Source organism: Brienomyrus brachyistius, chromosome 24 (genome assembly GCF_023856365.1).
Source record: "Brienomyrus brachyistius isolate T26 chromosome 24, BBRACH_0.4, whole genome shotgun sequence".
NCBI classification, from domain to species: Eukaryota; Metazoa; Chordata; class Actinopteri; order Osteoglossiformes; family Mormyridae; genus Brienomyrus; species Brienomyrus brachyistius.
Window position 1 is genome coordinate 4,606,875 of NC_064556.1, and position 127,884 is coordinate 4,734,758.

Consider the following 127,884-nt stretch of genomic DNA (forward strand, 5'->3'; position numbering starts at 1 on the left):
ATGTGAAGCAATAAAAAGATACGTCTAATTTTTTCAAGGGGAATTTCTGGATGGTGTGGGTGTGTCTTATGTGGGAGGTAGCAGAAAGTCACCTTTTTGCTTCCTCAAATACTTGATTACTTGGCAAAAAGCTAAGCTGAGCGCAGTCCGACCGTTAGACCAGTGTTTCTCAGTCCACTCCTCAGGGACCCTTAGACGGTCCACATATTTGTTCCCTCCCAGCCAATCAAGGAGACCGAATACCTGGTATGAGTGTGCTGGGATTTGAGAGGGAGCAAAAACATGGACTGCCTGGGGGTGTGCAAGAACTGGACTGTGAAATGATGCTTTAGATTAATCGTGTTGCCTCTCTTTGGTATTGAAACCAAAGGAAAATCGGGGGACTTGAGTCCACTTGGGGCGATGCAATGTGAATTAAAAGACTTGCTGTGCTTTAAACAATTTCCTCTCAAGAGGCGTAACATATTAACTCTACGGCAGTGATTTGCAACCCATGGGCCGTGACCCAAGTTTGGGTCGCAGCAAATTCTGAAAGGGTCGCAAGGCAGAGTTGTAAATGTAAGCATTTTAAAACCAGCAAACTCCTCCGCTGATCCACGATCAGATTTTCCAGCCCCAATCCTAGAATAAACCTATATAAACAGGTCTTGGGTCTGCAAATGTTTAACGCAAAGCTAATGAACACTCAACCAATCCAAGAAGCCAAACCACAGACGCTTAATTTACAATTCACTGTCGCATCCAATCAGATGTATGCGATAGGCATTGATTGGTGAAAATTGCAGAGTTGATCCTAGTGTTAATGTAAACCTGTGCTTGATATGGGGGTCATGACTGAACTGGCATGGCAAAAATCGGATTGCAGTGCGAAAAAGGTTGGGAACCACTGGTCCACAGTGTACGCTATCGCTGGTGGAAGGTTACTTGGTGGGCTATATTGGAGGTGGGGGGTGTATTTCAAAGGATGTTCGATTATGGGGGGGGAGAGATGATTATTACCGCCTAACATATTACCTGCTGCGTTTGATGAGAAGTCGCTGCCTGTGTTTAACGTGATGCCCAGTATGCATGTTTTGTAGTGGTCGCAGGGCCTTAAACCTGATGTTTGCTGACTCGACTTCCAGGTGCGAGCTTACTGTACCCTTGAATGAGGTCTTGAGCTCTGTTGCAGTAGAACATGCTGTTCTCTAAATGGGTTGAAAGTTCCCTCAGATAAATACCCTGGCTAAGCAATTTACATTGGAGAGTGACCTCTTGCTTACTGCTCTTAGTAATGCACTCCAGTTAAATAGCATATCTACTGCCACCTAGCTGACCTGTAGTACTGCATTAGAAAGCAGACTTACCAGAGTAAACACTTGGTTATCTCCTTTAGAACCAAATGAAGTTTCTCATGTGTGTATTTTGAAATTGCCTGCGATTATCAAATCAACAACACGTATTCTTGAGGTTCTGGTTTCGTATAACGTGCCTAATGAATATTAATGATGTCAGGGCTTTGCCCCTGAATTCGATTGGACGCCCACATGCATGATTTAAATATTTTTGCTCCTATGAGACCATTCAGTTAGTCTCTCATTCTTTTACTTAAATCCTCAAAATGTCTCACACTTGTACCTGTCTGCCTGTCACCACATTTCTCTTATGCTCTTTATCTTGAAATTGCCCTCATATCCTCAAAGCTGCCACAGATCACACTTCCTTTTTTTGAGCGTTTAAAAAGCTTTGTCCCAGGTGAGCTTGGTGATTTTATTTATTTATTATTATTATTTTTTTGCTTCTTTCAATATGTTTCGCTTTCTCGTGCTTGTTTTTGAACGTTCAGTACAGCGCTGCGCGCTTCAACACAGCGTTTCCCAACCAGGTCCTCTGGGACCTCCAGACGGTCCAATATGTTTGCTCTCCCTCAGCTCCCAATCTGGCAGTCACCAAGGACTGGGTTGGGAAACACTACTCCAACATATTAAGCGATAAATGGGAACTGTCACCTAATATTTCTCATTATATTCATTAACAATAGATCAGAAGTGGAGGTTTGAGGTCCAGAAGGATTTTGTTTCAAACAACCAGTTGAGTATTCTGTGACTGTGTCTCTATACTCAACTTTATACTTAAATCTCCACTCTGCAATAGGTCCGTACATTTATCAGCACATACCTTATTCTATCCTTTCAATGTCCCTCTGACTTTCTCCAGGAAAAGTAGATAGGTGGATGGATGCATGTATGTATGTATGTATGTTATTGTTAGTAAATGAATACTAATACTCAAACTATTTATACTCAGAATTTGCTATGAAAATGCAGCTTCTCAGGAGCAATTCTAAGATTTTTTTTTATTTTTAAGGTGGAGGACATAAGAGGTCCATAATTCATATGGGGGGGCATCCTTATTAGCCAATGATATGTTTTGAATCACTGAGTTATGTGGGAGGGGACTCTCCAGGGACCAATCAGCTCTCAGCTGTGGTCTGTGCCTCCCGCCCCCCTTTCGAATTTACATTTCACTCATTTATCTGACGCTTTTATCCAAAGCGACTTGCACTGCTCAGTGGGATTTGAACCCCTTTGCGTCGCTAGCACACTGCTCAGTGGGATTTGAACCCCTTCGCGTCGCTAGTACACTGCTCCACTTGTTGCAGCTACAGAAGCAGCCTTATACAGTCCCCCAACTTGTTCTTGTTAATAGCTCTTGTTGCAGTTGGCTTGTACAAATTCCTGGGCGCCCCCCCAGGTGTTTATATTCTGGCTGCAGCTGGCATAGCGATGCATTCAGACCCGTCCTCGTCACACATGAAGGGAGGCCCGCCTCGCGTTTCCACGCCTGCCATGCGGGCCTCCGAGCGAGACCTTTCCGGCTGGGTGGTCAGGCAGGCTGGGCCCTCGGGTGTCTGCTTTCCTTTTGCCTGGAAAACTCGCCCCCCTTAACACATTCAGGGAGCCGCAGTCCTCTGCTGGTTCTGGTCCTTGACTCCCGACTCTCTTAGGTACCATCTACAAGTGACAGAGTGACAACGCCGCCCAGTAGCTCACCGGAAAGGCTGGACAGCTTCTCCCTTTGTCCTTTGACTTTTGGGGGGGGGGGACAATTGCCCCATTCACTATTTTCCCATCCCTGCCGGAAAGATGTCTGCCTCTTGGCTCGCTGATGATAATTCCCATTCCTCCGTCCTCGGCTCTCCACTCCACCCCCAGCTGTGATCACCTGCCAGGACCCTGTAAACTTAAACACGTGACGACAAGCAAGTGAGCATCCCCCCCCCCTTCCTATCTCCTCTAATAGTGACGTGTTGGGGGGGGGGGGGAGGGGGCGGAGCCTCACACCTCACACCTCCTCATTAGCCAGCGGTGAATAAACTTTAATTAAAAGCCACACTCACACCTGGCTTCCAGGCTCACCTTGCGCCTACGCCTGTCAGGCCAGCGGCAGATAAATCAGAGGAGATCGGCTGGGTTCCTGCAGGAACTGTCACCAAAAAGAAGCCGTTAATTGCAAAATCATACACTGTCACGAATTACCCTCAGCCTCTGACATTATGTACAGTATATGGATTGAGCAAAATGTATTAAAAAAAACTAAAAACGCAATCTGTTTTGTTCTTAATACCCCTGGAGTTATTATTCATAGCGCCATTCTGCAAATTCTATTTCCTGTGGCAACAGGATATTATGCTGTTCTTTGTACATTCTTTGGTTTCCATGGCAATTTGTATATTAAACTTGTGACATTTTCCAGTCGTGTGCCGCTTCAGGGCCAGTTGTTTTACGTAGCTGAAATCGTGTGAAACTTCTAGCGAGGTTTTCTTGTTTTGTTTTGTTCCGTTTTTTTTTTCTTCACCAAAACCTTCTAGTTTCTAGAAAGCTTTTGCTCTGGGATTCTGAGGGATTTAGGCTTGACACCACATCTCTGAGGATTTGGCACTGCACTGCATCCACTTTTAAAAATAAACGTGAGGTCTTTCAGAGCCAGCCCCGTCTGTGTGCACCGCGCGGCGCATCAGAGCTCATCTGCATTCTGATCCGGAAGTGCTGACGCAGTTCTCGTTCTGATTCGATGGAAAACAAGTAATTATAGGTCACGGATGCATACTAGCTCATGTCGTTTTATTATTGGAGGGCAAGTTTTTCTCGTGGCTGGCTTTGCAATCCGGGTGGAATCGTGTGTCTTGAAAGTAAGGGACGAGAACGCGAGACCTGACAGCCCGCCTCTTCTGATGGACGGCTGCGGATGAGTGGATCTATCTGGCACGTTCTGTCCATCTTCAGGCAAGGTTTGGAAGCAACAGCAGCAGAGCCAAATCCGCAGAGACGGAGCTCACAATGGCTCTTCCAGCTTTCCAACAGTGTGACCAGAACATTCTGTTCAGTCTGCAGTCTCTCATACTGGAGTTTCTGTCAAGCAACAGTTCTATATTTCTCATGTTTTAAAATTAAACTGTCTTATCCTGGCCTGTTCCACAACCGTCGATAGAATATGGCCCTAAAGTGAGTAACGGCCTTTTTTATCTACACAGAAGTCAGACACACTTGCGGAAAAGGGATTTTCAAGGCTTAGAAACCTCCAAAATACAGAATGTCACCGAAGTGTCGGTTAGGGAAATGGAGCGACACTGATAGGTTGTTGGTTCTCGTCCCTGGTGGGGCTTTGTGACAATACCTTTAGGCAAGTCAGTTAAACAGTGAGAATATTCAGCTGCATAATGAGATGGAACATAATATAGTCATGCGTCGCTTAACGAAGGAGATACCTTCTCAGTTAAACATCAAGCAATTTTCGTTCTTGTGCATGGAGTCTTCTTACACAAACATAGATGTTATAGCCTATACTACAGGCTGCAGTAAACTTTGTATATATAAGTAGAAAACACACTAAAATAACAGTAAAAAGTACAGTATAGTAAATACATGAACCACTAGCATAGTTACCTTTATCTAGTATTATGTGCTGTACATAATTGTGTGTGCTATGCTATTCTTACGACTGATAGTGCAGTTAATTTGTTCACATCAGCACAAACATGAGTAATGCATTACACTCCAATGTTACAATGGCTATGACATCACTAGGCGTTAGGAATTTTTCAATAATCTTACGGGACTACCGTTGAATATGCTGGTCTGTTAACTGAAACTTCATCAAGCAGCACATGACCATATTACATGCAGTAAATGGGCAAAAATATATATTTTACCACAAAAGATACAGTAATTTTTTAGTCATGGATTATTGCTTCCAGACAATTACATGGTATTAAAAAGAACGGTATGGTAAAGTCCTACTGATTAAGTACTACAACACAAGTACTTAGACACCGGGTGGGTGAATGGGTGCAATTCGGGGGGGAGGGGCTCGTGTGTCGTCAGTGCTGGTTGGTTTAATTTTATTGGTTCATGTCGGGGTGAACTAGGCCCTGATTGACAGCACGCCATCATCCCAGGCGCTATGGAGTCAGAAGTCTCCTGTTACCAAGAACCTTTTTGTAACAGGAAACGGGAACTAAGCTAAAATCAAGCAAACTATCCATCTGACAGAAGATCTTTCACACTGTCCTTCTGTAGAAGGAAATGATGTTTCATATTCTTCCAGTTTACGCACTTTCCAGTTTACGCACTTTCCAGTTTACGCACTAGCGAGACACGTCAGCACTACTACAAAGGATAAGGCTCCTGAATGCTCGTTCTTCACTCCGCCTTTGCAAGAATATGTTATGCTGCTTACAGTTCTGGAGATGTCTAGGAAATTCTTTTTTTTTTCTGGGAGGAAATGAATCTGTGGATTATTCTGTTTGATTTTGTAGCGGCCTGCCTTATGCGTAAGCTGGCTAGCTGGACCAGCAGGCGCATTCCGCAGGATTGCTGCTCGCGTTCAAAGCTCTGAATGCGAAATCCGTCACGTAAATTAGTCACTTTCTCAAGTTTGTCAGTTCGCTTTTATTTGAAGTGCATTTCTTACATTGTTGGTAGATTTCTAATGTTTGAGAGGAAAAGAATTATCGAGGCTTAATGGACATGTTTCTTTTAAAAACACTGGATTTGAGTTGACAGGTAAATGCTACGGTATATATCACTTTGGGGACGTGCTGTCTGTCATCCGCTTCTCCAGCACTCCATCATTTTTCTCCCTAATGGGCACTAGATCATTTTTTTTTTGGCAAAGAAGACAATTCCTGCAGTTTCTTCTGCCCGACGGCAGCATTGTAAGTCATATCCTGTCCCGCCACTTAACGTAACTAGGATGACCTCAGGATGGCCTGACAACCAGGCACATTCAAGACTTTACAGTAAAGCGTGTCGCATCTTCTGGGGTTTGTTTGCACCAGTAAGAAAGCCGAGCCCCTATAATGCCTGTTCTCTTTGAAGCTGAAGTTTTTGCTCCGCTGTTTAACAAATAGCATATTCATCATTCCTCCATTCATCTTCTATACCGCATGTCTGATACAGGATTGCAGGGGTTCAGAACCCACCCTGCAAACTGCGGGCGCGAGGCAGGGAATAACCCAGGAGGGGATGCAAACCCATCACAGATTATTATTATTATTGTTATTACTTTTTTTTCTGCCAAAGTTGACATTAAGACAGATTGTATCTCTCTTTACTTTTGATGTGAGTTTAAAAAAAAGCAAAGAGTCATTTTGGAGTCGTTTAAGAGCTCTCGGCAGGCCGCTGACTCATTTGTCATTTCACAGGCCTGCTTCAAGGTCAGGCAAGGTTATCTCCTGACGACCAGGATGCTTTGTGTAATCTCCTCCAGTAACAAACTCGCTGTGTTCCCCCATCTCCCACAATCACATTAGACTAATTTGTCATCTTTTTTTTTTTTTTAGGAGAATTAATTATCCCAACGCGACAAATTATGCCACTCAAGCAATACTGAGCGTTCGTTCGAGCTCCTCGGCTCGATTCCCTAACCGTGATGGATCAGGCGGAGCTCGAGCTGGACACCATCGTTATGCTAAACACATTTATTGCACTTTTTCATTATACAACCATTCGATCACCCTGACGCGAGATTAATCGCATGGTGTCACACGGCAGGTCGGTGGACACCCGTGGCTGTGTGCCTTGCTGTCTATCCGCAGCAGAGGGGTCCTCGGAAAGGGCCGTCCCTCGGAGAGCCAATCATTTCACCTCAACGCGATCAATAATCATTTCCTCCCGTGCATTCCCTTTTCCAATCATCCAAATATGCCTGGCTAACGATTTCACGCTCCCGATTCTCAGGCAGAAGAAAGGGCTGGGGGAGGACTTTGCGCAGGCTGCTCCATTCGGCGCCCCGATGACCCGGTGTAGATTAAGTACCCAACAAGTGAGTAATTCACTCAAGGTGCCCTTCAAAGGCTACAGTGGAGGTAGAGTGAATTTCCACGTGGCACATCGCCCTGAGACAAAATTATCCAAAAGGAAAAACAACAGGATCAGACTGGACTTCTGCAAAATCTCGCCGCAATCAAGTGAGCTCCATATTCCTCGTGATGATAGGCGGAAGCTGTAACTTTTCTCAGACGTGGCGGGACTTTGCGAAAAGGCGGAACCCCATGGGATCATTGTGTTTCCCAGTGGTGCACCGTTTCAGGCTGTCGCTGCATCACAAAGAAGAGAATTATTATAGTATAATGCATCCCCCGGGGACCCCAGCGTCTCCCTAGAAAATGCTACCCCTGTTCCAAGAGAACGAATTTTGGGGGAAGAGAACTTAGTACCGCCCCCCTCCCCCCCCCCCCAGCTCCCAAAAGAGTTGGCTGCATTAATTCTCTTTGCAAACTCGAGCAGAAACGAAATGAGGAGGGAGCGAACAAAGGATGAAGGAAATGCTTACAAAGTCGAAAGCGAGGCAGCGGTCTGTCCGTCCGGGGAGTCGTCATTAGCTGTCTGATCAAAGCAGAGAGATAATGGGCGCTTCTGAAACTGCACACGCGGCAAAACGGGCTTTCCTCCTCTTTATACAGTAATTATTTTGGACCAGTCGGACACCAGAAGACAATCAGAAATAAAAATCATTAAAAATCTCCTGCGTTGCCCAGGGAATGTTTTTTTTGTGTTTTTGTTTTTCGTTATAAATCTGCATTTTTGTGTTTGTTTAAGGGGTTAAAGCAACGATTGGTGATTTTTATCAGTATTATTAAATCACTGTAAGTAGTAGTGGGTCCAGCCGTAACATGTATAAGCACTGGTTTTATAGAATCCACATTCCAACCAGATTCAAGAATAGCTTGCATTTAAAGCCAGTCACATCCATGGCTCCCGTGTTTAACAACGCAGTCACTGTGCTTTATCAGTGCCTTTATCAGCATATTGTCTAGTTTAGTACTGACTTGGGACTCTTTCTGCTGTTTTGCACTGTCCGCATTATTTTACACTACCTGCATGGTTTATCAGTGTCCACCTTGTCTTACATGCGTGTTTTACATTATCTGCACTGCTGTGCACTGGTGTCTTTCACTGTGCGCATTATTTTACACTACCTGCGTTGTTTTATATTCTCTGCACCATTCTGCACTGTCTTGAGACTTTCATGTCGGGGTTGGCTGAATGACTAAGCATTCCAGTGCACCTGCTGCATACAGTCACAAAAGATCCTGAATCGTCCAGTGGCTGCATGGCTACTTATGCCTGTGATGGATGCTGCCAGGAGGTATCCCACTGTACCCCCTGTACCCCCGCCTTGTATCTTATAGCGCATGGGATAGACTTCAGCCCCCCGCCCCCCGCCATCCTGATCAGGATAAACTGGTAGAAGGTGGATGGATGGATGGAATGTGTCTTTAAAAAAAATAAATATTTTGGAAATGTGACTCTTTCACGTAAATCACCAAACTGTGGGGTATAATTGTAATTAAGCAGTAACTGCCTCTTCTGCTTAGATGCATTAAGCTCTGCACACTTCCCTCATCCCCCCCCACGAGCTTGTGTAAGGCGAGAAGAGAATCCTAAAGAGTCTCATTAGTTATTTCCAGTGTGCTGCCTCTTAATGTATATTGCGGGATGCTCTGATTAGTCTGAGAGCCTTTGTGAAATATCCAATGCAGAAAACAGAAAGACCGTCATAAAACTTTCAGTGTAATATATAAAATAATAATAATAATAATAATAATAATAATAATAATAATAATAAAGAATGCAGTAATTGCTTGCACAATGGGATCTTCATTAGGCTGCTGAGATGGGATTATGTGTAAATTTAGCAGCATGCATAAATATCAGTCTGGGCTATACATCCTGTAGTAAGAATGTGTGTGCCCCCCCCCCCCCACGCTACAGTAAAATGGACATCAAGGCTGTAGGAGATCTCAGCTGGAGTAGAGGGTTCGCATGCGTGCAGGCCGGCCTAATTCGGAGGCCTGTTCCGTCCACGCGTACATCCACTGGCAGCCCACTGGTGACCTGTCACACTGCATGCTGCCCCCCCATCTCGCCAACACCCAGCTGCGTCGCTGTCAGCTCTGATTCGAACCAGAGGGCCGCAGAAATGTTTGTGTTACTGTTTTTCTGGTTAGTAACACACCCACCCGGTGTCTTCCTGGCTTGTGGGAGTTTTACTTTTACAAAAATGTCCTGAGGGCAGATTGTTCCTCCTGCCCTCAGAACATTTGTGTGTAAGTAAAACTCCCAAAAGCATTTTCCTCCTGCTTGTCAGCTGATGCTACTAGAATAATATTCTGATATTTTAATATTTACATTTTAAAAAACAGTCACCCCCCCCCCCCCCCTCCCCGCTTATACTCTTTTCCCAGGTTTCGGTCTGATACCCATTAATTCTTCATCTTATTAGAAGTTAAACTCCATTAAAGTGAAATTCTCATCGACAATTATATGAAATTGCCAATTACGGTTCCCATCCACACCAAATGAACCAAGAAAATTAATTTAAAAAAAAAAAAAAAAAACAAACTTATAAAAACTCAAGAAACATAAACAAGAAGTCATGAATAGTGGTTAATCTGAGCTACTCGGAGAAAAAGAAGTGCTTGCTTATACAAGAGCTACAATATGATACAAACACCAAGGTAACTAACATGATTAATGTTCCTATGCATCCACGCAGTACTGACAGAAGCATCACGGCTGGCGCCCCCTGTTGGAGACAAAGTGAAATTACCTTGCCAAGTCCTAGGTGGCCGCCTATGTCTCCCTATGTCACGATGAGCTCAGAGCCAGTCACCGGGGGAGGGGGGTGCGCTGGATGGTATGCCAGTCCATAGCAGGGCACATGCTCACTCGCCCGATCACATGTCACGTTTGGTGACTGACTGTCAAGGCACATTTGCCATGGACCTCACTCTGGCTGCTATCTAGTCATCGTGGTCGTGTACAGCCCCCCCCCCCCCCCCCCCCCAAAAGGCTGAGTGTTACATATGCATGCTTAGCTGTTGGAATGTAACACAGCATTCCGTCGTGTGTTCTTACCAGAATGGCCGACAGGAAGGATCTAATGGTAGCGCTGGTCTTAAAGCAGTCATCTAAATGTTTTATATTGTTTTTCAAATTATAGATGCCTTCATAATGCATTGTAATGCACTCCTTAATTGTTATGAACATGGCTATATCTGTGTGTGTGTGTGTGTGTATGTATGTGTGTATATATATTATGAGTGTATTATAATGCATTATAAAGGTATCCATACACTATATATACGCCTATCCATATAATTCTTATACCATCCATTATAATGTATAGTGAATTATAGATGAGAGATTCATAGAACATTCAGAACACAAAATTGACAATGCTATAATGTACTATGACTTTTTAGAACTGTATAGCCGTGTTTATGATACTTCACGAATGCATTATGATGTATAATGTGTTTTGATGACTGCATTAAGTAAAGTGATACGACTCTGATCATTTCTGCAGGCCACACAGGAGATTCCTCTGGCCTGCTTTGTTGGACTCGGACAGCAAACGGTTAAGCGCTGGCGAGGGAAACCTGCAGAGAGCGTGGGGTGACATTAACAGGTGTCTTCAGCTCTTTTCCCACTCGCTGTCTTCCAAAGAGACACGCTCCTTTTCTCCGCCTTGCTCTCTCTCTCTCTCTCTCTCTTTCCCACCGAGAAATTTAGCCTCTCCTGGATAAATCCCGGAGCAGATGGCACTTCCGGCTTACGGGCTCCACCTGGCGCCTCTTCTGACGGCCTGTCGCGCCGCGACTCACCCGCCGACGTTCCGGAAGACGCGGGGACGGCGGTTCATGACAGTTTGTGCGGAGAAGCAGACCCTGGGGAAGCCGGATTCCAGCCCTGTGCGCCGGATCAGACCTTTGCGGCATTGCCGACGCATGCCATCTCCAGAATCCACCAGCAAGGACGATTGCCAAAATGGCCCATTTAATACCTTCTATAGTTCTGTACACACCACTGTTTACGTATCCTATTGGTCTAGCCATCCACTAAGGGACGGTTATTTATAATAATATAAATATCTGTCCATATATCCCAGAAGCAGATTACCTATAGCTACAATGTGCCATTAGCATTTTCAGTCCACCGTATTCATTTTAAAGCTAACAGCTACAGCGCCCTGTAGCCTTGGTACTAGACGTTCTGCTCATCCAAATCGATTGCTCAATTATTATTTTTTTTGAGGGGGGGGATCTGGTAATCCTTCGAATGTTCCCCATTGCTAGGTTAGGCCGCTTGCGGGGGGTGGGTCGCCTTCGATTTGCCCACCTGTGAATGTCACCAACTACCACTTGATGTGGCTCCATGCCTGATCAGTACAAATTTTGGGGGGGGGGGGGTGTTCAAACTGGAGACAACTGATACCACCATCACAACCCTCCTGGATTGACAGCTGTCCACAAGGACACCCCCACTGGACAACTGATGCATTATGAATGGTTACCCAACACACCCAAATGCCACATGAAACCACACTGAGGGAGTCTGGCTTACAGGTTTGTGTTTCTCCTACCCAGCGCAGGCCCCGGTGAGGCCTGATGTTTTTCTGTCACGCACTGATTTAGCTCCCCCTCCCCGTGCCCCCCTTCCTCTGGAAAAAAAAAAGACGGACGCGAGCAGCCTAGAGGGTATAGCAGCCAGCAGATCTGATGACAACCACAAAACTTGCTGCGACATTTCACCTGTTTTTGACCCCGCAAATGTTTCATGCTGGTGTCCTACCCCTCCTGTATCGCCACCCCCCCCCCCCACAGCTTCCATGTCTCTTATAGCCAATGAGTCAGACTTCCACACTTGCTTTAAAAATAGAAACTGGCTACAAAATAGCTGCGAGGAACACAGATAGAAAATTTATTTCATTCTAATGATATGATTATTTACATATTGCTGGGCAGGCAGATGCTTTGTTACTAGATATTACATCATCCAGTGTAAATAAAATACATATAACTCTCACTCTGTTTGGAAAGGCAAAGGGAGACACGTGACCCTGAAGTGGGAGGGAGGAATAGGGGCTTTTTGAAGATGGGGGGGGGGGGGTACGGAAGGGCTTAGCAGAATGGTGGGGCAGTGAAATCAAAAGGGATGATGGTCACTGACATCAGCACAAGGACACCAGAGGAAACTAAGGGGAAGGGGCTTTGTCGGGGTGGGGGGCTCAGGAATCCGAGTCTGTGCGTGTTTTCCTGGTGGACGGGCAATGCAACGACCAAGAATAAGGAGATCGAATGGATAAATGTGACCATCACCTGATATTTTTTCCCATCCCAGCTCATCCACCCCCACGACGTCCTACCGAATTGTTTACTCTTTATACTGAAGCGTGAATTAACAATGAGAACATTCAGGTAGTACTGTACTATGCCAGCAGTTTGGGGAATGACTTAAAAACACCTGATATAAATAGATCTTCAACAGCTGTGATCCGATCACATTGTTTGTATGTAGATGCTTATTATATGTATATATAGTGTTCTCCTCCTCAGGTTCTACCTCCGCTTGTCCTAGTTTGGTATCTCTGTCTACCGGCACCCAGCGGAGGACTCTCTGCCCATTCATATGAAATTCTCTGCATCTGCTCGTCTGTGGGTTTTGCATAACAAGCAGGAGAAGCAGATGAAAATCACATTTTCTTTCAGATCGGTGTGAGGCTTGCCAGACAGCGCCCGCAGGCTAGTGCTGGTGCCTGCTAACCGCTAGCCAAGGAAAACTAACCCTAAAAATACTTTTTAATACCCTTCTCACATTTGGCTAAGAAGCAGATGTAATGTCCCTTAGATAATGATTATGCACTATGTTCCATTGAGTATTTGTAATGCTTAATGTATGACCTAGATTAGCTTTTTTTTTTACATCAGTTGTTAATTAAATATTCAAAACAGGTTAACACCTTGAACTGATATTGCAATGATGTGCAACAGGAACGTACTTGTGAGGGCTGCCCTGACTAAGAGTAAAATCCATTCTGACAGTCTGTTTTAGCGCCTGAAGCCAAACCTAATTGACTGAACCCCATGGTACATTCGGAATAACGATTGTCACAACCCTAAAGGTGCCTGCAGAAAAGCTCCTTATAGACCAGTAGGTGACACTGTCCCCTATGGACAGCAGGAATCCGTTTCACATGAACAGGAATCCGTGAGATGGATTTCTGGGAGCCAAACAGGAATAACCACAAACGGTATTCTTACAGCCTTCTTGTCGACTCAACTGTCAATTTTATAGCGATGGCCTTCGTGGTCAACCATAACGATGAAATGTCCTAATTGTGCTACATGCACTTCTTGTGGTCTTGACTTGGGATGCACATGTGCGGTCCTTGGAGATTGTGTTGTGGACTGGTTTTTAAATTTTTTTGGCTGAGGAAAGTATTTTAACTCGCCTGACATTTCAGCCCACACCCGTAACGTTAAATATAACGTAATCTTTAAAATAGCATGACTGCCGCGGTGTTTCTGGTCGGAAATATCTCCAGGGCACAGTGTACCCAAAAGGATTTGCCAGCATTCATACAATATGATTGGATGTTCACAAGGTTAGCGATTTAGGGATCGTCTCTGAATGACACTAGGAGTAGTGAAAGGGTGAAATCAGAGAGGAACTCCGGGAGCACGACACCTGCCCTGTTACTGACGGACAACGTTCCAACCTACGGAATGAAGCCCTAATGCAAAGTGATTTATCTCCCACAAGGAAGACGACACTACATCCTAAGTTGGGTTTTTACTCTTTTCAAGCAAATTCTCCCTTAGCTTTGAGAAAAATGCCTGAGACTGTCTCGGTGTGTGTGGCCATATCTAACTGCCCCTTGTCTTGCACTGTGGATGTGAGTTTGAAGCCCAAGCTATGCTTGTGTGACAGTTTTACTTACACAAAAATATTCTGAGGGCAGAATGAAAAACAATTGGTTCAGAGAGATAACCAATCAGATTGTAGAGGAGGTGGGTCCAAGAGGCTAGAAGAGGCAGGAACAAGATATCTGATTGGTTGGTTCCACCTACTCTAGGATCTGATTGGTTCAGCAATAATCAATCATCTTTCATTTTGCCCTCAGAAGATTTTTTTTTCCAAAGTAAAGCTCCCAAAAGCCCAAGCTTTGTGGCTTTTGCATATTCCCAAAATGGCAGGATGTATTTTGCGGATTCACAAGTTCAGGTCAGCAGCTGCTTGAATTGCTCTTCACGCCTTACAAGTATGGAATTATAGGCTCAAATTAAATGAAACCAGAGGTGTTTGTTTTAAATCGGGAGAAATCCTAGTTGTCTTTCTGTTTATGAGAATTTAGGAAGCCATTCATTATAACAAAAGCCTGAAGTTTTTCGTTGATCGGAATTGAGCGAAACCCTGTTCTTCATAACGATTATGCCCTTTGGGTAACACTAAACATTTCAGGGATTATTTGGAAGAGTAGTGACTGGGTATCTAAGGCGCCACACTGCATTTGATGTGGGTATTATGAGTGTGGGAGTTTATATGGAATGTATGCATCTGTTTTGATGCTTTAATACTGGGTGGGCGGTTAGGAATGTAGGAACCGAAGGCTTCCATGGTTTTGACGAGCGTCCATGTTTGTAGAGGCTGCAGGATCCAGTTTACTGGCACTTCAACATGCAGAACATGCAGAAGGGCCATTGAAACCTGGGGGGGGGGGGGGGTTGGGGGGGGATGGTGAGTGTCAACGTTGCGTCAACACTGGTATTTTACACTGGCACACTGGCTGGGAGTTTCAGTTGAATACAGTGGAAGTTGTGATGTTTGATGGGAGAATTTTTTTTTTTGGCGGGGGGGGATGCTCAAGTGAGGTAGTGAAGAGGAAAAGAAAATAACGCAAAATGCAGATTTATGCAGAATACATTTGAGGCCCTAAGTTTGATTTGCCACGTCTGAAGGTGATAGGCATTAAGTAGCGTGGTATTAAAAATACATAATTCTGCATTTGAATAAGTGTTTATTTACAAAGCAAGCACACCAGAATACGAGCAGTAAATAAATAGGTCTCCTTGTAGATCTGATTTAGTAATCACGTGGCGATATAGGGCCACAATATTTCGGTTTGGTGTTTATTCATTGATAACATAAATATAAATTGTATTATTTCATTTCATATTATGTGGCCGCTCTGATAAAATGGATTAGTGAAATTGCAATTCAGTTCGTGGCCTATGTCTTTAATGCAGCCTGCTTATCAATGAATAACATGCCCCCGCTTCGCTTGAGACCAAATGGCAAACCAAGCGATTGCTGGACACACAGGGTTCCTGCTGCGTCTCTGCGCACCATCATTCCCAGCCAAATAAGGAACATTAGTGTCCACTGGCGTCCGAAGTCAAAATGCACAGCGGCTGTTTCCTTCAGGAAATAACCTTAGAAAATGGAGAACTTTCATGGTTTTACTTATTTTTTCTTATTTGTGACGTGACGCAGTAGCGCGATTCGCCTTTTCTTTCAAATGCCTTTGATCAAGCTTTCTTGTAAGGTATGTGAATTATTGACACGGGTTTAAAACACAGAGGGGGGACTATCGGAATGACAGTAATGGCCCCGCCCAGCTCCGTCACCTGCTCCGCCCGTCCAATCCGTACTCATCCTACACTCGCCAACCCGTACAATTGGACGGATCACCTGGAAATGTGAAAGGTAATAAATGCGTTTTTACCCAGATGCTTGTAGTCCCAACTATGACATGTAGCTCTGAACCTACATTTCAGGAATTCAGTGTACGTTCTACTTAAAGGGCCAGTGCAGAATTTTTCGCTACCAATTAAATGGTTACCTTGTCATGTCATAAAATATGATTTATATTAATCAAATTTACCTTGGCATCATGACCAACGTTTGCCTTGACATAAGATCTGTAAGACATACGCCAATGATATAGATCAGGCGTAGGGAACCTGATCCATGGAGGGCCGGTGTGGGTTTTTGGGATAGCCTCTCGATCAGCCAATAACAGTGGGTCCCTGGGATTGGAGTTGAGATCCACTGCTTTATTATTGGCTGATTGAGAAGTCGTCCCAAAAACCCGCACCGGCTCTCCGTGGATCAGGTTCCCCACCCCCAGTATTGGTGGAGTCCTGGACATGCCGCAGACAGTATTTATTTTTTTTATTAATTTTGTGGGTACAATGTATTAAATTCTAATAAATTCATTAATACTAAATACGTTTGGGAGAATACAATTACATTATACAATTTACAGACTAATTCTGTCTTTCATAAAATGCTTTCAAACCATTGTACGTAGTCACAGAGCTTCTAAAATGACAAATATGTAGAATGCATATCATTCACTGTAGCTAACTTGGGACGATCTGATGGAACAATGGATAAATAAACGGTAATGCAAGCTGAACATGTTAGCTGGGAGCAAAATGAATCTGACATTCTGGTTAAGATTGAACACTGATATCTATTGAACTGACATCCATCGACTATATTGAAATTGACCACTGGATAAATGGTCCTGCTTCAAAGGCTTTATAGTCTCTGGGACCTTCAGCTCCACAAAAGAAAAGACTGAAAGAGAGATTCACGATTTACAGTTGTTCTCATTTACAAGCTAATGCCTACTCCTCCTTCATTCAGAGCCATGCCGTGAATATCAGTGGTCTCAGTGCTTTCCGTTCGGATACAGGCCTGACTACCCAGAAGCCTCTGCCACGGAAGAACATGAGCGCTTAAGGAACAAGCTGAGAAATCATTTGGAAGACTTTCGCAGAGTTGCCGACTTTGGTCAGCTGGCTGGTGGGAGATCTTCGAGACAAGTCTGCACGCGTGCATGCTTTTCCATGCATGTAAGAGTTTTATTACCTTGTGAATAGTCCACAGGGTTTGCAAACTATCCCTATGCTTTTGACGTAGCACGTTTTAGGTTTATAATGGAACAATATAGATCAATAATATAGATTTGCCGTAAAATTTCTCGTGTGAGAGTCTGAAAGCGTGTCACGCCGGATGCATGAGAGTGGCCAATCCTGCTTTCAGGTTTTGGCAGGTAGCTGGTAGCTAGTTAATTTAACCTCATTAAGCTGATTGTAATGCGTTAGGGGCTTTGTGGGTGTATAGAAAGAAATGAAGACAAGCTGAGTCTTCATAGACTGAATAGTGGCACAATGGAGAACAATTAGAAAACAAAGTAGGGTTAGTGGAAGTGCCACTTGAGTGAGCTTTGTTCCTGGTCGATAGCTGTGGTGCATTTTATTTTTCGCTCAAAATCATAAATGCACCTTTTACTGCTTTAAGGTTGATACTTCACTTGAAAGACTAGTGTTAGTATTATTCAGTTCTTTTGTGTTCAGATCTTGTTAGCTATTTTAAAGTGTGTGTTGAAACGTCAGAATAACTCTCTTTTTACTCCCTTTTGTTTTCGTTTTCCGTCACCCCCCCCCCCCACTCATTGAGCCCCCACATAATAATGAAAGCCAAGTGACGAGGTGGGTGATTAGTGGTGAGGCTGTGTGCTTCAGCCCGTGGAGGAGTCAGGTATTTAACGTAGATTGGTTCGGCGTCCATCATCCGAGACCCCAGCTAGCCTGAAATACCGCAAGGTGCTTTTAACGCAAGTGGCAGGTGAGCAGCCGAATAGGCATTGTTCTGGTTGGTGCGGCCTGAAATGGTAAAATATACGGGAGGATTAACGTGGGGTCACAGGCATACCCGCAAGACCGCCCGCTCTCCGCCTGCCTCATAATGGCTCTGAAATAAACAAACGACACAATAGGCAGAAGTAAGAGGTGCGTAAAAACCGCTTGTAGACACACACAAGTTTGATGTAGAGCCGCTTCTGGGCGAGAAACGCAGGATGAACTTTTACGGCGTCCCGTAATTCAAGTGTGTCCTCGGATGAGCGACTTGTCCATTTGAAAGGACGTTAATTTCTGTGGGGAGAGAGAGAATATTGCGACGTTTTAAACCTTTTAGAGTAAACACTTATAACTAAAAATAAATGTGTGCGTGCACTGGTGCCTCACTAAATCAAGCTGGGCACTAACGAGGTTTTCTTTAATTCCCGCCTAATAATCGGGATGTACCGAAAAATGTTAATTGTTTTGGGGAGGTGAAGGATCTTGCTCTGCTTTCACTCATAACAGTTGCCCTTTGTTACTGGCATTGAAGAGATAGCTGTATAACTTTATCGCTTGTTTTTCTATCCCCCTAGCTACCTCATTAGAGCTCGTCGACCACTGTGCTTTACCTTTCTTTGAAAGTTTGGGGACATATTTTCTGGTTTTGCTGGGTTTTGAACTGTTCAAACATTTGCGTGATGGTGGGATTCAGTGATGATAATATGCAGTCTACACGGATTGTTTTCAAGTGATCATCCCAACTTTGTTTTGAAAGCAGAGTGATTGATTGTCGTGTGTTTTGATCATGTGCTGGCTAGATGATAGAAATAATGAGATTGGTTAGTAATTTCTGTAGCTTTACATGTTTTTTTTTTTTTTAATCTCAGGCCATCGGGAAGTGTGGTTAAATGATGAGGCCATGTGGAAAATTCTGGAACTTTAAAGGTATCTCGAATATTGCTACCCCTGTAGTGACATGGTCGTATGCCACTTATCTGCTAGAGATGGAGATGTCTACCATACAGTCACAGTGGAACTCCCATATTGGTCACGTCAAACTGCATTCCTGGAAGCTTTGCCCAGCTATCCATTTTCAGACGTAATTGTTTAAGAGTTAAGGAACACAAAGTAGCATGAAATTGCAAATGTCAATCAGCCTGTCTTTAATATTTCATGAAAGTGTTGAATGACTCCAAACAGACTTGCTTTGGTCGAATTACAACACTGAAATATGTATCTCACAAAATATTCAAATTGCTGTTAGAAGAAATTTGCAAAATAATGCAACTAAACAACAGAGCAATTTGGAATAAAAACCTGCATAAACACATCCTCTTATGAATTCAGCTTGAAACCCAAGGCATGGTAACAATTTCTATGAATGCCATGCATATGACAATCTATGGACACATTCATAACTCATTATAACGGATTCATAAAGCATTATAAACATGGCTAGAAATATTTAGAAAAAGGCATAATGCATTATAACCATGTTTATTATACATTATGAATACTCTATGAAGTTCTCATCTATAATGCACTGTAGATACCTTTATAATGCAGTACAAAGAAGCCTTAATGCTTATACCGACGATTATAATGCATTATGACAGCATCTATAGTGCATCAAAGATGAGAGCTTTATTGGAGCGTATGACGTGTTATAATGAACACTATAATGCCTTATGACTGTCAATAAAGTTGCAATGCTTTATTAATTCTTACAGCGACCATTATAAAACATAATGAAAGTATCTATAATGCATTATAGATGACAGCTTTAAGTATAGTGTTACCGTTAATATCTTTAAACTTCTAGGCGAAGCCCCAGTGGTGCTAATTAAGCACGCCCTGCAGCTCAGTGGCATGTCAGAGGGCAGCTACACACTACCTGTCAGTCACCGCAATGTGATTTGAATCTTACACTGTTTAAATCAGTCACACGATCTGAAGCAGTGGCGGCTACTACAGACGCTGCCTCCAGTAATAATAACCCAGTAAAAGAGCAGACCGTTGCTGGTGGAATAGTTTTATCACACATGCTATGATATACAGTGCCTTCACAAGTAAACATAATTAGAATGAAGTTGTTAAAGGCTGTCTTCCAGAAGTAATACATCATTACTGCAGTTGTATATAATTGTACGATATTTCTCCAGCTCATCGCTTTCTTATTTCCCGGAAAACCCATCAATCACTGTCGGAGTACAAACTATGTTACACAACTTCAAAAGTCAAGGCAGAGGACGGGGGGGGGGGGGGGGGGGGAACTAAATGGTAGAGGTATGATGAGGGAAATATGAAAAATTAAGGACTTTTTAAAACTCCTTCTATGCCTCAGGGAGCTGTCTGCTTCACGCTGTTCATTAGAGGCACAGGCTGCTGTGGCTTCCCCTCGAATGGACAGGAACTAAAATATGTCACAGTTGGGCCCCCAGGTCTCAACTTGAACCTGACTGAAGACTTTTTTTTTTCTCGTCCAGTGAACCTGAAAGGTAAAAAAAAAATGTATTTTAAAAAAGTCTGTATTTGGCATATTTAGCTGAATCTTTTGTCTAATGTGACTTACAAGAGAGGCAAATATCCAGAGGCGGACATTTCAGGTCCAGAAAGTAAAAAATCCAGACCGTGATTTTGTTTCAACTGACCAGTTGAGCATAAAGAATTAGTCACAGAGTATTCAACTGGTTGGTTGAAACAAAATCCTGGTCTGGATTTTTTACTTTCTGGACCTGAAATGTCCATCTATGCAAATATCACATTGGGGGGAAAAAAAATCACGCTGGCAAGGAGTGAACTAGACGTAAGTTAAACTAGGCTGAGCTTCCAGTGAACGCCCAGGTACACATGTATGCAGTCGTGGAGTAGGAACCTTCGCAGGAACCTTCACAGGAACTTCACAGGATGGAAGTGTGTGTTCTGGTGAGTCAAAGAAACGCCCCCTTCCCCTTACTTTGTAACTTCTAAAGTTGAATCGGGAGTGTGGTGTTTTAGGGTTGGTTCTGCCACACAGCCACACGTTGAAGGACAAAATCTCCTGTGCGGATCATTGTTTTGGCCCAGTATGAATTTTCAGCGCCTCGCTGGTAAGCCTGAGTATAGCCTGCTCAGCTAAATAGGCATGCAGGTAGACCCTGCAGCAGAAACTGGACAAAGGGCCCACGCTGCGATGTTTCCCGTTGAGATCATATACGGACAGCAAATGAGGCCCATTTTATCTTCCGTAACTCGTTATAATCCAGATAAACGGCTGCCGCGCTATACCGCCCGCCCTACTGCGACTATTTTGATAAGGACACTTCCTCCCGCTCTCCTCGGCGTCACCTTGGCGACGGCCCCTCCTGACATCATACAGCTCCGCGGCGCTCCTCTGTGTTGTGCTAATAATTACCGTCCTTTTTAAAGTCATCCGGACCTCAGCTTGTGGCCAAGTTACCCTCTCGGTGTCGGATCTGGGACTCTGAATAACCTTCATCATCGTCGGCGATGCGGCTTCACCCTCCTGACTACATGGTAAATCCCAGCAGAGCGACACAACAGCCGGCAAAGCTGTGATGTGACGGTAGACCTTGTCAGGATCGTAGATCAAGTATAGTGTTATTTTAATCATCTTCCTGTTACTGCGTTCATCGGTTACTTTATTCTACCTTAAAACCTCAAGCACTGAGTTTGGTTACCTTGGTTTCTATAACAATAGGCTGCCTTGAATATAACGCTCACGGGATTGTTCTCTCTGGACGCACACCGTAAAATATGATGGTTTCAATGCAACACATTCATTTCACCTGTGACACCTGCAAACCGAAGTCCCTGACTGAATATGCACCGAGACCCAGCTTTCACACAAAGGCTCAGTGCCCTCATTTTGGGAGTACCTGGCTTTGCCCTCCTGGCTGGTATATCTCATGTCTGTGTTTGTGATTTAGAACTAGCGTGTCAGCCCGAATATAGGACGTTTATTTTTTTTTTTGTCCTCAGAAGACGTCTAAAATAGTGGTATCATCTTGTATTCGGAGTCCAGATGAAAAAAGGTAATGGATGCCATCGGATGTGACATTTCGTAATCGTAATATAGATTTGCCGTAAGATGTCTTGCGTGGCGGTCAGAGAGCGTGAGGGTCATGCCAGATGCAGCCCTGGCACTGCATGTGTTCAGTGCGTATTCCTGAACGCTGGTAACCTACTGACTTCCCTGGCTGTGCCGCTTCTAGTATTAAACTGATAACTAATTTTGGGCCAATACCGTGTGCTTCCTTGCTTTTAGTGCCATGGTTTGGTTCTTCTTTCCCCTTGGGCTCAACTAACCAGCGGCCATTCTAGATTTTCCTTTACAGTTGGTGAGCATAAGAGGGGCCATAATTTATACAGTGGGACCAACATTATAATTAGCCAATGATATATTTCGAATCGGTGAGTGACATGGGAGGGGGCACTCTGGGGACCAATCAGCTTTCAGCTGAGGCCAGTGCCCCTCTGGCCCCGCCCCATCTATGACTCTGCAAGCAATCACCTGCATTTGAATCCTTCTCCAGCACCCATCAACCAGATTGCCCCATGTGATCGGTGGCCCTTAGGCCCAGTTGCCAGCATCCGATGGACTGGAAACATCGAACAGAGAACCTGGCAATATGGGTGAGGAGGTCCAGATTGAGGTCTACATGCTTTATGTGATCTTACAAAAAATAAGGCAGCGTCTGCATAATCCAAATTCACCCCGAGACACATCATCTTCACAATTAAGACAAATAGTCTGTTCTACGACCAATGAGCAATGGCATATGTGGCAGTATGACTATTTTAAGTACCTGTGCCTTTAAATGGGCGGGCCAATTTGTATTGTAATTCGTGGTAGCGCCCTATAAAAATGGCAGTGGTTGGCTGGGGGTCGAAGGCTGGCAAGGTTCTTCCGGTTACCTGACTTCGTGGTAAAGATCTGCATACGACGGATTTATTGGAGGCGGCTGTTTGGTAGGTGGCAGCGGGCAACGTGGAGGGAGTTTATCCGGCTGGTTGGAGATCACTACGCCATTAAGCATTGCTGCTCTGCCTGCTTTTACAGCTGCGGTCTGGATTGCCTGTCCTGCAGTTGCTGCTCTTTGCCTCTTTGCCTCTTTGCCTCTGCTCTTGTTTTCTCTTCTTTTTTTGTATTGAATGTGAGGGATTTTATCTTGTGTGTTTTAAGATTCTTTGGGGTTGGGATGCCATAAGGGAGGAAGGGAACTTTGTGGTGGCATGTTGTATTGTGTGTATGCATGGGAGTTGTAGTGTTTTGTTTCAGGATGCCATCTGTTGTTTTGACTGTTTAACCTCCTACCCTGTGTGGACCAGCCCCGAGGTTTTATCTCGTCGTGTGGATGGTGTTTTTTTAATTTTGTTTTAATAAAAGATTGTAAGTGGAGCCACGTCTCTTGCTGCCGTGTATAACGGACCTGAGTACCTTTCTCTTGGAGTTTCATTTAGCTTAGGAACTATTTCCCTGGGCGCAATTCCCAGGGTGGCGTAGTCGGTGTCTTAAGGGGTGGTTCCCCTGAACTCTGAGCCCAGCGCTGCGACAACTTGGCGTAGTCGGCAGGATTTACTTCGGTCAGCAGAGACGTGTGCTCCATTCTATGTTTTTTTTGGAATTGTAAATTTGGAAGAGGCAAGGCAGCAGCAGTTGGTTTTGTGGCTATTTTTAAGTAAACATCTGGATATTTGAGTGACCCATTGTTTGGTACTCCAAGCTACTCAGTTGTGCAGCCTGGTCTCTATGGTGCTATTATGGAGGAAGAATTGCAAGAATTGAGGAACCTAGTTTTGCAGTTGCGGACTGATAACGAACAGCTTCGCCAGCAGCAGGTTGCTTGTATATTTGAACCGGGTGCTACACCTTCTACCTCAGTACCTCATGCAGCCCTCTCCAGCCCTATAGTACCTGCAGGAGAGCGAGTGGTGTTTGTACCTCGGGAGCGCAAGTGCCCCATGTTCAGAGGACGTTCTGGTATAGGGTTGAATGAGTGGCTTGAGGAGGTACAGGCATGTATGCGGGCGCGGCATTTAGGTGTGTCTGATCAGGCGTTCTTTTTATTTGACCATCTAGAAGGGGAAGCTCGTGAGGAGATAAGGTACCGCTCTGGTGTAGAACGAGGGGATCCGGCTTGCATAATTGATGTTTTGCAGGAGTTGTATGGGTGCTCAGAGCCATATGTAGCTTTGCAGGAGGCTTTCTTTTCTCGGAGGCAACAAGAAGGGGAGACACTGCAGGAGTTTTCCCTTTCATTGATGGGCCTTATGGAGAAGGTGAAGCAGCGGGCCCCCAGTGGCACATTGAATGCTGACGTCTTGTTGAGGGACCAGTTTGTTGAGCATGTTTTGGATGGTGCTCTCCGTCGTGAGTTAAAGCAGATGGTGCGTAGGCAACCCACGGCCACCTTACTTGATGTAAGGGGTGAGGCGATTAGGTGGGAGCGAGAAGGTTTACCGAGTAGTCGTGGCCGAAGTCAGTCTGTTCCATCAGCTTGTGGTATCCAGTATGGAGTACAGGGTAATCCCCGGGGTGTGGGTGATTCCGTCCGGGGTTCTGAGATGCGTGAGCTGAGGGAACTACTAAAGGGCCAGCAAGAGCAATTGCGCCTACTTACCCGGAGTGTTGAGCTCTTGCAGAGCTCTCATCAGCGTAGTCGTTTCCCTCGCAGCAGTTCCATCATTTGTAGACGCTGTCAGCGGCCTGGGCATATTGCTAGGGAGTGTGATGGGGTTCAGGCTCCGTCTCGGTTCCAGTCTTCAGCTGCTCCCCCATTTTCTGGAGGAGAGCCTCACCCACAGCCAGCGTCGGGAAACTAGTGCCCACCGGATTGCAGAGCCACGGTTCGGATGGGGCTCCTACTGGCTCCAGGTTGGTTCCTACAAGTTTAGGCGCTGCCTCTCAACTGATGTCCCCATGTCCACATCTAGACGTGGTGTTGGGTGGGGTTATAGTGCCTTGTTTAATCGACACTGGGTCTATGGTGTCTACCATCACTGAAAGTTGTTTCATTCAGCACTTTGGGCAGTGGGGTCAAGAGCGCCTTCAGGCTTGTCACTGGCTACAACTTCGGGCGGCCAATGGATTAACCATTCCTTATATTGGCTATCTCGAGTTGGAGGTTGAGCTTTGTGGTAAGTTAATGCCACAGTGTGGGGTGTTAGTGGTTAGGGACCCCCCAGGCGAGTCATCCCCCCAGGTCCCTGGTGTTTTGGGGATGAATGTGATCCGGCGGTGCTATCAAGAGCTTTTTGGACAGCATGGGCTGGGTCTATTTGAGTCACCTGCAGTATCTGCAGCCCCAGAACCTGTTATGCAGGCCTTGCAACAATGCCATTGTTCGGAGGTGCCGTTCTCCAGTGGTACTCCAGGTAAAGTCAGGGTGCGTGGCCGGAAGGTATGTCGTGTCCTAGGTGGTACGATGAAGTTGGTAGCAGCTACTTGTTCAAAGCAGTATGCGAGTGCTACAGTGTTATTTGAACCTACCTTCTCTGGCTTACCAGGTGGGTTGCTGGCTTTTCCTGCATTAGTCCAGGTGAGAGGAGGTACTGCTTCTGTACCGGTACTAAATGTAGGTTCTACTGACGTGGTGTTGTATCCCCGTACCATTATGGGTACTTTGAATAGTGTTCATGTGGTCAGCTTACCTGCTGGTGTTGTCGAAGTGCCCTCTGTTACTGCGGATGTAGCATCTCTATCAGTTGCCCCCGCCATGTTGGACCAGGTGGATAATTTGGACCTCTCTTCACTGTCTGCTGAACAGCAGGTTCAGGTGAGGTCCCTTCTTAGGCGGTATATCTCTGTCTTTTCAGCTCAGGATGGGGAGGTGGGCTGTACCAACTTGCTAGCCCATGACATTCCCCTTTTGGACGATGTCCCTGTGAGGCAACGCTATAGGCGTATACCCCCGTCTGAGTATGAGGTGGTCAAGGAACACATTAATCAACTGTTGGAGACACAGGTGATCCGGGAGAGCTGTAGTCCTTACGCTTCCCCAATTGTCCTTGTTAAAAAGAAGGATGGTAGTCTGCGCATGTGTGTAGACTACCGCCAGTTGAATGGCAAGACCAGGAAGGATGCATTTCCTCTGCCACGTATTGAGGAATCCCTGGATGCGCTTACTGGTGCGTGCTGGTTTTCTACCCTGGACTTGGCGAGTGGTTATAACCAGGTCCCAGTTGCGGAGGAAGATAGACCCAAGACGGCATTCTGTACCCCCTTTGGGCTGTTTGAGTGGAACCGGATGCCCTTTGGGCTTTGTAATGCCCCCAGCACCTTTCAGAGACTGATGCAAAGGATATTCGGTGACCAGCAGTGTCAGTCGTTATTGCTGTATTTGGATGATATTGTGGTTTTTTCATCCACGGTGGAACAACATCTGCGGCGGCTGGAGTTGGTGCTGGGACGGCTTCAACAGGAGGGCTTGAAGGTGAAGCTCTCTAAATGTTCATTTTTCCAACAGAAGGTGCAGTACCTGGGCCATGTGATTTCTGACAAGGGCGTCTCTACTGATCCTAGCAAGATAGAGGTAGTAACTAACTGGCAGCGTCCCACTACTGTCACGGAGCTGAGGTCCTTTTTGGGCTTCGCTAGTTACTATCGTCGGTTTGTGGAGGGGTTTGCTAAGTTGGCAGCCCCTCTGCACCGACTGGTGGCTGAGTTGGGAGGCAAGAAGCTAAAGGGGGCTACACAGGGTGCGATTAGCACTTGGACCGAGGAGTGCCAGAAGAGCTTTGAGGGGCTGAAGCTGAAGCTTACTACAGCACCTGTGCTTGCCTATGCTGATTTTTCTTTACCATTTATCCTGGAGGTGGATGCAAGCCATGCGGGCTTGGGGGCAGTGCTATCCCAGGAGCAAGGAGGCCAGGTGAGGCCAATTGCCTATGCTAGCCGAGGTTTGAGACCATCAGAGCGGAATATGTCCAATTACAGTTCTATGAAATTAGAATTTTTGGCACTCAAGTGGGCTATGACGGAGAAATTTAGGGAGTACCTGTTAGGTCATAAATGCATTGTTTATACTGATAATAACCCACTCAGTCATTTGTCATCTGCTAAATTGGGTGCTATGGAGCAACGGTGGGCGGCGCAACTGGCATCTTTTGATTTTGAGATCAAGTATCGGTCTGGGAAAAGCAATCAGAATGCGGATGCGTTGTCTCGCCAATACCCACTGGGCCGACTAGAAGTGGATACCATGGTTCCTGGCAGTTTACTCCCTGATTCCTTACAGCAAGCTTGGTCATGGGGAAAGGCTGAGGTAACCCAAGGTGCTATTACAGTTTTTCCTTGCTCTACCCCTGATTTGTGTGTGCTTCAGCAGGCAGACCCAGTTATTCAGGAAATCTTGCCATTTTGGACTCGCAAGGAACATCCTAATGCAGAGGAACGGAAACAACTTTCAAGGCCAGCATTGGCCTTGCTCCGACAATGGGATCGCCTGGTTGAAAAGAACGGGCTCCTGTACCGTCAGGTTTGTCGCCCTGATGGTGCTGAAACTACTCTTCAGTTGGTGTTGCCCGATACCTTAAAGAATAAGGTGTTGACTCAAGTACATCAAGACCATGGCCACCAGGGCGTGGAAAGAACATTGGAATTGTTGCGCCAGCGGTGCTATTGGCCAGGTATGTCCTCCGAGGTAGCCCAGTGGTGTCAATAATGTGAGAGGTGCCAAGTGGCTAAGGATACACATCCAGCAGCTCGTACTTTTATGGGACATTTGTTGGCTTCTCGGCCCAATGAGATTTTGGCAGTTGACTACACTGTGTTAGAGCCTGCCCAGAGTGGACTTGAAAATGTCTTGGTCATGACTGATGTTTTTAGTAAATACACTCTGGCTGTCCCCACCTATGATCAACGCGCCTCCACCGTGGCCCAAGTTCTGGTAGTTGAGTGGTTTTCAAAGTTTGGTGTTCCTGCCCGGATACATTCAGACCAAGGCCGTAACTTTGAAAGCTCCCTTATCCAGCAGCTTTGTGGTCTTTATGGGATCGAGAAATCTCGCACTACTCCATACCATCCGGCGGGCAATGGTCAGTGCGAACGCTTTAATAGGACTCTCCACAACTTGTTGCGTACTTTGCCTGTGTCCCGGAAGAGAGATTGGGATTCCTGTCTGCCACAGGTGCTTTATTGTTATAACACTACTCCCCATCAGGCGACTGGGGAATCTCCTTTTTTTCTTATGTTCGGTCAGGAGCCTAGGCTTCCAGTTGATTTCCTTCTAGGCAGAGTGGCGGAACCCGTGAGTGGACATGTCCATGATTGGATTGAAGAACATCGGACTCGACTACAGTTGGCCTTTGATGGGGCCAGGGGACGGTTGAAGATGGCGGCTGAGCGCCGGAAGAAGAACCATGACCAGCATGTTCGAGATCGCCCTCTAAGTGAAGGCCAGCTAGTACTCATTCGTGATTGTAGTACCAGAGGGCGTCATAAAATTAGAGATTGGTGGAGCTCTGTGATGTACCGAGTTCTAAAAACGCCTAAGGCTGGTGGAGCAGTTTACGCCATCGCACCTGTGGATGACCAGACCCAGGTCAGGCACGTCCATCGAACTTTGTTGAAGGCCATAGTAAATGTCTCTGGTGTCTGCCCTGGTAACCCTTTGCCTATGGAGTCAACATTTTCATCAGATGAATCTTCGGATGATGAGGACCTGGTGGTGTTGAGGCAGGAAGGCCCGGGGGGAGTGTCTGGTTCCTCACTGTCTAGGCCAGTGGCAAGGACATGTGCTGCTCAGAAGTCTCCTTTGCGGCCTGCTGAAGTCCCAGGCCCCTCAGTGGTTTCTCCATCAGTAGTGAGTCAGCCACTTGGTTCCAGAGTGGTTCCAGCCATGAGTTATCCTTACTCCCAGGAAGTGGAAGTGCGAAGGACAACCCGAGCAACGGCAGGCCAACACTCTAACGCTTACCATCTTCCGAGGCCTGCGGGGGTGATGGCACAAGGGACTGTAAGCTCTCTCGACCCTGTGTCTAATGCAGTTGCTGCCCTTTTTAGACCCTGGAGTTAGACTTTGTATTCCATCGTCGGGTCGACGATTTAAAAAGGGGGGGGGTAGATTGTGGCAGTATGACTATTTTAAGTACCTGTGCCTTTAAATGGGCGGGCCAATTTGTATTGTAATTCGTGGTAGCGCCCTATAAAAATGGCAGTGGTTGGCTGGGGGTCGAAGGCTGGCAAGGTTCTTCCGGTTACCTGACTTCGTGGTAAAGATCTGCATACGACGGATTTATTGGAGGCGGCTGTTTGGTAGGTGGCAGCGGGCAACGTGGAGGGAGTTTATCCGGCTGGTTGGAGATCACTACGCCATTAAGCATTGCTGCTCTGCCTGCTTTTACAGCTGCGGTCTGGATTGCCTGTCCTGCAGTTGCTGCTCTTTGCCTCTTTGCCTCTTTGCCTCTGCTCTTGTTTTCTCTTCTTTTTTTGTATTGAATGTGAGGGATTTTATCTTGTGTGTTTTAAGATTCTTTGGGGTTGGGATGCCATAAGGGAGGAAGGGAACTTTGTGGTGGCATGTTGTATTGTGTGTATGCATGGGAGTTGTAGTGTTTTGTTTCAGGATGCCATCTGTTGTTTTGACTGTTTAACCTCCTACCCTGTGTGGACCAGCCCCGAGGTTTTATCTCGTCGTGTGGATGGTGTTTTTTTAATTTTGTTTTAATAAAAGATTGTAAGTGGAGCCACGTCTCTTGCTGCCGTGTATAACGGACCTGAGTACCTTTCTCTTGGAGTTTCATTTAGCTTAGGAACTATTTCCCTGGGCGCAATTCCCAGGGTGGCGTAGTCGGTGTCTTAAGGGGTGGTTCCCCTGAACTCTGAGCCCAGCGCTGCGACACATAGTTATAGAAAGAAGCCGGATTCAGTAAATACGTAGCTCTTGGAATCCTCAGTGCTGATTACGCGGACCCAACTCAAATATCTATCATCCGAACAGAACCGTAGATTTTCATATATTTACATTTATTACTAACATTTGTTACTTTGTATCTATTACTGTCACCTCACAGTGGCTATTAAGAAATGTAATTTACCACCCTACGGGTTTAGCTGATAAGCAGTTTAAGGAGCGAACCTTACCAAAGACTAGTAAATGTTACTTGATTCGCAACTAGTACTGGAGTAGGCAGAATAATTGAGCTGGTGTAGGATTTTGTGCTAGAGAAGGATTCAAATGCAGATGATTGCTTGCAGTCCTCCACCCCCACTACCACTGCAAAGCATCGTCTCCTTAGGAATGTTCTCTCGGTTTTTTATAGGGTTTATGGGGCCATTTCCAAGCCAAGTGCACACAGCGCATGAATCACCTGTGCTAGGCTCAGTCAGTTACATGTCAAAATGTAAAATTCCTCCCACCTGATTCACTTTTGTATAAACAATGATTCACAGGGTCATTGAGTCATAGCCAATGGTACGTCATAAAATACAACCAGAATCATCAATGTTCGCCCGGAAATCCTTTGAACGGCCGATAATCATCTCGGTTAAGCTGAAAATGGAATCAGATCGACAGAAATATGTACAGGTGACTGGTGTGCTCGCGATCGTAAACAAGAGTGTGAAATTTATTAGGAATTGTGATTTAAAAGACGGAAGACAGTTTATCAAGCCTGGATCGGATAATACATTTAAAATTGAAAATCATGGTGAGAAATAAATCCATAAAATTGCTTTTACTAGATTATTGTGATCATAGCTACATATCATTAGACACAACCGCCCTTGACTGACTTGTTTATAAAGTTAAAGTCATGTTTGCTGGAGCAACTAGCTGTGTGTTTTATAACAGAAGATTCTAATTATGTTTTTATTTTTATTTTCCAACGTTTTTGCTGATAGCTGTGAGGCATTGAGGTGTGCTGTGAAAGCTCTCTTTGCGCGGGCAGCATCGCTTGAGAATTCAAGCTTCTGCATCCCATAAATCGAGCTGAAAAACACGTAATCTTACCCTGAAATGAACAAGCTGGCGTCTGATACTCACTGCGAGCAATTTCGCATCGATCAGCCAGGAAAAGGGACACTTCATTTGCCCCTGAAGGAAACATATAAAATTATGCACCCCTGAATCGGCTTTAAAGCAAACTCTCATGTCTTGTGTTTACATTATCTTAAATAATGCAACTAAGGAGAGATTTATGGTAGCAGAGGGTTACTTCAGAAGGATTCATGTTCATGGGAGTTTCGCTTAAACAAAAATGTCCTGAGGGCAGAAGAAAAAATAATTGGTCCAGAGAGAACCAATCAGATTGCAGAGGAGGTGGGTCCAAGCAACAGGAGTAGGCCGGACCAACCAATTAGATGTCTTGGTCCCACCTCCTCTACAGTCTGATTGGTTGTGTTTCTGAACCAATTATTACATTACATGTAAGTAACGCCGATGAGCAGGATTCATGTTCTATGCTTTTCTGAGGTAATATTTTGGCAGCTTGTTGTGTTTAGTATGAGAGAGTTCAGTCCTTAATTGGTCATGTCTGTATATATTTACTGAGTCCTGTAGATAGGATCCCTACCCGTCCAGTGGGATGTTCTATACTTTTGAGGATTGGGATTAAGTTCTTGAAGTAAGGAAAACAATCTGGTATTAATATCAAAATATGTAGCACTGCATATCTGCGGGGTTGTGAACCTGAAAATTTGTATCAGCAGTCATTACCCCAGATACAAAAAGTCTATTTCAAAATAAAAGCATTTTGTTCACTGACATAAATCTTATTGCTATTCACTTTTTCTTTTTTTTTCTCTGTAAAAGATACAATGAGTTTGAATGATGTGTATATGTAAATGATGGATGCGGAACAGGTGTTTAAATAACCTCAACGTCGCTGTTACAAAGGCGTGCTGAAATCTCGGAATGAGCCCAGTTTGGAGACAAAATCGCTTTCTGGTGACACTCTGACCTTGAAGACCCAGGGTGGTAATCGTGGCTATCCAGTCGGCCTGGCTCTGGGCTGTGGTACCTCTGTTTTGTACTCCGGCATGTGTCAGGGGAGTGGTGAGGGTTGAAGAAAATGAGTGGGAAATATAACACAATTGTTTATAGCCATCGGTAAAGGCTCCTCTGAAACCTTGACTCCTGTCTAGGTCACACAGACCACTATGAAAGGGCGTGCCATCCAAAGAAGCACTTTCTTAGCGATACTGAGGGAACGGAGGACTACTAAAGACACCGAAGTGAAACGTGATACATTATTTTGCTTGATTGTAAATTTGAAACATGGACTAGGTTTTGGGTGGGGGGGGGGGGGGGGGGGGTTATTCGCCAGTGCTGCTGAATTTCACTTATTTCATGTCTGTTTTTTTTTTCCAGTTGCATTCTGTGGGAATTTTACGATATAAAGGGAGTACCATCTTTTCTTCTCATCTGCATCAAAGAACCGTTGTTCAAATTGCCATCTGGCAGGTAATAAACTTTCATCCATCTCAAACTACAGTGCGACGTGCATTCCTATACACAACTCTTATGTCGATTGTCGTGAAATGACACGAGAATGAAATACGGAAGCATAAATGTCACAAATCCGCAAACGTCCATTTGCAATATGATAGATTTTTGCTGAAGCACATTATCTACCACCTGCCAATGCGGCTCACGCCCTCAGCCACGTGTGACAAGAGCTGAAGTTTGCAGCTAATTGCGGCTGTCACAAAGGGCATTCTTATGTAAATTAACTGATGATAACAAATGAGCGTTACATTTCTTAAAAATATTAATGTCATATTTAGCCATCAAAATACTAAACAAAAGTGAAAATAAATTGAACAATATGTTTCTTGCTTCCCCCCTAATTAGCACCTGCACATTAATCATTTATAACCTAATTCAAATTCAGGATTTGGATAGTCTAGCTATCAGATACTGTTGATTCACCTTGTAAAATATTCTCTTAATAATAATCGATAAAATGAAATGGTTAAAATAGGGAAGCATAGATAATTTTAGCTACGGGATTTCCACCAACATCAACGGAACATCTGGTATTCAAAAAGCAGGGTTTCGACAGCAGTATAAAAATAATGTGAAAAGTAAATCTGCTTTCCAGCAGTAATTTTCATCTTGAGCTCCAGGTGATCCAGTAGTTAAGCAGCTGGACCCTGAAGGTTCTGCATGGGGAGCTGTTGTTGTACCCTTCAGCAATGTACTTACCCTCAAGTGCAAATAAAACATTCGTTGTAGTAAATGGGGGAGCTGTAGAAATGGAATCCGCAACACGTATAAATATGTTGCGAGGCCAGCGGGAACAGGACAACAGGGAAAATCTGATGAAAGGATCGGCAGACAGCGACCCCCTTTGGTTCCCCGCTGGTCCCATCTGTGCATTTTGAAAACAAACCAAACTCCAGATAACTGGTGAAAAGAAAGAGAGAAGGATATGCGTTTCACTAGAAAAGAACCTCTGTTTGATTCCCTGTCATGTTCTCCAACGAGCTGAAGAAATTTAAAGCGGCAAAGGGAAGATAATGAACAAGCCGTAATTGTTCCACGACTAAGAAACACTTTTCAGGTAGTGATCTGCAGTCTCTGCTCTCTGCTGGCTGGCTGTCAGCATCCTCTCTGGTCACTGATCCCTGCACATCCTCCCCCTGTTTAATTCTAATTAAAACATTTCATTTTTCATTCCTCAATTTTCTCTGGTCTCTTGCAGCAGTGATTTACAAGCAGACAAACGCAATCACCAAAGAAAAAGGAAAACAAACACCGAGTGGAATTAAAAAAATGCAGTATGTTACGTACAAGTAGCCATTTTGTTGCATAGTTTTGTTAATAAAGGGATCTTTAATAACATATCATACTTGTTCTAGGTTAGCCTAGATTCCATGAATATAACATTATGGACTTATCTCCTTTATATGACGTAAATATCTATCCATCCATCCACCCGTCCATCAAAAGCTGAAAGCAAGGTTGGGCTGTCCTTGGAACACACACACACACATTTATACTCATATGTTTGTGGGGACTGTCTGTTTATTTCTATGGGCATCAACCACAAGCAAAACTAAACAAGCAAAATACAAGATTTTTCACAATATTTTTTTTTTATTGCAGTCACAGATTTTTATATAGAATTGAGTTTCTCCTTTGGAAACTGGACAAAATGTCGCCACAAGGTCAAAATAAGAAGATTTATCACACTGCGGGGACAGTTTTACGGTCCCCACAAAGGAAAGAAGGTTGGTGCTGATTAAGGGTCCAGTGACGTCCCTCTGCCAACCAGTGGCTCCCCGATCAAGGCGCAGCATCTGAACCCACCTCAGCCACACAGTGCCCCCACCAATTAGCAATCATTATCCAGTTAACAATTATTATACAACAATTAACTCAGCTGGTCCCAGATGTGTGAAGCAACAGTGCTATCCACTGCACCACCATGCTGCCACCAATTCCATGCTACATATCAAATGAAATAACTATATAAATCTATATATGTAACATCATATATATATATATATATACACCATATATTTTTATATTTTAAGTTTAACTCTTTTGATTATTTTTGTAGGCATATTGGTGTTTTGAAAGGTATAACATTTTTCGTACTGTATAAAGAAAAGTATCTAACAATGTTGTCATATCGACAATATTTCCGCATCAAAGGTGGCGTGTGAGTTTGATGCTACCTTCTGCAGTTTTATTGCTTATACCGGGTATTTTTGTGTTAGTCCAAACTTCGGTTCATCCTTTGACTTCAGAATGATGTTGCCCCTGGCACAGATCAGGGATTAGCCAACTCAAAAACTCCGATTTTACGGAAGGAAAAACAGGTTAGGCTCAGGGACAATCTTTACGGGAATTAAATCTCCTTGAGGGTTAGGCACACTTTATACTGAAAGGTGACACACATTTACTTTATCAACCCTAAATCGAACCCACTCCCTCATGCAGTTTCAGATAGAATGTGAGGGTGTATGATTCTGGAAGCTTATCCCCAAATTTCCCAGATGAATCTCCCTCTCAGTAGTGTGGAGCTGACCAATATTCTTCTGCACTCTCTATGGCTGGCAGGTTGTCGGCGGAGAGTTGGGTTTTGAGCACTGCCCTGGTGCATGTTTGTTTCGAGATGGCTTCAGTCTTCATGTGAGTGTTTTTTTTTCCCAGTAGAAATGAAAAAAATAATAGTAACATTACAGGTAATACCAATATTTCACGCCATTCAAAACGTTATCCTAATTTAAATTTCAATATCCTGATTTATAATGTGGTAGTAATCATTTTTGCTAGCTAATAAACATTGCATTCTGAGGCAAATATACGGCACACTGATGCAGATTTATGTGTGTCTTTGTGTGCATATATGTGTGTGTGTGAGAGATCGCTTCCAGTTCCATATTTTTCAGTCTGACATAACCCCCGAAGTCAGGTATTATTATATAAGGAAAAACACGATCATTTTGCTAGCTTATTGTCAATAGTTTACTTGGTAGGCTATAAATGTAGCATATGGAGTGGTAAGTTTTGCGCGTTTTAGCATTGCTGAGATTAATTGGCGAGAAAAAAACACGTTAAAAACTTAACATGCCACGCTGGTGCGACAGGCTCCTGTGAATGTCCTGCAATTTGCCGATTCTCTCTCCCCATGAATACTGAAGGTCTGTGCGGTGAGAGCTGCTGTTCGGGCATAATCAGCTTGGGGAACCTTCAGCCCACCGGAGAGGCTCGCTCTGATCTCGGGGCGTGTGAAAGGCGGATGCTGGCATGCTAATCATCTGGTATGTGACTGTGGTATAGGAGAGGCTCGGTGGCACCCAGCTGGTGCCCAGGATTCTAAAACAAGATACAGAAGTGAAAAATGACACTGTACCCACAGCTACTTATAAAGGGGAGAATCACCAGCATTTGTACTTTATTCTCCCATATTGTCCATTTTACGTTGGACTTGCGTCATCATTTATCCCCGAAATGGACTGCACTTTTACAGCCGTAGGTACTGAGCTGTCCGCGGTGTTTACCTAGTGAGACATCTTTCAAATTAACGACAAAACACTCATTTAATTATCTTGTTTTACGCAAGCTAGAACCCATGATTTTCTCAATCAAGGCAGAGGAGAATTGTCTTTAAATTTTAGCAGCTAAAATAAGTATATGTGTGAAGATTCTTGTGTGTCTATGTATGTGTTTTACTATGTACACGCACACACACGCACACACGCATATTCATATCTATTTGTATTCATGTCTTTGTGGGGACTCTCCATTCATCTCAACAATGACGACCTTAACCCCCACCCAGCCTTAACCTTAACCCCCATCCAGCCCTAACCTTAACCCCCATCCAGCCCTAACCTTAACCCCCACCCAGCCCTAACCCTAACCATAAGTAACCAAACAAAATACAAGACTTTAATGTTTTTTGATTACAGTCACAGATTTTTATCAAATTGAGTTTCTCCCTGTGGAGACTGAAAGAAATTATCCCACAATGTCAAAATAGCAGGTTTTTACAACAACAACAAATTTATTTTTGTATAGCGCATTATCACAACATTACATCGTCTCAAAGCGCTTTACAGCATCCCCACCCAAAGCCCCCAGTGAGTAAGCCATAGGCGACAGTGGCAAGGAAAAACTCCCTAGAAGGAAGAAACCTTGGGAGGCACCAGACTCAAAGGGGGAGCCCAACCTCCAGGGGGCAGCAGGGAGAGTCAAATAGGAGAGATGGTTAAGTGCAAAGTCACACTGTCCCAATCATAAGATGTGGAAGATGATTTGGATAATGGATTTTATCACATTATAGGTACAATTTTGGGTCCCCACAAGAGAAAAGTCAATTTTATAAAAATCTGTGACCACACACAGTGGACACACTAGGTCAGGGCTGGCCAATCTTACTGAGAAAGGGCTGGTGTGTGTGCAGGTTTTCACTGCAACTCCCTTATTAGATTACTAATCAGAGGACTGATTGGCTGAAGAGACCTGGGGGGGTTGAACAGCTGACCTAAAGGATATTCCAGAAACCTGCACACACACTGACCCTTTACCGATAAGATTGGCCACCGCTGCACTAGGTGCTGGACTGTAGGTGAACAGCCCAGGTTGGGTGCATTTTATTCAGGGATTTGGGTAATATGTGGAAGGGCCCAGACCACGGTCACGCAGCAGTCAGGGCTCTGCATTCCTCAGAGGTGGCATCTGCGCTGTACATGGACAAATCGCAGTCCCTGCACATTAGCAGTGCGCTAAACACCGCCCTCTGAGGTTTGCTGGATACCAGCATGTCATCATGCAGATATAGACAAAACATCTACCATGTTCCCTCTAATGGGGCATTTTTTACGTCAGTTTTCATGTTATTGACATTTGTAGCTACCAATAATGCAACAACTGCCAATAATGTACTTACTGCCAATAGCGTAATAATTTTTACATTCTTAATGTAATAAAAGTTGCAATTGGACAATTTTCTGAACCAAGAACACAATACCTTTTTGCTGATAGTGTAATGAGTTGTTACATTATTGATCAGTTGTTATATTATCGAACTTTATTGCATAAAAAAATTGAGAAATTAATTTCATTGTTACAATACTCTCAGTAAATTGTATTTGCGTTCTTTTCCATTTTTGCGCGCTTTCCAGTGTAGCTACCAAGTCAGCTAGCATTAGTTCACTAGACGTGACGTTATTGTTTTTACCCGTAAGTTTTTCAAGTTGCTCAGTAACATTTGCAATGGGACAGAAAATTCTTTTTTTCATGCTTTTCTTGGATGATAATTCCACACCTTTGAAATTCCACCTTTGAAAACGCTAATACAGTTTCATGTTGGATTCACCGAATATCTTGTCGTTTAATTTCTGTCCAGCTGTGCCATGTTTGCACACTGATAAAAAGACGCTACGCTTTCCTTTATGCACTTACAGTGCCGATTTCTGCAGTGCTGTGTCGAATTGGGGCCTGGGGTTTATATATAAATATAGAAATGAAATAGGCACCTGCCCCACTTTTTCCACACTAAAGTCATATTTCAAAAAGCCGATGTTTGTTAATGACTAATCAAGAAGCCTTCATGACAGAAACCAGACATCTTCTATAGCACGTGTGTCAGCAACATGCTAGCTGGGGCCTGGCTTAATTTCTCATTAATTTTATTTTTTATTTTGAGTGCCGTTAATCCAAGTGCTGCTAATTAGTCTAAGTCAGGTGTTGCTGAAACGTATTTAAAATGACATAATGTAACATAAATTGTTACGTTATTAATGGAAAATTTCAAATATAGAAACTGCTATATTGCTACACTTGTTATATATATGTGGTAATGATTGGAAGTAATTATACTTTTAGTGATATGACGGAGGAAGTAAGGGTTAAGAGTCGTTATATTCGCAAAACAATGATTCTACGCTGAAATACATAAAGCACGTTATTTTACGTACAATTGAACTTTTTTTTAATTGATTAATCCTTAGGGAAACTTGTCATTAGCATTTTTAAAAAACAACACGTTCTTAATCTTCAATCACGCGCAATGATGCTGTTTCTGTTGCACATTCACATACAGCAGTACACATGCAATCAGATGCTTTGACCTTAGCTGTTAATGTGTCCGACAGGTAAGGATAAATATCTGGGTAATCGATGGATATTGAGCATGGAGTACCTGGATTTAGTAGGGGCTGGAACTCACACGGACCCCCAGTAGCAGGGGGGGGGCGAGGAATACCACAGCGCAGCCCTGTAGGTCACCTTCGCCTTATAAGGGATTGTGACATCGGCCAATTAGGGCAACCCTGATTTATTCAGAAGCAGTTCTTTATCCATTAGAGCTGGTCAGAAAGAATGATAGAATATGTCACTTGAGGCCAGTGGGTAGGAACCGTAGGATAAAATTAAACTCAAAAATAGTGCTGCAAAGAGTGCAAAATGTCCGACAGTGGCAGACAGCTTATGCCTTATATGATTGGCATGGGTGTTTATTAGCTTTAGACTGAGACGTTGATGTCTGATGGCGTTTTATTCCTGTTGTGCATTCCGGATAATTTCTGGTGACTCGCTCAGTCCACGGAATACGTTTTTGGGAAAATGTCTGTGCACGTAGTGAGTTTTGGAAATTTGATTTACACGAGGACCGAGTGATTCCTGGTTCCCGATACTCTTTCGTGATGAAGGAGCCTGTCTGTCGGTCATTGGGGGCCTCGCCCACAAAACCAGCAAAACATTGTTTGAGTTTTGGAAATTTTGCTTCTCATTTCAGTTCACAAACATACACAATATTTATAATCATTCACCTGATAGATGGGAATATGTATGTGTTGTTTTTTTTTTATTCATTTGGAAAAGAAGGCATTCGGTAGTACTTCTGTAAAACCCGTAGAAAGGGCACTTTACTTTTGTATTATGTTTAACTGTTAAGTACGAGTTTTATTTATCAAGTGTAACCCACTTAGCAATCCCTGCAAGGTCCGAGACACATTCCGGTCACCGGAGCAGCTTAGTAGCACTGCTAATTAATAATTCCAAAAGTTATTAAAGAGGAAGATTTGGTGCAGTGAGCGTCCCAGTAGTCCTGAGACTGGATTTATTACGCTCCTCAAGAGTGACCAAAACCTCCCTGCCATATTTCCGAAATAGCGACGATTTCAAAGAAAGTATTGCTATTAGTCATTGAGTTGTGGTATGTACGAACCAAACACGGAAATAATGACTGAACTATTCATCAGGCAACTCCAATTAACCTCAGTATGTTTTTGAACTGTGTGTGGGTGGGGGGGTTTCGGGGGGGCACCCAGAGCCCCCAGAGGGAACAACACAGGGAGAACATGCAAACTCCACACATACAGAACTCTGACAGAGATCTGAACCGTGGTCCTAGACGGGTGAGTCAACAGTGCTAACCAGGGCACCATCATGCTGCCCCATGAAAAACGAACAATCTGTTAAAAAGTGGTAAAATAGCAATGTATTTATGGAGTACTTCACTCATCCATAGGTTTTTGTTTCACAACATTGGAAATTTGGAAGAAAAAAAATTTGTGAGTGATGATGAGAAAAGCAAAAGGGGCTGAAGTAAGATCCTCTACCAGAGTTCTACTGAAATGTACCATCACGGGGAAAATGTGCCTCTCTCTCCTTTACACCCTGAGTATACTAACACCCTTGATGTGTCTCTCTCTCCTTTACACCCTTAGTATACTAACACCCTTGATGTGGCCCTGTCTCCTTTACACCCTTAGTATACTAACACCCTTGATGTGTCTCTCTCCTTTACACCCTTAGTATACTAACACCCTTGATGTGTCTCTCTCTCCTTTACACCCTTAGTATACTAACACCCTTGATGTGTCTCTCTCTCCTTTACACCCTTAGTATACTAACACCCTCCATGTGGCTCTCTCTCCTTTATACCCTTAGTATACTAACACCCTCCATGTGGCTCTCTCTCCTTTACACCCTTAGTATACTAACACCCTCCATGTGGCTCTCTCTCCTTTACACCCTTAGTATACTAACACCCTCCATGTGGCTCTCTCTCCTTTACACCCTTAGTATACTAACACCCTCCATGTGGCTCTCTCTCCTTTACACCCTTAGTATACTAACACCCTCCATGTGGCTCTCTCTCCTTTACACCCTTAGTATACTAACACCCTCCATGTGGCTCTCTCTCCTTTACACCCTTAGTATACTAACACCCTCCATGTGGCTCTCTCTTCTTCACACTCTTAGTATACTTACACCTTTTGATATCCCAACAGTCAGCAACCTGAATATTTGCTCTGCTGATTATGTTCCACGCTCTGGGAGACCTTTGTGCAACTGCAAACGAAAGTCGTTAAAAGTGATTATCGCGCTTCCAGTACAGATCAACAGCAGTAAATGATCTGCCAAAACACACACAAGAATATCTATTAATTTACGTCGGACAAATGTATCGATTGAGGGAAATACTTCACCGGTTCTTCATATGTTTCAAAAGAAACCATTGATTCCCAAAGGCCCTAAAATGCCTAAAATCACTCTGCATACATTTATTATTGAATGATTATAATGCTCTGTCAGTGACGGGATTTTGCTATAGAAAAGACAGATCAGCGGATCATCTACCCATCCATACTTCAGAGCTACTTTTCCAATATAGGTCTGGGGTGTACAGTGTTTACAGTGAAACAGGACGGCCAGTAGGGGGTGCTCTGGGTGGCATGCCAATGTAGGTGGGTCATTATGAGGGCAACACATACTTAGACTATAGACCGTGCTGTATTAAAAACCATAATCAGTATAAGTTTTAAAAGTATTATGGCATTTAAAATATACCATAAGCTCAAACACATACACGCAGTTTTATCCTTTATAATGCCTTGTATAGTAGTAGTGATTGTATCATCAAAATGACTACAACATATTCATTATAACTGTATAGAAACTAAAGGAAAAATAAGTGCTTCCTTCAAAAATAAATATATTTGCTTTAATCCTCAAGCCTGGTGCAAGTTATCCCCCAGAACAGCGTTCCACTTCACGCACCGTCCTCTCAGCGGTGAAATTCCTAAAGGTCGCTGCTGCATTTAATCTGACGGATTTAAAATACAATTAGTCTTAGTGGCTTTGAATAATGACAAAATATCTCTTTCTGACTGCGGCGCCCATGCTGTACTTAATGACTTAGAAAATGTGTCGAAGAACAAACAGGATTTCATTAAAAAACAATTATGTGCATATTGTCATGACCGGATGTGGAAACATCATAAATAATGTCATTTAACTTGAAACTGCTCTGGAATCGGCTGCTTTGGGCTGCGATGAGGGATTCGACCCCATTATGATGCCTGATGTCTGACAGCCTGACAATCGTGCATTTTTCCCCAGGCGTCTCGGGGATGCTTCACAGGTCACATGACCCAGGCCCTCACTGTGGGATTCCCTCACCCCCAGCCGCAACATTCAACATCACAAATACCTTTAAGGTTCTGTAATGACTTATTGGTCTCCTGCCATTAAACTGGGACAGGAAATTCAAACGATTCTGAGCACCAAAAAAATGCCAGGTCATAGTTTCATAAAGAATTGGGGTCCATCCTGGTCAGGGTTGTGACTGGACTGATCCCAGCACAGGGCGTACAGCAAAGGCACACTCAGCTGCGCTGTGCAGACCAAATTTGTAGGTGGGCACCGTTTCAAAATCATGCAAGATATTAATAATGTAGTAATATTGAGATATTAATGTTCCTGAAAGTTTATGCAACTATTATAAATCCAAATATGTCCAGCCATGTTTATTTCTTGAGATTCGAGTCGTCAATGGCTCGTTAAAGCCTGGAATGAGGAGGAATAGGGGAGAAGATGAAGAGGTGAGATCTGATGGGGGGAGCTCGCTCATTGGCCAGATTACCCTGGGAATGATTAGTGGGGGGAGGGGATTATAAAATGCGATCTGAGGGAGGGAGGGAGCTCATTGGCCAGATTATCCTAACTGCAAATTTAACGACATGCTATTGCACAGTCAGTGTAAGCACATTGTTGGTTGACTGAATAATTAATGCTTCAAATTTTTACAGAAATTGAGTAGATACATTCCTACCTAAGCTGATTTCCACAACACCACCAAGATAACCTTCTTGGCACTCAAATACACACACTATAGGCAAGGCAGCAACCTGCATGACTAACTTGATTGATTGAGTTGATTTTTATATCTTAACCAAGGCTTTTATTTGAAAACGATAGCTTTTAAACTCTTTTTCTCCACTGAATGATTTTCCTTAAGCTGCACAACTGTAAAATGTACCCACTGTAATCAGAAAGCTGACCCGCTCACTGCACTGTATGCTGGCCTCCATGCACTCCCATCGTTAACCACTAGGCCGTGTCACCTCCAGCGGTACGGAACGGGAAACGGGTCAGACCGAAATGTTAAAGGAGCCGGACGCAACCTCGCTGCACACGGACCAGCGGTTTGGATCCCATTGGATCACCGCGACCCGCTGCGAATGGATATTTGGTCCAGTGCCTGTGTGTGGCTGTGTTTTTGTCAATCTCTCCTCCTCCCTGCACTATTGTGGCTATAAAGACGGTTACCGACAACAGGAAGAGGAATTTAAGGAACACTGTGTGTCTCAGTGGGTTAGGATATTGCGCCTGTGATTGGAAGGTCACTGGTTCGAGTCCTGGGGTCTGTATCACAAAGCTGGATTACTTGCTTAGCCGGATAGCTGGATTTACTGTAAGGTGCCCCAGTTTAAATGGACTTTATCTTCGTTCACTTACATTTAGCCCAGACTACCTTAAATCCCACAAGTTATCCGGCTAAGCAAGAAATCCTGATTCGTGATACAGACCGCTGGAGTCTCCAGAGTAATTTCACTGTTGGGCCCTCGAGCAAAGGCCCTTATCCCCGAGCTGCTTGATTGTCGAACTCCGCTTTCTCAAAAACATTCGTCACTTCGGATTAAAGCGTGTGCTGAATAAATTTCATCGGTAATTTCAGTCAGTCAAGACCTCAGCCCGGCCAACATTACAGCACGACCGTCTGTAACTCTGCGTCTAACTTGCATCACGCCATTTCCAGAAATAAGAAATCTGTGTTAACGTATGTTCATCACATCATCCCTAAAAGGAGATGAGGATATCACCCCCTAGAGGTACACCCAAAAATATCCTCTGACTGGAAGGACTGAAGGATGACTGGGAAGTACCAGTGGCATATGTTAAAGCTACATGTTTTGTCTGTTGTTGCCAGTGCTGGCCACAAGGCAGCCATGCGCGGCGAAAGATCTTGGAAAAGTCAGACGTGTCCCACGGCCATAAGGAACGCCAGTTTCCGTGGGGAATTTTTTCCAAATGCTTTGTGGGGGCCATGGCTGAGGTTCCAATGGGGGAGGTGTGGTAATGACACTTCCAGAGCACTAAATAAACAAGAGGTTTGTTTTTTTGGTTTTTTTTTTAACGTCCCGTAGGCTTATAGATTATGAACAAAAATACAAAGATGAATAAAAATTGGAGGTTTTCGCTATTCAATTGACACAGATATATTCTTGTTGGGAAAGCAGGTTTACATAAATACATAAATTGTTGAAAGAAGCACTATAGTACTAGTCATTATTATCATTCATATAGTTGTCAGTTATTAGATTAGCCTTTTAGATATGTGTCACTGCGTAGAAGTGATGCGACGCTGTTAGTTGTGTGACACACACACGCCACCGGGCCAACTGAGTAGGAAGATGACAGGTTAATGCCGAATCTTGTGTTATGTAACCATAACAACAGCCCTGTCGTGAGGAATGTTTACATCACCTACTCGCTTCACGATTATCGGTCTCCGCTGTTATGCGATTAAACGGGGCGGTTTGGGGCGTCGTAACTGAGAGGTGACAGATTCCATCTGGCAGAACAGGTCTTTGGACCACGGTATTATTCTTCCCGGGGCTGGACGTGACGGATTGGGATGGAAATTTACACGTTCAATACCGCCTTCGTTTGTGTAGCATCCCTACTTTGTATTTGCGATCTGTGGGACCTTAATTTGCATTTGTGATCTTTGTGTTGTGTTTAATTTGTGTTTACTGGTGACCGGATGAACAGGCAGATTTTCATTGCATGGTGGAACTGACTATTTACAGAGTGTATGACCATTAAATCCTTGAACCTCGAATCATTTTGCACATCAATCAGACCGGCCCTTCTTTTGATGACATATCTTGTGGTATATAAAGGTTACTTTTTCATGAACGTCATACTTGTTGCCATTGCCTGGAAGGATCGTGTACAAAGTGTACAAATCATGCACTATTCTGAGTATCTCTCTGTTCCCTGTTCATTATGGCTCTCAGGCCGCCATCCATACAAAATAGCTGGCCCCCTCCGCTATGGAGCTATAATACCGCCACGTCGAAAGGGAACTGGATGCTGAATAACGCAGGGTAGCAATATTTTATGTCCGATGAACACCACTGCAGCACATTATCCAAGGAAGAAAAGCCTTTTAAAATTCACACGTACGCATGGGCCGCCCCCAAAAGGCATGCTATTATTGTACTCCAAGAAAGAAGAAACATCCCCCCCCCTCAACAAAAGACAGCATTTTAGAAAGCAGTGTAGCACATCACTAAGCTGGCTAACAAGCTAATCTAGAACTGTACGCAATTTCTGGCCCAGAATTGCACAGCCTCCCCTTGGAGCAGACACAGTGTCCGAAAGAACCCTAATTGTTTTTCTATAATCTATTAAAGGAGCTAGGCACTGGGGGGCTTTATCAGATGGTCCCCCCCCCACACACACACTCTGCTATTCTCCCTCCATAGATCTGCAGGGCTGGTCACCTCCGTTATTCTCCGCAGTCTGGCGCACGGGCAGTGGGCCATTAACCCTGTGCGTACCGGCTCATTAACCCAGGGTGACTGTGCTCAGAAACGAAGCCGAACACTGATTTCTGCTGCAGCGGTTTCCACCCAGCATTACATACCTTGGTTTTTAGCACATTTGAATTTCATGCTGCTACACATATTACTAGTTATTAGAGCTTTAACTGCTTGGTATTTAAAACTTTAAGCTTCCCGTCACATCAGAAAACACAAGCTCTCCATCCATCCATCCATCTATCTATCCATCCATCCATCCATCCATCCATCCATCCAACTCTCCAGCGCAGCATAAGCAAAGCATTAAGAAAATGCGATGGCGCAGGCAAGTCAGTCATAGTGCTGTGTGAGAGACAGCAGTTATTCATCTTAGATGAAGACAAACTTATCCGGAAGGTCATCAGTTCGAATCCCGGAGCCGGCACACTGATGGTACCATTGGGCCCTGGGCAAGGCCCTTAACCCCCCCAGCTTCCGGCTAACCCTGTGCTGTGACACCCCCCCCCCTAACAAAACAAAAGTGCTCTCACCTACTTATGTGTCTCATGAAAAACAAGATGGGGGGGCAAGTAAAAAGAGAATTCCCCTGTGGGAATCAATTAAGTACCACTATTCTGTATTTGTGTAAATTTTTTCCCCCAGTGGAATAGTATTCATATGCTTTCAACTTGCTACTATGTTTATAGGGAGGAAGAAAAAACCCCTTTGTGGATATAGAGCCTTGGCGTCCCAGCCGGGCCGCGGGAGGCAGCGCGTGGTGATAATTAGTAATGAGAAAGTGCATCCATGCAAAGACACTTCATGACACAAAGAGCAGCAGCCGGAGAATCTCGCGATTAAGTCTGACAGTGGCTCAGGCCCACTGGAAGGAGGCTTTGTCATTAAAACAATAATTACTTAAGAGCATATGAAAGGCTGTAGTGCATCTTTCAAATTTAAAGAGAATTATCTGCCGGTGCCCAATGCACCGTCGCCCGATTCCTGGATCCCTTATTAAGACGCACTTTCTGCTTTGACTAAGCGACATTTTTCACTTTCCGGCAGCTTCTTGTGTGCATTTGTTTGCCGGAGATCGTGACAAACGCGACACGCTACCACCTGCTAATTTGACACGTCCGCCGATCCGCCGCGTCAGCCGTTTGCCGCGGGCCCCCGGGTGGGGGGGGGAACTCCGCGTATCTCTGCGTTATGTACGACTTGCCGGGGAGAAGGCCACTCATAATCAAGCGAGCTGAGGAAGTAACACGTCGCCGTCGATATGTTCAAAGTGACTGATATGTCTCCTGTGTCCAGGGCGCCCACAAACAACCACTAATAAAACACACTAGAAAAGCTGGTTTGCATTTAATTAGAATAGTTCGTTTAGCTATTAGTCTCCACTCATTTGATGTGTCTCTATCCATCCATCCTGAGAGGTTCGTGGTCCTCTGTGAGACTGAAGCCTGTATATAGTGCACAGAGGGGCTATACCTTGGACAGGATTCCAGTCCATAAAAAGTTATTCATGTGTTTATTTTTCTTTTTTAATGCATTTTTTTCTTTATTGACCTCAGTAGAGATTTAAGAAAAGTGGGGGCAAGCCTTTACCAGGGGGGTTTGATGGAAATAGCCCTTGTTAAATAAACTGTAATGTTTACTTGAGGGGCCACAAATAATGTAGTAGTACATGCTTACATAATGCATTAATTAACCATTAACTAAGTGTTAGTTCATCATTAATATATTACAACAGTTCATGTATTTCATGCAGAAACTATTAGTTAATTATTAACCAATTAGTTATCTGTTAACTAATATAGTTCCTGAATAGAATACATGAACCATCATTATTGATTAATGATGAACAAGCCTGGGATTAGTAGGTAGCTAACACTCAGTTAATGGTTAATTAAAGAAGTACTTAATGCATTAGGACTGTATTACTACAATATTTGGGTCTCAAGTAAAGTGTGACCATTTAAATTAATTGATGTACATTTACTTGAGGTGGGGGGGGGGGACTAAAGTCCTGTCTCACCTTGTCTCTGTATGCAGGTCAGCTTCCAATCCAGGCACTTAATACTCCACTACTTGACTGCTGTGACTCTCTATTGGCAGGTCTACCAGCCTGTGCTATCAGGCCACTGCAGATGATTCCAGACGCGGCAGAGCGTCTGATATTCAGTCGGCCTTCTCAGGTCACATCCCCTCCTGGTTTCAGCTCCCTTATGGGCTGCCGCGTCTAGTCCTTGATTCTGGCTTACAGGTTCGTTGATGGACGGGCATCATGGGCTGCGTCCCACCTTGCCCCCTTTGGTCAGCGAACCAATGTCGCGCCGGATTGTGAGGTTCCCTGGTGGTGGGATGAGGATCAGCTGTCCCAGGAACATCTCCCCCCCCCCACTAGCCTGATTGTACCTGGGTTTTCACTGGAAGCTCAGCCTAGTTGCACTTAGTCCTATTTGATTCCTTAACAGCACAAATGTCTGCGCTGTGTTATTTACCTCACTTGTACATTGCTTTGGACAAAAGTGTCTGCCAGCCATGTAAATGTAAATGCCAAGCAACTCTAGCACTGTCCCTGATGCGCCGCAGCAAGGTTGCCAGATTCGGTCAGCTGGCTGGAGTGAGATTTTTTTCAATTCCAAGCAAGTCTGCAAACACATTTGCATGTGTGTAGCAGTTTTATTACCTTGCAAGTAGTGTTTATGGTTTACGAACTACCATAAGGCTTTTGACGTAGCTGATTTTTTAGGTTTACAACGGAATAATATAAATTAGCAGGGGGATTTCTTGAACGTGAACGTGAGAGTCAGAAAGCGTGCCGTGCTGGATACATGGCAACCCTGACCAGAGCTGTCAATCTAGGCTGTGAGTGTGGAGATTATCCCCCATGACACAGGACACCCTGGACGGAACGCCAGGCCATCAGGCACTCGGGAATGAGGCTGCAATTCAGGTACAGACGCATGATCGGCATCATTCACCAAATACCAGAATAAGATGGTGACTGATGCTCATTGCACTTATATCTGCTATGTTTGTCCTGCGTTCCATTCACGGTGGGGCCTGAAGCTTGCGGATCGGGGGTTATTAATGACGTGCCTTGTTCCAAGGCTGCGTCAGAGATCCCTCTGTCACCGTGGAAATTTCCAAGCCTCGAAATGGATCCTAATAAGCGTAAAGACTACAGACTCACCCCCCCCCCCCCCCGCGATCTTCTCCCCGTGTCACACTCGAAATGCGACTTGCCTATAATTAAAAATGCACTGTTACACTAACAAAGGAATATGCATTAATCTGCGTGTTTTGCATGCTTGTCATCTGCTTGTGCTATTCCAGCCTCTGTGGGGAATTTTTCTAAGGATTCTGATAACTGTAAGATTGTTATTAAAAATGCCCGATTGCAGATCTTCTGATTATGTTAAATGTTCAGCCATTTCAAGCTATAATTTGATACTGTGAATGTGGAGATGCACTTAAGACTTAAGAATGGAGACATACAGTCATTAAATCGGGTGACTCCTCAGATAGAGCCATAACTTAATTACTTACTCGGTCTGTTTCCCATCTGACCGAATCGAACAATGTCTGCATTCCATGCCTCTGCACGCTTTTGTCTTTATTGCCCTCACTGTTTAATTAAAAACGACCCGCTAGCTTTGCTTTAAGACTGATAAAAATCGAGCACATCCTTCCAGTGTCAAAGATCATCTCACCGGCGGAATCTCACCAGGTTTTTCAGGAGAATTTGATTAGTGCTTTATGGAGTCAGTTTGCGTCCAGCCCTCTGGAAATGTGAAATCGCACTTAGATTGTCTCCCAAACCCAACTCTTTTCTCTGTTTTGTCTATTGCATTTATATTTTTCTTCTATTATCTTCATGTGGGGACTTTTCTTCTGGGAGTTTAAGCAGCTGTACTGTCTACATAAAAGAACACTTTAATAAGAGGTCTTGCCATTTGCGAAAACGTGATTAAGGAAATTAATGAATTTGAACGTTACTATAAAAAAACATCTGAGAGCTATATAGTTATCGAGTCCAACAGTGCTAGCAATGCATCATGTAGGCTGTACTATGACATATTGCAAAATACAGTGTTCAGTGTCTTACTGGCAGAAAGGTCCTTTTGACCACTGTGCCAGCTGATTTCATCACTTGGCGTGATGGAGGTGGGCGTTGCACGCAGGACCGTGGGGGCACATGGGGAAAAGAAACGTATCTGATACACGATGTGTCACGACCTCACCGAACGCCGACACCTGGCAGCAGTCCCTGGAGGACGGACAGATCGGGATTATTCGTCGTCTTTTCCGTGTGTCAGCAAAAGGATGTCGATTTTGAGGTCTGTCCCATTTACATGGGCCCTCGCGCCTCGTGAGCTGGCCTGCTCGTGAGGATTGGATTAGATTACGCTAGACGAACTTTATCGAGAGCAAGGCTCGTGCAAACAGCAGCACGGTTCACAGAGTACAGACACGCATACATGTAGTGCAAAACAGACAAGGTTCCAAGAGAGTAAACATAGTACGAATAAGTACCGTAAGCTAGTGCACAAACATAGTACACAGTATATAGCCAGAGTTCTGTAAACAGAATAGTATGGAATATTAACTAAATTAATATTATGAGAAAATAAAACTACTTCTGTTACTTCTCCTCCTACTACTGCTAGTAATAATAACAAAATAATAAAATAAAATATTATAATAAAAACATGAAAGAGACAATAGGAATCTAGGGACCAATAATAATTTTAAACAATTGATATGGATGCGGTTAGATTATATGTCGCTTCTTTCATTCGTGTGAACCCTACGGCCGTAAAAAAATAATAAATGGTTCCTTCATGTCCAGCAGCTGTTCCTGCATTATAGACGTCGCTCTTTGTGTGCGGTTTAAAGTCCCCGGGAGTTTTTGACAGATTAAAACGCTCCGAGCTGGAGAGGATCAAATGGGCCTGACTCATATTTCCGACGCTTTGGCAGACGGCCACTCCCGAACGTTTCTGTGCTGTTGCGGCTGATAATACGAGGGAAACTGAAGATTAAAATTATTCCTGTCAGAAACCGCAGTTGGGGGGGGGGGGGGGGGGGTTCTGGAGCAAGAAATTGCTACAGGTGTTGGTGACAGCGACGGTGACGACAAGCTCGGGGCGTTAAAGAACAGAAAGGAATGGTGCTTGCTGGGAAAACTGTGGTTAACCCATTTCACTAGACTGAAAGGCGAATGATTGAATAGGTAATGTCTTATCAAGATCGTCTACCCTGCTGTGCTTGACGCAGTATCTTGGCATTGGTGTCAGGTGGTGTCAGAGAGGGAAGGGAAGGCTCCAGGCAGAATATCTAAAATTAACACTGGGAGAGTAATTCTGAACCGTTCTCTCTAACCTGTGGATGCTTATGGTGAAATGTAGATGCGAACGACGCGAGATGTAAGCCTCTGAGATCATGAAGAATGGTCATAGCTAATAGCTAAGCCACATGTATGTGGGTGGGGGGTTTTATGTGACGTCTTGGGGGGGGGGGGGTTAATCATATTCTGCAAAGGTTTCATAAGCTAAGAAGGAGATAGCAGAGAAGATACAGGCTAACTGAGACCAAGAGAGGTTTGCAGATAGAAGCAGAATTGGACGATCCGGGAGGTGATGATTGACGTTTGTGGTGAAATTGTGGTAGGGGTGGAATGTGTCCGGGGTTGTCGTCGGGGTCACAGAAAATAGAGATGACCATTTAAGCAGAGCATCGACGTAAGAAAAAATTCTACGACGTGATTTGTGATCGGTTACTACAGAAGAACTTCGGTGTCTTGGTAAACAAACGCGAATGCTTTCAGTCATGTTTGTCATCTATTAATTTCATTTTGTTTTAAAATACATATGTTTCATTTTTAATTTAGTGAAACCCTCTTTTCCCAGTTGCAGCCACCGGCTCATTTCACCGAAAGACCCGCCCACCGCAGTCGCTGAAGAGGTTGTCTAAATTTGCCAAGCTGAAGAGACACCGCACCTGGTAATGTCTTTATTAACAGCCAAATTGGCGAGAATGGGCGAATTTATACCGGAAGAGCACAGCGGGCCCTTCAGCAGATGGCAAAGAGAGTCACAGTGTGAGAGATACCGGACTGGCAGCCTTGCACTCTGATTAAAAACAAAAAGTAAGGTGTGAATGCGTCAGCACACTTTTTTTTTCTCCCGGTCAACACAGATGCACCAGTTTCTGTGGGTTGATTTGTCCGCACAGTTCACTGCTCACAGAGAGCAACTCACTTCATAACCCTAAAGAATATTTTTAACCAGCATAACGACAGACGGCCAAAGGGGTCCTAATGAGCATCCGGAATATGCTTATTGCAGAAAATGCTCAGAATTTCCTCTGTGAAGGACCACATCTTCTCCACAAAGCACTTGAAAAGTATCAGCACGCCGTAATCTGGCTGACTAATACGATAAATGAAACTTTGTGATTCGGGGACTCGATATTGCTGGGTCTGAGAAACTGGGGGGAGGAAAGTCTGTTGCGTTTTTCAGAACACATGACGATCTGACGGAATATTAGTCACAGGGATTAGCTTTGAGTTAACTGGAAAACAGCCTCATTGGTCCCCTTTGCTGCAATCATTGCTGAATGGTATCATTTTGCATCCTTACGTAAATAATGCCTCGTGGTTTAGTAAAACTGTTCACTGTGGATTGTACAGTTACTTCTGTTCAGGTTATGTCCGGAAATGCCATGTATGAATTCCGTATTTTGACCACAGAATAGTAGAATATTTATTTGTACAAAGTCAGGGTATTAAACCAATTAAACAAATGTTCAAACTCAAGTATCCGGACCTCTATTACTAAAACAAGAATCTTGCAACATTAGGTTCAGGGGCAAAGCTGAAGTGTGATGCCATCCATCCATCCATCCATCCATCCATCCATCCATTTTCCAAACCGCTTATCCTACTGGGTCGCGGGGGGTCCGGAAGCCTATCCCGGAAGCAATGGGCATGCGGCAGGGAACGTGTGATCCCCTCACAAAATAATCAAATTCCATGATACACAGAAAAAAGCATCATGGAGTGGACTGGTAACAAAAGGCAGTATAGGATTTGCTGCCAAGCGGCCCCCATTTTGGAGGGGGGCGGTCCCAACTGATATATTTTGCTGCTGATCAGTGAGGGGGGGGGTCTTAGTACATTTTCCTGTGGGGGGGGGGGGGTCAATCAAACGTCAAATTAATTCCCAGAGCTATGACCTCTGTCAAGGTCAATAGGCACTTGAGTCACCTGTATTTGTTTTTAGTAATCGCTCTCATTTTCCTATGTCGGGATTACAAGAGTCAGCTGTCTATTAGCAAACGGCGTACTGCAGATTCTGCTGTGTTGTGATGCAGTGAGTAGGGATGAAGAAAGGGAATTTCTAGCGCCTTGCAGCTTTGCGAGGCTTTCCGGCCACGTGGACGCCGAGTGGCTATGCCCGTTTCGGCGTGATGCTCACAAATTGCTTCCTACCGTAAAAACTTTCTAGAACTTACCATTAACCCCTTTGAGAAAGATCTATGCACACAGCGGGACTCTGACGATTATCTTCCATGCTTCGTTTTCCGAGACGTACAAACCCATCTTCTGTTCACTGCATCTTGAAACATTAGGTCAACTAAAAAAACAAGCGTTTTTTTCACTTAATAAAAGGAATATTAACGTATTATAGTGGATGTAATGTTGAACTTGGCAAAGTGTTATAAACACTCATGGGGCGACGTAGTTTTGAAGTTTGCTGGTGGTGGTACGTACAGGACAGAGGTAACAGCCATTAGACCTGAAAAAATTGTATGATTTAATTATGAATTTATTATATGGTCTGGTGCCAAAAATCATAACATCTCATACTATAAGCATAAAAGGTTCACAAAGCAGTAATCAAACGTAAAGTAGTATTTAAAAAGTAAGCTTTTTTTACTTAAATGGAATATCAACTAGCCTCATTCCAGTAACATCAAATCCACCACTACAGGCCTCACCAAAACATTGTCCGCTTTTTTTCCAAACGTTTTGATGATGATCAAAATTATTTTGTGCGGTGTTCTATGTCACCTATCCTAAACATGTTATCAATTTTAATTAATATTAATCGCTCTCTCGTTTTTTTAAAAACTACAAAATATAAAGTTAAATTATCCCTTATTCCTCTTTGCCTTTAACCTCTATCAAAGAGAGAAGCGATTTGCATATAACATGGGGCGAAGACCATTGTTTACTAATTAAGGAAGCAAATTAGTCCCATGGTCTTGAATTTACATATTAATGAGGCACGGTATAATTGATGTTATATAGCTGTGGGCTTGTTGTGTTCACTTGTAAACCAGCAACTTTTCCCAAAAAGGTCAATTAATCAAAAGCAAGCCCATGTAGCATATAAATGTCCCTGCTATGTTCGATGACATACCCCCCCCCCCCCCAAAAAAAAATCAATAAAATGGTCAAAGCTTTGTAAATGACATCATGCCCCTTTTCACTCTTTCTCACTTAAACTCTGCATTGACTTCCCTCTGGCGAAATGCTTAATACACAAATATGTTGATGCACTGATAGCGCATTTCAAGATGGTTCAAGAAGGTTCAGGGTTATTTTAAATACATTTTCAGAATCTAGAAGTAATATAGTGTATGTTTTGGGGAAAAGGTTGACGAACTGATTTTGGGAGCCAGAATGCAGGCAGATTCATAGCAGAAACGAATTTATATAATTTCGATGATATTTTTTTCTGTCTTATGACCAATTTGCTTTTGATTGTTAGCGCAATATGAAAAGATGAACACTCTGTTTATCATATCTACCAAAACAAACACAAATGGAAAATAACAGCGACATGACCAACAGTTAATAGATCATTTTGACAAAGGGATGAAATATAAATAATAATGTTCTCGGTCTTTCTGCATGACATGTTCTTCATAGGTTTTACACTTCTGACATCGTCCAACGGGGAAGTTTTTGCTCTGCCCTGGAGTAATTCTCCTGCTTTGCGTGGAAACTCTGGTGAAGTGTGCTTGTATGACCCCTGGAAATTTCTGGATGCTCGATGAACCCTGACAAAAACTGCGTAATATCATTTCCTGCATGCCTCAGCCTCCTGTATCCTCCCTGACGTGACCCTGATGAGCCACGCCTATTACCTATTACCCCTCGTTAGTCTTCGTATATAAGTACCTGTTTGTCTCGTCAGCCCTGGTCTGCTCACTGATGTCAGAGAGGACCGCCTGTACCCTTGGCTCCCGGCCCAGAGAGGGTCACTCCGCCCGAGTCCCCACCCGGACTCCACGACTGCTGCCAGCCCGACACCAAACTCCCCGACTAAGAGTGGGACCTTCTGGGACTTGCTCTCAGCCCTGCTCTGTGGACCTCTACCTCAGTCCAGAGATTATGCCGGCCCGGCCATAGGTCCCAGGTTAACCACCGGTGTCAGTTTAGGCTCGAGAGAGCGGCTGACTGAGTCTCCATCTTCCAGAGAGAGAGACAAGGCCATGCCATCCACGCCGGCCTCTTCGACTTCCATTTGCCCAACACTGCCCATCTGGGTGACTTTTTTGCTGAGGCCCAATGGGAAGAATTCTCAGTGCCCTCCCGCTCCCGTCCTAAAGTAAATGGTAAATGGACTGCATTTATATAGCGCTTTTCTACTCCTACGAGTACTCAAAGCGCTTTACATTTCACGCCTCGCATTCACCCATCCACACACTCATCCACACACCGGTGGTGGAGGCTGCCATGCAAGGTGCCAACCTGCTCACTGGTAGCAATTTGGGGTTCAGTGTCTTGCTCAAGGACACTTTGATGGGGTCAGGAGGAACCAGGGCTCGAACCTGCAACCCTCCAGTTGCCGAACGGTAACACTACCTCCTGTGCCACCATCTTCCCCGCCAAAGTCCCCTCAGTGCCCTCCTGCCCCTGTCCTGCAGTCCCCTTGGTGGGGGTGGGGGGGGGGGGGGCATACTGACCCTCCTGTCTCCTCCCTGATGAGCCACACCTGTTCCTTGTTACCTCTCCTTAGACTTCGTATTTCAATGCCCGTATATTACGTCACGCCCAGTCCGGTAACTCCTGTCCACCCACATCGTTCTTGCCTTGGATCCCCCCTCAGTCCTGTTTGTTTTACAGTACCTGTTTAGTTTGGGTCCAATAAAACTCCTTTTGTTCACCTAGATGGCTTGCCAGATACTTTTTAATTGGCTCAGCCCTGAATGAATTGTGGATAACCATTCAGAGGTGCCTGCCATGTGGGTCTGAGAGGCACAGATGAGAAATACTGATGGAGATCCCCCCCCCAACACACACACAGACACACTTGTTATAAAACAAGTCAAGTAATCTGAGGATGGCTTTTAAGTATTGCATCAATTATCACAAATTATTAAGAAATAATTAATCTTCATATCTTGCACTATCTGGACTAAAATCCCTACCTTGTCAGGGATATATTCTGCATGGGTGGATAATATTTTATGTCATGCAAATAGATAATATTATATTATATAAAACACATCATTTATTTATAATTCATTTTGATATTCTGTACCATACCTGGCTTAAGAATTGCCAATGAATAGAGAGTGAAACTTGCAATTAGAAGAGCCAGGGTTAGTTTCGACCACAAACCCTTTAGAGTTTCACAGCGTGGTGATTTATGTGAACAATTACAGGCGACTTCCCCGAACAATAATTTGCTGTTGTCTGTTTCCATAATGATTTGTGTTTGTTTGCGTGTCAAAGGCAAGGCTGCCTATTCAGCCAGGATGAATGCGTCAGTTAATGAAGGGGACTTGTGACTAGACGAACCGGGCGTCATCCCCGAAGCCTGAACTTATATATTTTTAATGATTGGCCTGTCATGCCAATGATGGGAAGGATCCGTCAGCATTTGCAGGTAAGAAAATACCGTCTATAGTTAATTAAAGTATTAGCTCGTTTTGCACTAATTAATTTGCAATAAAATAAATAAAAAAATAACGAGCCCACATTTTTCCCTAATCATGATATAATGCCGACATTTTGCGCCTGTCTCGAAAGCCACGTCGAAGATAATGCGTGATTTCACAAAACTTTATAACTAATGTAATTCGTACTTCCAGCTGAATATAACATCTGTGGGGAATCAACCATAAATCGGCTTTATGTTTTACTTAATGCTTCTATTTGTTATTACACTTCAGGTAATGGCTGGCTTTATGGCTTTTTACAGACCCTGCCTCTTTATTCTTTGTCCGGACAGCACTGCATGCCACAATAAATCCTTACAGAAGTTATCCTCGGTCTCCCTTTCCTCATTAACGTGGCTTCCACACCATTTTTATATTTATGAACGTGCTGTCCCGGCACACTCGCAGGAAACAATTCAATGAACTGGCGCGGCGCCCATTAGTCAGAGCGCTGGCTGCACCTTGCAAACACTGGGACGTGTCGTGATGTGGGGCAGATCGCGATGGGACAGCGAGAAAAGGGTATGATGGCAGTGCAAGAAGCAGAGCCGCATTTAAGGGGAAAAGCAGCCGTGTTCCAACTGCTCTACAAACCCCCTTCCCCTTCGGTTCTCCGCTGCTGCATGCCGACTTTGCAGCCTTTGATCCCCTCCCCCAGAGAGACAGCGTGTCACGTCGGCAAGTTGCAGCCCAGCGCCTTGCAATGCGACAGCGTTCCGCACCGGTGTGACTGGGGCAGCTGTGCCTCGTCAGGAGGCGGAGGGCAGCGCCCGGAGTCTCCGAGGCGGCCGGATCGTTGCATTATTTCCTGTAATCCTCGTTTTACTTCATTTCCGTGCCGCGGTAAAGGCGGCAAGTGCAGCGCCACCCGCTCCCTGTCGAAGCCCCGACCGGTGTATCGCGTCCCCTCACCCGGGGCCGACGGCTCCTGTCCTCGAATCAGAATTTTTAATCATTGCGCTAGAAGGAGCCCATTAACATGTATTCGCGTTAATTAGAGGTTGACTGGGAAAATAAAAGATGCTGCTTGATGTTCTTTTAAGAGGGAAAAAATACTTCTGCGGAGCCCCAGAAACATGCTTTTGATTAATTTGTGCTAACTCGCCTGGAGACATTTTCACCAGCCAATTATTTTTGACAGTTATATTGCAGTAAAAGTGGGCACATAGTATGCATGTATATATACAGATTTTTTTTTTGGTGAAATATTCAGAGGATAATCAGATTTCAAATGGTCTGAAGATTAGTCGTAATATTTCCAGTTTAAGATTTAGAACTACAAAAAAAAACATTAGGGCTTAAAATGGCCTAGTCAATAATGGAATCTCATTTTGGTTGTGTGTAACAGATCAACATCCTATCCTTGCCCTAGCCTGGGGCCCGGTGGTGCCCCCCCCCTCCCCTCCCCACACACCCCCCCAAGCTTTGACCAAACAAAATATGCAGTGGGATGAAGGATGGATGGATGGATGGATGGACGATCTGTCCATACAGTGTGAGAGCAAATGAGTCAAAGACGACACCCCTAAAATCCCAGGGATCTCTGTATTAAATAAACCACTTTGTAAATGACATCATGTCCTTTTAACTTTCCTATGACTTTATTCAGAGTTCAGCGTTATTTTCATAAACATATGAGTGATGCTAGAGGCTACGATTTTGCCAGAACAGCCACGAGTGATCAATAATACTGGCTTATTAAAAAGCCCATCAAATTTATCATTAGCAAAGAAAAAAAAAGTAGAGAGGGCAATGAGATTGATTGCAAGAGAAGCAGATATGCTGCTGGAATTCAAGAAGGTGGCGAACATCTATTTTGCCTCAACCAAATCCAATCAGGCGGGAGAATCCATATACTTCTGCGTCTGTTGTGTTCCAGACCTGTGCGAGAGCCGATCTGTATACATCACGCCTTGACAATAATAATATTGACATGAAACGTAAACACTTAGTGCTAAAAGAGTTCAATAAATCAAAGCTTAGAGTGTATTAGCTGTCGTCATATTCTTTGCTGAAAAATCACGGCCTTTGGTTGGTTGGTTTATTTAGGCTTCTTTGTGTCAATGACGATTTAGGTCTGACCTTGAAGGGCTTCTTGTCCAAATTCTGGCATTGCCCTGGGTAGTTGGAAGCCATGCACGGCTGATGAAAGGGCCACTGACGAGCGGCTGTTTCGGATGGCAATACTGCTGTTGTTACCTGACACGTAGCAAGAGGCACCATCGGAGTGCATCCGGGAGGCTTGGGTCCTGGGCCGCAATACGCAGTGCTTTCCTTCCTGGCTACGGCTCTCTCCTGAGTCCATCCATGTCACGTGACTCTCGGCAATCCGAGGGCACCCTTCCTCTGTCAGATCTGTGTCTTAATCTTTGTTCTCCTGCCAAGCTTGCCCACGGAAGAGGCCCTGACTCATGTTCCTTTGTCTAATTCCGAAGCCGGTCTCTGCGTATAAGGGGATATTCCACGGTAGATAAAAAAAAGACGCCGCAGCGGTGCATGATGGGATTGCCACCTGTCGTTCATCCCTTTGCTCCCGTTCAGTGCGAACACGCGCCCCCCACGCATGGGCCTCCCATGTGACGTGGAGGCTCGCGAATAAATACTGCTTTTGAAAAATAGGGATTAGCGTATTAAAATAAAAAGAAAAACACAAGTTAATTTGGCGCCATGTTCTCGGGTGGTGGATTTGTCACACCATGACACCCTGTACCCATGAATGTCTCTCTTTATTTATAAAACACGTCCTAATTTAAATGCCTGTTGAAGGAACATGGATGTTTTTGTTTTGTTTTCACTAATGTTGTAAATAAGATTACAAATCTAAATCTGCAAGTGCAACACAAACAAGTGACTAATGTCATGTGACTAATGTCATGTGACGCTGGGGTGACTGAAAAAGGTGAGTATAGCTATTTATTAGCATAAAGCAGCGAAAGTGCAGTTACGTAACCCTGGTCGGCAGTTTGCCTCTGCGTCAAGTGTTCAGGTACAAGTGCTCTGCTAGGTGACGCATCCAAAAAAGACTCGGGGGTTTCCAAACCTGGGATTTAATCCCTCCATGCACAATCCAACAGGACCTGCTCTTCTAGGGCATTTGAACCATCTTTCTTTTTATTTTTCAAAATCAGCCCACGCAAAGCTACAATAGACATGCTCACCCCATACTCAGGAGTCATTGCAGTATGAAAGGATTTTTTTTTAGTACATTGAAGAACACAGGGAAAAAAATGCAAAGAGCTTTTGTTAAATATCACTTATAAAGCCCCACAAGTCTGCAGAGAGAGGTGCAAACTTTATACATCGGGCTATTCAAAGGCTGTTCCATATTGTGGGAAATGGATTTCAAAATGTGAAGTAAAACCAGACAAAGATGAAACAGATGAGGCCACAAATTTAAATTAGGGTGCAGCAGGGTAACATCAGACAACGCGTACAGAGGAAATAGTGTTACATTTTCCCTAGGGTTAAAATTGAGTCTACTATAATCAAGCAACTAAATTTATTTATTATATTCATCCGTTTGTTTGCTATTCATTAATTCGTTTGTTATTCATTTAAGTATTCGTTTGTTTGTTTAGTATTTGTTCATTGGAAGGGGGAAAAACACCCGGATGAGATGCGTATTGCTTACGTATGTTGCTGGCTACATTTTTTTCGTTAGCTCAGATAATGCCATTCTTATAGCTACAATTCCTACATATTCAACATACTGATATTGCACAAGGTAACCAATAAGCACATTACCCAGCGCACAAGGTCAGGCTCAGTGCAATGAATATCGATATATTTCTGAAGATATCCTTTAGTATCTTGAGTGTGAACCTTGGAGTATCGCCCCGTGGTTCAGTATATGCCAACACAATGAGCAAAGTACTGCATGTATCAGACCTCACAGTAAAATGACCAAACTCTTTAAAAATTTTCTTTTTGACTTTTAGCGGCACTGGGCGAAGGCCTTGTGTTGCCCTAGGCAACCTTCACTGCTAGCGCCCCCCTGTCTGAGACAAAGTGAATCCGTCTTTCTAAGTTGATGCCCCTGCAGAAGATGGTGCCTCACACAGTCGCTAATGTCACCTACTGGGTGGACCGGCTCTGTTTGTCAGGAAAATGTGCTTTTTCTCTCTCTCCTTCCAAACCATCTTTGCAGGAATGACCATGAAGGTGAGGATTACATGAGGAACCCCTACATGTCTTCTCCCCCAGAGGAAATCTTTTCTGAAGAAGGTCTCGCTTAAACCACGATCAGTTAAATATCTTTTATTCATATTGCATTTCAATTTCAAAAAGTACACACCAGTCGAACAGTTTTTCATATTTACATGCAGAGATTGGCTGCAATGTCTTTGTGTTTCATTTATAATTTGTCCTTTCAGAAAGTATTAATTGTACAGTCAGTACTTCAGCTCAGCCGCTTACAGCCCTTTTCGAACCCGGTGAGAACATAAACCCCAAGGTGAATGCCAACAGTTTTCACATTGTCTTTTTTGTGTTAGAAAATAAGCAGTATTAATCACATACAAAAGGGCGACTGATGAAACCTATGGCGGTAATTTATACCAATGGAAATTAAAATGAAACGAATCATTGGAAAGAGTTCTTTGCAAAGAATGTCGGTATGGGTGTGAACGGACTAATGCAATGGTTTTCAAGCGATTTGGAGCAAGTATCACTTTGAAATCAAAATCGGCAAATGCCACATGGGTGAAAAAAATCACAGTGACCTGAATACAAGTGCGCGTACACTCACACACTCACACACACACACACACACACACACACACACACACACACACACACACACACAAGAAACAGCACTTACCGTGTCAGTGAGGGGGTGACCTTGCTTTTCAGGTTGATTAATATCTTATTCAACCTGAAAATGTATTTTTTTATATCAAGTAATTTTACATCGATTTCAATTTTAAATTCCTATTTTTTTTTTTTTTTTGCACAAACACCATATTAGCTTGTTCTGCTAACACAGTTTGAGAACCACTGGATTAGGGGTCAGACTTTGGCTTTTGCTGGTTGGTTAGTAACCCATACTTGGGATCTAGCATAAGAGTTTTAGGACAGGCCAGACCCAGGTGGGTAGGAGGGGAGGGGCCTGGATACATTGGGAGATATGGAGGTGGGAGGGCACTTTACAGGGTCCATAAATATGAAATATTATCATTTATTTGTTGGGAAATAATATTACCTCTGCTCTTCAAATTGTACCAATTGACCCCCCCCCCCCTCCTTCCCACCACAATTGGTAAATTCTACTGTGGGGGACCCATATTTCTTCTCCCATCCATATCAGGGGGAGCCCAAGTTGATATTTTGTCAGGGGGGCCATGGGTTCTAGGTACACCATTGTTGTTTGAGAAAACTGCTTTCTTAGTATGGATGACAGGGGCTGCATGCTTGACCCACAGGACACAGCAAGAAGACTCTCCTCTCAAACAATAAAATCTAAAGGGCCCTGTTTATTAATTCTCAGACCTGTAGCTTTTATTTCAGGTCATTAATAACCTCCAACAAAAACACACCAATGTCTGCAGCCTTAAATGTTTGAAGCTATACTGCGGATTGGGAGTGGAATTCCCCGTGAAACCATTAGCATCGGGAAATACTGCTAGATTGTTATGAAAGACAGGTGTTGAAATATATTGACTTTAGATGTGGAATGAATAATCAAGCATGTAATTATAAATCATAAGATGCTCTAAACATCAGCAATGATAAATGAGTATTTAACAGATTTAATATTATGCAAAATGTTTGTTTCCTGCATAAAATCCATATGTTGAAAACAAGGTTTTTTTTTGTTATTTCAATAAAAAATATTGTTTCAGTTCAATGGGGTGGATGTGTCTGATATTCTGTTACATTACAGCAAGCAGATAAAGGCTCATCTACTATAAATCATTTGGTCTCCTTCCTTACTTATCACCATCAAAATTCATTTTTGTCAAAAATAAACACCTATATGAATGTCAGGTGAAACGGCGATGTGTGGTAAAATGAAAAATGCACTAAAAGTGAATTAATTAAAAAGGAAGCATTTTAATGCAATTCTTCTTCAGTAACATAACCCTGTTTTAGGTGTTATTCACACACACACACACACACACACACACACACCGACTTGCATCTTCCTCTTTGAAGTTTCGATTTAACAGCCACAGATTCTCTGAAACGCTTTTCCCTCTACACTTTTCATATATATAGGCCATTAAATCTGTAATTGCTTTTGTTCACATTTAAGTATATTACAAATTAGGAAGTTTAAAAACGTTTTAAGAAATTCTCTAATATTTACAATATTATACGGCTCCATTTTTTATGTACTCACAGAAGATTTCATATATACAGCTAGCAACATATCGCAACATAGTATTTAAATCCCTGACCCCCTTAAATGTTACATCAATAATATTAAGACAGCTATTTACCTGCTAAATTATAGTTAAGAGATGGAAAATCTAGATACCCAGGTAACGTCTTACAATAGAGCACTTGCAAAAAATGTAAAAATAAAATAAAAATGCATGTATTCAGAAATGTAGGGACATGTGTATAATCAGCGATGCACTTTTATGAGACACACAATGAATCAGGCTTTATAGGATATGAATGATACAAAATGATGCAGTAATTGCATGTACACTCTTTGTATACAGAATAGATTCATTGTGACAGTAGCTACATGACTATTACAGTAACAACATAATATTACTTAGTAACTATAATAATTGTAATGATAAATCAAACGTTCATAATTCATTTTCAATGTTATATCAGGTTTATTTCCGACACGTATTTAACGAATCATCCAAAATGAAGATTTACTCTTAGTATCATTCGGCGAACTTTATAAACTGCTGCAGTCTCTTATAAGATTAAACATTAACCAGTTTCTTATCTGATACTTAACCCAGTTATTTAGTTGGATATTTTCCAGGAGGAACACAAGCACGTGTCTTCCTGATACTCAGGGGGACATGAGGGGGGATTCTCTTCCTTCTTAGGGGTATACAAGCATGGACCCCGCATTTAGGGGTACATGAGGGAGGGACCCTCCCAACACTCAGGCGGCTACAAATAATTGACATGGCATGTCTGCATCATTACAAGACCATTTGCTATCCACTGCTGTCTGGACCTGTGCAGTATTTATATTAAGGCATTGTAAAGGGCTCATGGGAGCGTTTTGGTCCCGCCTCCTCTAGTTGCTTTGACCCGCCTCCTCTACAATTCGATTGGTTATCTCTCTGAACCAGTCAGTTTTCATTCTGCCCTCAGAATATTTTTGTGTAGGTAAAACTCCCATGAGCTTTCAATGGAATGACATCGATCACGAATCACATCATGACACTTAAAACACAGGATGTGACATACAATGAAACAAAGAGGATATTTTAAGGAAGACTTGGTTTAAATTCTTATTCTTGTCAGGGTACCCTGTCTAATTCCTGCTGTTTACTTTGGCTTTTGGAAAGGGAAGATTTCCATGACTGTAGAAAAGACGTCACACACCTCGCAAATAGACAGCATAACGATGCTCTTACAATCCACATGAAAGTAGAGCTGATACATTTAAAAGGAAGCAGCAACCGGATCATTTTCTTATATATATATATATAAGATATAATATAAAATATTAATTATAGCTTATTGATTGCAACAAATTTTTAGTAAGGAAGCTTTTCTCCCTCTTGCTGCCAGTTTGAAAACAGTGATTCTATATTGTTTCATGCTTGCAAATGAAAAGATTTGAGATTAAGTGTAGCACAATGTTAGCAAGGGCCAAGAAGTTATGAGTAATAATCAAAGATGAACCACACTGGCGTCAGTGTCTGCATGGGTTTTAACGAGAGAAACATCAAATTTCACCGCAACTGTTCCACTGATTTGAATGAATTTGAAAATATCCAAGAAATAACTAGTGCAATTATTAAATCGGTTAGATGTTTACAGAGGTGGAGAGTTCGGCTCCAGAGAGTACAAATCCAGACCGATATTTTGTTTCAACCAAATACTTGCATACTCTGTGACTGTGACTCTTTAAACTGAACTGGTTGGCTGAAACAAAATCCTGGTCTGGATTTGAACTCTCTGCACCTGAAATCTCCATCTCTGGATTGTTTAATTGATATCATACAGTAGCAGCAGTAATAGGAATGATTATGTGTGTACTCTAGGTATGAAACGGATATCCCTGCAGCTGCCCTTTATCGCTAGCTATATACTATATATTTGTATATTCATTTCTTTCATACTTCTAACCTATTGCTAGAATTCGAAAGTCTGCAAATTTTATTGCATACTGTGCCCATGTTTGGTTACATTTCATCTGCAGTCTGGGAAGTCACTTATAAACCACTACAGCCATGTAACATTATCCATGTTTATACTATCAATATTTTATATGTTCATTATCACTTACATTTTCATTATCATTTACACAGTCTTTTATTACTTTTTGTGTTCTAGCAAAAGTTGTGTATAAATGATCATATCAGGACAAAAGATTATCAAGATTACGGAGATTATTCAACCATAATAGACCGGTTTTGAAATGAGATGACGTCATTATATCTTGGTTATACACAAGGTTTGTCACCAACCTACACATATAAAATTAAATAGGCATAGAAATCCCCGTAAAACTAGAACACAAGCCATAACTGCGCAAAGGATAACAAACCATGCTAATAAAATGAACGTGATGTTTTTTCATGAGTGACGCCAAAGAGACATTGTGCTGAGTGTTTTGCCGTTCAACCCGTCTACTTCTGAAGGATTTCTTTACATGGAGGAATGTGCGCTAAATAGCTACCAAATGGCTTTTATCGCAAAGAAGGTAAAATGGCAGGTCAATATTTCTGTCCGGCTGGATGGTTTGAACAGTTTCTGTGCAAAGTATTCTGGGTACTGTAGTTCCATGACAGATGCTTTTCTCTCACATGGCTTTTAAATACATGCACCTAAATAAAATAAATTTAAAGTCACCCCCCCCCCCCCCCGAAATGCCCTCAAGTAATAAACAGAAATGTACCATTCTTCATGTAAACACAAAGTATACTCCATGAATGCTCGCGTAAAATAAGATAACATGTTAACAATCATATACAAGAGATATTTACAGTTCATCGTGAAAGTCAAAGGTGGAAACGCGCCTCCTCGCTCCAGATACTTCCAAGTGATGCACGGCCTCAGTCGCTGCGCTAAGCGTCGCCTTTATAACCATTATCAGCAAAGGAACGGCGGCAACGACAAGTGTCAGTATATTACAAATGAAAATCACTGCAGTGTTGGGGAAATAAAAATGAAAAAGTCGCATAAAATTTTGTCATCGCACGATTAGACCAAGAGGATTGTGTCCTTTCAAACCCTTTCAAAAACGCATTTCAGAGTTGATGCAAGCAACTACAAAACAAATCAAAGCAACTCAATAAACTCATCTTAAAAAATAATAATGAAAAACATAAAGTATTTTAACAAATGAAAAGGTAGTTTCTCTGAATTAAAATAGATAGTACTCTATTTTAGTAGTACTTTTTCAGTATGTACACTATGTAACACTGTGGATTTGGCAGTAGGGTTTTCAATGGCAGAAACTAGTATAAATGAAGTATGGCGTTATATGTTAATAAATAGAATCTCGTAACATTCTATAAATAAAAAATGGGTAGTTAAAAAATCTTTATTTACAAATCCTCAACTATAATTTATGGAATTCTGTAGGATGAATGGAACATTCTTGGCTAATCATAAAACCATTTCATCCAGGTTAAAACAATTAACCTATAAAAATTTTATCAAAACATACTACTTTTATTATAATCATGTATTTAGTGAGATGGCCTAATTTACACTAATACGTAGTGCTTACATAATTCTCTAAAAAATATCTGAAATATTGAGATAATGGCTGCAAAAACAATATTTGAAAAAAAAACAATAAAGCTTCTTTAAAAAATAAACTATTTATGATGCAAAACTTAAATACTTGACCAGGCACGGTATGAAAATGTATTTTTTTTTTTTCATTTCTTCATTCTACGGTTTTTAACGTGTTAGCCAGCAATTCAGGTGTTCTGAAATAAAATGGACCCAGTTCTGACTGTAGCTCGGGTGTGACAGGAATTCAGAGTCTTGCTCGCGTTGGAAAATCTATCGGCATAGAGGCATCGTCACCCGTTCCCGCTCCATCGGCATTAGTTGACGTAGTAGAGCCAATAGACGATGTTGAAGAAGGAAAATACGGTGGGGAAGATCATCCTCGACCACCTGTCGATAGAGTTTACGTCCGTCAAGTCGGGGATGGTGATCTTCAGCTGCGATGCACGCCTCCGTAGACGACTCTTCTTCTGCGCCACGTGGCGCTCGAGCGCATTGCGTCCGAAGTTGGGCCTGGCCAAGCCGGCTTTGCGGTACTGGAGTGCCGAGCTGTCATAGGCCAGCATCGTGCTCCGCGGGTCACCGAGACCCAGGGTCAGCTCTGATGTTCCCATGTCATTCTTGATTTCCAAGGGGCTCAAAAGGATGTTTTCGTGGGGGTCCATCTACAAATAGAAGTACACCTGTCAGTGTGGTCGATAAATCTTTCATTTAGCTACATGCTTTGCCTGTAGTTATCTTCGTTATAATACACACAAGCATATAAAGTCAACTTCACTACAAGAGCTACAGTCTTGATCTCAAGATACATAGTCATGTCATGGTAATATGAAGCTAATTCGTTTAACTCTCAGTGGTGTGTAACAAAAAGTTAACAATGAAATATCCAATAGGTCATCATTAAACTTTGAAACATTTGAGTTTCATTGACCGTGCACGTTACATCAAAACAATCCTTGACTGCTAGACCACTCTTAGACACGGCCTCCCAACTCCACACACTTGTTCAGACACGACAAAGAAGTAAATACACAATAATAATAAACAAGCAAATGAACTAATGAGAGAGCAGACCCAACCAAGGGGCCCAAGAACAGAACCAGGTGGTTCTGATGGAAGAAGGGATGAGGGGGGGAAAAGAGAGATGAAGAGAAAAGTGGATGTTACAGGAAGTTCCAGTAATGGGTTTAAATGTGAAATGTTCTCCTCATTGTTACTGAATGTCTTTTAATCAATCATGTAATTCTTCCCTAAATCAATACTAATAAATGCGTGAGTCGTGTAGCTACGAATCCTGACAAAACCTCTCACAAGCAGTGACTCGACTGAATACTGCAGCTCTCATATCTGGCAGCCGCAGTGTAATCTTGAGCTAATCCTATTTTCTTTCCACTTCACTCTTTGCTGTGCAACTCAAGTGCTTATTTTCCTAAGTTAATTGTGTTTTGTGGGGAATTCATACATTTTATTCAAAAAAAGGTATTACATGTCAGCATCAATGGCTAAAGTAATTACAGAAAGTACCTACAGACCTGTCATGCATTGTTCTTCGATGCGCAAATTTGACATAAAAAATTCGTGAGAACGGGAAGACAGTGGTGGTGGAGATGGTCATGATTACTGCTTAAAAAAAGTGAAAACAAGTACGAAGTTTGTTCTGGTTGAGTATTAATGGAGGTTTAGTGCAATGCATGTTATCCATTTTGGACTGTTAATCCAGTACCTTATTCTTTTGTTCCCCTAGTCCTATTGCTGCATCGTCCACAAAGATCGGTTCCCACATCGAGTCATGAGCATCAATGTCCCTCTGTTTCATTCTGGCATAGAGAGTATCATCTCTCTGAACTACATTTCCCACCAACCACTGCAAGCATACAAAATCATTACGTGGGTCAGTTGTAAAAAAAAAAAAAAAAAAAAACGTATATAGGAAGAAGAAGGGTGAAGTTACAGTTCTCACAGCAAACTACATTGACCAAAAGGCGTTTGAGAGGATGCAGGCGTTTTGGGATTTGATCCGCAAAACGAGGTTCCAGACATCCCTCAACTCACTCTTCCATGCAGGCCTCTCACCTCAGAGACGGCTGCATCATCTGCTTTTCCAGACAAAACATATGCTGCAAACAATCTGTTTGTGATGTGACTAATTGTGCAAAGGTCTTTCTCCACTGCATCAAGTGCACAATGCTTAAAATGACTGGCTGCTGGCCTGTTGTGTCTTTGACACCTGGTTTTTACAACAATATGCACAGGATGAAACAATTTCTCCTGCCGTTTCATTAGACTGCAATGTCACTTGTATATGGATTGTCATCAAAATGTTAGAAATGACTTTATAATACAATATAATATGTGGAACTGTTGCCAATCAGATTATAAATCCAAAGGAAAACTAACAAAAACATCAAATGAGGTACAACGTCATGCCGTCCTAAAATTTAAAATCATTTTAATGAAAAACAAACAAAAACATTTTTTTCCTGAAGTGTTAAGTTACCTAGTTTCCCCTTTGAGATGCTAAGCTTTTCAACTGCAATGCACACCATTAATTCGCACCATAACGTTATTCACAGACTGTATAAGAAGATAATAGACTCCAGTATGTGAAGCGTAACTAAAACACTCACTCATCATTGTTTATTGCTTGTTTGCATTGGTTCACTGTTTTTTGTACGTATGTAAGGGCACATAACCACTACAGGATTTAGATGTCGCTTCTATCTTTGGGTCAGAAAATGTAGCTAGCAGTTCCAGTGTGCACCGAGGCAGTGTAAAAAATCAGAAAGTCAGACAGTGAAATCACAGTGAAGACATGGGAACAGACCAGACAGGCACGGTATGCTGCCATTAATACCACGGCAAGAAAACCAACCAAGATATCAGGCACTGAAACTGTGGCCATCTTGGAGGATGCTTCTGAATTTTAATTTAAAGTTCTTACTTTTTAAAAGTCTTGGTGACTCGAGCGCCAAACATCGAGATCTGCAGACTATCAGCAATTTCCATTTTTGATTAACTGTTTAATATTTCCCATGATCTTTTAACTACTTTTATTAAAAATCCAATTAGCCTATTTTATTACATTAATGATCATTACGACTACAGAGTTTCAATATTAAAATCAGCGTTTCCCCCAGCACTGATAATCGCAATAATCACATAATATGCTGATACTGATAAATTTAATACTACAATAATATAACCGCACGTTAAATAAAGACACTCTTATTCGACGCAAATTTAGCTTGCCGGTGTACCTTGTTGGCCTCCATCCTCATCTTCTCGTTGTTGGCGGTGGCCGCTTTCTCGGCAGCCTTTTTTTGCCTCTGCGGCCCTCGACCGAAGAAGATGTAGTTCACTAAGGCGTACTCCAGCAGGGCGAGGAAGACGAAGACAAAACAGCCCATGAGGTACATGTCAATGGCCTTGACGTAGGGGATTTTGGGAAGCGTTTCCCGCAAGTGCGTGTTGATGGTGGTCATGGTCAGCACGGTGGTGATCCCTGCAGGGTGGCATCACGGGACCAGTCTCAGAAATCATCATCCTCTGACCGCCTTTCAGCCACCAGACCAGAGTCATAAATGAGACGTATAAGCAAAGGCTACAAAACCATATGTGCTACCGGTCGAAGGCTTTTACACACACTGAGATTATCTACGTCGGCATGTTACTCGCTTAACATTTACTAAAAATACACTCAATATTCTTTGCTAACAAAGAAATGTACAGTATGTTCACCATTTGAGTACCTTTGTTAGCAAGAAAATGTCACATCTTTGATTCATCTAAGTAACCCCCCCCATCAGTTATAACAGAGAAAATTTGAGGCATTCTTGCTACAAGGGACATTAAATACTGCTCTGTCTCATGGGGTGAAGCAGGTAACTAGTGCATTTAAAGTTAAAGGACGACCTGGAATCTGACTATTTCATCACCACACAGCCAGTTAATAGGGTGTCAGACATGCACTGTTACTCTTTCCATGTTATAAAGGAAAGATTTTATTTGACTTATATTTTCATTTATAGTTGTTCACTCAACTTTCCAAAGCTTACCAAGAGTAAAGAATCTGCGGTTTATGAAATAAATGGAAAAGTGTAAGAACCTCTGACTGGTAGAGTAGGTGGTACCAAGCTGAAATATCGAGAAGATAATAGTTATTGGTAAAGATCTGGGCTGGGGAACCTGACCCATGGGGGGCTGGTGTGGGTCTGGGTTTTCGGGATGACCTCTCAATCTGCCAGTAATAAAACAATGACTCTTAACCACTTGGATCCATGGATCAGGTTCCCCTGCTGTAGCTGCCATACATTCCATCTGCATCGTGTAATCAACATTTAAGTGCTCTTTCATGAATTTGCCAGATAAGCAAGTTGCTGGCATAATGTATAATATATTCAACAGACTAGACGGTTTTGGCACTGATCCCTCTCGCAAAGGTTTCTGAGCTGCTCCTGTGCTGAATCCACATAATAATAGTCTTGGAATATGCGTTTTTCCCTTTTCTGATACGCAGGGAAAACAAATGCTGTTTTTCTGATCTAACGTACATTTGGAATTCATAGAGTTATTCAGTTTGCTCGGGGATGTCTGTGTTATTTACACGTTAGTGAATTTGCTAGCACAAAAGGAATAATGTTTCCCAGCATTGGAATCCGGGGCTCATTTCATAATCTTCACATGACAGAAAATTGATTGGGACTTTTAAACATCGTGTTTCCATTTAAGGGCATCGATTTGTCCCCAGCCTCGTGCCCATAGCTTCCGGGATAAGCTCCGGACCCCCCGCGACCCAGAAGGACGAGCTGTTTGGAAAATGGACGGATGCATCTGTCCCTACCATTGTTTGTCCTCTGCCTTTGTGCCTGCCAAAAGGCAGGTAGAAGGCATCGATGAAGGGGAGGCTGGCTGTTAGGATGATCAGAGGGCTGACATACCTCTGGCTATGGAGCAGATTGGTTTTACTGCACCGTTTACGATCGTCAGCTTGGTGTTTATATACAAGGTGTCGGCGTTCCTCTGTCACCCCTATAAACATGCCAGGCTCCCGCATTCGAAGCATGACTGTGGCGTCTGTCAGCGATCCAGCAGGATAAGATGCCCCTAATCTGGCCGAGAGGGGCCCGATGTACTCTTTTACACTTCCCAAATCGCCTCCCTGCAAATGATTCTCAGCTTCCAGCTGAGGTTGTGGCACGCGTTCGGTTCCGGCCAATCGCTCCGGACTTCCGGAGCGTGGCGGATCGCTGGAGCGAAACGTGGGCCGAGCAGGACCCTTAACGGGACAAACACGGCCCCAATAAGCGGCACAGCGACCTGGCTGCGGGCTACGTAACGGTTAAAGTCGCGCACCTCGTTGGAGTGTCCTTCATACATTTCGTCATGACATCGGCAAAGCACCCAGCTGGACAAGTAGCTAAATCTGTATCCGCACTGAATAAGCTCAATACGCTAAATATAAACTTAACATACGAAATGTGAAGTTAAAGATTCGCCGAAGGTATTGTGCCCCCACTGAACAACACAGAAAACAACCGATCGATAAAAAATGTAAACAGCCAACAGGAATTACAAATTAAATATTGCACTTAAAAAAATGTCACGTTGTGAAGCGGTGCAATGAAAAACAGTTTAGATTATGCTGTACCACACTAGACAGCAATACATACTCACCTTTCCATAATATATTTAAATTTAAATAATGAAGCAGGCGGCCCGCTTCATTGCATGATCAGTTAATCATCCAGAGCAGTAGCGAAAATAAATACTGTTTCTAAATAATAATTAATGAAATAATCAGAAAGTACACAAACAAATCACTTTAGCGCAGGTGCTGACTTCCTACTTACTTGCTAGCATCTAGTCGTCATTCCCGTTGTTTACGTGACAAATTTTTTGATTGCCTGGATTTTGGTAAGAGAAGGATTTAGGCCTATCATTTGCTTATGTATTTAAAAAATATATGTACTACTACACCGAATATTAAGCCTTCGTTTCAAACTTTTGTTTAATCAGTTATCTTGTTACCCATATACTATAAATTTGGCCCAAATAAGACAAATACTTGTGTGTGTGTTGGCCTGTGTGTGTGACCAATCCCGCCCCCCCCCCTTAATTTAATTTTATCACCTGCACCTCCCCACCCTCCCAAAGGCAGTGCCCTTTGGATTTTTGCTGGTGGTGTTACGTATCCCTCAGGGGAAAAGTATTCGGGGAGCCCAGTGCGGTAGTCATGTCATGGCCTTACGTGGAGCTCGGCCTGATTGAGTCACGTCCGTTCGCATCTATGTCCGAGGTCCACAGCAAATAATATACACTGATCGACAGATGTCTGAAAGGGGATGTAGTAGGACGTTAGAGGATTATTGCTTAGTGTGACAGGTGCTGCCAAGGTGTATAATGACCCACTATCCATATCTAAGCTGTAATACAGTATGCATACAGTAATGAATATGTGATGGACAGCTTTTACATTCAGATCACCATCTAGGGAGGGTACACCTGCGTTGTGCCCTCTGGTGCCTGGGATTGGCTCCACCCCTCCTCCCACCTCTGCACTGCCTAAATGTTTAGAAGATAGATGCATGGATATTTAAATATAATCTCTGGCATGCATGCGTCTGCACGTCTCGAGCGAGAGCCAGTACGGGGTCGTTTGGCATCCCTACCCAAGGCCACTCTGGCAGCTGAGGCATCGTAGTTGATCCAGAAGGAGACCCAGGAGAGGATGGTGATCAGGATGGAGGGCATGTAGGTCTGCAGGATGAAGTAGCCGATGTTCCTCTTCAGCTTGAAGCTGAGGGAGAGTCGCGGGTACGATCCTGCAAAGGGGAGCACACCCACATTTGTGCCTAATTAAAAGTAAACACAGAATGATGTCCTCAAGGCTTTCGCTGGGCTCTCTCTCAAGGCGGCCACCGCGGGTTTGAACTCGCATTAAATTTTCATGATGCTGCAGCACCCAGGAAATTCTATTTGCACATGCTATGAGAGAAGAGCTCCGTTCTACACCATATGATCTATACCTAAAGCCTATTTATACATTGTAGCCAGAGCACTGAACCCTACACAGGATGCAAAAACTCTTTCGGGCACGTTGTAATTATTCCAGTCTAAAAAGAGATAAATTCTTAGGGATTACGCCTTAAATAACAGCAGTAATGAAGCCAAAAATATTTATAGCAATGTAAACAAAAGCCCAGGAAGTGAATTGGGAGGGGGATGCTTTGGCGCTAGGCCAAGGGAGACGCCAACTGGTGTTCGGTGTCGGAAGGTGCCGTCGGGAAGGTGGTGATATGACGAAGGCCAAGAAGTCTGCACGCCTCACGCGTGGCGCCTGGCCAGTCCTACCGTAGTCGCTATTTGGACAGCCTCTGGGATTCTGTGTGTGTGTATGTGTGTGTGTGTTTACATGCTGTAAACGGAACACAGGTAAAGGAGCAGGGGGAAAAAAAAGGACTGGCTTCTATTTTTACGGAACGATCGCACACAGACTGCGGGGTGTGGTGGTTCAGGACACGGGGCACTTGACCTGACGATGAAGGTGTCCCACAGTCACCTTGACAGAGCTACCCAACCTGAATTGCTCCAGTAAAAAAATTCCACTGTATAAATGGATAAAACTTGTACTTTGCTATGGATGAAAGCATTGGGTACGTAATTAGGTGTAGATAAAGATTAAACGGTGGGGTCAGTGAAACGGGGGTAGATTATGGTTCAAAAGCACTCGTGGGAGTTTTACTTAAACAAAAATGTTCTGAGAGCAAAATGAATTATGATTGGTTCAGAGAGATAACCAATCAGACTGCAAAGGAGGTACGTCCAAGCAGCTACAGGAGGCAGGGCCAACCAATCAGATGTCTTGGTTCTGCCATCACTAGCTGCTTGGACCCACCTCCTATATAATCTGAATGGTTATCTCTCTGAAACACTCATTATTCATTCTTTTATGTAAGTGAAAACTCCCACGAGCTTCCAAAGCAGAGCCGACTCCAGCTATAGGACGGAAAGGCAGCTGACGGAGGCCCCCGAATCACCTGTGCTGTGGAGGAAGTGAAATGATCGTCGGTTTTTCTTGGCAAAGGGGCCTCCCATGTAAAGCTCTGCCTACGGCCCCTGAGAAGGAAGAGCCAGCCCTTCGCCGAAGTGGCACGTGGCGGGACAAAGCCAACGGTTTCTGTCGACCTGGATCTATCCCACACGCCTGAGCCGGTTCCCTCAAACATCGGATGAGTCACCGAGTTGAAACTGTGAAGTGTATCATACTGTGACATCTTGTTTCCCTCGTGCCCTACCCTCGGGGGGGTTTGCGGCTCAGTGGGTTAGGCCGCTCAAGCCCCCAGCCACAGCAGAACAGTCGCATCTCTGTTGGGCCCTTGAACAAGACCCTGAACCCCTCAAAATACTTCAGCGGTGCTGAGTAAATGGCCTGACCCTGTGCTTGGGCCCTAAGCTTTGCTCCTAGCTGCATATATGTATGTGGGTGTATACGTCTCCAGAGTAGATCTGGAACACGCTCTCCTGGTGACTGTTTTTCTTATTCCTTGCATCAGAAGCGTATGGATATGAAAATGTAGTTCATACTGTAAATAAACAAGGCTGCTTTGAGACAGCTCTCTGCTAGAAGATCAGAAAGTCAGAATGACAGCATGAATTCTCTCAGCTACTGCAAGGATGATATGCTGATGATATGCTGCCCATCCTAACCCCCACTGCCCCCCCCCACCTAAAAAAAAACAATAATGTGTTCCCTCCCTAAATATCCGGTGATAAATACACAGGGATGCACCTAATTGGTACAGGTGCATGCACTTGCTGCATCAAGCACTGCAATAAATGCAAAAAAAAAAAATGTGCAACTGTGCATTTTAGCCTTTATATGTTAATGCATACTTCATTTGCAGTGTAATGCAGGGTAATTCCTTGTTCTAGCAGTACAAATCTGCTTCAAAAATACACAAATATGCTACCTTGTCTTATGTAAAACATAATAAATGGCGTTGGAGTTGCTATGCTATGTATATGTCCAAGGGAGATGCTTCAAAGTAAACATGCTATGGGCCCTAGAGGACGACACAAACTTTTGCCACCTCCCTTATAATTTTAGTCCCCTTCCCCATGTAGAATTACCACGAGACTCTTGTCATTGCACCAATAGTCTTTGACCTCCCTGTATTAGCATTGCATGCTCTATAGACCATGTAGTAGCCAAGGAAACTGTAGTATTAAGCTTTGCTAAGCTAAGAACCATCAAAAATACAGACGGTAAGAGCTTATCTAGAAGGGCACACGGTTTGCTTATCAGCCCTAACCTGGGCTTTCAGAAACCTGCTCGCTAAGGGGACATGACCTGAAAAGTACAGGATGCCCAAAGTTTGCATGTAAATTAGTATTTTTCCCTACTGTAGGACACAACAGAAAATCGCTATACTATAGTATTCCTTTTAAAAGGAAATAGGTCAGGTACCTATAAATGGTAATTGGTCATTTATGTATAGCAGGGAACAGCAATTTCAGGCCTCCTGTCCAGAAAATTTGATGGGATTCATGCCTACTGACCACTTACTATTCAAACTTTTCCCTCGACTCCGACCTGGATTAGTCGCTTGAGGATGTATGGATGTCCCATTCGTAGTGGAACAATTCCCATAATCCCTCTGCTTATCTCTTGTGAGGTTTGTGCCGAGATGTAATTTTATTTTGTGTCGACGGCGTAACAAACCGATGCTGCTTCAGATTCATCTTACCGGTGGAGAAGACGACGTTCTTGGAGATGAGCTTGTAGTCCACGATGGAGAACTGCGGCAACTCTATCCGCTCCACCCCCGTCACTGCATGGTCACCTCCTCGCCAGTAGAACTCGATGTCATCTGTGGTGTAGCCATCTAGGGCAGGGCAGAGAACGATTCGTGATTGGTCGATTGTGGTGTCATAGGGGAACCGCCTTCTGGGTGGAGCCTCACGTCAGCATTTCTCAGGAAGATACTCAATAACCCTAATAAAGGTACTTCAGCAAAGAAAATACTCCAAAAAGTACCTTAAAGGGTCTTTGTTGACCAATTTAAACATAAAAATATATAAAACAATCATTCATACATATACATACACACTTATATAGACCAGAATATCTGGAGGAAACTCCACTACGACATAGAGAAAACGTGCAAACTCCACCCCCATGGAACCATAGTGGAGACTCAAACCCTGGTCCCAGAGGTATAAGACAGCAGTGCCAACCACTGGACCCCCCCCCCCCCCCCAAAATAAAATGTCTTATTTTGAAAAAATATATATATAAATGGTTTATTTGAATTTGCACGCTTTTTGAAATAATGGACTACATGAACAGGTTCCATGACTCAGTACTGAATAAGTGGTTAAGAAGATAGACAGATGTATGGACCAGTAGAGCATCACGCTCATTTTGATGCTTCTGCGCCAACTGTGCTACACGGACACCGCGGGCGAGGAAGGCCGTCCTCTTTTCCGTCTGCGATTTACCCAAAATCCTTTGCGATGAGGTCACTGGGGTCTAATGTGTCACCGGGGTCTAATGACTTGTCACTTTCATGCTATTTCTCAGTACATCACAAATCCAGTCCATTTCTTTTTCATGTGGCACTAGTTAGTCAACCTGTGTTCTGCTAGAATAACGTATTTCTTAAAAAAAAAAAAAAAACGAAATGCAGGAGTGCCTCATATACGAAAACACATCTAATTTTTGGTAGCAGAATGATTGATCTATTCTAGGGCACGTTTAATCTATAACAATACCATCTGAGATCAATGCGCCTTCCAAATCAATCAAACGTATAGACGGTCGCCAGTCATTACATTTTACGTAATGTACAGCTAGATGTTGCATGCTAATGGACCCAAATGCTTTACTGTGCTCTCCTCTTGAAGTGCTTTTACCTTAAGGTCCAATTACCGATTGATCTCCTTTGAAGGCCTTTCCTCCATCCCTTCAACCCTTAAGTCCTGTTGCTCTCTTACGCTCCTGCTTTTTAGTCGGTGTTTTTTTTTTTGCCTTTGGTAAATTCGGTTAATTGTTTTGCAGCAAATTTCTCAAGGTTTCATCATTTCTGGATCACCATTAACTTGCTTTCTCTTACCTGTTAGCGCGCTACCTTGATATATTAACGTCCCTTATTCTTGCATCCCTGAGCTTTCGAAGAGCATTGAGGACATATTGAGGGGTGGCATGGTGGCGCAGTGGTTAAGACATTTTGTCTCGCACCTCTAGAGAAAAATTCATTTTGCCCAATTAGCTGGCAGGAAATCCGAGCTGCACAAAACGTACAAAGTACTTTGCGTCTTCCGTTTTGGATGTACACCTAGGGTGGACAGTTGACAGCAGTATTGATTACCTGTATAAAACAGAGCTTGGGGAGTCCTCTCTAACGATATTACAGCTAACCTCCCTGCATTGTATTCATTTATTAAAGAGAAAAGGTCCATACACTTCCTTAGCTATTTGTTGGCTGGGCTTTTTCCGAGTCGATAAACAAGCTGACCGAAGTTCCAATTCAGTAGAACTGCAACTTTCATGCGCCCAAACCCCAAGCAATAAATGATTGAGTAATATCTTAAACCGCCACAGCAAAACTGATTTTCTGCCTGAGTGTGAAGCTGCATCCTGCACAATCCAATGCTGTCTCTATGCAGTCATCAAGTCAACTGACTCCGGGGCATGGGGTAGGCAGGTGGCTGGGGGGGGTGGGCAGGCGGCTGGGGGGTTTACATGGCAAAAAAAGTGGAATTAAATATTACAGCACTGTGCAGAGGAAGACTCTTCCTCACCCCTTCCTGCATCGTAGTTGCGTCTCCCGACAAGTTAGTGCCTTGACCTTGTTAGCCTAGCTAAGGCTACGGGAGAAGTGTAGCTATGAAAGTAAGTCGAGTTCCTAGCAATCACCAGCTAGCATCACCGATTAGCCATGCACAGGTACTAAACCTGAATCTCCCTTTACCTGTTTCTCAGTTAGTGACCTATTTACTAAATACAACATTTTTATCGTAAGTACAGAAAGCGTAGTTTATCAGGTACGTATCATAATGTGCTAAATATAGATGAATGCATTATTACCGAATTATCACACACACATATACATATTGCACTCATTATTTCCAGGTCAAAGTAAATGCTATATTTGGTAAACTATCTGAAATAACATCCACATAATCCAAGACTAGAACGACAAAATGGCACAGAAACCGAAAAACACGCAAAATTAGCTAAGCTAAGGACTAAGTTACAATAATAAACAACCAGATCGAACAATAATATGAAATAAAATATGAAATAATATGAAAAGACATTTTCACTGCTGTTCGCTGTTCCATCGATGCTGCTTAATTTGTACTTAATAAATGGCTTTGCAAAGACTATCCATCCATCCATTTTCCAAACCGCTTATCCTATTGGGTTGCGGGGGGTCCGGAGCCTATCCCGGAATCAATGGGCACGAGGCAGGGAACAACCCAGGATGGGGGGCCAGCCCATCGCAGGGCACACTCACACACCAGTCACTCACACATGCACACCTACGGGCAATTTAGCCAATTAGCCTCAGCATGTTTTTGGACCGTGGGGGGAAACCGGAGTACCCGGAGGAAACCCCACGACGACACGGGGAGAACATGCAAACTCCGCACACATGTGACCCAGGCGGAGACTCGAACCCGGGTCCCAGAGGTGTGAGGCGACAGTGCTAACCACTGCACCACCATGCCGCCCCTTTGCAAAGACTAATATTAATAATTTTATGCTGTTAGCATTTTCGTTTATTCGATATATAAAGTCATTGGACTTTGAAAGGACGATGGAGAAACATTAACCTTTATTTGTGTGAATAGAAAAAGTCACCGGATGACGGACATTTAAATGTCTGCTTCAAACAAATGATATCACAGCATGATATTAAATTATGTATGAGCTGAGCATTCGAGGCAGCGAGAAAACGGATAAACACGCGGGCCGACGACTTTCTATCTCATGATGATATTGAGGTGGTTCCTTTTCCTCGCAAACTCAAACTGATATTTCTAGTTTGAACTCCGTTAAATGTCCCCTTTCTGGTGGCCAATTAAACCGCCTCGAAGTCAAGCAGAACATACAGATTTTGCTGTTTCTTAGAGATGAATAAACGGCACACAAGGGGACTCAAGAAATCCACAAAAAAACTCGATAGAGCGACAAATCCGTCATTTTCCTTTAAAATGATATGCACTGATTAAAACTTTCATATGCTAGAAATATGAAACAATAAGTATAGATATATCAGTTTCGCTGGGTGATTCATTTTAAAGCTAATTTTCCAGGCGTACAGGAAAAGTGAATAAATCTGAAAATAGGAATTTTGCATCAAAGCTAACGTTTCCGTTACGCTTTGCATGTACGTGATTATTTCCGTTGTATTATGACAGGGTATTTTTCTCTCTCCGAAGAGGAACGCCTCAACATGTGCAACATGTTCTTAAATTCTGTAGATATAAGACATTCGCTGGTTAAACTCCTAATTTAACAGTAGCGGTTGTTGGTTTACTTTCTGATCAGGGCCATGGCAGCAGGGGTGACAGAGAGGCGTATGGAGGCACTTAACAGGGGCTCTTCAATACATTAAATTATATGTGAAATTGGGCAGAGGGGCCCAAGGGAACGTCTAGACACGCCTTTGTATGGCAGTACCTCATGCTTTCTGAATCTATCTGAAATAACACTTCCTAAGTGTCATTTTTCTGACACCGGCCCTTTAAGATTTACGTAGCGTAGTCGGAAGTCTAACCACCTGTACCTCACTGTGACATTTACGTATATGGGTCTGTTGTGTGCTTTGGGAATAAGCCAGACCAGACAGAAAGACATGGGGAACGGGGGCTACTTGAGGTATTATAGAGGTATTAAGGCACAAATTAGTTAGTTAATTAGCTTACTGACTCCACTGCCGAATTGACAGTTTTTTTTTTGTGGAAATCCTAACCCCCGCGGCGTCTGTCCACGGCAGGTGTCTTCTGCCGCAATTTGTGTCCCATAATCCTCTGCGTTATACCCGACCTAATGCAGCTGGGGGGGGGGGATGTGCGACCAGCATACCGACTTATTTTAGCACCACGGTGTAGTAAAAGAAGGGGAATGGAGTAAACAGGCCAACCAAAAAAGGGAATGAGGTCAATGCTGAAATGATGCAGGGGGGCTCTTCAGAGATTATTAATGCTGTTCTTCATGGGGAAAAAGGAGCAAATTCCTCGCTAAGTCCTTTCAACTGCATCACTGTAAGGAGATAAAACTATGAAGAATGTATCAGAGACAGGGTGTGAAAGATCCCATTTCTGGTTATGTACTGGAACAGACAAGGACATATCTAATGTGTGTGTGTGTGTGTGTGTCTATATACATACAACTGCATTTATTACCAATGTGGGAATAGCTTTAAATATTTCTTTTGACCGCCTAAGACTTTTTCATACTACTGCACATTATATTACATATATAAAAATGTACTTCTAACCTCCATTCTCTGTTGTGGTTGCTGAACAAATATAAATGTTCATCGACTTATTACTTCAAGTTCAATTTCATATCAGCTTTAACAGGGATCAGAAATCATGTTTGAGATCACTGGCGAAAAAGAAAAAAGCGAAAGACACTGCAAACTCAGGACCAGTGAAACTGCGAGACGCCACAAGCAACTAACCTGCTCTAAAAAATTCACGAAACCGTCGACTTATCTTAATGCACAGGCTACACATAGTATATTACGCTATCAAATGATTTAGTGTGAGAGGCTGCAATAAAAACACATAAATCAAACATGGATTAGAGGAACAGCGGCACAGGAACTCAGGATATATACTGTGTATTTATTTATGAAGCGCTGAAAGTCAAATCAAAACGGTACAAATAAAGACCAAAGAGAATATTAGGGAAGTTCAGCCTGGTGTCAGTTAAAGAATTTAAAGACGTGAATTAACACAGCAGAAGAAGAAAACAAAGATGTGAATACTTGCCAGTCCCATAATGAAATGCATATATAAATCAAGATGTAATCAAGATCTAAAAATTATATCGTAGTTTCCCATGATTAACACTCTATGAATCTATCCTCCACTCTCCAACCTATTGTTGCTGCAGAAAAATGGCACATTTTTTTGTCGAACGGTTGTCAGGGATCTAGCGTCACTCGGCCAATCAGCAGTGTCGTTATTGCTTCCCTCCTCTATCATCCCGCCCACGACGCCCAGTGAGGCACACAAGGGTTTTCCTGTGGCGAACGCGGCAAAGCAATCATCCTGGTTTCCTTCTGCAACCCTTTAACCAGGCTGCCTATTAGTGTTGTTTCCGGGCACCTGGGTGGTCCCAGGTCTCCTAGGTTACGCTCCGGGCTCACCACGATTGTGAATAGGCAGTTCCGGGCAGCTGGGTGGTCCCAGGTCTCCTAGGTTACGCTCCGGGCTCACCACGATTGTGATTACTCAGTTCCGGGCAGCTGGGTGGTCCCAGGTCTCCTAGGTTACGCTCCGGGCTCACCACGATTGTGATTACTCAGTTCCGGGCACCTGGGTGGTCCTAGGTCTCCTAGGTTACGCTCCGGGCTCACCACGATTGTGATTACTCAGTTCCGGGCAGCTGGGTGGTCCCAGGTCTCCTAGGTTACGCTCCGGGCTCACCACGATTGTGAATAGGCAGTTCCGGGCACCTGATATTCCTTACTGGTGTATCCCCTGTATCGGAGATTGTTGTTGTTGCACTTTCAGAAGTTCATTTTTCCTACCCTCATTAATTAGACACACAGCACTTATTCCCCAAACACCCAAAGACCTCTTCAGCAAAACCCCCCTCCTTATAAAAAATACTACTCCCGGTGGAAATAAAATATATTTGCTAATAACTTAAAACAGAATGTGAAAGATTAGGTTCAAATATATTAGCAATGCTTCCGAAAGTCACCCTGCCGTAGCTGATAACACAATCATTATGTAATTGTTGATCAGACATGGCAGACAATGCTAATTAACAGTGGTTAGGTGAACTTGACTGAGACTGATGTCTTAAAGGGGCGACGTCCTGATTTTCCCGAGTTCAATACATCCCTGGGCCAAGGAGGGAGTGGCTTGCGTTGCACTTCATTGTATGACATCGCTGCAGTAATTAAAAACGGTGTCCTCTCTTAAGCTGTGAGGTGCATAGATTTCTACAATTAACTGTTTTATTGTGCATGCCATTTGTTAAGGGACATGTCACAGGTATAAAATATAGGAATATGCTTATCTGCAAAGGATGTATAGAGCATTGTAAGGGCATATCTTTATTACATAATGATATTATTATTAATAGAAGACTGCGATTTGTTAAAGAAATGTAACAGAAGCCCCTCCCTTGTTGACCCAGGGAACGCGTCGAAGTTGGCAGAATCAGCATGCCCCTTAAAGGTGTGAGGCTACCTCTTGAGACATCTTCGTCCTGGATTCTTTGTTGCCGTATGAGTTTTCAAGAATTAAGGGACGGGGGGTGGGACAGACCCCATAACCAAGATTTACCGTAAGGCTGCCCTGTCAGGCCGCTCGGTAATCAAAGGGACCTGGCAAGCCGCGATTGCAGCAGGTGGGAGAGAACACCGCCGACAACAGGCGCGGAACAGTTTTTCATTTTCATTAGCGCTAATGCTAAAACAGTGCCTAGCTGGATTAAGCAGGAGCATCGCCCTGCAGGTTACTGAAGATGACCAGGAGTTCCCATTACCCGTCGTCCCAGCTAGCTTTAATTGCTTGCCTCCCTCGGCCGTGTTTACTCAGTGGCTCGAGTGGCCTGTGACAAACATTAATCAGTGTGCTCTCTCCACCTGACAGCGACCTATCAGGGAAATGGGATTTGACCATGTGCCTTTTGCTATAACTCTTCTCCCTTCCCAGCATGCCCTTCTGCTCAGTCTGGATGAAGGTCATTGTCATTAAGGTTATGCAAACATGGTATTCTTAGGTTCTTAATATGTTATGTTCTTAACGTGCTACATCCCCTTTAATTGGTCGGACTGCCTTAATACCAGGGAGTTCGTAAACTAATGAACCTGACATTTACCCATAATTCTCCTGATAAACAAGAAGGCCCGAAATAGGCAAGTGTCCTCAATTGCTAGTAGATTTCAAGGTGTGTTCCCTGATTGGGAAAAAGACACACTTGTTTTTTTTTTTTCAATGAAACATATGAGAAAAGAAGCAACCAGCCAAATCTTCTGTCCAGTGGGTTTTTTTACCTCCACTGCTGTGTTGGGAGCCTTTGTAAATCTGTGACTGATTCTGTGGATGAAAAACAAGATGTCACACGTGATATAACAGAGATGATAAAACCCTAATCGTGCCTGCAGGGTCTGCACTCAGAATAATGCGGACCTCATACTGTGGTGCAGGGGAAGAAAAGCCGCACGTGAAGAGACAGACAGGAAAAAATACTCCATAAACAGTAAACTCAAAACTTCAAACATGAAAGAAGCTGTCCGTCCATCCATCCATCCATCCATCCATCCATCCATCAGAGGTGGATAGCTGAGGTCCAGGGAGTAAAATCCAGACCATGATTTAGTTTCAACCAACCAGTTGAGTTTTAAGGAGCACAGTCATAGTCAACTGGTTGGTTGAAACCAAATCATGGTCTGGATTTTTACTCTCTGGAACTCAACTACTGGCCCCCCATCCTGGGTTGTTCCCTGCCTCGTGCCCAGATCTTCCGGGATAGGCTCCGGACCCCCCCCCCCCCGTGACCCAGTAGGATAAGCGGTTTGGGAAATGGATGGATGGATGGATGGATGGACCTCAACTATATAAAATACATAAAACTAGAAAAGACAGTCACTTATGATTTATACCTCTGACATCCATCCATCCATCCATCAACTTTTCTTAACTGCCTATACAAGAAAGGCGCCAACATTCCACAACTGTATCATACCATGTGGTTTTATTCCATCAGGAGAAATGCCTTTGAGCCAACCAAGGCCCATACGACAAATAATGTTACAAACTGCAAACCCACATCAGACTGCCCTCATACTCGGTGAGAGAGAAGAACGCTTAAACGAACATCGATGCACAGAGACTGCAGCAAGGGATTAAATGACAAAAGGAGTAAACAAACAATAGCTTGTCATAATTTGAGCCAGTAGACTAAGCTTGGCCAATTCTCCCAATTATTTACAAGGAACGTTTCAACTAGGAAGTAGAAATTGCTGTCAAACAGGGATGGTTTTCTCAAAAAGGACCCCTTTCTTTGCACATCGTTTTGCAGATTAAAGTCCTGCTTCGAACAGCCGCGCTAAACCTGAAACCTATTTAATTTTCATGACTTTGGAGTTTGCGTCAAAATCTCAAACACACAACTCCAAATATGTCTGGTGCTACAGTAATACAGGGATGTTTACCAAGCGCCATTTTGGTGGGGATCTTCAGATCAGTCTCTCCCAACCTGGTCCTCAGAGACACCAGCTGAGGGGGAGCAAAAGCATGGACTCCTGGGGGGGGGGGGGGGGGGACGGTGGTGACACTCACAGCTCTCTATCTCCAGCGTACAGTTCTGTTCATCCAGGGGATACCGTCTGAGGTCCATCATGCAGGCAGCGGTGGTGGTGATCCTGGATGAAGACACGCAGGGAGGAAGTTTTTCAAGGATCTGTTTCAACAGCCCTGCCGCGACAAGAGCAGGTGCGAGAACTACCAGTCGCAAGCTAATAACACTTGGTAAACTACACCCTACACTCATTTTCCTGTACAATCATAAATACACCCAATCAAAACCCTCAAACATTAGTGCAAAGAATTTTACATTAAAACACATACTGCAGCTATGCACTTACCAGATAACTGATATGATAATCCTAATTAACTATTTTTCTTGTTCCATCCATACTCATTTTATATCGGCGTCATCATATAGATATGACTAATTGAATGACATGCAGGAGGTTTCTGAAGCTGGCCTTTGTGGGTTATTGATTAATTAAATTATGAATGTGGCATTAAAAATTGCGTCTACATAATTAATCTGCTGAATTGGCGGAGTCTTGACAACGTGCCGAATCGCATCCAAGAAGAAAACGTATATTTCTTTAGTTGATTAGCAGAGCCATGATCTAAAACAGTATTGCAATTACAATAATGGCTTCCTTTATGACTGGCACAAAACCTTCCATCGCAGAGCCCTGAAGCTACTCGGGCTCAGGCCAACGAAGAGTTTAGGAGTCTTCAGAATTTTCCATTCAAGCTTAGAACCTCACCCACATTCATGCTAAGGTCAAATGAACCCGGTTCGTTTAGGTTCGCGCACGAAACTGCAGGACTACAAAAGATATCCAACTCCGCTGAAGACTTGAAGAGTACGGCATGAATATTCAAAAGCTTCCATCTGAAAATGAAGCGGGGGGGGGGGGGGGGCGGGTTTCCCCTAAAACCCCTCTAAATAAATACCTCGATCCCCTTAATGTTCAACTCAAAGTTATGCTCTTGCATACATGTGTAGCTCATTCGGTTCTATGCGGCGTTTACATAATTCTGAGGTACTTAACACCGAGAGCCCACAGATTAAAAAGCCCAGTGAAATTTCTGCCCTACTTTCATCCCGCAATAAATCACGGCTTCGGCACTAGCCGACGTCTCCTACTTGACAATTCAATTGCAGCGCTACCTCGGATCACACGGGAAATCAGGTCAAAGGGAAGCGGGGTATAAATAGCGCCCCCTGGGTATTAATAGGAGATCGCGTCACGCGCCGAGCGTTCCGGTGCCACTCGGAAAGCCGCCCCAACCCTTCCGGGTCACCGGTGTCTCGCGCCTTCTGGCGGGAAAGGGCCCGTCGCACAGGTACATCATGAGCGGTAAGAGTGACCTAAAACCGGGACTCTGGACCGTCCCCGGGACGGAGGGAGGCATCCCGTCTGGGGGAGGGGGACAGCTCAGGACGTGTCCCCAAAAAACAAGCACAGCGTGTCATACGGAACACAGCTTCTGTTTGGCACAAACCGTGATGAACGTGACAGACCCCAACTAAAGAGACAAAAAACTGTCCTTAGTATTAAGCAGACAAATGTCTTTAAAATTAACTGAATATTTAAATTATTAAACATAAAACAATAATTCATAAAATACACATTTCATTTTATGGCTTTTTAAATTTAGAGGTCAATTTACCTATTTCCATAATTTTTTCTAAATATAAAAGCACTGTGTAATCATCTATACCCTCCACAGAACATAAAGAAAACGCCACGGCAAAAAATTCACCCACTAACTCAAGCAAGCAGCAGGACAAGTAATATGGTGCTATAAAAAATAGGCATAAATGCTTCATTAATACACCCTTATGTTGAGCAATCAGTGAACGACATGGTATGTGTGAGAAGGCTGGTCCTTTGGAATGAAGGTACATTACAGGGCGTCAAAGGGAGATTATCCATCCATCCATCCATCTTCCATACCCATTTGTCCTATGCAGGGTCATGGGGGCGAAGGGTCCAGAGCTTTAGCCGGAAGTTATGGGATGCCATCCCGTCACAGAGCTTAGTTCAAGTTTAAAACAACTAGTTGCCGGCCTCATCCCTCCCTCAAAACACTCAAGCCCTCCTTCATCTCATGAGATGTTCCCTGAAGATGCTGCCAGGACAGAAGGGGAAGTGATACCATTAAAGAAAGAAAAAAAAAGAAATTCTCTTCCATAGTTTTTGGTGCCAGGTTTAATCTACGTTCTTCTTCCCCGTCCCGCTTACTGCCGTAATTGCGAGGAGACTGGAGGAGAGATTGCAGGAATTACTCTGCACAAATGAGCAAGAAGGAAGAGGATGTACCTTGGCAGCAGAAGAACAGATGCATCGAGTGATTAGTGGCCTTCGGGTTACCGTGAAAGATGCGGTGTGCATATTTTATCCTGGACTGTTTTTGTTTACAGATGCAAACATCATAACAGATAAGAATGCATAAATAAAGCAGAACTGGGGCGTGTTGCGATGCATAGAAACTACAAATGACCCTAATTCTGCAACATTATTTAGACATTTTTTTGTAATTTTAGAAATATATAAAAGTGTTTCGGCTATTTTGATCCAGTGCCTCAGTGACTAAATTATCCAGTGACCCACAGGACCATGGTACAGGCAGTTTCCTTGTTATTAAGATCGTCCGTCTCCATTCTGGGTTTAACGTCTGCGAGGACGGCAGCGAAAATGAAGCCAGAAAACAATGAAATCCTAGTGAAATACCGAATAAAAAAACGGCACGAGTTGCCGGGAGACGAGAGTCAGCTTCACTTTTTATTCTTCGGGGAGCTGAGAACGACTTGGGTATGAAAAATGCCCCCATTTAGCTGAGATACGGAGGTGTGTGTGTGTGTGTGTGTGTGTGTGTGTGTGTGTGTGTGTGTGAAAGCCACAGTGCATCCACGGTACTGGTTTCACTGGAAAACTGACTTCCGAAACAGATTGTGTCCCGCTTGCGTTAAGTCATTCAGGCAGACAAATGCCCACATACTGTAGACACCTTCCGTCCTGCTCGCCTGGACACACGACCCCCCCCCAACACACGCCCACACGCATAAACACACCCCCACAGCCAAACCTTAATGACTGGCCAGCTGGTATGGGGTGTTTTCTAAGGGCTTGCAAACACCTCTGAATAGTTCTGTTCACAGACTTTATTTCAGTATACTTATTTCTTGATTTAGCTTGCATTGAATGATTTTAAGTCCTTGGAGCACCACTGGCGGGAAAAACAAAACGTTAAACTCCCCAAAATGTGCATGGGGGGGGGGGGGGGGGGTGTCGATTCCCAATGGTGGCCCCTCCCCTGGGGCTTCAGAGTCGTCCAGGATGAGGGTTGAGAAAAACACGACGTTTAAAGTGGGAAGTATGACAGAAATGCGAGATGGAGGCTCTGTGTCTGTGCCAGTGAAATGCATAAGACATGGGCTGCATGTAAAGATGAATATTTTATTATATATACACACGCACACACACACTTATATGGCTTCTGACTGCAGACAGCACTGCAGTCTCTCCTAAAATAAGCGAAACCACACAACTCAAAGCTCGATCGGTATTAGCTGCATCTATCCAGCCCGACTTGCCCTCTGCTAGCGCACACGTATACGTATTCTTGTCGTTTCCTTTCTCTTTTGAACATTTCCAGGCACTAAATGAATACAGTAGTGCAGAAAATTACCAAATGGAGCATGCTGCACAGGGAGGGACAGCTAATAGAGACGGTGAGCCCCAAAGAGAGGGCTGTTCTGGGAGCTGCCAGCTGGTGTCTGCATCGCAGTGACGTGCTGCGCTTAAGTGGCACCCTGGGTAATAATCTCAGCCGTGCTGGACGTGGCAGATAAGGCCAAGGCAGCCGGGAGGCTCCGTCAGGGCGGTACGGAGCTAATCACCTATCCCCGGCCCCGCGTCAGCACCCTCCGGTGTCTCCCTCCACCATGCAGGGCCTGTGGAACGGGTTCAGTGATGGCACCGGGCCAGGAACCAGCAGAATCCCCTGAAAGCCCCGATGAACCACCGTCAGCACGAAGGCCAAACCGGTTCTCCGCATCTTCTCTTCCGGCCCAGCTCGCCCGTAAGCGTGGTTCGCCCCGGGGGCCAATCACATGACAGATTTTAGCACATCCGTGTTTAACAGGTTTTTAATACCCCTTTGTGCATATTCAGATTTCCCTCCATTTTATGAAGTACTGTAGGTTCTACAGTACATAACACTGTTACCAGCAAAAATATAAGAGGTCAGATTCAGCCCCCCACCCCCTAGATTATTCCGTGCTCCCCCTTGCATCTCAAAGCTGGAGCCGGATTTGCTTCTCGTGCTCTGAAGAGTGTCGAACGTGGCGAGCTGATACGTGTCACTGTAGGGATCATGGTTCACTCCGTGGCTTCCGAACCAACGGGACGGTCCCTCTTCTGTCCTCTTCTGTCCTTCCCTGCTGAACGAATCCGATTCCCACGTGGTCAGTATGGATCAGGTGGACGGTGAGCCTGCGAGCTCACAGACCGCGGCGCAGATGTGAACAAACAGGCCCATCGTTCTCCAGAAGCCCTCTCTGCTCATCTATAGCCGCCATTCCAGCGGAAATAACGCAGCCTGTCAGCCATCGCTGCTTGCTGTGGTGCAGCGATACACGGCCACACGGCAGGGCATGACAAAGGCCAGACGACTGGGGGCCCCAGGAGAGCGACGACAGCTCAAATAAACCCAACAAAGCGTAGCTGCCAAAGTGTCAAACCCAAATTAGAAAGCGCGGACTGTGACAGCGCTCGATACGTGCAGAGCGCAACCTCAGATTTATTAGAGCATAGAAAATATATTTAGAAGGGATAGGATGATGAAGACTGCGATCATGTGCGGTTTACCAGACAGGCCCCAGGTAGAGGTGGGGGGTCAATGGGAATGGAAAGAGAGTTTGAAAAACTCAGTGATGCAACTGTCAGTCTTGGTTTTTTCGACTGTGATGCATGGGGGCGGATCCTGTGGGGAAGGGAGGCGGGGCTAGGGGCGGAGTTTTGTGGGCATCGGAAGCCAGTGGTTCACTCGTGTGTCGGCTGCAGTTTGTACATGTCAGCCTAGCTGCAGTGGAAACGCCGACACGCGTGACGGGAAAAAGGTACAGTGGAGTGCAACATCGACATCATCAAAATAAGGCGCTGCACCAACTTGAAAATTTTGACCGACATTGATAGGTGATATGTCTTGTCAATGGAGAAACTTTCACTCTGCAGCATTATCGTCATTTTGTCTTTGTTTGGTTGGGGAATGTATGACAAACATGGGTTAAAAAACATGGATCTTGGTAAAACATGAGACTTGGCCCCAAAACCAGGTTCAAATTGGGGGTCTTCAGTCCCCTTGACTGTCATGGTGGTAAGTTACGGTTGTGTGTGGGATCATGGCAAGACATCGACTGACATCTCCATCTCTCAAACTTTTCTCACTTGAACACCGACTAGGACTTGCTCGTTACAGCTTCCAGCTCTGCTATCGACACCAATCCCCTGAGCACAGTGTAATCGTATATAATGCGCGGTAAGACATAACTTGCTCTATCCTGGACGGGAGCGGTGGGAAGCCTAGTGCTTAATGACTCGAAAGGTTGCTGGTTCCAACCCCCGGAGGGGCTTCACTATAATGCCCTTAAGTATGGAACTCAACTGCTGAAATACCCAGTGGTATGAATATGTAACACTGTAAATCTCTTCGGGTGGCAGTAAGTCCTGACTAATCAACCGCCGAAAAGATAACCATGATAATATGAACAAACACTTCGCTCCAGTCTATATGAGCCCAGATCAACTGCTTTTCCTACACGCACTCCGGTAGAACAGACCCAAGCAAACAAGCCTTCATTAACCCAGACATATTTCCCACAGTCTTAATCTTACAATGGCAATTAAAATAGCCTTTGACGGTTAATTGGAGAGTAAGGCCTGCGAAAACACTTTGAATATCAATGAACGTTACACACCAGATCTTCCGCCGCACGTCGGCGCGTCATTGAAATCGACATAAAAGCCCGCGGTTGTTTTGCACGGAAGAAAAAAAAAAAGTTATTAAAACTGCTGGCGAATCGGTAGCTTGGTATCAAATAAATTGCCTGGGCTGTTTGAATATTCATCACTCGCTTGTGTTCAGTGGCGGTACTAGCTTGCTCACAAAACCACACTCGCTAAATCAAATTACTCCCGGCCTGTAATGAGGACAGTAAGATTATGCAGTCCATTTATAATGCGTGTTATATTTCGAAATTAAAGTCACTGGTCTAGCTCAGAGGTGGCTGATTGGGGGAGTTTACTCCTCGTTGTGAGTCACTAGGCAGTATTTATAGCATTCATTATTATGATTAGCTAGCTTAGCATAAGCTGGTCCAGGCACCGCACTGTGGTTAGCACTGTAACCGCACGCCACCTGGGTTTGAGATTTGTTTGCAAGTGGTTCAGCAGGGTTTAGTCTCTGTGCCCGTGATAGGAAGGTTGTTGGTTCAAGGCCCAGCCTCGGCAGAGTGGTCACGTGTCCGTCGAGCATGGCCTTTACGCCCCCCCATCTCCAGGGGTCCTGTACATTGGCTGGGCCTAAGCTGCGACCCCCCCCCCCCACAAGCCATGGAGAGCAAGATGGGCCAGGGGAAGAGAAGAATTCCAGCGTACCTGTACTGGTACCTGTGACAATGGCAAATAAAGGATTGATTATTATTTATTGTGGGTTTGATTCCCATCCCGTGTCTGTATGAAGGGGGCATGTTAACCCCCCCCAGTGATGAAATGCCATCCCACTCAGGATGTTCCCTATCTAGTGGCTTGGCTTCCTGGGACAGGTCCTGTGCCGGAAAACCAATGGGAAACGGAATGATGTTGACTCGAAAAACGTCCCTCACCTTGACTCTGACCGAATTCCTTCCCAGTCAGCTTCCATCGACTTTCTCATGCTGAAGCTGGGCAGGCTATGGGCGTAAATTATGGGCGGGATATGGGGAGCCAATGCAACCCCCTGGACTCTCTTAAATGGGTGGAGACCTCAACCCGCCCCCCCCTCCCAAAGTAATACCCCTAGTGCCAGCTCAACCTTTTCAGGGGCCCTAGGCAGAGCTTCAGTTTGGACACCCCCACCATACCCTAATGATATCTCTTCCTCCACAACACTGGTAATCCAGGAGCCCTTAGCAGCAGTATGTTCCTCCTATAGCTAGATCCGGTCCTGCACTGAAGGACTCACACTTAATCCCAGGGCTCCGAGTAAAGCGGGCTGACCTGTGTGACAAAGGGACCTTCGCAGGTGGCTCGCCCTTGCGTGGGGCCTCCGGACTCCCAGCGCATAACACATTACGGCCGCTAAGTCACCAGGGCCAGAGTAATTAAATCCCCTCTCCTTCACCCAGGCCGGCAGATGGGAGCTCCTGAGTACCCCATCGCGTCATCGTTGGGCGGGCGGAGGCCGGATATAGTGGGGGGATGGGCGGTCTGGTGTACTCGGGGAATCCGTAATGCATGGTCCGAGCACGTGGGCAGTGCTCCGCGGGTCAGACCCCTGCGCCCGTGATCGGAAAGGATGTCAGATCAAATCTCAACTCTGTTGGGCCCTTGAGCGTGGCTTGATTGGGATTATAAATTAGCCCTGGACTTTGGGATCCCCTGCAATATCTTTGGCTGAGTAGGGGGGAGTCCCCCACGATGAATTCTGTTGGTCCACCGGGCTGGCCCGGTGTAGCAGATGGCCAGTCCATCTCTGAGAATGGCCTCTTATCCACCCCCAAAATACTCCAGGGACGCCGGATAAATGTCCTGACCCTGCCCTCGGATCCCAAGCTTCGCTCGAAATTGCATATAAGTTTGCGTGTGTCTCACCGGAAGGCTCTATGGGGCGCGTGCAAAAAAGGGATTCCAGTGCCTGTACTTGTGCAAATTGCAACCGAAGCACCGCTTCACCTTCAGCTCCACTCCCACATCCATCCTGCTGCCATCACCCCCCCTTGTTTTTTTCCGACACCCCCCCCCCCACCCCAACCCGGCCCCCACAACCATAGCGTGCTGCCATCTTGAGTGTCCAAGTCATCTCGTCAGATGAGGGCAGCTGGTCACGCTGAGCTTGACAGAAGTCCACGCATATAATTAGTTTACACAAATGTCCCCATGGTCGTCCTGCCAGGGAGCCTGCACGTGTCACCGCAGCCCGGAATGCTGTCTTCCCGAATAACCTCACAGCCGTCCGGCATCCATTTTGACCGGAAGATTTGACGTTTGTAAGAAGGCGAGGTCTGGACGGGAGGTGGAATACGTTCGCGTTCCCATAAACGGGATCGAGGAGGGACACTGGGTTGGAGAGCTGGGGTCACGGGCAATTAATTTTGCACTAGCAACAATAATCAAAGGCTGCGTTGCAAATATGTGATAGCATATGTGAACGATTCTGAACATGAGCTCGTTTGGATTCAGGCAATAGCTAGAGCAAAGCGCTGTAACGCTAGAGTGGTTTAGCGGGAATTGTTATGGGAAATGCATTATCCAGCTCCGAAGGGGCCGCCCTCCGCCTTTACCGTTACCTACATCAATCTTCCACCCAACCCATGGACAAATCTGACAACGGAATTATTTTAGCAGGTTGGGAAAGCACTGAATTACCATAGACGACTTAAATGATTATTACAAGTTTAACGGCTCGGTAAAAATGATTGGTTTCCATCAATAAAACTCGAGTCCCTAAGGGCCGGATTCTCATTCTCTCAACAGTGCAGATCGATTCATCCTGCAAAATTCTGCAAATAAATCATGTCATTGTTACTAATCTCTGCCTGATCCCAGATGTTTGCAAGAAAAAAAGTTTCCAAAATAATGTTTTCAAGTTCGGCCCGTAAATCAATACATACTCTTCATATCCCTCGGCTTTCGTCAAAAGCCTTTATACATATTTTTGCTGAGCTATGGGGAGATTGCTATACGATGACCATAATATTGTCATACAGCCCAAACATTTTTGTAATTTAATCCCCCTGGGTTGGACGTTGTAGTTGTTTTTGATAATCAATGAATCATTTTGTGAAACAACTAACTAATTGCTTTGCAAAGCATAATTACTTAGCAGCTCAAGTCAGATACGATCAAGAGGCAACATACGCCAAAACGAACGGCTCCTTTTGTTCCCGGCATCCAGACATAAGCAGAAACGTCATTAGCGCTGGACATTTACAGAACATAATGGTCGTTTGAAATATTGCCACAATTTCCATGTGAAAAAGACTATGGGATCTATGGGCTGGTGCTTTTTATTAGCCTCTGAACGAGACGTCACATCCACGAGCTAATGAGGCTGAAATTCAACTCTGACATCCATGAAGACTATGCCGTCGTGCCCTAATCCCTTAAGAGCACCCCAATCCACAGAATGATGCATCGTGGGTCCAGATGTGGCCAGTGCAGACAGGAAAGTGAAGCCGGTCTGCTTGTAACATATCTACATCTGTGCAAGTCTGAACTCAAACGTTGCATTCGCTTACAAATCTCCCTGATAAATTGCTGCACTATTGCGTATGCAGCATACATTTATATACATACCCTTCTCCCAAGGATTTTCAGGTTCATGGAAACTCCCTGATTGAAATATTAATTGGATTGCATATCCACAGGCTTCTTGGGGCCGCCCGTAATTTACATAGTCACAGAGCTCGCATGCACAGATCATAAGACACCTTGTTAGATAGCTACCACCACGTGATGCCTGATTTACATACGTGAATGCAGTGCATCAGCACCACCAGGCACTTTTATTGTGAAATGTCCTGGAAGGGTAAGTTAAAAAAAAAGGTTCAGCTTCAGATTTTGCCATTTGTGTCTTACGGGGGACAAGAAAACACTGGCCGAAAAAATTGATCACGACGCTGAAATGTGTTTCAGCGTCGTTCTGTAACCATGGAACTACACGGGAATAAGATGATTACATGCGAAAGCACGAGTCACGTCTCACGGGACCTCGGAGTGGCGATACCTCAAGCCGTAGAGCACGGTGCCGTCCGGGTGCAGCCGGATCATGCGGTTCTTCACCGTCACGCCGTGCACGAAGGACTTCTTGTCGTTCAGGAAGTAGGTGTCCGGGACCCAAAGCTGATCGGCTACTCGGTTATCCAGTGTGAGATTGAGGGGAATCTCCGAGTAGGACAGCCTCTTATCCCTCCAAGCCTGCTGGAAATACATCGTCAGCGTGTAGTCCTGCAAGAGAGAGCAGGTGTGAGGCAGGTTACTGGGCCCGCAGATGAGGTCGGCTGGGAATAAAATTACAAAACCAGTTTTCACTGGGGCACAAGTTATTTTTATATGAAACGATGTCATCTCAAAAGCGGCGGGATTAGTCTCGGATAAAGCCGGGGCGAACGATAGGCTCCTAGGAGAAGGGGAAGATCTGGAGAAGATCCTTCTGGGACCAATCAGTATGAGTCCTGCACGCCGCACCTTTGCCCCCTTGCCGCTAATAGGAAGACAGTTCCATAAAAATCGCTCTGTGCCATGTTACCCTGAGCTTGGGGGCTGTGTTTGTTTCCAGCTTAGCATATATATACTAAGTGGTTCTTTGTAAGAGAGAAGCTTTTGTTCTAAACATTGGGAGGCGGTGGTCCTCAGGAGTAAGAATCACAGTGGTGTTTGTTCAACGCAAAGATACACAAGGCCAACCTCGTTTAAGCGTGCGTTCGAATGGAGCGGAGTAGTCTTCGCTTGTATTCGGTCGTTTTAAGTGTTTGAAGTTTGTAAAGCACTTTATAAATTAATTTTGCTTATTTACTTAACACAGGAATCGCAGGAACACACTGTATCATTTAAACAGTCCGGAGGAATTCAGAATATCTCGCTCCTCTTTTGCCATTGGTGTTCTGCTTTGCGAGTTCTACGGCCGCGTACGACGCCACGTGGAACACGATGCCGATCGCTGTTGCCAGGACGACATACGAGTAAACCGGCTCAGCCAGGATCACAAAATGGCTTCAGACTGTGGCAAAGAAATTTGACTGAATATGATGACAAAAATCAAGCGTTTTTAACAGATTTTTTTAGCTCATCCTGCCTCGAAACAATAGCTGAAAATACGGCAATCATTCGTCAAATGCAAGACTTGCACTCTGTTGTGTGTGACCCATACTCAACCCTTAAACAGAGCCAAGACCACAAAATGACATTCATCAACGATACAACTAACCAGAATCCCCAGTCACTCCTATATTCTGACTGGCTTATCAGCCACTGCCGGTCTTCCATTGGTTGACGGATAGCACAGGTTTAAGCACAGCAAAAAAACACGTGTTCCTGCATCAGTACTGTTCGAGAGCTGCTGTGTAGTTAATCTTCAAGCTGCGTTATCAGAGCTGCTAAATAATTATTATATTTTGTCATGTCGCCTAATCCAATGTCTCCATCAGGGGAATACGAACGAATATTGGCACCAGGGGGGGCACTTCTCACCCGGCTGTTGGGAGAGGGTGGTGGTGGCAGTGAAACGCTCTCGAATTTCCTTCTATTTGGGACCTGGAATAGCAAACAGTGATGTTGGCTGTGTGTCTCTACTGCATTGCGGTGTGAAGATCCCATATGGACACTTAGGGGTCAAATCCAACTGGAATGTCGGTTTGCCCAATTTCGCTTCGACTAAAATACCGAAGCCCGCAGAAGTGCGTTGTGCTTCCTATCCTGCTTTTTCCTGCGGCAGAGGGATGCACAGACCCGGGGAATATAAGGAAAGAACTACGACGCTTTCAGAGTGAAGGAAGATCGCAGGCTACTACGGACGGAGAGCGAATGGTCCACCTACTGAAAAGGAACTGGCGTAAACTGGCGGGAGGATGACAATCATCACCTCTCGTTCATTCCTCTGTTTCTTCATGCTTGTTGCTGTAGGTAAAAGGTAATCACTGGAATTCCAGACTTCCTCCCCAGCCATTTTGGGTGTTTCTGTAACGGGGCTGTTTAACATAAAGGTTGTTTTATATCTACAGATGGTGACTCGGTTTCTTTCTCACCATCACATACTTCAAACCATCAAAGCCCATCAAAACTCCTGCCCTGGCTTCTCCCAGACCCACTATGCATTCAGAAACAGGACTTGTATTGTGTGAGGGTCTTGTGACGGTGTGGCACCCAGTACTGAGCTGTTTGGTGCGACGTGAGAGTTCTGAGGGAGGGGTCAGGCTGGTAACTAATCGTATAAGTATGAACTAAGCTCTATGATGGGATGGCGTGGCATCCTAGGTTATTCCCTGCTTTGCGCCCATAGATTTCGGGACAGGCTCCATAATAGGACAAACGGGCACAGAAGATGTATGTATGGATGGATGGAGTTATGCAGTATTTCTGTGTCTTCGCAATGCTGCTGGTTAAATGTGCTTCAGAGAGGCAAACCGGCACTTAAGCGAAATACTCGGGCTCCCCGTAGAACCAGACGCCAGCTGGAGTGGGATCAAGATCTGCCAGCCCGGAATGGCATCCGCCGCATGGTGTCCAAACGCTAAGGACACCTACGCTCCCTGCGAACGTGCGCACGGCCGGCGGGAGTCACACGCAGACCACGTGTCCCCTTTCAAGCTTCCCAGGCGAGGAAGTCAGCCAGGACCCAAGGCGTAGCTCTCAAAACTGTTCCTGGGGGGGGGCGGGGGGGGGGGGCTAATCCGGCCCTAACTACCCCTGTCATCCGTTTCATGGTAGAGGCGCCAGAGACAGGGACATAAGAAGGCATAAAGAAGCCCAACGACCGCGATGCAAACTCTAACCGGGCCCATGACACACTTCCCGTCTCTACGGAGGTCTTCCTGTTTGGAGTCTCTCACGCTACGAAGCATCAGCCTTTAGGCCACTAGCCAGGGGCGTAGACAGAAGTTCTGGGCCCCCCTGACAAAATGTCACCTTGGGCCTTGTATTGTTTTATAATTTTACATATTCGAAGGCCCCCCAAATTCTGCCAGGGTATCCACACCCCTCCAACACCCAAAACACTGCAAGCAAAACCTTGATATATATTTTCCCTCTTTGTTAACAGAAACTGTATTTAAAGCATTAGTACCATAATAGTTTCAGGAGAGTGACTGAAATGACATGCCGTCCCACAACACGCACACCCTACAGTCAGTGAGACCTACAGTCTGTCTATGTTATGTCCTTGAATAACAATGTTTTGGTCAAGGTGTTGGTTTTTAGACTGAAACAGCCCGAATGGTGAGTACTATCAGGGGAACAATTGTGTTTTATTCTGCTCCACGGCGCCCCCAACAGTTGATGGTCTAGGATTAACACAATTCAGCCAGTCCAAAGAGGTTAATGACTGATTCCTACCACTTTCTGCTCATGTTTTTCCACAAGCATATTTTTCCTCCCATAACTGAGATCCCATTAATTTAAAAATACACTAAAGTTGAAATAATTTCATATTTTAGATGCAGTACATACTCGTTAGGAACATATCCCAGTCGTTGCATCGGTGCGATGCAAATGAACACACACAAGCGCTAAAGTGATTTAAAAAGTCGGAATAGATCATGCAGCTGGCCAGAGGTGTTGTTGCCACTCTGGTTAATTTATACTCCTCCCCCCTCCCCATTTACAGCCAAAACTACCTTTAATTTTGGGGGGGCGGGGGAGTTGTCAAAAAAAATATGAAAGGAACTTTTCTGGAACATTCTGTCTCAGGACGGTTGACTACGAGTAAAACTGCCGCGTCTATCAGGATGTTAATTATGAAGTTTCGTCGGTACCCTGGATATGGGGGCGCAATACAGAGGCTGGGTGGTGTAATGTTCTTCTGCTGGAGGACAGCCGTGTCATTGCCTGCGTGGGCCAAAACCCCGCATGCCTGTTTCAGGATCTCTTCCCCATTAGTTCTGCCTTAAATTCTGCTCTTTAGCTGCCACGCGTGGGGACCTTCTCTTGCATTACTGTGGCATGTTCTGCCTGTAATTGGATATCTGGCCAGTAGCTTATATCAGATACTCTGCTATCCCAGATGACCGTGATATTTTGGTTTCATCAGTCAACGGGAATATCTTTAAGGAATTGATGACGGAGCAGACGCTGTCATACAGAGGTGTGCGCGTGTCTTCTGGTCTATTCCCCTCAGGGCATATAGACCAAATCGGCCCCCTATCTAATAACTGAACCTGACCCACAGACTCCCACATACAGCAACTCCTGAACTGGACACCTTCTGGAAACGTCCTTCTTACATAAATCCCACCGAAATGTACACCCTACATTTGCTCCCTGGATAATGAAAGGACCGGAGTGTGGCTAGCCGGCTTACGATTCCGTGAAACTTCACGCAGACAGCTGGGAAGAACGAGGCCAGTCCTGTCCTCTTTGGGACCGCCATGTTCCGGTCTGCTCTGTGAAGCACCATCCACACGGATCATGTGCATTCCGGGCTACCGTTAATGGCACGCACTCCTGGAAAAAAATGATACCCCTGAAGAAGCAATATTTCCTCCCTGCTGGAGTGACCTAAAAGTGAAAGGGGTTTAGGGACTGGTCGAGATTGGGGAGAGGGAGGGGAGACGTCAGGTGGTTCAGCTCTCAAATTGCGCCTCTTCAGATCGACGGGCCGGGAGTGAACTCTGGACGCGGCCCGCGACTGGAACGTAATCTCTGAGGACCCGGAGAGGCTTTCACAGCTGAAGGGAGCAGCTTTGCATGAGCCATCCGGTGCCTGAGAATCTCACTGTGATCCACAAACAAATCCGCAAAACACAAGCGCAGGGGACATCCATCTGTCCGTCCATCCATCCATCCGTCCATCCGTCCGTCCAACCCATCCACCCGTCATCAATCACCCAATGCATGGTCGTGATGGAACAAATTTCCAAAACTCACTCAGTCTACTGGATACTTCTGTGATCTGGAAATTTAAAGCAAGTTCTTTGGCGTACGCCAGGACTGGGTGAGTCGTCAAATCAAGTCTTATGCAGTTATAATTTTAACTGCCACATATCAATAAGGTGATTTATTGACTTATGATAAGTTATGCTTATAATACTGCCTCTCCACTGATGCATTATCCATCCAGCCATGAATATATCATAGAATTATAGCACATTGAGTGAAATGGTCCAAAAAACATGCAGTACAACGTGGGAAGACACTGCTGCCTTCCAGTGCCCCCCCCCTCCCCCCAGTGCCCCTGTGCAGCAACTTCAAACCAGGCTATAACTTTAGCGTCATTAAAATGTGAGTGGAATTCATTGCTACAAAAACAGAGAATCTTACGTCCAAGGTTTAGGTCATACAACACGAGGCTGACCTAGTCTATTGTTTATAAGCTCGTTCGACAGTTGAATCTCTTGTTTTGCGCAGTATTTCTCATATTTTCCTCCCGAATCAACTTGCCAACCTTCAAGCCCACATCCTTCATCATAACTGTACCGACGGCTCTGCTGTAAAAATGCAGAAATATATTCAGGGAAAAACATTTTTAGAAATGCCCCGTCTAGCCCCGCCTCCTTCAAAGCCTGAAATGTGTTCTCAATCCGTTTCGGCAAAACAAAAAAGCATGCAGATCGGTACGATGACTCACTCGCTAAAGAATACCACTCGGCCTCCTTCATTTCTTTCACTCCTTCCCCTTAGTTACTCCCTTAATCGCTGCTGCAGCCTAAATAATTGAAAAGCAGGGGGTTGTTTTTGTGTGGGATTTGGTGTGGCTGCTTTTGCAGACTCTTGCCCAGAAGCACCTTACTTTGCATTCAGCTCATTCTCCTTCTCACTTGTTTTGGTCTCGGACAAACCGGGAACTCAGTGCTTCTGTGACTCTTAAAGACTGGAGTAATATCAGACAAGAGCACCGGCCTCAAAATATTAACTTATATATATTTTTTTGACTATGAGGCTAGATGTTATGTACAAACAAAACACGTTATACCTTTGGGGTCTTATAAGCCCATGTGGGCTGGGCAAAGTATGTGCAATACACAATAATAAAGAATCCATTCATTCATTCGAAGTATATGTAATATCTGACATGCTGATGCATACACAAAATATAATTTTGCGAAACAATTATAATTTTTAAAAATGAAGGGTATAAAAAGAAACCAGGCTGATACCGGATATTTGAAAAACACTTTTTCCTCACCTATAAAAATTTTACTCTTTCACTGCAAAGAAAAACACCATATATGTGGTGTGTTGAGGCTTTGTGATGACATGCTGAGATGGTAGAATGGCAGAGGTCTCAGAAATGACATGCCAAGTGAGACCTGCTTCTTGTACCATCTGTTACTTCGCAGCCACTCTAAGCACTGTCAGGACGTCCACGGAGATGCGGTCGTAGATGTTAGGGCTGCTTGCACGAGCGCCGAAGCTCCGATTTGCTGACGTTCCAAACAGGAACAACCCTTTCTGTATAATTCTTCTGTAGTCGCACCACCAGCAATCAGACAATTCCACAAACATCCCCCCATCTTCCATGAGTACATATGCAGTGCAAGGTCTCAGTGGCACTGAGTTAGACAAAGGGGACACCTTGGATGGGATGCCAGATCATTGTAGAGGAATACAACAGGAGGGAGGAATCCTTCTTGTCACTCATGATGGAAATTCTGGTATATTTTAACTCCTTACACAGAAGAACTGTTATTTTAAGGGGAATTCTGGTGAAATGGACATTTAAGGTAGTACACATAGATGGATGGATGGATGGATGGATGGTTGGATGACTGGATACAAGGGCATAACTTTAAGTATTGGGGAGGGGTTCAGGTCTCCACCCACTTAAGGTGTCCGGGGGGTTGTATTAGCTGGTTTTGATTATTGGGGTGATTACAACAAATTAACCCCTCGTAATTTACTTCCATGGATGGATGGATGGATGGATTAGATATGCTTCCATATATGGAACAGGGTACTGAGTAAAGGCTGTGGAAATGACAGAAGCCCTTTATCAGTTTTCAACAATGAGGTGAGAGACCCAAATCCCAAATGCACCGATGCTCATAATGATTAATCACGTGACTACAAGTCAACACAGACAATCTGCTGCTTGACAAATCACTTCCATTACGAGGAGGGAAACCAGAGCAAAACTGATCCCAATCTCGGGCTGCAAAGTTATGACATTATGGATGATCTTTTGGAGCGTAATGGATAAGGGGTTCGGGGACACGTGTCTTTCTTGTGACATCTTGTCGTGGTGCTTCTGCACGCACCCTGTCACTCCCGCACCCTCTGACTCGCACGAGGACGTGTTCGCGAGCCCCCTGTCCTGCAGCGATAACGCGACGTCTGAGAATAACGGCAGGCGACTCATTTGCGCTCAAGTCTATAAATGTTATCTTGATTAAATTTCTAAAAATAAACACTCTTACGCGAACCGGAAAAAAAGTGCCATCCCACTTCCCGAAACAGTGAGCTGATGTGCGGCAAACATTGTTTTTCCGCTTGACTGTCTCTCTAAACTTGGGGTGAACTGAGAGACGCTAAGTAGGATTGGAAATGTCATGCAGAGCCCGTGCGGAAGCAGGCGGGGTCATTTCTGCCCCACTCAGCTCCTTATTTACTGATGAAGAGATTAGACAGACAGACAGATAGACAGACAGATAGATAGATAGATAGATAGATAGATAGATAGATAGATAGATAGATAGATAGATAGATAGATAGATAGATTGATTGATTGATTGATAGATTTTTTTTCTCCCCTTCGTCTAAATTACTCGCCTGAGACGAGTGGGGGAGCTGATTTTGCAGACCTAAATCCCGCCTACATTCCTGTGGGATAGACTTCATGCCTCCCTCCCCCCACATAAGTTGTTGGATGGATGGATGGATGGATGGTGGTTCTTCTTTTTTCTCCTTCATCTTATTATTATTATTATTATTATTACTGAAAGAAGGTGAAACGCAAGGTGGGCGGTTAAGTGAGGAGGACTGGCGCATAAGAACCCCACCCCTGCCTGGTGAATAGCTAAACACCCACCGGGCACTCCAACATGCGCGACGCCAACGGTGTGAAAAATTAAAATAATTATAAATAAAAAAATAAAAAGGCAAGCTTTCTGGAGCACGGAGAGTAGCACCGATGCCGATTAACCCACTTTCGTTTGTCACCCCGCCTAATCCGTTTCGCAGCGCAGGCTGAGCCATTATCAGGCGCGGAGAGCGGACAGGTGGGAGATTATCAATGCGCAACGTGGCGCGCACGCAGGAGCGCGCCGGGGCGCGGCCGCGTTAGAAGCGGCGCTGGAGTCCGCGCTCTGCCTCTCCGCGGAAAACCGGCCATTTAATTCCAGCCGCAAACACCGGTATCGTTATTAACTGCCCCGAGGGGAGGCGAACCGAGAAACAGCGACGTAATGAGCTAAGTTACGACACACTGTCAGTACCGGCGACATCGTCGCTACCTCGGCCCCGGGCGTGCAGGCATTTATGTGACTCTTTAGACGAGCGTGAGCGCGCACCGAGACAATCCATCAAAGAACAATTTAGTTTGCAAAATGCCATAGGGTCTCCTTATGCATTTTGCAGTGGTATTATGTGTCAAGGTACAAGAATAAGCCATTCAGCCCCTCTGCCACCTGGACACCCCCCGTCCAATCTGCACCACACTCAGTCGTTTATCATGTTCTGCACCGTAACACACAAAGTACACGCACAGACCTTCATCTGCTTTCATTCCATATGACAAAAACATAAACACCTTTCCGCACCTAAAAATGTCGGCCATGTGCCAAATCCTTTAAGATTGGCAGTGGTGGGTGACATTAAGGAACACTATCAGATTTCCATAAAAACGATGTTTAGCAGAAACTACAAGCCTGTAAATCCATAAATTGCAGTTATAATGTTATTCTCTCTATGATATTTCAGACAGATATTATTTAAGCGATGATTTCCATGCGGTAGAGTCAGACAAGGTTCTGCTGATCGTGGGGGAGGGGGCTCAGGAAATTTTGCCGATCGGGGGGCTAATTTTGAGAAACTCTTAAGCAAACTTTTGTGAACAATTTTTTTAGCATTTTTTTTTGCGTGCCTACCGTATGTGTCTGATCAGTAATTGTTTTGGGGGGCGGCGGCGGCGGGGGGGGGGGGGGGGGGAGGTGTAGGGGTGGGTTGTGTTTTACTGCGTGGCTACTTGTCTGCCACACAACCACGCATCTGTAAAATAGCCCTATTTTTGATTTTGACAGAAAGACAACTTTGTTACAAAAGTTTATGCAAAATAATATTTCCAATTAACTTTCCGCTGGTGGTAAGTAATTTGAAGCTAGCAGCTACGTACCATCATGCTAAGACGCAGCCAGCTGTGTTTTAGTATTTCTGTTCCATTTCTGAGCTCGTTTCTTTAAAATAGAGAAAGAGGCTGAACTTTTACAGGAAGTGACTCAGCAGCAGGGGTGTAAAATACATATTCCCATTTACTTACTGGCTTGAACACTGAACCAACAACATAAGTCTATTTTGGGGCGTTTTTTCCGGTTTTCTATTTGCAATAGGAAACAACGTGGTTCGGCTTCCTGAATTATTATTATTTTTTAATGTTTACTGTGCTTGTGAAACATCAGAGGTCCGAAGATCTAGAACATCAGGCCCAAATCGAACCTGGAGCCAAAGTCCGTCTTAAACTTCAGTAATCAGTTTTCCCAGAGTGAAGAGAGCAGCATTACATTTTTATTAGCAGAGTGGTTGTTCAGGTCGCATAACACATAACAAAATATAAATGCTAAGAAAATAATAAATAAATGGAAAATTAACACACAGAGTTAAATTCATTGCAAATGTAACGTACCCTTGCCAAGAACTTTGGAAGTAAAACTGATAACATACATATGTTATAAAAGTAAACCAAACCACAAAATGCATTGCAAACACCAGACTGTATATTCATGTAAATTATGAATATGGAATTGCAAGCATGAATACGAAATAATGCATTGAAATTGAGTTGTGAATATTCATGTATTGAAAATGCAAATTACAAAACTTAAGATACATATTTGAAATATTACCCATTCCTGGGAGTACCTGAGAGAGAACCGTGCATCTCTCGGCATTTAGTTTGGAACCCAAGAGGAAGTGCCAGGTGGTTCCAGATGGTAAGTGAAACATCATCGGGCTCTACTTAGATCTCAATATGTTTAATAGTGCTAATGCAAACAGTACACAAACCAGACATTTAATGGGTAAGCATTACTGGAGTTGCAGGCCATTCGGATTAATAGGTAGAACTCGCCAAAGATACAGGACCCATGCAAAAATGCATTATGACTCATTAAAAGATATTTGTTTGATGGAAATGAACAAGCATTGCCGAACGTTTAATTAAAAGCCGTGGCAGGAAACTGGAGTGAACTCAATTTCGGTGCTGGAGATCCACGGCTGTTTACAGCGCTTCTGATCAGAGACCTTTCAAGACCAGGAGAGGAAAGACGGAGAGAGTGCCAAGCAGAACTACAATTATATTTATTTACCAGGTGCTTTTGACCAATGCGACAAACAAGAAGTGGATCGGAGAGCAGAGAGCAACTGAAGCAGGATCGACTCTAGGTGAGGGGCATGAGAGGGGCCTTAATTCATATGGTGGGCGGCAACCCATCCTTGGCCAATGATATGTTTTCAATCGGTGAGTGACAGGAGAGGGGGCACTCTGGCGGCCAATCAGCTTTCAGTTTGGGCCAATGCCCCTCTGGCCCCGCCCCTGTATACGCCCAGAAACTGGAGCTAGAGGCTCACAATGACAGGGGCTTAAGAACAGCACTAATGGCAGACAAGATCGAGAGAGAAATTTCAAATAGCTAAAGTGAAGCCAAGATATTGAGTAAATCCTTGATGGCTAATGGCCTTAGCGAACAGGCAGTGTGGGTCACATCTTGCAGCTTCCAACACAATCCCATTCATCCGAGAAAACAATCTAAATGCTCCGAAATACATCCCGTGCATCCAGGAACCTACATTTATATCCCACAGGTTAGCGTCTCGCGTAAGAATATACCGTATTTATTACCTGTGAACCACCAGTTTCCATTCCAGTGCAGCATTTGAACATGGAAATGCTAAAAAAAACCTGCTTATTTCCCATTAAAGCTTGGCCCCGTTTGTAGCACATCCCCTATATAGCTACGTGCTAATTTCCCGCGCCTTCCCTAAACTCGAAGGATCGGCTTATGGATGGCAAACGTTGTCATTGTAGACTAGACAGCAGCAGGCTTTCATGTCTGTTAATCCCCAAGCCATCAGTTAACATTCATAAAATTGAGAAGGAACCGGCTGATTGGACGCTTGAACTACCAGATAGCCTATCAGTGTTTTACAATGCCGCTGAGCCTATCAGCGGGGTGCTTACGGTTCAGGTGCTAAAGAGGCCCCTGTCTTCTGCTCGCTGTCGACGTGCCGTTTTACAGCCAACTTTGTTTAATTAAACTCAGAACCGCTCGTTAGCAGTGATTGCAGATGATTGCATATCATCAGTAATTGACCCGGAATGTTCCCCCAGCTGAGGGTTGGGTGATTTACTGGAGGGTGTGGGTCATGACTTCCCAGCGACGTCGCCGTGTGCAATCCTCTGGGCTCCCTAGTAACTTCTGTACCACGGGGGGGTTCATCTAAATTCTTAATGACTCGGATCAAAAGGGTGGGACAGCATGGGTAGGTAGCACCTGGGCGTCATGTCGGCAGGGCTGGGGGATTCGATCCCACTTCCTCCGTCGGTAGATTTTTAGCATATCACCCTGCAGACCAAAGACATACAGGTAGGCAAACTGGCATCTTTTGATTGCCCCTGAAATATAAGTGTAACCTCCATTGGACTGGCACCTAACCCTAACCCTAACCCTCCTTCAGGGTGACTTAGGCCTTGTTCGCTGTGTTTCTTGCAAAAGATTGACCGTAACCCTGTACCCAGAACTGAACCCATTCTCATCAGAAATCAGCTTCTTTGCAACACTCGGGTAACGGGTTCTAAAACGAAAACAATTACAGACTAGAATCATTGCTCTTCCATCCATACATTTTCCAGCCACTTCTGCTGGTTGGGATTGCAGGGGGGATTCCTTGTTTATGTCAGAGGAAATTATTTATATAGGCTTTATTTCTATCCAATGGGGACCGCCTGAGACAGGAAGACTACGACATCAAGGGCTTCTCCGATTAGGAAGGACCCTAGACAAGCAAGCCTCCAACAGCGCGAAAGACGAACGAGGCACTTTCCGGGTACCTTAAAAGTCGGTGTAACTTTCGATTGATGAATCCATGACTGTTAAAATGGAAACTTCATCTGCCAACACGACGGTGTCGTCCCGGCATAATTGCCTCTCGAAATGAACACGCTGATATTGTCTCATTAGCCGAGATGATGAAAGCACCTACAGTGCTGCAGAGGTATATTATTTTTTTTTTCCCCCACATTGAATCAAAGCGGCTAAAATGAAACAAGGGAACAGGAGCTCAGAAGTTACTACTTGACATTAATTGCCGCCACAGACCGACTCGGAGCCTCCTGATGTCGAGAGTGTTTTGTATAATGCAGGCGGTCATGTGATCTCTCCCTCTGGCGCGGAGTGCTCCACTCCGCGCGACGGGAGAAGGCGCTTTAGCATTTTGTACCGTTTCTCTCCAGTCTCTCCGCTTCTGGCCGGGAAAACGTGCTTTGGAAGTAAAAGCGAGGACCCGGAATTTTCTGAGGCACTGCGGAAACTCAAGCCGCCGAGCCAAAAGCTCTCAGGTGAAGAGCAGCCCCTCGTTTAAAAATCAACGGACAGCCCGTCACGGTGAAAGTACCGACAGCAAAGGTAGACTACAATTTATTAGCCTTGGTTGGTTGTAGCAGTCTGATTTAACCCTTCACCTTCCCTCATCGGGACGTTCCCACGTGCAGGAATTCAAAGCAAAAAACATCTTTGCATGTTTACTTATTCAGCACTTGCATCCAGAGCAACCTACCTTTGAGACGGCAAATTGGCCAGACGCAAGACTAACTGGAGGGTTACGAGCCAACAGTGACGTTACGCAGACAACAGTGGGATTGGAACCAATGACCATCTGTTCACAAACATGGCATCCTGACCTGCTGAGCCACACCACACCCATGAAGACATGAAAAAGTATGGAGGAGGCACACAGGAGGTACAATCTATTCCTTGGGTCACAAGAAGGGCAGATGTCACATACTTGGATATAAGGCCAGAAATGAATGGGTCTTGTCTTAAAGGTGACTCTTGCCTTTGGCTCCCGCAGCCACCCAGCAGTCCCTGTCCTGGGCAGGCGCTCAGTGTGATGCCAGGCCCATTTTCCAGACGCAGACTGATCGTGACGATGCAGCACACAGCATTTGCAGCTGTCAGGCTCCCTGCGCTGCTTTCGAACCAGGATCTTACACAGGTCTCATAGAAGAATATATATCCTTCCAACTGGATTGTCAGCTGTCACTGTTATCACCAGGCAGGCAAAACAATGATGGGGGGGGTGTCTGAACATGCTCAGGTCGATACCCCCCTCGTTCACGTTCGATTCAGAACACGTGAGCCGGTGATACTGAATTTATTGAATGCTGACGACACGCGCCTTCGTTTCCAGGATCTGGCTTATTATGATTTCGTGGGGGGGAGGGGGGAGTATTAGGTGGAATGGAATTAAATGAGCCCCCGGGTTGAAATTGCGGCAAAGAACACAAGAGGTGGGGCCGGAATGGAACCCATGACCACAGATGTGTGAGGCCGGCCGAGGAAGCTGAGCTTTAACGGCTGTGAGGGGATGGAAACCTTTTAACGTCGATGTTTGTTGACGTGCTGCGGCTCACGTTACAGCACATGCACCAGACAAATGATCCTTAAAGCACTTTTTTCTAAATGCTTCTTCGGTTGGTCTGTGCTATTAGAAAGGTGTTCTTTTAAACGCCGACTAAAACAACAACATTAAGGTGTATCATTCCAGCAGAATGCTACAGTATATAGATTTTGTCTAGTATTTCGTTGCAGTTTGAAGAGCAGTAAACATGTAGAGTTCATGCTGTACTTAAGCAGCCATCTAGTACGTTTTGCAAACTGCCCCGATTGCTTTTCATAGCCATAATTCTGGACATAAAAACTCTTTCACAGCTTGACCAAAGGCACGTTTTGGGGGGTTATTTATGACTGTTTGATAAAATTGTTGGTAAATGCAACAATTTCAGGTTTGTTTTTTTATTTTATTTTTTAATATACCGATCATACAAAACAGCGACGATCCAAAATGGTACGACAAGGCAGCAACGGAGACAGGGTCAAAAGTCAATGGGAAGGGATGTTAAAAAGGCACTACAGCCTGAATCAATGTCTATTGGAGAATCATCCATCCATCCATCTATCCATTTTCCAAACCGCTTATCCTACTGGGTCGCGGGGGGTCCGGAGCCTATCCCAGAAGCAATGGGCACAAGGCAGGGAAAAACCCAGGATGGGGGGGCAGCCCATCGCAGGGCACACTCACACACCATTCACACACACACATGCATTCCTATGGGCAATTTAGCAAGTCCAATTAGCCTCAGCATGTTTTTGGGCTGTGGGGGGGAAACCGGAGTACCCGGAGGAAACCCCACGACGACATGGGGAGAACATGCAAACTCCACACACATGTGACCAAGGCGGAGACTCAAACCCGGGTCCCAGAAATGTGAGGCAACAATGCTAACCACTGCACCACCATGCCGCCCCTTGGGGGATTATGATGCTAGAAAATGAATATATCACTCAAACAGATACCACATTTTCACTAATACCGACCACGTCTATAAACGGAACCCAGATCCCACTTCGCAGCTGATGAACAAAACGTATGGCAGCTGCCACATTTGCCAGAATGTAGGGCCACGTTTAAAAAAAAAAAAAAAAAATCCACAAGAAGGCTGAGACAGTATCTGAACCAAATCCGAATGCCATTCCTTGGCAAAGCCTGGCTGAAAATGAAAGACTGCATCTGCGTTTCTGCGTTTCCGAGTCTCCGGATTCCGCTTCCTTATCCAGTAATCTTTGGAGAGGCTAGCTCCATTATATACGGCAAAATGGCAGATGCATTTAAAGAAGAAAAGGCTAAATGCTATGTGATAACATCAGGCGGGGAAGAATTGTAAGTTTAGATTCAGTGCCTTAATAAACGCTGCTCCAGTGCTGGGGTTCAGTCACCTTCAAGAGGCTAGGAGAAAATAAGCCCATTTTCTATTCTACTGTATCTCTCGAGTGTACAGATGTTCTTAAAAGCTCACTGTCGAAGATTAATTACATAGATAACAATTGAAGAGTCTAGATGGAGGGGAACGTTAATCGCTCGTGTTTCATGATGAATTCCATTTTTAAAAAGTGATTTAAAAAGTCACACCCAAAGATGTCCGGAAGGAAGGCCGGATGTGGAACCTGACAGGAGGTTGTTAGTTCTCTGAATGTTTTTCTACTTTCAGTATAGCGCCCGTAATCACTTTAGTGCTGTATTAATGGGTCAAAGCCTGAAGCGAGCTGGATGTTTTCTGGTGGAAATATAAATTCTATACATCTTAACTTAAATTGCAGACCAATATTTTTTTCGGTGGAACTATGATGCTGGTTCTGCATGAAATGAACGGCTGGTTCCCGTCAGGCTCTCAGAGCATCTTGTTCGTATATTTTTGCATGAAACGTTTTACAAGAGAAGCACATGCTTGTGCCCTGAAGTGGCTCATGGCACAGACCTTGGGCCGCTCACTTTCCAATTAACCATATTGGTTGTTCCACGCTAGTTGTTCTGTATGAGTTGGTTCTGGGTGCTTATCGCCTGAGCTCGGAATGCACGTGCCACCACACAAAGAGACAGAAGCAACAGACAGGACGACAAAAACAATCACAAATGTCTGGGTATCAAAACCGAAGTCATACGCTGCCCTTTGCTCTCCTCCCATTATGTTAGTCACTTTCTGTTACTCCGCCAAAACATCCAAAGAGAATGACCTAACCTCCAGCAGTACTTAGATCCCTGTGCCCACCCCCCCACCCCCCAAAAATAGCAGACCGTGATGTGAGGTCAGGCTCACACACACATTGAGCAGATATATCTAAGGCAGTCTCACAGCCCTAAGAGTTTTTGTGTGGAGTTTTTTTTTTTTTTATTTGTGCAAAATGTTACCAGCAGAAAGTGCATCTTTCAAAATTCCTCTGTATGGGGCATGAGGATCGAACGACTTTGAGTGAACAAAGAGGTCATCTAATCTAAAGCTCCTCCGCTTTCCATAAACCAAACAATGTAACTGGATCCAGTGAGTTTACATGGTTGGAGGCAAAGAGAACCAATACAGATACTTGTTTGCCAAGATCACTGGAGAGGTCAGTGTCAGGGCAGTGTCAGTGCAGTGTCAGTGCAGTGTCAGTGCAGAGTCTGCTCATCTGTCTACAGAGATGTGGTACGGATGTAAAGAAGAGCCCTACTTTAATCTTAACGCAGAGACTGTAGGGTCACAGATCAAAGGAGACTCCTTCTGTAGTGATTACCGGTGTCCCTCACTTAGGCTTGGGAAAGTCATCCTGGCAGTGCGCCCGGCAGCTGAAGTTCCGAAAAGAGAATTCAGGATGCAAGGAATCACTGAGCCGACGTGAAAAGCTGCTACAAGTATACATCGCAGGATGGAATTTTCAGCAGGCCTCTCGGGAATTTCATATGTATTCCTATCACAGGGAACCATTTCTGAGAGTGGTTTAACACTTTGTGGTAGGGCCGAGTCTGTTAGTGAATTATAGAGCTCTCTGTAACAGCTAAAATTATTACAAAGTAACACAGTAATACAAGACAATCCAACTCATGGAAAACATCGTAAGAGCTGGTCATGGATTGATTCTGAACTGTACAACAGTGCATATGGGTTGCTTTGAAAATCCGTCATTAGTCACGTACAAATGTGTCAGCTGTACTACTACGCGATGACTGCAGATGCTGGGTCTATGTTCAGGAATGAAAATAAAAAGAACAGGGATGGACCAATGAGAGATGTACGAGAGTTTCCTGCAATCTGGGATCACAGGATAAAGAGCTGAGGTCATATATTCAAAGTGTTGATGCCGATGTCATTATCTTTAAACAATAACCCAGCAGGATGTCCAAGCACAAAGACAAGTCCGTCAATAGGAGCCTGAACGTTAAAAGCATTTAGGTTCATATCCAGACTTTCGACATGGTTTACAGGGACACAGAGAGGCTGGACATCGTTTCTCTTGAATGTCACAAAGTACAAATGCTCATTACACCGAACATCATACGGCATGAGCTGTTTTCGGTGTCTTGTGTGGCAAATACTAAAAACTGCAAAATGGAATTAACACTATCAATGGACTTTTGCGCTAAACAAAAAAGAAATATAAAAACAATCAGTAGTCATGGCGACAATCATAGCAATTATAATAGTCGTACAGTCTTGAAGTCATTAAAAATCAATTATCAACAATAAGCAACAGATATAACATAACGTTGGTGCTGCAGCAACAGTGTTTCTCTGAATTTTACATACGCAAGTACAGCATGTGCACATGTCAAGCACCGGGATCCGAAATAAGTAAGTGGATGTATAAGATGCCTGGTGGGACACAAATTCTGAAACTGTTGTATTATTTTAGGTCAATAGTTCAGTTTTCAAAAGGCTTGAAGCATTCCAACTAAATTCCGTTATAAAATCCTTTAAAATCCCTTCCTATAATTAGATTTGAATTTAAAATTTTGATCAGGGAAAATAATGAATTTACTATAGATCACAGAACAATTGCATTAAATGATTAGACTGCAAATACCCACTAAATCCACTTAATACGTAAACAACGCTACAAAAATAAGGAGTAAAACCTAAAATAGACGTACAATTAATTTGGATTTTGGTGCATTCACCCACTCTACGCATGCACGCTTTTGACGTATGAATGTTGATTAATCGATCCGTTTGTAGGGAGATCAATGGTTAATTGCGTTTTCTATAACTACCACTAGGGGAAGCTGTTGCATGAGGCAAAACTTTGGCGGCTGTGAAGCACAGTGAAGTGCGGCGTCATTGAAACATATGTTCCCGCAAGTGTAACACTGGCTTCCGCCGTTCTAACGTGAAGCACCGCACGTCGGCTCGTCCCTTTATATTATTTCAGGCCATAAAATGTGAAATGCGTTGTGGTATTTCATAGGATTGACTTAACACTATGAATTGACCTTCAAGGAAGCCCCATTATGAAACACAGGAGATTGCTGGTATGCACGATCAGAAAAGCAATGTGTTACGAGTACGAGGGAACAAAATACATACACACACACACGTAGTGCTCACGTAAGCCGTGCAATTGTTTTTGAATGGCAGCGTATTTCCGTGGGTATTTCTTTATCTTCGTAATAAATAGCAATAGAATCAAATACGATCAAGTACATGCCACTTTGCTAGTGATTCAACAGCCCGGCGTAAGACGTTTCAAGGAGACGAGCCCTGTCTACCCCGGCCAGCCCTTACGAATGAATTAACGGTGCACCATCCAATACAGATAATGAGTGGGGGGGGAGGGGGGGGGGACAGTGCATCCCGTTTATGTTTGTATCTGCGTGATCTATACATTTCAGATGATGCCGGAAATTGTACCGAACGGAGGACTGGCGAGGTAAAGGTAACTGAATGGTGTACTTACCATATTGACTTCAGATACCATATCTATGCTCGCAATGTCTATATTCATTCCTACTCCCACCGGGGGACCTGCAAACCAACAAAAGGGTTTGGCAAAAAAATACGTTAATAACTTGTTCATTTATTTAAAATTCGCTATATTCAATGCAGGCGTTTCTGCTATGAAACAGCCCCATACGCCGTGCATTAGCCAATAATCTGTATCTCACCCGCATCCAGGTAATAAATATCCACTACATCGGTGAGTTAACGTCTGGTTGTGAATGCAATTGTTGATTTCTAAAATACTACACGATCTTTCTAATAAAATAAGAATGATAACACTATGGAAAACTACTTTCTCCCTTTCATAGAAACTATGTAGGTTATATAGATATTTTGCTTTCGCATGTTAAAACCACTGGTATTAACATCCTTAAAATTGCAATGGACATTTACAACCTGACCGTAACAGATGATCAACGTGTATTTTCGCATACAGTAACAGACAGATGCACCTCATAGCGGGTGGACTCAAAGATAATCGGTGTATTGCAAAAGTTGAATTCCGTATTAGATCGGTGCAAGTTTTCAAATGCCATCCTCATAAACTACGCATTAAAACAGCATACAATCCGTTGTGGTTTAAGCGATGTCTCTATAAAATGAACATTGTATGTTATCGGAAAGCCTGGCCCGCTACCTTCACGGTCGGAAGCAACGTGCACTTCACTTTAAAATGAGCTCTTGCATCTGGCAATTCACACAATTCAAGAAATAGCCACGCATGCTTATAAATAAAACACCATTGCATTAAATAAGTGTCTCTATTAAATGGTTTGATTTACCTCCAAAATCTGGCCTCAAGCGAATGTCATATCCTTTCAACAGTCTATCCACAGTTTCTTTGACGAGTGACATATTGCTAGGGTCATTGACACTAGAAGAAAGGGAGATGCATTCTTAGTTAAAGATGTTTCTATGTCCATTTACAAGTAATATATAGTACATGCACGCGGAGAAAGTACGAATCATCTAATCACTCACCTCTGCGCACAAACAACGGCCACGATTAAAGGAAAAGTCCAAATGCCGAAATAGCTTCTTTTTCTAATTCTCAGCATCGCCATAGTTTTGATATGATTTTGGATTTCAGTGAAGACAGACGAGGTCCAACTTATTCTTGCCAGTGCCGTAATTCCAATGTGGGGCGCATGCGCACACGCTACCACAACATCAAGGAGCAGCGGCTGCTGATGTTGGTGGTAGAGCAATTTCCCAGGCTGGGGGAAAATTTAAAGGGGAAAGCGAAGCATGGACCAAGCGGATCACAGGCGTCCAAAATACAAAAGAAGGGCAGAAAACAACTGATACATCTGCAAGCTGATACATTAGATGCATCTAACGCTGTAGATCTAAAAATTTCCAGTACGAAATTATTGTGAAACTGGTGTTCACTGTTTTTACATTTCACTTAATCTACCTCCCGTGGTCATATATTATCATTGAGACTAACCGGTGGGCAAGAAATATGAAACAAGCAAGCAGAGAAACAAACAGACAAACTTTTCCTTTTACAACAGCCGATGCGGGAGTCTGATTCATTACAGTATGCTGGTCCATGCTTGGGGGGGGGTGGGGGGGGCAGATACCTTGCTTTGAATTTTAACATGGGTTTAAGGTGGTCTTGCTTGGGTTTAAGAGGAATGGGTTTCAGAGTGTGAGCTGCTCGTGTGTGTGTGGTGATGTTGGGGGGGGGGGGTTAATGAATGCTACAAATCTCAGCATTATGAAATGGGAAATTACTGGGGAAATAACGCAACACATTACTTTCTCATCCATGTATATTCGGTGCTTTTTTGCTGACTGTTATTAAATGCCAAACTAACAGCAGTTTTTTTAAATCATTCTTATGAAATGATGCTTACGTGCAATGCGTTTAGAAAACCTCTGCAAGAAGAGAATATGATGCTTCTGTGCGCAACCAGGATAGCGCCTGCGGCTGGTAGCCACGTTTACAGGATGCTGGTCACACACGCGGCTGTGGGCTACGCTATTCGGCCAGCTTCGGGTGAACGACAGGGGTCTGTAATTAGTTAAAAAAAATGTTGATGATGTTGAAAAAATAAATGACTATAAAAAATAATGCAGCCTGATGAATGTTTTTCAGCCTATATATATATATATATATATATATATATATATATATATATATATATATATATATATATATATATATATCCTGTTCAGTGTGTGTGTGTGTGCGTGTGTATCGAAGATAGGAACTGATGTAGGAATAAAGTGAAAGGTTTCAATAGCAGTAATCAGTGTCTGAAACGCCCTGAAGACACATGTCAGGGGTGTAAAGGGGGGCGGCATCTTAATCGCCTTCTGAGACAGGCAGGAGACACGAAGGGTGGGATTTATGCTCCGCTAGTTAAAAAACCCACCCCAGTCCTTCATTTTAACCCTATACATCTATTAGTCACTCGTTAGTTTTGGTTTGGGGGGGGGGGTATTATAATATTTAGCTATAATACACGTTAATAAAAGAAGACATACCCAGCAAGATGTCCATATAGTACTGTAAATATAATATAATTGAAATTAAGTTGAGGAATTGCATACGCGTTTTTTCCCCCTTCGCGAATGAATTCTGTGTGCGAATATCAATGTTGTTTCAGCAAGATGTCGATAAATCTCTGTTGTAGTTTCAATATATGGTTGGAGGAGTGCGACGGAGTTGCAGTGAGGTATTGCTAAAAATCCAGCTGTGGCGTTTAAACTTTATCGCTGCAGCTCGTCGATTATAGCCAGTCGAAGGTCCATGAGACTCTGCGTGATTTGAACCTTTCGCCAGGAATGAAGGCGTCATATAGTTAATTAATACATAATTCAGAGAAGTTGTTCTTTAATTAATACATAGTTTTATTAATGTTATAGTTTTGTGTAGTCTACGGCACCAACACGGACCGACCATGTTAAAACATAAGATTACATCTTGCCAAGTCGTTAATTTTTGCTGTTAATGTTGAATCTTCAGCTTTTATATTAATCGACTTATCAGTAATCAGCGTAGTGTATTATTATGTGTCCAAATCCTTTGGTATTGTTTAAAAAGCACTGTCATGCTAGGGAATCAAGTCAGAACACAAGAAGAAACTCTTATGAACATTATTGTCAGTTCATGTACAGACTGTCATCTGAATCTCAGGGCTCCATCTGGGCACATGAAGGCAACCCAACAGTTCTTCCCATTGTAAGATTTTAAGAAAATGTGAGAACTCCATCCATCCATCGATTCACATGCACATAAAATATTTTTGAGCTTTTTTAAGAAAAAAAAGAAAGCAAATAAGTAATAATTGAATAATCCCTCGTTTCTGGTACTCTTATATGTACGAAATAAATGGACGACATGGAGTGTAATACGGAACGTGGAAATTTTGACAAATACAAGATTTGTCTGACGTTTTATTCAATTTTTCAAAGGTACTGACCTCTTTCCGTACTGCTCAACAAAGATTTACGCAGCAACAAATAGTTTAGACCGGCGCCATACGCAGGCGTAACAGCAGATAACGTTTCACAACATTAGAAAGTGAGGAGAAAAAAAGCAAAAGATGATGGTGTAGAGAGACAAAAAAGAAAGAAAGTCTGTGGTAGATATAGAAGATGAAAACTCCGGGAGATGCAACGCTAACATTCTGCCCATGGATTTAAGAACTTCCAACTGCGTCAAGTGATGCCGAAACTAAAGTTAAGAGTCGTTCAATGAGCTCCCACTCTGTCCCGTTCGAGCAGCAATTGACGTTTGGGCAAACACGCGATTCATAACTTCATAAACAGTCCCCAGCTTAGGTTGGTTAGCCGCTCACTAATGCCAATCATGGTGGGCGTGTAATTTGCTCACGCTTCTCACTTATTCACCCATCACATGACTCACTTCGCTCACTCATTGGATGTTAAGACTCCATCTCCCCACCCACACAAGTTACATTGTGATTTTGTAGATTTTTCAGAAAGAAAAGCACCATGTGACAGGAGCTGTGGCTGAGTCTGCAAAGGTCCCGGGTGCAATAAACCACATCATCGGTAATTGGTTTCGAAAACAAAGATAAGTGATTCATTGAGCACGGGGTCTACGGTTCACTGACAGACTCATACCTTGAATCAGTGGGCCGGTTTATTTATCACGGATTCCGTTATTTATCGATTAGCTGGTCAGCGATCCAGGTCGCTTTTGGGATTCTTTGAGACGCAGTCCAGTGTCTAACCCTTTGAAGCAGTTTATACACTGGTCAAGTAGTTACAGGATGAATCTACCTCCCCCCCCTCCCCCCCCTCGGTACATAATTAGCGAAGAACGATCGTGCAGGTTGTGAAAGGTGAGGTCATTTTAAGTTAAATGTCTGTAGCATGTCCTTTGCGACTGGAGAAGCAGGTACCGTGAAGATCGAACCTGCCCAGCCATTGCAGATACTCCTGAATGCCTTTTGGGTTATGCAATGCAAACCAGAGAGGAAGCTCAATAAAACGTTTCCGTAGAGACCGTCTAAACAACATCATTGATCGTCGGTTTGATTTGAATATGCTTTGCATTTAGATTGCTTTCCCCTTCCTCTAATGTGCTAGGTTACAGCTGCAAGCCGGAGAGTTCGTTGCATTTTGGCGACAGGTGAGGTGCCGAATCCAAGGCACATAGTGGGACGTGTGGGCGTCTTGGCTGATCGAAACAAAGCACCGGCCATCCTGAACCAGGACCGGAAGGGGGCTATGTACCCTATGCGCTTCTTTGGCTCCTGGGCCTATGATCGGAAGGTCGCTGGTTCAAATCCCACAGTAGGAAAGTTGATTTCACTGCTGGGCTCGAGAACAAGATCTTCAACTGCTGATTGCTTCAGAGATTGTCTGATCATGCTTTCTCAAAAAAAAAAAAAAAACACTATTTTGAGTAAAAGCATCTGCAAAATAAGTAAAATGTAAATTATATAGGTCCCTTGTCTTATGATGAAGCCACTGGTGAGAGTCGGAAAGGGCAGCCTTGGTGCTGTCAAAAGCAGGGCTGCTCTTATCTTTCCACTAATCACATCAGCATCAAAGGAGTCCTGGATCTCGGGGGGATAAATGAAGAGGCAGCATTGTGCTTGGCTAAAATAATTCATTCAGCGTGTACTCCAGCCTTGTGCTCCCCACACCTGCAGGCATTACAAGATGGATGGATGGATGGATGGATGTTTTAGCAGGGTGACTTAACATTTCTTCCTATTATACACCGTAGAAACATTGCGCTCGACACTTTCAGCTAAAAATTAATATATCGCTCTACCCTCAGCTGGAATTCAGCTCCTCTTCCCGGCTGACCAGTGACGTTAGGCAGTGTGCAGTGCGAGCAGAAGGGAGGCAGAGGATGGAGATGACAGCGGAGGGAATGGTGGGGGGAGCCTGAGAAGGTATCTAAAGAGGGACGGAGCTGACGGAGAGAACAGGGACAGCTGCGGGATGGAATCCTCGGCAGGGGTGAGGAGAACAGGTGGCCATCGTTTGGGGGAATCCGAACTCGGTTCACCGCGTTAAATCAGCCAGAAGACACCAGATCGGTATCATCTGTATGCAAGATGACTACAGGCGTGTGAAACAAGGTCTGCTCTTTAGGGCACAAGTACGTGCTTTGTTGAGTCAATGAACGTCTCCGTCGTAGGCCAGCTAGAAGGGAACTTTAGTCATGGCTCACGGGAGTTTTACTTGCACAAAAATGTCCTGAGGGCAGAAGGAAAAGATGATTGGTTCCCGAGAGATGACCAATTAGATTTAGAGGAGGCGTGTCTAAGCAAACTAGAGGAGGTGCGACCAACCAATCAGATGTCTGCCACGTGCAAAGTTGTTTCCTTCCTAAGCTGCTAGTCCCTTAAAAGTACCCATAATCCACTGCGATTGGATGATACCTGTGTTAGTGCGGATCTGTTTTCCCTTGAGCCTTAGAAAGGTCAGTTAGCAGGTTTCTGAAGAGATTTCTGAGGAATCGTGGCAGCTATTTAGCTGCACAAGCATCTGCATGACTCTGCATTACTGACGTGCAAGAAGGATGCAGCCTGAACCTCTCGTGTTGCAACCGTTTAGCCACCAAACCACACTGCCTGCTTAACAATGGGCTGCGATTTCCACCAGGGGGTTCAAAGGTGGGCTCGTGTGGGGCAGATGTTCGAGGTTAATAAGACGGAATGCCACGTTTATGTAGGAATACAGTATAAGTCGCGGGGATGCTAGCATGCTAGCCGTTGTTGTTAGCTTTGCGGGTTTTCTGACTGTGAATTCTGCGCATAGCTATGTGGGGTGGGGGTTGGTAAAGGATTCAAGATACTGTCAGTGGGGAAAGGAATGTAATTACCTGCGAGAACAACAAAAGGGATCAAATTTAAAATTCATGCTTTATAAAATGAGAAAACCCAAAACAAATGATCGGAGTTTAATGAATCACTGCAATAAATACAGCAAAGCTTTTAAGTAAGTACTCTGTTCTTGCGTAGAAGGTTTGGGGTAGAGAGTGGAGAGGACTCTGTGTAGGTGTGTGGTAGACAGGTACTTTAGGAGCACCGTAATTTGGCTGGAAATTAAGCAACAACCAGCCGCAACCATCAAATATACCCATGTGGTTTTTGACTTGACCATCAGCACGCCTCATATAGCGAATCAGTGTCATAGTATCTTTTAAGAACTAGTTTAATTGATTAATTAAGTGAGCTGGTGGTGAAATTTGACAAACACATGCAATGGCTGAGGTGCCCCTGAGGAGAGGTTTGGGAACTGGAACGGTGTTCATCTAGACGCCCAGCAAGATATCGGAAACTTTTTGGAGAACAGAAGACATTCCTGTTGGTTTTTATTGTTTTACTCATAATTGCATATTTTGTAATATTAAATGTTTTTCATTCTGAGAAAATATAGCTGGAAAACAGCTGTACATCTTTCCTATGACAGTCTTAGTCTTTTGCACAGCCCTGTATATGCCAGTTAGATCCCATGAAAGATAGGTTAACATCTAAAGCATGTATCTCTTTTTGTCACTTTGACATAGATTCTAGAAAGCAACTCTAGTTCTATGACAGAAGAAGACCCAGTGGAAGGCATTTACTTCGATTCTTCATGCCGTTTGATGATACGCTTAGTATAGTGCTCTCTGTCGACTCTACAGTGAAAGTTTAACAGCTTCAAACTAACTGGACGTCGACCTTGCCTCCTTTATACTGGAGAACCTTTTAAAAGCCTTCAGGAATAGGTGTGAGAAGCTCGCAGAGATAAAGATCCAAGGTTCTGGCTAAGCTAACTTCATTTGGTGGCCCAGTGGGTGCTGCCTCTCTCCAAATACTCATTTCGGTCCCGGGTCATGATATCGATAAAATGAAGCGTCGGAAAAAGCGTCGGGCCCGCAGTCCCAGCGAACAAATATTTTTAGCCTGCTCAGCTAAAGACCCAACCCCCCCAGATGAAGAAGGTAATTTCTGTGGGTGTAGATTTCAAGTGGGATAGCAGGGAGAGAGTTGAGAGTCTCTTAAATTACATGTGGGTGCTGGGATGGAGAGGAAGCAGCAGATTCCTCCTGTACGGTATATAAAAATGCCCCACCCTCACAGGAAACCCATCTTATTTAATTGGCAAATGCTCCAAAGCAACATACAGGGTCCGACAATCGCTGGAGCAATTGGGGGTTAAGGGCCTTGCATAAGGACCCAGTGGCGAAATCACTTTGCTGAGCCTGGGATTGGAACAAACAACCTTCTGATCACAGGTATAGCAATATAGCCTAATGAGCCACACCCCACTCCCCAGCAGCTCCTATTCACCCATATATCAAAACCAACATGGTGTTTTCCCACTGCTGTCTCTGCCACTTTTGCAGATTTCGAATCGTCTAACTTTTACAGTGCCACAATGCAAATCAAGCTGATTTGATTGCCCATCGCATCCTTCCAAGAGGCTTTCAAGGGCGCGAGCCAGCAAGCTACAGAGGTGACAATCTGCTTAGGGAAACATAATCACACTATCAAGGGCATATAATCCCATGAAGGCATAGCGTGCTCTGATTAGCAGGATCACCTGACTGAGCATCGGCACTTTGGGTCACAAAGCACCTCTCCTGTTTTTGGGACCTGTAATCTCTAGCAAAAATCAGTAGTGGAAAGCTGTTACTGTAGTGTTAATGTTCCACAGACACATAGCCGTAATAAATTTTAAGGGTGGGGGGCAGGGGGGGTACTTCTGTAGATTTTGAGGAAACAAAATTCGGGGGGGGGGGGGGGTGTTCAAACTCATAATTTTACTACCTAGCTACATGCCTGATTGGTAATATATTTTTTTTTTGGGGGGGGGAGGGGGGGGAGGTTAGTACCGGTTATTTTTCTACATGGCTACATCCCAGGAACGAAGAAATACGCTACTAAATCCCAACTTTCAGTGTTAATATTTATTACCTAAGGTCCTATATTGTATGACTCGATAAACCATGGGAAATTAATTTGATCATGATTAAGGTGACCGCTGTGCTTATTTGATGATTGTCAAATCGCGAGATCTTCACGCGTTTTGAACATTATGCCTTAGAGTGCTTAAAACTCACTCTAAACAAACACAAAGGTAATCAAAATAGATCGTCTGCTGGATTTTTGCTTAGCAGTAACTTTATATGCAAACCTTGCTTCCGTGTTATTTTTATATTTTTATTGTTCGAAAGTATTTGTCTTAGAATCGCCTACAGATATTTTAATAACAATAGAAGGTCAGAGTGGAATTTTTGAAAGGGCAAATTTTCGGAAAAATGCAAACCGAGAGCTTTTTCTTCCCTTGAAGTAACTCGTGTAATTATACCCAGTATTCGAAAACAAACAGGAAGAGGTGCAGTATTGTGCATTCGGGCTTGTGTTTGTCGAAGTAAAAATAATCTGCCAAACATCTCTTATCTTGTATGTTTATTTTAAAGCATATTATTTAAGTTCTCCTTAAATGGCCACGACAGTGACCATGAGACAAAGCAGCACTGGTAATATGTCCCCAACTTTGCAAACACCAGAATAACTCCCAGTCCTGGCGCCTGTATTACGGAGCAAGATTTGGTGGTTAGCTAAAAAAACGTATCGGATTCCAAGGTACCCTAGTTTAAATGGACCATAACTTACATATAATCCGAAGTACCTTAAATCCGACGAGTTGTCTTGCTAACTCAAAAACCCAGCTTCATGGTGTCATGGTCTTTTTGGCGTCCGCTGTTTTGCGTAGAGTACCACGTGACAGACAGCGCCCCCTGCAGGTCCCCCTCGGTGGCCACTGGAAATATGGCTTCGAGAGGCATTGTTTGTCCACCACAAACCAATTTAAGTTTCCCATCTGCTTTCTGCATGATATTAATACATTCAGAACCCCAGTGGGTGTCATTCACACTGTGTCATTTTCCTGAGCCAACGGGTCCACTTGCAGTATCGGAACTAAAATGATTGATCTGTAACAGTCTAAATGTCCTGACCGATAATGGACATGCAAAATGAAACTCATCAGCACACATGTCAACTAATATAAATGACCGAATGAGAGACCTGGAATACGAGCGATGCTCAAAGGATATCAGAATCCAACAGAAAACAAATTAAAAACATGCTAATCTCCGGTTTTATTTTCTCTACAACATTCCTCTGTCCCTATCTATCTTTTCCTCCAACAAACAGCCAGACATTCGACCTTCGTCATGGAGATGAGAGACAGCGAGTTCCCATTTGGCAGCTCAGGATGGCGGATTCTACAGATACGGAAAGACACCGGCAAATACGAATACTGTCATTAACAAGGACAGATAAAAAGGAATACAAACACCCGGATAATTCCGGAAATTTCAATGTGCGAGTTCGTGATACATGTGATGATACTAAACATCCGTCCGTATTCTATTACCAACCATCCAGCACAAGGTTATAGTGCCTTTTGCAGAGAAAGCATGGAAACAGGAAGTCCATTATACCGACTGCGGACCCTGCATAGATGTCAGTCCACCTAAGAACGTGCTTTTAGGCCATGGAGGTCCTGGAGGATTCCTACATAACAAGGAAAGAAGATACAAGCATATAGAGAGTTGGGGTGGGATTCAAATCGTACAGTGCATCCCAGGGTCAAATTTAAAGGGGTGGGCTAAAGTCATTGCTGGGGGCTTGCCTACAGCATTAAAATATTGTGCCCCTCCCTCACACATTTTTGGGTCCTGGGCTGCAGCCTAAGTTAGCCTGGGGATAAACTCGACCTTGGTAGTATTCATCGACGCCCTGTGCCACTCCGATATTATACATCCTACCACGTAATTTATATATTTCTTTACCTCCTTGTTACGCAAGGGCCTCCTTTGGAAATGGGCGAAGGAAATGGAAGTGCGGAAATGTCAAAGAGAATAACTGGGGAGGGACGGCTAACATGAAATGCGCGGCGTGGTTAGAGGTTTTCCTTAGTGGTTTGTTTCGGAGTTCGGACTGAAACAGAGTGAGGATGAGAGCCGGTAGGCGAAGCCTCTTCTGCCTCCCCTGTCGCCCGCCAGTCTGCCAGGCGCATTTCCAGACACGTCTTAATGAACCAGCGGTCCGCGCAAATATATAAGCCTGTAACCCCGAACTATTGTTTGTTTGTTGGGTTGTCTGTTTGTTTATTAAAGAAGAAGCTTTGTTCACCAAGTAAACACAAGTTATTAGCGAACTTAAACAGAATTGGCTAAAACTGGTGAGTCTTCCCCGTAGGCGGAATTCGATGTTTACGTTTAGGGAAGAAAAACCACATCTTGCTTACGCTGTATTAGCGCACGTATCTGATGCACACATAACCTATTACGTTGTCTAGCCATAAGGTAAAAAGAAACTGCTTATGCAAAGGTGGATAGTGGCAGAACAGAACACGACTGTAACCTCAGAATATTATCGATTCACTGAACCTTGACGGTAAAGAGCTGCATTCCAACAACTAGCCAAAAGAAACGACTGTAACCGTCCGTGCAGAATACCTCTCTGGGGTGGGGGCAATCCCCCAAACTCTGCCCATGGTCTTCCCCCTAAATGAAAATAGCATATCAATATATATTAGGACAGTGTTTCACAACCCAGTTCTCAGAGACCCCCAGACAGTCCACATTTTCGCTCCCTCCCAGCTGGGCGCTGACACCACCTGACAGCCAGGCCCAGCATTAGCAAGGTGTTCAAGCAGCTGACCCTAATTATCCATTTATCTTTCATGTCAGGTTCAGCGATCGCGTTCACACCTGAAAATAGCATGATTCATTACCAAATAAATGAAAGAACCACCAAGCTTTGGTGACACCCCCCCACCCCCCCTCCCCCAAGACATCTGCTACATATTACTAAATCCTCAAAATAGCTGAGTGAATTCTGTGTGGAAAAATGGGCAGAGAAGCTGAAAATGAGATCGGGGCAGAAAAACTTCTTCCATGGCATTCATTTCACCCTTTGAAACAGGAATCATTTAAATAGTGACGATTAGTGCGCTAGAAAGTCTGCGAGTAGGACCTCAACAGAGCCTGCTAGATGAAAGAGAAAATCTATTTCATATTTTACATAATATTATATTGCCAACTGATAATTAACTGCTGGTTGTAACTACGGTAGCTGGTAGCTAAATAGCATAAAACGACTATATACAAGGCTGCGTTTTCTGGTTGCGTGGCCTTTGGCTACGTAGCATTAAGTACTGTACATTTTCATTTAACATATTTAGTTGATGCAACATACAAGCGAGGCAAATAGCACATTGCAAAAATTTTTGCAACTCTGCAGTGGACAGAGATGCAATTAGCAGACCTTGCTAACAAAGGATCAATTTCTAGCCCATGATTGTCCATTTTATTTGGGCTCTAGTTCATAAACTATATCTATCCCAACATAGAATGTGCTTTATTCAGTTCATAGACGGAAGCACACGTGTAGCAAAGAGTTATTTCCTAGCTAGTGTTGCACACATTCTTGTAAGATTAAGAAAATATTGAGAAGGGCTAGAATTACCTTCATCTTAGCCTATATGCTGTCAAGGAGTCGACTAGGCGTTAGTGTAGCTAGGCTGAGCTTCCGATGAATGCCAAGGTACAGACGCTCTGGCTAAGGGCGTCTGCCAAATACTGTAAATGTAAATGTAAATGTACAGGTGTAAGTACTATTGTTGGAGCGGGAGCTACACAAGTGGTTCTGAACCGGGATACCGCAGTCCACTAGGGGGCGGTAGCGAGGACGACATTGATGACATTCTGACTGAAGCTCGGGCTGGGCAGAAAGCCTATATCGGATTTTTACAGTATATAAATAATTCTTCCAAATGAATTTCAGGATGACACAATACTATTTATATTGATAGACTGTAATTGCGCATTAAAATTGAAGCTTTATTAAACAAATACAGTATAATAGAAACCAGTAGTATTCCTTCCAAGTTGCAAATAACGTGAGAGTTTCAGTCATGACATTACACAGAATCCCAGAATTCAAATTCAAATTCGAATTTTGTCACGTACATCATCATACATAGTACAACTTGCAGTGGAATGCTTATTGCAACTGCTCCAATTAAATATTCACAGCTAAAACACTGTTCAGTTAGTGGCGTCTCACAGGGAAGCTGATGGAAGGGACAGGCCAGGAAACATTGTTACTTGGTTCATTTCCTTTTAAAACATTGTGGAAAAATATCATAATTTGCAGTATTTGTTTTATTTTGTTGAAGATTAATACAACGAGGGTCTAATCAGATATTGAGCGCTCGTTTAGTGGTTGTCTGGTATCTGTTTTTAGAGTCATTTGCCAAAGAGGTTTTAGATTTGTTTTGTTCATAAACATCCGTCTTCTGTTTTGAGAACAGGATGATCAACTGAATACGTTCAAAAGAAATTACATTGTTTGGTAGTATAATCAAATGGAACTATATTTATATAAACATCGGCAATTTTTGTAATCATTAGCGAACGCATATCAGAGAACGATATCGTGGCCTGTGCAGGGGGGCCCAAACATGTTTTTCTGGATGGGTGGTCCTTGCATAAAAATGATTGATAATCACTGAGCTACACAATCACTTCTTTAGCAAAGCAAGAACCTAAGAAGAACATTCAAGGGCCAAAAATGCAACATTAGAACATTAGAACGTTCAGGGAACGAGAAGAGACATCAGGTTAATCAAAGACGTTTGTTCTTCTCATGACCATGTTATGAGTTCCACGGCTACTCAGCAAGTTAAGCCTGAATGATGTAAAATACCTTTTGATATTCAGTACATACAGTGTATGATTGATGGTTTGTCAAACTGCAGAACTCTACCCCACCCCGACCATAATGGGTTTGTCGACAGCCTGATTTCTTTTCCTGCATGTTTTCTTTGCAGTCGGTGCTGAAACTGCGCTGTTTTGTGTTGTGACACCCATCCCCAGTGGCAGATTAACGAGTCCAGGGGCTTCCTGATCACTCTAGGCCCTTGGTGGCAGCCTAGGCAAGCCCGTTCATCAATCCACCCCTGCCCACCCCTGTGCCTCTCCCAAAATAAAGCCGACATTCCTCCTTCCTACCTACATGGTTCAGTTCACCATCTCGCCTGGAGTGAGTCAAACATCTCGTAAATAAAGACATAAAAGGTTTGAGCTCTGCTTCTGGGGCAAGTATATATCACTGCAGCTAGGAGCTGAGTGTCGAGTGGGAGGGGCAATGTTCAAATGGAGAGGCAAAGTCGAGTAGGAGGGGCAATGTCAAGCAGGAGGGATTTATCACGAGGGGTAGGGATAGGGTATCAAATAACAGGCCTCTTCCACATTGCCCCTCCAACTCGACATTGCCCCCCCACTCAACATTGCCCCTCCCACTCGACAACTGCCTCTCTCACGCAACATTGCCCCTCCTGTTCGACATTGCTTCTCCCACTTAACATTGCCCCTCCAACTCGACATTGCCCACCCACTCAACATTGCCCCTCCCACTCGACAATTGCCTCTCTCGCGCAACATTGCCCCTCCACTCAACATTGCCCCTCCCACTCGACAATTGCCTCTCTCGCGCAACATTGCCCCCCCACTCAACATTGCCCCTCCCACTGGACAATTGCCTCTCTCCCGCAACATTGCCCCCACACTCAACATTGCCCCTTCCACTCAACAATTGCCTCTCTCACGCAACATTGCCCCTCCCACTCGACATTTCCCCCCCACTCAACATTGCCCCTCCCACTCAACAATTGCCTCTCACGCAACATTGCTTCTCTCACTTAACATTGCCCCCCCACTCAACATTGCCCCTCCCACTCGACATTGCCCCCCCACTCAATATTGCCCCTCCCACTCGACAATTGCCTCTCTCACGCAACATTGCTTCTCCCACTCAACATTGCCCCCTCCCACTCGACATTTGGCTCCTGGCTGCAGCGATGTGCCTCTCCTTCTGGGGGATAATATCGGATGTTGGCTTGAAGCCCGTTTAGTTGGACATAGCTCTGTGTACTGTTCTGATCAGCCACGTCACATGACCTGTTCTATAAACCCAAAGCCATTTGTTTTGACACAGATCAGTGCTTCCGGAGTGTCAACAAGTTTCCCAGCCACAAAAATGATTGTTTTAAAAGTCACATTGTATTTTTTTATGATATGTTATGATAATATAGTGTAGTAAAGGAATTTTAAGAGGGTTTGGATAAA

The 127,884-nt window shown here is 44.1% G+C and overlaps 2 protein-coding genes and 1 long non-coding RNA gene across 4 annotated transcripts; 2 read left to right on the top strand and 1 right to left on the bottom strand.

Moving 5' to 3' along the window:
• The first annotated feature begins 21,298 nt into the window (after nucleotides 1–21,298).
• On the top strand, nucleotides 21,299–51,404 carry LOC125720238 (uncharacterized). Its single transcript, XR_007385396.1, has 3 exons — nucleotides 21,299–21,478; nucleotides 32,275–32,367; nucleotides 51,158–51,404. It is a non-coding gene; the product is annotated as an uncharacterized LOC125720238 (long non-coding RNA).
• On the top strand, nucleotides 27,616–29,800 carry LOC125720231 (uncharacterized). The gene has a single exon (XM_048995455.1). The coding sequence runs from the start codon at nucleotides 27,679–27,681 to the stop codon at nucleotides 28,978–28,980; it is 1,302 nt and encodes a 433-aa protein (XP_048851412.1). The 5' UTR covers nucleotides 27,616–27,678; the 3' UTR covers nucleotides 28,981–29,800.
• Nucleotides 51,405–60,446: 9,042 nt separating the features above from the next.
• Nucleotides 60,447–114,385, bottom strand: LOC125720217 (gamma-aminobutyric acid receptor subunit beta-2). Of its 2 annotated transcripts, XM_048995424.1 has the most exons (10): nucleotides 114,234–114,385; nucleotides 114,035–114,126; nucleotides 113,209–113,276; nucleotides 94,590–94,810; nucleotides 84,636–84,718; nucleotides 75,842–75,979; nucleotides 72,764–72,916; nucleotides 69,353–69,597; nucleotides 67,819–67,959; nucleotides 60,447–66,760 (listed from the first exon to the last, which is right to left on the bottom strand). In XM_048995424.1, the coding sequence occupies exons 1-10, from the start codon at nucleotides 114,314–114,316 to the stop codon at nucleotides 66,413–66,415; spliced, it is 1,572 nt and encodes a 523-aa protein (XP_048851381.1). In that variant the 5' UTR covers nucleotides 114,317–114,385; the 3' UTR covers nucleotides 60,447–66,412. The 2 variants fall into 2 exon arrangements, with proteins under 2 accessions (XP_048851381.1, XP_048851382.1); XM_048995425.1 differs by lacking the exon at nucleotides 67,819–67,959.
• Nucleotides 114,386–127,884: the final 13,499 nt, after the last annotated feature.

What these genes read in the sequence shown, in the direction of transcription:
- LOC125720231 (XM_048995455.1), top strand. Translation starts at nt 27,679, where the DNA reads ATGGGACATTTGTTGGCTTCTCGGCCCAATGAGATTTTGGCAGTTGAC.
- LOC125720217 (XM_048995424.1), bottom strand. Translation starts at nt 114,316, where the DNA reads ATGGCGATGCTGAGAATTAGAAAAAGAAGCTATTTCGGCATTTGGACT. An exon ending in CTTGAGGCCAGATTTTGGAG is followed by an intron (nt 113,277 to 114,034) that starts GTAAATCAAACC and finishes GTTGGTTTGCAG; the next exon opens with GTCCCCCGGTGGGAGTAGGA. An exon ending in GAACGTCGTCTTCTCCACCG is followed by an intron (nt 72,917 to 75,841) that starts GTAAGATGAATC and finishes TCCCCTTTGCAG; the next exon opens with GATCGTACCCGCGACTCTCC.